The sequence below is a fragment of the Megalops cyprinoides genome, chromosome 18, assembly GCF_013368585.1.
Source record: "Megalops cyprinoides isolate fMegCyp1 chromosome 18, fMegCyp1.pri, whole genome shotgun sequence".
Taxonomy (NCBI): Eukaryota; Metazoa; Chordata; class Actinopteri; order Elopiformes; family Megalopidae; genus Megalops; species Megalops cyprinoides.
The window spans coordinates 21,463,487-21,607,356 of record NC_050600.1 but is presented as its reverse complement, the minus strand read 5'-3'; the positions used below and the strand labels follow the sequence as shown (position 1 = coordinate 21,607,356).

The window sequence follows — 143,870 nt, the reverse complement described above, 5'->3', positions numbered from 1 at the left end:
CTTCGTCTCCACCCCCCCACCCCCGCGTCCCAGCCCAGCGAGGCGCGGTGAGGCTCTCTCCGCCCGGGATGCCGTGAGGCGGCGTGGTTACACTTGAGGGGGGTTGTCAGGGGAGACTGGCGGGGGAGGCCCCCGTCAGCATCGTCCGTGAGCGCGTGTGTGTGCGTGTGTGTGCGCGCTTGCGCGTACATGTGTGCTTATGTGCGTACATGTCATTGCATGTGTGAGTGAATGTGTGTATGGATGTATGGTGTGTGTGTGTGTGTGTGTGTGTGTGTGTGTGTGTGTGTGTGTGTGTGTTGTGTCACTATCTGGCTTGGGTTGTTGAAAAAAGACATTCCTACTTTTTTCCTTTTGCATCCTTTTCAGCTCCCCCAAAGTTCTCTCTCTTTCTCTTCTCTCTCCCTCCGTCTCATTCTGTGTATCAGTCTCTCTGTCCTCCACTCTGTGTCTGTGTTGCTGTGACTGGAGGATCACTGTTCCTCTGTCAAAACAGGTGAAATGACCTGTTTTTGATGGGACTGAATGAGACTCATGAGGAATCGCACTTATCGAACCCAACATCAGACATCTCCGTGGGTCAAATCCATTACACCAGTATGTGCCGACGGTGGCTCCTTTTTTTGGTTTTAGCGGGCAAAGACAACCCCAGGGTGTGGTAGTTTGGGGGGAGAGAGAGGAGCGGAAGTTGATGTTTTCCTCAGGAGACAGCGCAATCCTTTCCTCTTCTCTCCAGTTTTAAAAATCTCTCCTCCTCTGATGCTCCTCTCTCTCTCTCTCTCTCTCTCCCGGGAGAGCTGGTGTTCATGGTTAATTAGCCACACGTACACAGCCGTTCTGTTGTCGCTGGTGCCTGGGACGGTGGGCTCCCTGAAACCAGCTTTTCTCCCGCTCAGGCTATTAGTCAGCCGGAATTCATTAGCTGCTCCCCGCTCTGCCACCGCTGACGAACTGGCAACTCCCCCCCCCCCCCCCCCTTCACCACCCTCCACTCCTCCCCTCTGCTTTTTCTCCCTGCTATTTTCCTTCTTTTTATGACTCTCTCGTTCTATTAATTAGCGTACCTATGAGACAGACAGGTAGCATCTGTCGTGTTTACTCTCTCTTGCTTCCCTCCCTCTCTCCCTCTCTCTCTCTTCCCCCCCTCCTTACATTGTTATTCCCCTGAATGTGTTTCTCCTACTGTAAGCTGTGTGAGGAGCCTTCCCCGTATTGTTGGTACGCCTGAGCGCTGTGGCCTTTTTAGGTCAACCTTCATATTTTTCCATGCTGTTCTTCTCTTGCATATCACCTGTATAATATTAACAGACCCCATGTCTACACATTACTGTTAGCAAGGTGTTTTTTATCCTCTTAGCTAAGGCAGTACTGCCTGTTTGAGTGTCAAAAAGACCAATAACTTTAAGGCCTCAGGCACCAACAGAAGTCTTGACTAAGTCTGGAGCACAGTTTCAGTTTGGTGGCAACTTGGCTGTCATTGTGTAACATGTATACATGTGGTTGTGTCTGTTACTAATCATGGATGCAGTTAACAACAAGGGACCAATAGACAAATTTTCTTCGCTAACGTCTTCATAAGAGAAACGGAGCTCTGTTGAGCAGCGTTTAACCTTTCGCACGCGAGTCCTCTGACACTAGCAAGCTGTTGCAGTGTATCAAAGAAGCGGAGTTTGAGTGAAAACTGGATTCTCCACGGATACAACTCAATTCCAGTCTCTAGTGAAGGCGTGCCGTGTTGCTTTCCAGTGTGTTGTTTTCCGACCCCCTTGAGCACGGTTAGTTAACACAGCAACGCCGTGGATAGGCATCATAGAGGTGGCCACCGCGTAGCCACAGACACCCTGGGTGTTTCACATGCCTGCCTAATGACCCCAGATCGGTGCATCAAGCAATAAGGAGGGCAGCTGAAAGTGAGCAGCCCGTTCGGCTGATAGCTTTCCATGCTATTTTATTAGATGCATCCTGTAAGTCGGTCTGCTAAATAACATTAGGCAATGCAATGTGAAATGTGTCCGTTTTTTCGAAATGCTGTGTCTGATGACCTGACCCAAAGGCTGGTGCAAAACCCAGTCAGCTCAGTCTGACCCTCCGGCAGCATGAACTCACAGCAGTACAGCCCACACTCACACTGCAAACGCACAACATAGTCCATTTTTATGGGTGACGGGATGTATATTTTTAAACGGCATCGTCCAATCGGTGCCCTGCATTGGAGAATGCCTTCCCTCCACACGTTTGAATCCGAGGCCCTCGGTCGTGTTTCGCTCCGAGCGTTGATCCTCTCCCTGCATTCTGCACCCCCTCCCTCTCTCCCTCCCTCCTCCAGGAGGGGCAGATTAAATAAACGTTTCCTCTCCTTTGTGGCGGGGCTCCACAGAGGGAAGCCCAAAGGCCTTTGTGGTGCGGGGCGTGACATTTGTTGGGCCAATCCCCCCCCTCCCACCTCTCCCCCCCAGCAACCTATTGGCTAGACAAGCTCTGGTTCACACGATTGTTTCTCATGACCCTCTACCCCACCCCGCACCCCACCCCACCGGCACACACACGCATACGATATTAGCGGCCATAGACAGTACCGTTGTTTGAAGTAATATGTAATGTAGCAATGGGGCTGATTGACACCAGCAGGTGGATGTGTTGATGAACATGCAGCTGCCAGGCTGTGGGGGTTTGGGCAGGTTTGTGCCGCACCTCTCTCAGCTGGGGCAGGCTCCTCTCTCATGCCCTCACCTCACCACGTGTGGGAGGGCGTGAGGTCAGAGGGCGTGGTCGTGAGGCGGGTTGCACTGTGTCACTTTTCCCGTCCTCAGGGATAGATCCAGTGGAGAGTTCTCTCAGTCAGGGCCTAAGATTCTAAGGGCCATCTGCAGAGACAGTCAGACGAGAGCCGCGTCCATCTCTCTGACAGGGAATTAAGGTGTTAACCTTTCCAGCCCTCAGTCGGTATATTGCAGTAACCCTACAGGGGAAAGTACAGTCTTTATACACCCATGACCTGTCTGAACACAGGATAAAGATTTTCAGCCTGCCTCTGCTGTTGATCTTTCAGAGGGACTATGTCATACATTTGAATTTAATGAACAATATCAAACAAAATCTCTGAATACCTCTGTAATTACATTTTAATTACAATGTAAGCGTTCTGTTATACAGTAGCCAATTTGGGACACAAATTCAGGATTGACTCAGCTGGACTTTTTCCCTTGTGCTCACCATAACCCCCCACCCCAAACCCAACCAAGCTGTTTTTAACACGATTGTGCACGATTTGCACAATTGTGAATGTATGCAGGAGATTCAGAGTACTCCCTTGCAGTCACATACTGTAGTGCTAAACCACATATGTCAATATCAAGGCCCGCGGGCCACACACGGCCCTCCACGACTTTTAATCAGGCCCGCCAATAAATACTGACAATCAATTTAATGTGGCCCGTGCTCCGGTGTTTGAATTTACGTCCGTGACAATACAACATTGAAACACAGGAGGCGCTGCCGTGCTCCACTCTGACGCTTTTATGAGCGAATTAGCCTACAATACAAACAACGTATATCTGCCTCTCCAAAGGTAGCTAGCATAAACAATGGCCAAGAAAAAAGAAAAGTGGACAATGAATATCAACAATTTCAAGAAAGAGGGGAAACAGAATATTTATTTTGTGAATTCAAACAAAAGCCAATGTGTCTCATATGTCGAGAGTCATCGGCAGTTTTCAAAGAGTATAACCTTCGGAGGCATTTCGAAACGAAGCACGAGCATTATGGAAACACGGACATAGAACAGCGGCTGCAAAAAGTCAGAGAATTAAAACGCAAGCTTCAACAACAGCAAAACATGCTTACTTGCAACAGTCAGAGTGAGGGAGCTCTGAAGGCAAGCTTTATAATAACGGAGGAAATAGCAAGAGCATGCAGGCCATTCACAGACGGATAGTTTATTAAAAATTGCATTGAAAAGGTATGTGATGTTGTATGCCTCGACAAAAAGCAGGCATTTCTGAATATCAGCCTCTCCCAAAATACTGTGGCTAGCTGGGTGGATGAGCTGGCCTCCGACTTACAGATCCAGCTAAAAACTAAAGCAAAGGAATTTGTTGCGTATTTGTTGGCTGCAGATGAGAGTACAGGCAGGTTTTGCTTAATTAATCAGTTTTGCTGGTAGCACAGACCTTATTTGTTGTTTTGTTAAAGACAAAAGTACTGTGATGCAAATGTGTTTTAATTGTGAAGTTATTTTATACAAAAAAATTGTTCTGCATTTGGTAAATACTATTTTGCTTTATTAATCAATGCTGGTAACAAAGACTTATTTGTTATTTTGTTACAGACAAAAGTAGGCTACTGTGATGCAAATGTGGTTTGTTTAATTGTGCAGTAATCATTTTATACAAAAACATTGTTCAGCACTTGATAAATACTATTTTGCTTTATTAATCAGTTTTACTGGTAGGAATTACCCACAAACATGGAAAAACCATAATATCTGAACTATGCATGCATGCAGTATTTTTTTACTTAATACAGTCACTAGCCTACTTATATTTCTTCAATAAAAAAAAATAATCATTGTAATAAATGTGTGGCCCCTGATTTTATTCACAACCCTCGGCATGGCCCTCAGTAAGTTTAAATTTGACACCCCTGTGCCAAACTAACAGAAAATATATTTTCACCTGCTCCTGTAACAGCACATAGGTGAATAGGAGTCAAAGGGTGTGTCACTGGAGCAGACAGACTTCCATGTACTGTGTTTGTCTGCAAAGACAAAATGTCTCTTGTCACAGGTATTTCTTTTAAAGCCAATGCACTTAGTGAGCGGTAATATCATCTTTGGTACCCAGGACTGTCTGGTAACCGGTGGGGTATGGAGAAGGGTATGTGTGCTTGCATGACACGATGCGCTAATGATCACATTTTATTGATTCAGTCTCTGTTTCCTTTTTTGCAGAAGATGAAGATGATGCTCACAACTGGACAGTTTCTGAGAGAGATATGGAGGTATTCTGACTCTGTGTTTGAAAAAGCACCAATTATGGCAAATGTCTGATTGTAGAGAGACCGTTTGTAACTGCCGTTTTTTGCAGCTCATGTTTGCTGATGTTGGGCTGTCTTCCCTGTTTAACAGTCGTTTACTCTCGTGCTGTCACAGGCTGAGATCAGCAGCCGAGGCCCCACCCGGCGGCATGCTAACCGCTACTACACCCCCAATGAGAGCGTCACCTGCCGGAACTGTGGGAAGGCAGGGCACCTCCCAAAGAACTGCCCCACGCCAAAGGTACACAAGCCAAAGCCAAACATGCACCCCTCACCTGACTGACGTCACTCACTCAGACCTCTCCAGCTCCTGAGAAATCACAACTCAAAAGACTACATGACCCATAATTCAACCAGGGCTACATATCGCTAATGCACCCATGGAAGCATACCTACACAGGCATACACATGAAATGCACAAGCACATGCGCACGTGAGCATACGCACTCATCCATACACACATGCAAAACACACACACACACGAAATGCATGCACACTGAAATTTACACACACGCACAAACACATTCATAAACATTAGGACAAGTCTTGTCCTGTCACTCACAGAAATTAAAGTTCCAAATTCATCCTGAGCAAAATAAATAATGCTTTTTTCATTCACAAAGGACTTTTAATATTATCTGATTTTTTCATTTTCAGTGAAATTATGTTGGATTGTATTATTACAATTATTATTGATAATTATTGATATAAATTGCAACTTTAAAGTGGTATTAAATTAATTCTGGGATGACTTGAAAATGACTCTTGGGGAAATAACATAGGTGAACACACTAAGCTCACACCCAGTTAATACACCAAATTTAAAAGTCCCTACAAGGTTGATTGAGAAGTTCTCAGTGTGTCCAACAAAGCATTTCTCCTGTGTTATGTCTCCTTCTAGAGAAGCCCCGTGTGTCATTTAAACATATGGTACATTAACCTGCATTGAATTCCCCTGCGTGCAGAAACGGCTGTCCTGCCTGCTGTGTGGAAGCTCGGGACACCGCCAGCGAACCTGCCCTCGCATATACTGCCCCAACTGCGGCCTGCCCGGCCACGGGTACGAGGCCTGCCCGGACCCCTCCAGACTCCACAAGAAGTGCCACCGCTGCGGCATGCCCGGCCACTGCCACGACGTGAGTGTCGCCATGGCGATCCCCGGCTGGGGCCGACCCCACAGGGGCTTTGGGGGGGAAGGGGGGGTGGGGTGGGGCGTTCGCCGCACAATGCTAATTGACTGTAATGGCTGACCCCGAGGTCAATTACGATTGTGTAAAAATGTAATTGATATAGTCGATCAATTACGGCCTAGTTATGTCCCCGCCATGCTTGATATTTTACAAGTAAATGAGCACGCGAGCCGCCGAAGGGTGATTTTAATGACTGGCAATGACAATTACAGAACTCGTGTCCCCGATGCCTCAGTGTTTATTACATTTTAATGTAACTGTAATCACTTACACATAATTACAATTCTGACTGAAAACACTGCTCCGAGCTCATCCGCCCTCATTAGAATTGTATAAGGCCTGCATTGGGAAGCCTGTGCGCTGAAGACAAAGGTGTACCTCTTTAGGCGTTAGCGTGTTCATGCAGTGTGCTCTGACACAGTAGCTTCAGTGGGGAAAGCATTCTCTGTGTGAGGGGGCGGCTCTGTAGCTCTGAATGAGTGTGTATGCGTGAATGCCTTTTTCTGTTTCTCTGTATAATTTTTTGTAGGTTTTCTCCATCACTCTTTTTGAGTGTGCCTGTCATTACTTTGAGTAAGCGAGTGCGTGCCGTCTCAACGTATGACTGAGAGCGTATGCGCATTCTGAGAGAGTGTTCATTCTCTGTTGCTCTGTATTGGCGTGTGTGTATTCTAAAATTCTGTGTGCGTGTGTTCTCCGTGCTTCTTTACAAGCGCGTGCTCTGGCAGGGTGTGTGTATTCTCTGTTCCTCTAAATCAGTGTGTGTGTTCCGAGAGAGTGTTTGTTATCTGTTGCTCTGTATGAGCGTGTACATTTTGAGTGAGTGCATATGCTCTGTGTTGGTCTGTATGAGTGTGTGTTTGTGAGGTCTCTGTTCCTCTGTATGAGTGTACCCTGTTCTGATAGAGTGCGTGTTCTCAGTTGCTCTGTATGAGTGTGTACATTCTGAGAGAGTGTTTGTGCGTATGGTCTCTCTCTCTCTCTCTCTCTCTCTCTCTCTCTCTCTCTCTCTCTCTTTTGTCTCTCTCTTCAGGATTTGACAAGACAAGCTCTTAAATGGTGTGTGTGGCAGCCTACCCCGTCTGCCACCGTGAACACGCTTGCTTGGAGCGCTGTCACTCCCCTTACCCCTCTATCTCTCCCCTCTCCTCCTCTCCATCTTACCTACTCTGGTCTCTCGCCCCCTTCTCATTGCTCTGTTCTCCTTTTACCTCCCTCTCTACTGCCTTCTCTCCTAATTCCTTTCGGTGCATACTCCTCTCCTGTTTTCTTTCTCTCTCCCTGTTTTTCCTCTGTTGTTCTCTCTCTCCCCTTTCCCCATGCTGCTGTACGTACACCGTTACCTGTCTTCCTTTGCCCTCTACCCCCCACCTCTCAACCGCTGTCTTTGATCGCCGCACTCAATTACATTATGCTCGCCCTTCGCCTCATCCCTCTCTCCTTCCCTCCCTCTTCCTTCCTTGCTCAGAACCCCCCCCCTCTCTTATTCCTCTCTGTCTCTTTCAATTTAAATTCAATTAAACTCCATATGCATTATTGGCTTGAAGTACATTTTGCAAACATTGCCAAAGCGTTATATACAAGTAGCGGTTGGCGTAAAACAAATAGACATTAAAGCGAATGAACATACAAGATAAACGCTGTCATTGTGATGAAGGTGACAGGTTATTACAATGTGAAGTCAGCGAAATCATAAATACAACAAAATTGACTGTTGCATCTGCAGCATTCACCGTCTGTCTATTAATTTTTAGTCAGTATTTGTTGGCGAGTTTTTTACTCTTGGTGTGGTCTATACTTAATCAGCATCTTTCTCTGATTTGCATCTCACACTGAATAGATACTCTGCCAGTTTGTATCGTCTTTTTTTGAGGCTTGCTAACAGCACATTTTATTGTGGGACTGGGATTCAATGGCTGTATTTGAAACTGCCTACTGCATACTGTGTACTGCGTACTACACAAGTATATACTGTATACTGCATGCTATTTTTCAGTGTACTACCCAGTATGCGACCATTAATGATTACTTTTGTAGTATGTTACATTGTCGGTTGAAATCATTGCTAGTTTAGAAACGTCCAGATTTCCTTGTGGTAATGTAAGTCGCGTACGCTGCTAGCTTGCAACCTTAACTTTTTATGGTGTTACACATGTTAGTCTATATGTCGTCAGATAAGTAGTAAGGTAAAAATGTTTATGAAAATTTTTGAATAATTATGAATAAAAATGTTTTTATGAATAAAAAGATTTTCTGTGAGAAACAATTGATAGTTTAATTACAAATGCATTACAAATTACAAATTACATACAGTTTTAGATTTCAGTCATTTACATGCAATAGAATTACAAACGATCATAATCATGTCAAGCTGTTTTTCAGCTTTTTACCCCCAAATTACCTGTGACATCTACAGCTGCACTGCGTTATGGGATATAGTAGGCGAAGTAGAGTGGTCTGATGCATACTGGCGATATTTTTCCAAATCAGTATATCATCCAGGTATCTTTGGTGTACTGGACATTTCATTTCATTCGCATACTGTATACAACAATTTACATTTGGTCAAAATCAGTATACACTGGTAGTATAGTATGCAGTTTAATGCACGAATACAATATTTTTCAATATTCCAGGCAGGAGGCTTTTGTTTTTTTTATAATATGGTTGACTGTAATTGGCAGTTGCGTAGCAGTGCTCACCTAAGCTTGGTTTGTGGTACAGTGTGTTAGAGTGCTGAGGTGCAGCACCAGCTGACTGTGGGGGCGCGTTTATATGCTGAGCTCTCCGGCCTTGTATTGCAAAGACACTTATGAACCTATTTTTCATGCTCTATAAAATGCACTGCTCTCTGTGGATCTGAGTAAGGATTGTATGTCTCCGTGTTTCAGCCTTGCAAGTATTGTCAGGGGTATTGTTTTTCATGTGGAAGATTTGAGCTCAATGTTTTTCCCATTTAGTGTAGTCTTACTGAGTGGACCCATATTTCGATTCCACATAGTGCAATGGGCTTGGTGACACGATAAAAATACATAGACCAAATTTAATGGGCGTATTTATTGAACAGGTTCTTATTTGAGTCTGTCATCGAGCGCAGTGCAGTCTTTTTTAAGGAACTGACTGCCAGTCCAAAGCTGCCTGATGCACTAATTTTCAGTCCAAGGTAATCGCAACTCATTTAACAGGATAAGTGTATGTTAATGGATGATGCTGACTGAAGTAAAGCTGCCCCCGCTTTACTGAGATCAGGGCTTTTAAGAGGATCATTGTCTTTGTCTTGTTAAAAATGCTGCCAGGGCTCAGCTCTGCATTGCTGTAACAGTATTGCTCTAGCATATTCAGGTACCGCAATTCTGGTTCAGTGGGTGACAGCCAGTCAATGTGCACAGAGCAGGAATTTAACTTACAGCAGGCCACCCTCACTCCCAAGTCTTTTGTGTGAATTATTCCAGTCTTTTTTTGCAGAATTTTGTAATATAGATTCCAAGGTTTAAAGCCATGTCTTGTCTATTAAAAAAAAAGGCAAATTCTTCATTCTTCATGTAAAAATTGGCAATTTTGGGTTTTTTTGCTCATATTTTTTTCCCTGCGTGTTGCATTTTTGTTTTTTTTTTCAGTTATTGTTTTTGACCCACTTTCCCCCCAGTCTACTAGAATTGGCATGTATATAATTAAAAAATAGGCCAACAGCATTTCAAAATCAAACCAAAATCAACTTCAATTTGTAGTTAGCTGATCTTAAAAACAGGTTTGTCTTTGGTGCATAGAGTTTTTCAGGAATTTGAGTAAGGACCTCATGATAGTCTGACAGCTTCCTATCATCATAGTAAAGCTGTTTTCAGAAAACGAAGTCAAATGCATTTTATGCATGTTTTTGTGAAACAACATGGCAGTCAGTGCTGGGGAGATTATACAGAGGCTTATCAAATCTAATAATTATAGATTTAATTTTCAATAATATACACCTTTAGAACAGTTACAGTCCCCTCATGACCCTTTATTTCAGAAGCAGCAATGCTGGACACTGCTATGTATGACATGCTGAGAGTCTATAAAAGTGTGTCTGGAATAACTGCAGTAGTTGCCATGAAATAGATTCAGTGGCTATAAAAAAAATTATATCCAGTTGAAATGCCAAATTGTGCTTTGAAATTCCCCATTTCCATTTTGAAATGCCAAATTTCATTTTGAAACGGCAGACATTTTTAAATGCCAAATAATTTCAGCCTTTGTGAAATTTGTAGAGCAATATTACTATAGTATACTTACACACATATGCGCTGCTCAGCAAGAGGCTATTTTATGTCATTCTTTCCCCAAAGATTGTGATGTTAAAAGATCCACTTTATTGGATATGTTATAGACGCACATCAAATGTGGAGAAAATGAGAAAAAAACACTGTCTGCTGTCAGTGTCTGTTAAATGATGATTTACCACAGATTAATTTCAGTATATTGGATGAATAACACAAGCGGTACAAGTACAAAGCTACAAGTTCACAAACAGAAAAAATCAGTTATTATTCCCCATGGACATTGATATTAAACTGGCAGAGGAATATCAGGTTAATGTTGACGTCTGTTAAAATGCCGAGTCCTTCCTACGTTTTACATTTGTGACAGTACGGTACTGCATGCTTCACACGTTACACTTTGTTCAGGAGCCACAGTTCCTTGTGCACAGATGCTTGCTCAGCCATTGGCTCATCTCATCTCTAGAAAGCCTGCATCTACTGTACTTTGACACATTCTTCAACTGCTGCTAATTCCAGCTAACTAAAAAGACATTTTGGGAAGATATCAAAATGCAGTGATCTAACACAAATGAGGGCTGTTTAATCTCTGCAGTTTTGAGGGTGCTGGTTTTTTTTTCATACATATTTACAAAAAAGAGCTATTTATATGTATTCTTGTGGTGTTTTTGGTGGATTTCTTTGTATTTGTTCAGGAGTAAAACGCCATTTTATATGCGTTGAGTGTAGAACATATTTATGAATTGCACTGCTGCTCCATGAGAATGTAGGGGAAATTTCTGAAAATTGTTTTAGAAAGACTAAGGTAAATATGTATGTGTTGTGAATGGTGCATAAGAGAGTGATGGCTGAACTGCCATATGAAACCTTTGACATTTTTTTTTGCCTTGCTTTCATTTGCCCTTAAAATACTTTGTCTCCTGCTCCCTGTGAGCGTAACAGCAGGTGCCTGTTAAGGGATGTTAAGGCTGCCAAAGCTTATTCCCCATTGATTCTGGGAGCAGCTATGTTCAGAGCCCTCATTGTCCTTGTCCCCCACTTCCCTCTCTGTCCCCTCCAGCTGTGGACCGCTGTTTCATCCTCTTTAGCATGGTGGAAGAAAACAGGGAAAATGTGTGAGATCTCTCAGTATGCCATCAGCTGTTTTCAAATTCTGGGGACCAAGAGTATTTCCTGAAAAAATCCTCAGTAGTTCACCCTACTATTATTACTTTACATTACATATATTGGTAGGATATCCCTCCCAGGTCATTAAGCCCTTGAAAGTGTTTCATTGGACAAACCAAGCACGCATTTTCAGATATGTTGGCTGGTTCGTGGTGAGTCGAGCCAAACCCTTTCCCCTCCATTTAATTTTCTCAGAAAACGATGTTATCTGTTCCTTGATTAATGTGTTAATTATTAACCTTTGACAGCATTCCCAATAATAGTGCCAATAACACTGACCTGTAAAGGTTCAGACTAGTAGATAGCCATGAAACAATGAACTGTGAAGTACCTAGTCCACAGGTCAATGCGTGCTCTGATATCACTCATTTTTCCTCTAAATTGTGGGAGAGAGCTTTAACGAAAGGCCTAAATGTGTATAATAGGGGCGGTGGTTTCGCAAATTCAGCTCCCTCGCAGGGCCGTCGGGGGCCGGGCACGCTCTGCCATCTCCGGCGGCCCGCCTCCCGGGCTCCAGGCGGGGATAAATTGGCCGCTAAACGGATAAACGGCCGCGCCGCGGGCGTTTCAATCGCACGGAGATGTAGGAACGACCCGGAGCGAATGTATTAGACACGGCGCCGCGGTGGCGGCGCTCGGCCGGCTGAGCGAGGAGCGATCCGCAGGGCCCAGCGTGGGCCTTTCTGAGCCCCGAGCAACCCTCCCCCCTCCATCCCCCTTCAGCCTGCACCCACCCCCCCCCCAGCCTTGCCTGAGCTAAGACCCAACGCCCGGCGCTGGGCACATCCCCTAATGCCGTGCAGCCCAATCAAAGCAACCAGCAGTGTTAGCCCCGCAATGCGGCTCTACCCAGGAATCCTTCCATCCAACACTCAGTGCCTTGTGGCGGCTGCAGCGGGTTGCAGTGAATATGAGGCCGGGCTCCTGTCCTGAAGGTCCTGGGTTCCATCTCCTAATGTGAATCCCTGCATATGAATCATAGCCAGCTGTGGACATTGGATAACCTGCATAAATAGCCCAGGTTGAGTAGGTCAACTTGGCATAAATGCAACAGATTTAGCTGAAATCTTCTGTTTATTAATTTTTTTGTGCAAGGGATTGAGGACAAAGATATTTGGCCAAGTAATATATCCTTCGTTCAGAGATGCAGTGGACAGACAGTGAATGTGGACGCAACGCCACCAAGCTGCTCCTTGCTTACTGCCTAAGCTCCACTTGCATCGCATGTCTTCCACGCATCGTTCTTTACAAATGAGCAGAGCTTCCTCGCTCAACCCCCCCCCCTCCACCTCCCTCCCCCGTAGCCCCCCCCACCCCCCCGCCCCACCCTTCTTTGTCAGCAAAAAAGAAAGAGGGAGCGGATTTGAGCGGCGGTAGCCATCAGATAAACATCATCTTCACTGAGCACTGCCTAATGGCTTCCTCCTCATTCGGCTTCTTGAGGACATTTCATTAAAGAGAGAGAATAGATGAGGGGGGAGAGGTGGGGAGAGAGGTCGATTCAAACATGCCCCCACAACCCCCCCCCCCCCATTACCCCCTTCTCTGTCTCTGAGGAGCTTTTCTCCTCTTGTTCTTTTTCCTTTTCAGTTTGTTTCCTCCTTTCTTTATGCTTTCTTTTCCCCCTCCCTCCCTCAGTCCCCCTGTCTCCCACCCTCCCACACTCACTGTCCCCGGCCCTCTCCAGTGTACTGATGTTCCTATATGGGCCTCGGGGAGAGAGACGACAGAGAAGGGGGCCGCTGAGGTCTGTGCAGTTGACTGTTATTGTGTCAAAACAGGCAAATGAGCAACTGGGGACTGTGTCTGGTGCAGCCTTTGTGGTAGCGTTTGTTTAGACACACTCTCAGCGGGCTGTGCCACACTGTGTGTGTGTGTGTGTGTGTGTGTGTGTGTGTGTGTGTGTCTGTGCGAGTGTGTGTGCTTATTTGTTTAGTTATTTTCTGAGCACATTCTCTCACTTCCTGTATTTATATGCTACACATACATCTGTCTGTATATACATATATACCTATATATAGATTAACTTTTTTTTATCTTATTTGTTTTTTTGTTCATTCTTCAGGCCTGTCCAGACATCTGGAGACAGTATCACCTCACAGTAAGTGTTACATTTTCTGTCCCAACTTCTTCTGGGATACAAAAGCTCATGTTCCAAAGAGATTATGTTCCAAGTCCAGGTGTGTTAAGCAACTGCCCCCCGCCCCCCCCCCCCCCCCCCTCCCCCAGTGTAGCCACCAAGTTTTACTTCTGCTGTGTATTCTGTTTGATTTGAATTTTTGAATTTGTCATAGATTTGCATGGACAGATGACATATATGACTATAATTTTTGCAGGCTTGAGTACCAGTTTGGCAGCTGTGTCATGTATAGAAACTAAATAGAAACTAGTGAAGTTTGTTTGTTCTGAAACTTAGTTGTACCCTTCTTAAGAGGAAATGACATCACAGAACTTGTCAGAACAGGCCCACCTAACAGTGAGCAGTTGTCTTCTTTGTCTTGTTTGAGTCATGCCGGAAATACTTACCTAGCTTGCTAGCATTAGCACAACCATGCAAAGATTAAGAAAGACTTGTATCCAAATTATTCACTGAAATACAACACACGGTTCTTCTGGCACCTGCCTTTGCAAGTGTATGCATTGTATGCATTTTTTTTTTCATTTAATAGTTAATTACAGGGGACATGTTTTACCCACAGATCAATTACATGACTGTGCAATGAATGCAGCATTGCAATGAAAGTTTTACAGATATGCGTATGAATTATCTTTACAAGCATAGATAAAAGCAGTGCATATGCGTTTTAACTTTCTCTTGCATGTGGTCATTGGGAGCTTATTGACTAACTTTACAGTTACATTACAGCAATGGGTATATACATTCAGTTAGTATGCAAGGCTGAGATCATCTTTTGTAGTGGGAAACGCAGGTGGCAGAAGCAGAGCTTTCCCGTGCTGATAGCAGAATGCCCAGGTGCATCATGGGGTGGGTTTGTTGTGACGCTGCAGTGTAAGAGTGCACAGACCTTTTCCAGTGGCTGACCTCAGAAATGTTTGGACCACTTTGGCCGAGGGACCGTAGCTCTATAACATCTGTGCTGGGAATCATTGTATTTGTAGCTGGGTAGAAATACTCATGTCCTGGGATCATATATTTGTATGGCACTGATCATTACAGTGCTTTGCATTTTGTCATCCAGCAGATTCTATTGTCCACAGTGATGTACAAAGAAGTTACAGAGTCCATCTGATAAAGTCAGGGGAAGGTTAGCTGGTGATCATTCCAGAGTAATATATATTTACGCACATATTACTAAACTGTCTGACACAGTAACCATGTTACCATGATCCATCATCACATTTATGAATGGAACTACATTATATTTATATGTGAATATTTATATTGTAAAATGTATTCCACAGTATACGGTATGCATAAATTGCATCTTGCATGTTCCAGTAAAAGCGTATACTTATATTCATATAAATATATGACACGTTTTTCCGGTGTATTGTGGATTTCATGTTTTCACTCCTGTATTGAGTGGTGCGTGCCAGTGCTGGTGTGTCCGTGTGTGGGAGAGGCGTAGGCGCACCTCTGCTCTCAGAGATGGTCGAAAAGTATCGGCGGTGGCGAGGCGACGCAATCACTTAGCCCGCTAACTAACTAAATTAATGAGGAAAATTCCTGGAGTCAATCTCTTTAAAAAACAAATACAAAATTAGAGGCAGGCATTAAAAGAATGTGGTGGTGAGGGTTGGGCGGGGGGCGGTGAAGGGGGGGGGGGGGGGGGGGGCGCCCAATAGCAAGCGGCTCCTTGGGTGGGTTCGGTGCGAGGCCTTTTTTTGGTTATTAATTTTTTGTTTTTTGCGAAGTTGCTGCCCCGCGCGCTTCACGCCAGCTCTGACTGGGAGCTCATTTGCATTATTAGTTGGGATTTAATTTGCCGGAGAAATGGCTACCTGCCTCCCAGCAGCTCCCCCTTTGTCTCACGCGCTAATAAAGCGCGGCCTCCGACAGCGCGGCGATGCTTCCAGCAGCAGGTTATTTGTGACACTCTGCCAAGGAGATTAGTTCCCCCGAACCTCGCCTCCCTGCTCCCACAAAGCCTGCTTTAATAAACAGGGTATCAGGCTGGGGAGCGTCCTCCCAGCCTCCCCTCGCTCGCCCGCCTGCGCCCGCCCCGCCCTGCCCGCTCTCCCTCTCTCCCTCTCTCTCTCCATCTCTCTCTCTCTCTCTCTCTCTCTCTCTCTCTCTCGGTGCTGGCGGTGCAGGCTCCACGCCGCCTGTGTTAAAATTGACCAGCCAAGCAGAAAAACACTGACACAGATCCCCTCAATGAGCACGCCGGCCGACGGGGTTTTGTTTAGCGACGCCCGAGACCGACCGTGGGGCCGTGTGTCTGCTTTGCTGTTTGCGAGCGCGCACGTGTGTGTGTGTGTGTGTGTGTGTGTGTGTGTGTGTTTGTGTTTGTGTGTGTGTCTGTGTGTATTTGTACTTTTTTGTTTTATTGTTGAAGTGCATTTGTACATTTGTGTGTATGCGCACACGATTTGAGGAATGTGTGCTGTAATCTGTGAGTGCATGTTTGTGTATGTGAGTGTGTGTGTATATATATATGTGTGTGTGTGTAAATTAAAGTTACTGGGTGTGCATGTCTGTATGTGTGCACAGATGTCTCCGCTGTGTGTGTGTGTGTGCGCGTATGTGTGCATAGTTGCCTCTGCTTGTCTGTGTGTATATGTATTTGTGTGCACGTCTGCTTGTATGTGTGTATATGTGTGTGTGTGTGTGTGTGTGTGTGTGTGTGTGTGTGTGTGTGTGCAAATGTCTGCAGATGTCTGCATGTGTGTGTGTATGTGTGTGTGTGTGTGTGTGTGTGTATGTGTGTGTGTGTGTGTGTGTGTATGTATGTGTGTGTGTGTATGTGTGTGTGTATGTATGTATGTGTGTGTGTGTATGTATGTGTGTGTGTGTGTGTGTGTGTGTGTGTGTGTGTGTGTGTATGTGTGTGTGCGTGTGTGTGTGTGTGTATGTCTGTATGTGTGTGTGTGTGTGTGTGTGTGTATGTAGGTATGTGTGTGTGTGTGTATGTCTGTATGTGTGTGTGTGTGTGTGTGTGTGCGTGTGTGTGTGTGTGCACGCTGAGGTTGGTGCTTCACATCCGGAGTGGCACCTCACACACACCGGCGCCGTAACCTGCACCGTAAGTCTGCATGCGCGCCTGTACGCGAGTGCACCAGCGTTTGCGCTCCAGCGTTTGCGCCCCCGCCCCTGCAAGCCGGCAGCCCGTCTGCGGCGGGAGAGTGGAAAACGGGTAATTGGTGAAATCAATAAGCGGTTTGTCCCCCCAGGCGCAGGGCCGCGGAGGCGTGGAGGTGTGTGACAGTTCCGCGGGGCGGCTGTCAGAGGTGCGGGAAAGCCAACATCTGCAGCGATAACTAGCATATTCCCGCGTCCTCTTTTTTTTTCCTTCTTGTTCTTCTTCTTCTTCGTCTTTTTTTTTCCCTGTCGAAATATAGACCTCAGCTAAAGAGAAAAGAGCGGGTTGTTTGTCAATTAAAAGACGTGATAAAGCATGAAACGGCCTGCCAGCGGAGCCGGCTCCGCCGCGCTGTCTGTCACTCGCGCTCTTTTGAGATTAATTAGCGCTGCTGTCTAATGAAAAGGCAAGATTGTTAGCGGGGAGTTGCGGAGGGTGCGGGCGTCGAGCGGCGGCTGGCTCCGAGCGCAGGCAGGCTGGCGAAACTCCGCGCCGGCCCGTCTTTTCGTCAAAGGGGTCTTTTGACTTCCACCGTTTAAGTGTCTTTGCAGTCACGCTCTCTGTCGTGGTGGGGGGGACGGTGCTGAATTCAGACGGTTAAAGGGTATGGATGTCAGTGTGGTTTGGCTTGGGAGGTCTCTCCTCCTTCCTGTCTCAGTACCTCCTGTGGGAAGCTTAATGATCACTCTTCCCATACAATTAGAGGATGGTGTGTCACTCCTGTGACATATTGTGTTTTTGTTTAGAACATGCCTTTATTCCAGATGATGTACTTAGATTAGTTTATATGTTATCCATTTTTATAATGCTTGTTAAGTACCCTGCTCAAGGATACAATGGCAGTCTCCCACTCTGGAATCAAAACCTGCAACCTTTTGTGTACAACTGCTATGCCTCACTACAGGCTGTCCTCACCCCTACCAGTCACTCCTGTGTTATGGTGTCATTCCTGGGTAGCTGAATGTATTCCAAGATGATGACTTCCCCGTGGTTAGTCAGTTTTTTTGGCCTCACAGATCGAGCATTTACACATCTGATCCCAGCCCCTCTCCTAACCTCCTCCATCACGCGTCAGTTTACTACTGCGATTCAGCTCGTTTCTTCTCTTGGCCTTTCTCTCCATCCCTGCTCTGCCCTCTTGTCCTCTTCTCTCCCCTTTTTCTTCTCCCCTTTTCTCTCCATTCCTGTCTCTGTTCCTCTCTCCTCTTCTTCTCTCTCCTCTTCTCTCCTCCTCCGTCCCCTTCTTTTTTCCTTTCTTTTTCTTCTCCTTCCCTCCTTTCCCTTCTCCCTTCTTCAGCCCTCCATCCCTCCCTCACGCGGCTCAGTGTGTAGAATCTAGAGTTTTGTGGTCTTGTCGTGCATGTTGCCGTTTGGTGTTGGAAGATGAAAGGACAGTTTGTATGTTGTCTGAGCACTATGAGGAACAACTCTCTCAGAGCATCCTAAATAATATCCACAGCGTAAAAACGTGGAGAGGGTTCACCACAAATTTAAAAAAAAAAGGATAAAATCTTTTTCTCCAACAGTGAAACTTGCATTGATTCTGTTTAAAACCAAAGTTGTGCCTCATATTATCTTTTAGAAAAAAAGCTCTGATGTGCTGTTACAACCGCCAAAGGCCCCACCCTTCTTCTCCTGGCCCCACCCATCCTTGGCATCCATCGTAGGCATGTTGTTCCAAGTTGTTGTCCCATGTGAGTCTGTGCTTGTAGAAATGAACTTTCCAGCCTCTGCAGGTGGAAAGGGTGTGTAGAATGGTGGGATGTGCATGGTGGAGCGTGGGGGGTGGAGAGAATGCTTGGGGTGTGTAGAAATTTAGAGGGTGTTTGGGATATACAGGATGCAAAAGGTGTTTTGGGTGTACAGGGCGCAGAGGGTGCTTCGGGTGCGCACGTGTAGAACATGTTTGGGCAGGGCAGAATGCCGAGGGTGTGCAGGGAGCAGACGGCCTTCGGGGAAAGCCGTGCTCAGCTGAGGTTGAACACTGGCTCCTCCAGAGAGGCGTTTGCATTTCCCCGCGCTTCTCTGTGCTCCAGTACCTCTTCCAGCTGGAATGCAAAAGGGTCTCAGTGGCCTTTTCTCCGTTTGTGTGTCTGTGTTTGTGTGTGTGTGTGTCTGTCTGTCTGTCTGTGTGTGCGTGTGTATTTGCATGTGCGGGTTTGTGTGTCTGTGTGTGCATGTGCGTGCGCGTGTCTGTGTAAGATGACTGGGTTAATGACATGCGGAGTGTTAATAGAATGCAGTAGTTTGTGGCAGCTGTTGAAGGATACAGATGCCAGTCTCGAGCCCGCTCATCTCCCCAGGTATGAGGGGGCACTGGAACGTGACCTGGGTTCAATCTAGCCACTTAGGTGCTGTAATCGTTAACAGAAGGGACATTGCTGAAGGACAAAGGTGTGCGCGTCTCGAAAAACAACAAATGGATTGCCATTTCACTGCAGAAAACACTTAAGAAGCTACCATTCTTACGCACCAAGCTTTCTTTACGAATGTGAGATTCTCATGTTTTTACTCAATTAAACGAGAGGTTCTGTATGCATGTATGTGTGCGTGTGTGTGTGTGTGTGTGTGTGTGTGTTTGTGTTGGGTAGAGATAGCTCAGTAGTGAGGATGCAGATTTATCTAGGAATTTGTGTAACCTTACAAACGGATTCAACAGTGTTCGTCTGATCCATTAAAAAAATAAAACCGTAACTTCAGTGTGAATTGAATATCTTTATCCCCATCTCTGCTGCTTTGTAGCATTACTATTAATTTGGAAAAGTTATGATTTGTTTGAATAACTGATAAAATTAGGCCTTTGAAATACTTTCATGGTTCATTAACATGCTTCAGACTGGCTAACAGTCATAAAAAGCCCAGAATGCATTGCTCCACCTTTTCTTCTGGTTGTGGAACAAAGAAAATTGCATTGCAGATTTCATTGTTGTAATTTTCAAAAGCTTTTTTGATCGCTTAAATGCATAAATGAAAGATCCAGACTTCATTCACTGTAAGATTTAGATGAAATCTAGTCCATGTATGTTGTCTGTATAGATAGTTTGTATATTACTGTGGGGAATTATAAATTATATCCACTCTAACAATAATAATAATAATAATGCTGTGCAGTGTTCATTTTTGGAGAAAATGTTGCATCAAAAGTAGGGGTGAAAATTAAATACAGATATATACTGTTAATACCTATATGTACAGACAAGAAAGGTGATGAACAAGAGATCCTACACAGCATGAGAACATCAAACTTTTTTTGAGATGTCCAACAGATTCCAATTTGAAAATTTGCCAAGACCTACCTCCATTTTTCTTTGGCTATCTAGTTCTGAACGTGCTCTACAGTATGTAGCTGGTGGATGCTAACCATACCAGAATATCACCCACAAAAATGTTTTTCAGCTGGCTACTTCTGAATTCAGCAATGTAGCCATAAGGATGTAACTAATAATTCATTTTTTTTTCAGCTGCCTGAACCTTTTTGTAGTCACATTCGAATAGTTAATCATCATTACATTTTAGTGTGCAAGCTGCCGACCTGCACAAATGTAAAATTGATGTTGTGTCTGTAAAATGGTCCCTTCTGCTATTTTTAATCTTTGCTGCAGAGAGAAAGCCCACCCACTCTCAGGGGACTGCCCGAGCATAGAGAAACTGGTCAGGCAGCGTAGGAAAAGTTGACATTTTTGAACCCTTGCCGGACTGGCACTTTGCCACAGTCATTTGCAACAGACGCCTGCTCTACCCCACTTTAAAGTCTCATTGGAAGCCATTGTTTCCATTGTGTTTTGCTAATTACGAAAAGAAGGGATGTGTCACGCACTGACATCAGGGCGCAGAAGTGTTGCGCAAGGAAATGGAGATGGTGGGTCATTGATTTTCAGTGTTTGCACCTGCTAAACTGAAAGGTGAGAAACGGCAAACTCGCTCATCAGTTTTTAGTGTTTGTTATAAAATCATCCTTTATGTAATACCATTATTTGTTTTGTAAAATTAAAGGCCTGTGAGTGTCCTGTAAATTTTGCCGCATCAGTCTCACTGACCTCGGATATCCACTACTAAACTCACGTTTATGAACAGTTCACTGTAAGGCAGAACACAGGCGTAGGTGTGAAAGCAAAATCAATTAGCACGCGACACGTCCCCATTTCTCCTGTTTCAGTACGGCGGGAACAGCTTGATAGTGGCCTCCTGAAAGGCATGATGGGATTTCCATCACCTGCAGAGGAGCACTTCCTTCACCAGTCACGTCAGCATTACTTTACTTCTTTAACACGGAGCAACAAAGTGAACATTCTTCACTTTTATCACACTTGTGGGTACCTTTGGCAACACGTTGGATTCGAGTGGACGACCACTGTGGCAACCACCCTAACAGCCATACTCTTCTTGCTCGTAAGTGTTGCTTTCTGAGTAACTGGATTTTTTTTTTCTTTGCACGTGACTTAAAGGACGGTACAGTGTGAAATTGAGACGCTGGTGGCCTCTCAGGACTCGCGCGTATTCCTCATAGAGTCATCTCGAGCCAGAACTAACGAGAAACCGGCTACAGACCACAAGCAACCGCTGAACAGGAAGCCAGGTGTCTGAAATACGTGTGACACACAGCATCGCTCAGAAGCCGGTGGTTCTTTGCAAGGTTCGCATCATTAAATATTCAATTTCATGCTATTCTTTAGCTTCGAATCATTATTATTTAAACACCGAAAGAGTGGTACAAGGCCGCATAGGCACAGAGACAGTACACATACATCGTCTCCACTGGCCTGGCTCAGCTATACCTCAACAGTACATAGAAACAGAGCCAGCATTGTTTCTGCAGGCCTGGCTCTGCCATACCTGAGCGCTGCTGTAACAGCAGAGGATGCTTCAGCACATCAGCTGTCACTGACCCGGGAAATATGCCCGCCTTTAGAGGTTAACCGTCCAATGTGCTGATGCTACACAACGGCCACGTCTCATTGGCTGTCATAAAAAAATGTGGATGGAGGACGAAAGAATGGAACTGTGTGTATTTTATTACAGTCGTGTTATTATTCGTGCCGCGTTACATGTTGCTAACTGAAACTTTGCTTTGATTTCACATTTTCACGTTATCGCTTTATGTGTCTCTCTGTGGACTCAAATGACAATGCCTCCTTGTATTCGTAGATGATTGTTATTATTTTTAGATGATAAGTTCCTAATTGAATTTTCGTAATTTTAGAGGTATGAAACACGATTAGTATCACAGTAGTATTATAAAATGTTTGGTGATTTTAAATGGAGGCTTATGTTTTAATGCTGATTGCAGTGAGTTAGCCATCTTGTGAATCATAACTAACTCACTGATAAAGGTTAGGTAGTTATGGAGCTTGCTATTGTAATTATATTAACACGCCAGTGAAAAGTGTGATGAGAGTTATTGCGTGTATGCAATCAGGCTAAGATCTAAATCCAAGCATTAGCATAGCCTACATTAAGGGTGTGCCATTGTTTGTAGCTTGTAAATTTAAATAGAGGAATACATTACAAAGCACACAAAACATATTATATCATTAACAGTGATGAACAGAAGAGGCTTTCCCTTTGTACATGACGTTAAAGTGAATGTTATTTGTCTTCATACCATACAAGCGTATCAGGGATGGAAATGGTAACAGAACAGGAAATAAGTGTTCACAACATTAAATATTCAGTTTCACCATCTCCATTTCACCATTTATTTTATGAACCTTGTTAGAATAAAGAAAAAAGGCAACACTTGTGTGAGATGCAAAGGCAGGAGTAATTTATTCATTCATAAACACGACCGACATTTCCGTTGCCACATCTGGCAGCCCTCGTCAGATCTGGGAACAAGTCACGTTTAAGAAATTTTTATTCCTGCTGAAGACGGTAATTTCCCTCTGTTGAAATTCACTTGCCTTTCTCAAGCCTATTTCAGTCCTGTAGGATTTTGTCAGAGCCAGGCCTACATAGCTGACTGTACCTATACAAGCTTGCGCTCGGTACAGTAAGTGGACACACGCTTGACAGACAGGCTGGCTGCACGGGAGAAAATGGAGTCAGAAACAAGGCTTTACATTAATTCACAGCCTCTGCAATAGAATCGCTACCGAATGCCGTAACAGCACCTTGGTTTTAGCCTTTCCGCGAACAAGGACTTTGCAAATTTTGACTGCCGCTCTGGCCGTTTGTCACCATGTTACCATTCAGGCTGCCCACGAGACCGCACAGTCTTTTAACGATGAAGGTTAGGGGTCTTAATAACCCACTCTGACACCCGTCAGACACTTGCAACCGAAAAAGCCAACGAAAAAAAAGACTGAAAAATTAGGTCATTGTGATGCACAGACTGTGTCGTGACTTTGAGAAAAAAAAAACGTATTGTTTTCTTCTAGAAACATCTCATATTTGAAAAAAAAATAATAATCTGCATTCAGAGCTGTATTCTTTGGTCTCCATCAATAAATGCATTTTTTTCTGGGCTCTATTTATGTGGCATGCTAAATTTATGTCTGTATCGATTTCCCTCACTTATCCTCATTGTTTACATAGTTTTTATTCATCCCTTTATTTATTCAGTATTGACGGTCCTTTTTAAAATGATCGGCCTCACGCCCTTTTCCACAATACTAATAATACCGTAATGCAATGTTTATGAATGTAGGAAGAATGGATTGAAAATGCATTAAGGAAAAAGAAAGGCAAATAGCGGACATTCAGTTCTCTGTGGCGTCTCCGTGATGACAGACAAGAATGGAAACTATTACTTTATTGTATATTGTTAATAAAGCAGTGAACAGCGTCCCTGGGATTGTTAGGAGGAAATAGAATGTCACCCGTGAGTGTGCCCTTCACCATTTTCTCTTTCTGTGACTGATTCACATCAGGGTGAATTCCTGTACCATTCCAGACACTGTCCTCCTTAAATTCTGTCTTTGTGAGAACTAGAAAGAGGAAGAGACAGAGAGACAGAGTGGAGCAGGAGGACGTGTGGAATTATTACCTGTCAGTGTTTTTTTTTTTTTTTTTTGGTGAGGAGGTGGCAAGAGACAGGGGGAAGTTTAATGACCTATGCCGTATACAGGAGGAATCCATTTGTTTAAAGATCATGTCTGCACAGACCGCGCTGTGGAAGCCTGCCAGAGCCGTCCTGGAGATCAAGGGCCACAGCGCCATCTACTGGTGCGAGGTGCTGCCTGCATCCCAGAGTGTAAGCCAAGAGCCCGGCCGGAGGAAGGAGAGGGCATACTTGCCCCTGTGCTGCTGTTCAGTAGCTTTGTTTGGTGGCGCATTCCTAAATGCACTGCTTCCTTCGCACCCCTGTTTCTGGAGACTAAACAAAATAATTCTTTCTTTTTACAATTTATCTCCATTACAGAAAGTGAGTTGGAGATGTGTATTGAGTCAGTAGGTGGTATCGGCGGGTTGGTCATTTCGTTTTGCCTTTTCTTGCTTCCCTGGAGCCGTGCGCATCCAGTGCATCGGCGGAAGCCGCCAGGAGCAAGGGGCTTTATTTTAAACTCCGCCTTGTCTTTATTTCGGACTAGACGGCGTCTTCCGGTTGAACGGAAAGCTCGTCTCTGTGCCGTATGAATTTGATAGCCCGTCTCTGCAGTGGTCACCCGTAGCGTGGCGGGTGTACCTCGCGTTACGTAAGCGCAAGGCCACGCTACAGATGCTATCGGCTCCTCCGTGGCGGCGCCCTGGCCCGCAATCAGGTGCAGATTATCACCGCGCCCGGCGTCCGCGTCGGTGTGTATCGATCCCCCCCCCCCCCCGTAGGGGAGTGCCGGCGATATCGGCGCGCCCGTGCTTGTATCAGTGGAAGCCCTGAGATGGTGCTGCTGATACCAGCGAGCGTATCGATCGGAGCCCTGAGTCCACAGCCCGCGCTGACAGGGTGGAGAGCGCTCTCTCCCTGCTTCCCCCGGAGGCTGCCGTACCTCTTCACCGCACCGGAGCTCCACAGAAACATAAACGGCAGAACTCACCGCTGTCTGGCCCGTACTGGACTCTACTGTCCCCTTCTGCGCCGCTGTGTCCGCCCCGCCGTCCCTCCCATAACCCCCTGCCTGTGTTCCTTTACCCACATAGTCCACTCTCCCTTCCATAACGTGCTGTTTGTACCTCTATTTCCTCCCCTTCCCCCCACAGCTGTTCCTTTCTCTTCCTCTCATAACCCCAGATTTGCACCCTCCCCTCTTACCTCCCTTTACCCCAAAACTGTGCTCCACTCTCCTTCCCACAGTTTGCGGTACTCCTGTGCCCCCTTCAATGCCTTATCTGTACCCCACTGGTCTTCCTATCATTTCCGGTCTGTGTCTCACTGACTGAGCTGCGCCTCACTTTATGTCTGTATAGTGAACACACTGGCTGATCACGTAACATTGTGTTGGGACCCGTTTCATGTAGACATTTACTGTAGTGTAGCCCTCTGGTCCTCTACCCCGGTGTCCGTTGGCCTGTAGTGTTTCACTGTGTATTTCACATCAGAGTGAATTTGACCGTTTAATCTGCCGATCTTCACATTTCACCGTCCCTAGTCTTCTAAAGTACAGAACAGATGCATATTTAAAGACTACAGCGAAAGTCACACATCTCTGTGTTTCGTTATTGCGCGCGCCGAAACGGCGACGGAATTATTTTAATCCTTTCTGTGTGATCGCCCCGTTCCTCCAGTCCTCCGTCGGCGTAGTGTTAGAGACTCCCTTTTTCTGAAAATCGCCCCCTGTTTGGCCGTCCCGTTTCTCTCCTCCTTGCGCACCGGTGTGTGTGCTCCCCCTCTCAAACAGGAAATTCATTTTACTATTAAGACAAAGACCGAGTTTTGGCAGAATAGCTCTTCCACGTGTATTTTCGTGAGAAAACTGAGATGGCACGGCATTCCTGGTCCAGCAATATTCACATTTCTCCACTGGCTGTTTTAAATGATTACATTTTTGGACTTGGTGTAAGTATTGGGTATATACTATGTACACTGTGTAGTGCACTCTGGATATTTAAATGATTATGGTAACAGTGAAAAATAGTATACTATATAATGCATCTGAGCATCAGTTGAAGACCCTTTTTAATCAGGGCCTGAATAGTATAAAATTAATTACTTTTTGAAACAAAAATATGTATTTTTTATTTAAAAAACAAAATTAGCATAGAATTGGTGTGTGTTTTTATGAAGCAGTGAAATTGTTCAGACTTACTTTTGCTATTTTGTATGCAATTTCAATTTTTTTTTTGTTTGTTTTGAAATATTTTTTAAATAATTTCATTGTGAATATTCATACTGCTGCCTAGCCTTACACCAAAAATAATCATCAGCCCTGTATTTTTTCTTACTTAAATTTAAGCAGATGATGGCAGTGAAACATCTCAATTGACTGGTGTAGACATCGCTGTATGTGGTATTTTCAGAGTATGTGGTAGTGTCCATAATCTGCTCCCAAACAGCAGGAAATGGCTAATATATATACAATACAATACAGCACAGTTTTATAGTTTTGTGGAAAAGAGCAGTTTTAACATTTTTAATTATTACCACTTCTAAATTCATTATTATTTATATTTAATTGTTGTTTCTGTTATTATTGTACTTTGTGTACATTATCTGTTAATTTTGTGTGTAGAGATATCTATATATAACCCCTTTGTTTGAAATTGCACGTTATTATGAACATTAGGAAAGGATTTTTTAAATTCTGAATAAGCCATTTATGCATTTCAATAAAATAGTTGAAATAGATTTCCACATTCACTCACTGAATACACTTAAATTAAGTAATCGTATACTAGTAATAAATAACCTCAAAAGATTAATTACATTTCCAAACTGTGTGTGAATGGAAGTGTAGTATGAATGCATTTGTCTGTTTTCTGACTTTAAATTGCTAAATATTAAAATGTCCATTGTTTCTGTAAACCGGTACAGTTATGATTTAATGCCGATGGATTTGTGCTTCTCAAACACGTTCAAAGAAAGCAAATGTTCATGTCCTTGTTGTGGTCCTCATAGGTATAGCGTTTAAGTTTTAATAATCATACGATTCTTCTGTCCTAATTGGAAGGACATTCGTTTATGGAATATTTGTTAGCCATGGGAGGGCTGTTAAGGTCCACTGGGCGCATTGGAAGATTTTAGTGGAACACTGAACTGCAGTTTTTGGACTGGGCGTTAGCTCCCCTTCCTGCCGTCTTGTCCTATTGAGGGATTTCCGAAAAAAAAAACAACACCCTGCCTTCGTTTTATGCTCACTCGCCCAGCTCCAAGGAAACCATCAGAATTTGTTTCGCCTTTAGTTATTTATTGATAGTATCTCCATGTTTCAATCTTTATTTTTCCCTGGTATCAGTTTCATGTTGGTTTTTACCTTCATCTTATTCCCCACCCTGAATGTTTAATTCACATGAGCTCGTGTTGGAATATTTCAAATCAAAGGTTACTACAGTTCACTCGCATATGGACATGCATGGATAGCCAGAAAATACGCCGCGCATTGTTCCTGACATTATTTATAATGCAAATATTATTTAGCTAGCTGTCTGTACTGTATCTGGAGAGGTTTACTGGAGTGGAATTATTCCAGGATACAGATGGAGCACACAGTCATTATCTATGACAGAGTCTCCTAAAAGGCTCGTGTTTGACTTAATGGGGAAAGGCTTTCTCAGGTTTGAGCCGCTGAGGGTGTGGCGCTGGCTCTCGTAACAGGATCCGCCGCGCCGGCCGCGATCCTGGCGGAGCCGCCGACTCATGCCAGCCTGAGGGATCCTCCTGTTTCAGTACAACTTGTGCTTCCCCCTCCGAATCTGCACACAGGCTCGGCTTTGGATGTTTGGGGCTGCTTTGTGTTAGAGCGCCCCCTTGTGGCCATGACCCTCCCTTGCAGGGAAGATTGTTCCTATGGTGTAAAATGCCATCTCGTTTCCATCAACAGCGCTGTTTTTGACTAGTAATCAGTAAAGGTGTGCTCACTGTGTATGTATGTATAAATGTATGTGCATAATATAGGAAGAAGAAAGAATAACGGATGCTGGAAGCGTCATTCATCAATGCCATTCATCAAAGGTGCATTATGTTGTTATAAACATTTAATAATATAATGTTTCAAACATGTATTACTACACATAATTATTAATGTTAGCAGCGAAACAGATGAGTCTTCCCCTGCTGATTTACAGAATGTCTGTCCTGGTGAGTATTCAGGGTGACCTTCCTCGGGAAGTAGAATACCCCTCTTTTTAAAAAGAGGTTTTTGCTTAAATCCTCCAGCTCAATAATAATATATCAGCCTTCGTTTCACTGGAGCACCCGGAGAATGAGCTCCTTCCATTTGTAATTCCGGACTGCCGAGTCATCACTAAAGGTCCTTGGTGTTCCCAGGACAATGGAGCCTTTGGGCCTGACCTCTGGCGAATTGACAAGGAGACCCGAGTGTCCCGAGTCCACATGGCAACAGCGGACAGGGGACAGGGCAGAACTCCAGAGTCGGAACCGACCCACCTGCTGCCTTTCTGAGTTCTCTCACGCCACACACACACACACACAAACGCACGCACGCACACACAGAGACGCACACACATATACACACTTAGTCTTACTTTACTGTTTCAACAATGGGATGTAATCTCTCCGAGGCCATGTTGAACCTACTTGTTCTCCCTTCCTAAACTTATGTCTTGCTGAACTTACACTGTTGTGGTTCCACAATGTGAGAATGAGGTCATTAGCTCTCAACATTAGATAGTGAGAAGAATAGGGTGCAAATTTTTGGGTTTATTACACAAAAATGTTACATTTGCATTACCATAACATTTCAGTCTGTTTTCAGTCTTCTTCAGGCTGCTAATATCAATGAAAAACAAAGGCTCATCTTGGTTTTGGTCCTAAAATGTCATTTAATTAGAGAGCGAAAAAAATTGTAACATTCATCCACATCACAGCAAACTGCATAACAAGTTATACACACTGCCTTCAAAAAAAATCTAAATCTCTCCCACTGATTCAGCCCTGTGTCTGATCACTTAAAACCCTGAGAAAGTGTGGAAATCTCTCCCTCTCGCGCTGATCCAGCTTAATGTCTGATTACTTAAGCCCTGAGCAACCGGCAGCCTTATTTCAGAAACTGTACCCACACCTGTGAAAAACATCTGCTCTCTTCCTCGCTCTACTCAAAACAGACAGAACAACTTCTGCCTCTTCACCTGCATGTTCCTTGTGTCAGACGTCTTATCCACATAAATATCTATTTGCAGTTCTGTCTATTTGCAGTTCTAAGTTCCAGTGTACCGTCCACTCTACTGCCCAGCCATCTTAATCTTTTGAAATCTTGCGTAGTGCATGTTTGCTTACCTTTAGTATTCTTTTGAGTCTGCAGAGTTTTCAAAATCAACTTTAGAATGTCATAGGTAAATTAACTAATATTACATACTATGCCCCTCCCCCAAGCAACTTCAGGAATGACAAAATGGGTACACAATAAATCAGTCATTCTGTTCTTCTTGCCAGATATTATTTTGTAACATTTTTTAAATGAATTATGATCAAAAAAACTTAAATGTAAATTAGAACCTCTGCTGCAGCATGTAAACCCAGTATCTATGGCAATTTTGTCTTATGAATTTTAAAGCCCAGCAGTCAGCAGTAATTTCTGACAAATGGTACAGAATAATTCCTAACACTGACTCATGTACCTGACAGTTAAGGTTGTTTAAATGTATGTTCGGTGAATTTGTTCTTCTCTCTGAATGACTGTTCCTCCTCATTTAGTTCCCTATGCAGTCAGGACTCTTCTCCCTCTCTCTCTCTGTCTCTCTCTCTCTCTTTTCCTTTCTCTCTCTCTCTCTCTCTCTCTCTTATTCTTTCTCTTTTGCTCCATACACACACACACACGCGCACACACACACACACACACACACACAGATACTTTCTCTCCCCTCTCTCTTTCTCTCTCTGAGTCTGTCTCACACACACACACACTCCCACTTTCTCCCTATCTCACTCTTTCTCCACACACACACACACACACACGCGCACACACACACGCACACTCACTCATGCTCTCTCTCTTGCACACTTCCTCTCTCTCGTTCCGAGTGTAATGTGGAGAGTTTGCAGTCAGAGGACTCTTTCTCTGGGAAGTGGACCTCATCTCGCGGCTTTGAGGCCCATTCAGCCCGTGACAAAGGTGCCTCCCTGGCGCGCCGGGGCGCTGAATATGAATGCGCCCGCCATGGCGGCGAGCCTCATGAAGCGCAAAATTATTAGGCATTTTAATGGACTGGTAATTGTCAGCTAATAGGCAGCGCGGAGAAGCAATTAAATAGGCTAATGCAGAGCTTTGATTGGTTTACAGCCCAGGCAGGAAGCAGAGGGATGCTGCGGCTCAGCGGCCGGAGTGTGTGTGCGCGCGCGCGCGCGCGTGTGTGTGTGTGCGATTATGACCGCCTTCTTGTTTAACGGCAGCCCACGTGTCAAGTCTGCCATGCCCAAGGCCTGAGGCGGCGGTGTAGCATAGTGGTTAGGGAGCAGGACTCGCAACCGAAAGGTTGCCGGTTCAATCCCCCGCTGGGACACTGCTGCTTAACACACAGTTGCTCAAGTAAATATCCAGCTGAATGAATGGATAAGATTGTAAATGACTGTAACCAATGTAAGCAGATCTGGATAGGAGTGTCTGCTAAAGGCCAGTAACGTAATGTAATGTAACATGAACTGCGTCCGTGAAACCGCCATAAGCGCCCCCGCGTATGCATGGGAATTCACGGTTAGAGATTAGGGCCGCGTTAATGACGACGAGCCGCGGGCCCGGCCTCTCTCCCCAGAGCTACACCGCTGGTCTCTACCTCCCCGCCTGCTCTGCACCAGACGGTCTATACAGAAGAAAATGGGGTCGTAGCGGCAAACGTGTAAATCCGTTAAAGACGGCATTACTTAACTGCCACTCTTCCTCTCGTTTCTCTGCCTCGTTCTTTGCACGGGCACGGTTATTACGTCCGCATGGTTTAGACTTAAGGTGCATTTATTTGTCAGGTGCAGAGGTTCAGTTACAAGATGAAGCCCAGAGAAAGTGTTGGATGTGCTGAGAACCGGTATAAATAGGCCCTCAAAGCCCATTGGCTCATTGTGTGATGTCCTTTTGGTTTAATGTCAAATATGTACTAACTTTCCTGGATGACTTCTGTGTTATTCCATGCCACAATTGCAGGTACAACCATGTTCTTTCCAGTTATATTTATAGGTGCCCTTTCTTGCGATGATTTATGATAATGGAAATTTTTTTGAAGTCAATGGCGTCATTGTGGGGATTGTAAATATTTTGCTTGTTGAAAAGGTGCTGGATGAACAGACCTGGAAAGAACAGTGTGCACCCTCACTGCTGCACGACAAGCTTACCCAGGAAGTTCCCAAGCACATCTACAGAGTGCCCACAATGCATTGCAGCAGATTCACAGTGTAACTGTATACTAAAATGACAGGCGGAGATTCTGTGTGATCTGTTTGTTTCTGTGTTGGACCTTACAATGCAGTTTCTCTCCAATGGCCTGTGCATGTGTGTGTGTGTGTGTGTGTGTATTTGTGTGTATGGGGAGACACACACACCCTGGCATTTCCTGTGTCCTATGGGCATGAGAACATAGCACACGGCTAATCCGTTATCACTGGGAGGTGTGAAGAGAGGAGAGGGCTAAGCTCAAATCAGGACTCACCTCCTGCTCTCCACAGCCACCACCCCCCCCCCCCCCTCATTCCCAGACACTGATCCAGAGACAGTGCTTTGGGTGGGGGGTGGACGGGGGGGGGTGGACGGGGGCCGTAGGGTGCAGGGAACAATGTCCCAGCGAAGATGATTTAACCTTTCAATTTAGAGGGCAGAAAGCCAGGCCGATTAATGAACTTTCTGATGGCCCGCGATAAGCCGATCTGCTCCTTTCTTCTCATCACAATGTGGGATTCCTCCTCCCCCCCCCCTCTCCATACATTACAGAGATCTGAGCCCGGGGAGCAGAGGGCACAGATTACAGCGGGGAAAGGAAAGAGACACAATGCCTGCAGTTTATCTCTCCCGCAAACTTGAGGAGGGGAAGAATTCAAATGAAACCGGCAAACGGAAGCACGCTGGCATTTACAGTATTGTCCCCCTCCTCTTCCAGCGATGGTTCGTTTTATTTTGCGCTCCTTTGCTGTGTTCTTCTACAACACGATGGCTGCCGCAGCATGCCTGTTTTCATTTTATTTACTTTTATTACTTTCTAATTTTTTTTCTTTTAACCGGATAGATGTGTAGCTATTGTTTTGGATTCTTATGAAGTCAGGGCTAGCGTATGTAATTGTGTGTGTGTGTGTGTGTTTCTTTTGAGATGGTTTATGTGTGCGAAAGAGAGAAAGATGCTGTTCATGCGCACGTGTGTGTGTGCCATGCAGTTTCGCGATAGCACACAGAGGCACATTTCCGTGCGTGTGGGAAGGCCGTAGTTTGGGGAGGCCATGCTGAGATGCTCCTAAATTGACACGCATAAGTGCATACACACACGCCTCTACACACACACACACACATACACTAACACACGCACGCCCACGCTCACACACAGGCGCACACACACACACACACACATGCATACACACACCTCCCCGTCCCCTGTCCTAAGTTAAGAAGATGGATAGCGTTATCAGGGTGCAAGCAGACACACCAGGCATTTGGGCCTCTCCCTGCTTGGCCGGACAGGGTCGATAGCATTACAAGGTATTTGTGGCAGCGCTTCTTTGAGTCCCGCGAGCTGCCAGTTTCTCAGCCGCATTTGAATTACAAAGGAAGAAGAAGCTGGCATGAAAATTGAAAGGGTTTTATCGTCTGTTGTGAAGCCTCCGAGCTTTGCGCTTATACATGCAGCCCATCTGCCCCTCTGTAAACACAGACAGGGAGGAAAGGACGGAGGGGGGGGGTGGGGGCGGGGGGGTCTGGTCATCAAGACCCTGATAGAAGATGTAAGATTCGGCTCCTCCGTAATGCCTAAACGCCGGGCTGCAGTTTCCACTTTTTCATTTGGGGGCCACAGACCTGTGCGTTCACGCTGTCCACCGAGAAGGTTCCCAAGTGGGAATGTGTGAGACCGTGTTTGCGTGTGCGCGTGTGAGTGTGTGCATGACTCGCGCAGTTCTGCCGTGCGCTCCCATTGGTCGGGGGTAGTGTTGCATTCTGCATCGCGACACTTTTCACCTTTGCAGTGTCGCTGTGTGACTGGGTAGATCGAACGCGCTGTGGTTCTGAGAGTGTGGAAGAACAGATGCGCATTCGCATTAAATTGGAAGTCAAATATTCGATCACTGCTAAGGTTGGATATTCAAATGGTCTATCCCCGCCTTTTGCACTAACACTCAAACTCCAGTTCTTTCTGCATTCATTCACACGTTCAGGCAGGAAAATCAATAATAACAGTGCATTATTGTTCTTTTGCTGGGTTCTTAAACCCTCCTTTATGAATATTAAGGATAATTATATTTTAAAAAAGAATTTTTCTTATTTTTTGAGAATCAACAAGCCTTTGAATACTGATGCCCATAATCAGTTAGATATCTCACTGATGATTGAATTACTGGTTGAGTATTATAATAACAAAATATTTGGTCTCATCCTTATATGGACGTGTCCCTTCCTCCCTGAAGCCACCTGAAAGCGCTACATTCCAGAATCAATGCTGTTCTGATTTAAACAGCATCAAATGCGTTTCTCTGAAAACAGTCATTAGTTTAGTTTACAGCAAAAGCGATTTTAAAATTTCATGAATGAATCTGTTTCTGGATGAAGTTTTAATGTTTGAATGGGAAACCGACACCGGGGAAGCACTCAGCTGGGCTGAGCGCACGGCCTTTATGAGGCAGTTTTATGAAACCATAGCGCGTCTTCCAAAACACTCGGCCAGGGCTTTATTTTCCAGCGAGTTCCTGTTAAGAAGCTTGAAAGGCATTGCGTTGCATTTCAGACTGTCATTTTGATGCCATTTCATGTGCAGCCTGCCAGGACGTCTCGGAGCTTTTAAGAGGGTGGAGGCCACAAGGAGTTGCACACCGATTCACGTGTTCACAGAGGCCTGGCTTTTAGGAACAGTGCTGGGAGAATGTCTGAATAAGGAGTGTTTATTAACAGGCCATTTCAGTAAATTTTCATGTAAGCAGTTTATGACTTCGTGGTCGTGCATTCGAATCATTGAAAACTCTGTTTCTTTGCTGTTTTGGGTGGGGGTGAGGGGAGGATGTGGAACAGAGGCTGGTGCAGGGATTTGCTATTCTGGGACGGAATCTGTAAGAAGATAACGCAACAGACCTGGCTCCAGGATCACATCCGGTTCAGGAGGGAAGATGGAACATCTAAAATCTGCTATGCTCTCGGCCACTGTCGGTGCCCCCTCGTCCCATTTCAGCCTCGCAGCCTTACGGCCCCGCTAACATGTTTGCTAACGCCCTGCACTGCCACGCTAACGTGCTGCGCCCTGTCTGCAGAATCATGGAAATTCACTTTCATGGTGTGTTCACCCACGCTAACAACAGCCAGACAGCTCATCTACATCTCGAAAAACTTTTGTTTTTTTTTTTCACTTCGCAGATACTGTGCATCACCCGATATGCTCAAGTTCTTGCATATTTGTAGTTGTATTTTAATATGTAGTGTGTTGTTAACACATTCAGGTGTAACTCTAATATACAAAATAATGTCCTGGATTTAGTTTGTGATATAATTCAAAAGTCAAGTTAGGTAAGGTAGCCTGCTAAATTACATTCATAAATTACAGAAATTTACACAGACCCTTTTTTTATGCATCTTTCATATGTCCTTGACAGTAAAACTATAGATGACAGTTGTAAAAATAGGAACCGCATTGTGGCATTCATTACAGAAAAGCTTGTTTAACATTTAAATTAATATTGATTTGCTAATGTGCGAGATATTTCTGTGTAAATATTTTTCCACTGTTGCAAGTATTTATGAGCTGCAGGGTGTGAGGACGGTACAGTTTGCCGAAGTAGGTCACACATGTTTCCTTATCACATACATTTTCTTATCGCGTGTGTTACGTCTTGTTTGCTGGCTTGCGTGCGGCCGTGTGTGCTGCAGTGTGTGACCTCCCGTGCTGTGTACAGTAGCTTGTTTAAAGAGCGTCTGGAGGAGGCCCCCTGGGCGCCCCGTAATGTATGCATAGGCTGTCCAAAGAGCCCGCCCCCTTCCCCAAATCCCTCATTTACACAAAGGCTGTTTGCACACACTGATTGTAGTTTGTAACAGTTTGAGCTAATGTGGGCTTAAGGATTAGAGGCCTGTCGCCACCCAAGGTAATGTGCCGAGTGTGTGTGTGTGTGTGTGTGTGTGTGTGTGTGTACGCGCACGCATATGTGTGTGTGTGTGTGTGCGTGTGTGTGTGCGTGCGTGTGTGTGTGTGTGTGTGTGTGTGTGTGTGTGAACGCATGCATATGTTTATGTGTGGATGGCCGTTTGTATCTGTATGCATGCGTGTGAGTTTGTTTTTGTGAGCATGCTTGTATGTATGTGTGTACATACATGCTTGCTCACAAGTGTGTATGTTTTGAATATGTGTGTCTCTGTGTGTGTGTGAGAGAGAGTGTGTTTTGTCTGTAAGTTTATGTGTTTGTGCGCTTCTGTGTTTTTGTGAGATTGCGTATGTGCATGTATGGTTCCGTGCGTGCATGTAAGTGTACGTGTACATGTTTGTATGTGTATGCGTGCGTGTGACTGTGTGTGTGTGTGTGTGTGTGTGTGAGCGGCGCGCGCCCGTGTGCGTTTGCACTGACGGACACGCCCAGGCTCCTCAGGTCAGGCTCCGCCCCTACCTCCCACGCCACACTGCTCCCAGTGCTGCCGGTACCGCTCTGATTGGAGCGCCTCGCTCCCCCAATCTCACGCATACTTAATATGTATTAGTTACCCCCACGCACCTTTGAGCATAAAAATATACAGGGTATTTAGATGAGCTGTTTACACCTCTGCGACCGCATGAATTTTCAGCAGGGCGGGAGCCTCAGACCCAGCCACTGATAACGGGCTTGTTTTTGGGCTTTGCTGGATTTTTAATTTGACAGTAATGAGTTACCTGTCGGGGCGTGCCCTCTCTGGTGGCTGGCTCCCGGAGGCTGTCGCTGAGACTGAAGATGGCCTAGAAAACGCAGAGCAGGCAGCGTGAGCCGGGACCCTCGGCCCGATATGCTCCGGGAGGCTTCATGGACACACTTCATCGTCTGCCCCTACGTAACCAGGCATAACACCTTTGTAACGCATTAGTAAGAATGACATAACCACACTGAAAAGCAGTCAGATGCAGTTTCGGCGGAAGTCGGCGTATGGTGGCATAGCAAGTAATGTAAAAAGCGAAAACTTTCCAGGAAAGTATCGGTCGAATCCCTTTGTTAGCCTTTCTGCAAGACCGCGTTCACTTATGAACGCTTTATAACGCGGTAATGTCATGCTTATAAGGCTGTTTTCAAAAGCACGGTTACTATAAAGTGAGTGAAAGGTTATATGATCACGTGACAGGCGTACAGGAGTTGTCGCTGTGGTATCTGGGCTGCGAACGCCGGCGGTTAGCGAAAGTATCGCCCCGGACACCGGGGGATCCCCCAGGTGGCAAAGTGTTATTTTATTCCAGTTCCGTTTCTCATTAATAGTAATATTTTCTCAGGGTTGTGCTTTAATAAAGAGCAGCCTTAATCAGGACCGGGGCTGTTGTGGCCCAGTGGAGTAGATAATCTGAGACGCCGATACAGGCCGCTCGTGTTGTGTTTGATTAAACACCCCCCCCCCCCACCCACCCCGTACAGCAGGAGAACGGTCTCACTGTGATATCAGCAGCGGGCCAGGATCACCATCACCCCCACGCTATCACACCGCTAATGAATGTGAGCCGGCGGAAATGTCACCAGCGCGCAGGCATGCACACGCAGGCGCACGTACACAAACACACACACACGCGCACACACACACACACACACACACACACACAGACACACACTAATACAAACACATTGCTCAGTACTTAAACATACACGCACACACACGCACACACACACACACACAAACACATGTGCTCAGATGCTTAAACACATTTACATTGCATTCATTTAGAGCAACTTCCATCACAATAGAAACACGCATGCACACACAAGCCCAGACACACGTACACATGTACACACACACATGCAGTCACACATGCACTTAAACATGAGTGTACAAACATATACACACAGATGTAGCCACACAAGCACATGTACACATACACATATACACATACACACATGGACACACATATGTATGCATGTGCACAGGCATACATACACAGACAAGTATAGGAGTGCACACACACACATGTACATATACTCAGTCTCGCATACAGAAATGCGCAGACAGAAACAGTGTCATACACATTTATGTAAGCCAGTAACAGTGGGTTTTAACTAATAGCTGATCTTACCTATTAATAAGTTAACAAGGTAACAGAAAATAAACAGTGGGATTGTTGAATAAACATACGCTGTTTCTTTCACCTGAATTCTTTTCTGAATTAGGGCAGGAAGATATACTAGGCTTCTCATCAGGGTTTCATCGATTCTATGACTAAGAAAGCGTGCAGTACTACAGAATCAGATGGCGTCTCCATTCTGTAGTACCCTGTGTGGTGCTTGGGATAGGTTGAGCCATGCTCTGAGGATCACACTGTAGTGCTTAGACATGAGCACACGCGACACACCGCAGTAGTGAATGATGCGGCAGACACAGTCTGTCAGAGCTGACAGTTGGGAATAGAAAGGTTTCCTCTTTGTCGTGAGCAGATTGACTGCCAGGCGCTTATCAGACGCCCGTCTCGGTTTGTGTAGGTTCACTGACACCGCCAACCTTTCGGAAGAGAGACGCGATAGCACTCTTCTTTATGCCCCACAATTGGCAGATCTTCGGGATTGATTCCTCGCAAACATGCCTCCCGTTATCGTTGACATGCCATTGTGACAGCTGACTGTCTTTACGGAATGTTCCAGCAGGGTTCTCTGCAATTACGGTTTATACAATAGTCCTGTATCAAGCGGGCCCTTTGCTGCCATACTGCCCATGTGGCCTGCTAATTCCAGACGGGTGTAAGTGGGTGGAGCTGGGCCTAGCTGGCACTTGGATAGACACGGGGAAAGCATATGATGAGCCGTAGGGGGCACTGTCGTCTCTGTGTCAGATAAAGTCCAAAGCCCCAGCACAGTGATGGGGACGTTACATTGCATTACATTGTTGTCATTTCGCAGACGCTCTTATCCAGAGCGACTTACAAAGGTTACAGTTTTACACATTATCCATTTATACAGCTGGATATTTTACTGAGGCAATTTTTCAGTTGAGTACCTTGCCCAAGGGTACAACGGCACTGGCCCGGCGAAGAATCGAACTGGCAACCAATACCATGTCAGGGGTGTTAACTCCAGTGTCCTGGTCCTATTCCCATTCGGGTTCTCTCCATTTAGTCACCTGATCATCCCCCAACAATTCATTGGCCTCATGTCTCCTATCTGCAAGCTGCTAGTGGCTCTGAAATCTACCTGTGGAAAACACAATATACCGCAACACAAGGAATATTTCACTTTGTGCACGGTATTGTGCAAATGGGAGCATGTTTGACTTTACAGAATGGTTAATGGTCAGAACCCTTAATGGTCAGAGCTGGCATTAGCAATGGGGAGGGTGGCATTTAGACAGCAGCCGTGGTGATCATTATTTTGCACCGCTTTGTACGCTGGAATTCATCAGATATAATGGGTTTCTGTATTGTGCCATCGCTCTCTCCAAAGAGCATGGAAGCATTTCACTGCCTGGCTGTAGTTTAACTCTGAGTGAGAGTCATACTGCACTGATTAAGAGTGGCACGCGAGATAAGGTATAGGATTCCATTACTGAGCAGTGTAACACCAGCTTAGTGAGCTAGCCTATCCTAGAAAGATGCAGTAGTTAATGCTGGGTGATTGCAATGCATATGAAACCCCATCACAGAAAATGGGCCAACTCTGCATTAAAGATAGATAATTCTGGGCAAGAGTTAACTAGCCCTTAGCCCACTAAATGAGAATTAACAGTGGGTGAGGATGAAATATTACATCAGTAAGTAATTTTTAATACTAAGTGAGGGTGAAGTATCCCATTAGTAAGCATAATTTAGCACCAGGTGAGACTGAAGTATCCCATGAGCCATGGATTGTTAACACCAGCTGAGAGTGAAGTATTTTATCCATGAATATTACTTATAGCTGAGTGCGACTGAAGTATCCCATTGGTAACAAGTACTTAACACTGGACGAGAGTGGAGCGCACCAACAGTAATCATTATTCAACACCGGGTGGGAGCGAGATGGACAGTCTGTCCTTGAGAGAGCGCTGGGGGCCGTGAGAGCTGGCGTGGAGTGTGCGCAAGCGGGGCTCGCTGTGACGCGAGGAGCGTGACCCGCCGACCTGTGATCAGCGCGTGTAACCGAACGCGACGTTCCTCCCTTCATCCGTGTCCCTCGTGTCCCCCCCCCCCCCTCCCTGCAGACGTGAGTCACCCCACCAGGCCTGCGGAGTCACGGTAGTGCCGGCCGAACCCCGCACACCGCACCCGTGCCCGGGTCATACAGTCACACGTCTGCTCGTTCTTACTAACAGCAACATAGCATAGCGTCTCCAGTGTCTGTTTTTAGTGACGGCAGTAAATAGTGCAGTTAATGACGTATGGTATTGTGTGAAAAATTGCGTACAATGACTCAGAAACAGCTTGCTTGTTAGTTCTGCACGCAATAAATGAACAGTCATTGTACATGACGTAGCATGTATCTGTAATCCAGTGGTCACGGCAGGCTAGGTTTTAATAATAATAATAATAAATGGTAATACATTTTATTTGTAAAGCACTTTACATTTGAAGCAAATCTCAGAGTGCTACAGAATAAAAACATCACAGCAGTCCATCATGAATCATAGGATATCAAGTAAAAAATTAAAAATTAAAATTTAAAAATCATAGGTTTTACTAAAAAGAAAAGATTTTAGTACCTTGTTGTGTCAGTGTCAACCAACAGTATACGTACTGTATATTACATCACCACACAAATACTGTTGGTTAGTGTGGTTAGTTTACTGTATCTATAAGAGCCCTGCCTACACCTTGTAATCCTTCTACATTCAATGCAAAGACAACAGAGTTGAACTTGACTCCTTTTAGCAGGGGTTAAATGCAGTCCCGTTAATTAACAACACACACACACACAGGCTCACACATACACAGATACACACCCAGACACAAAAGCCAAGGTAAAAACACACAAAGATACACAACAGAGGTAGAGAGGCACACACACACATATAGACAAACGCAGACTGAAGCGTACATACACACTGATACAAACACACGCACACACACACACAGACAGCAGTAATGAGCGGATGAGAAGGGGGAGATTCGGAGCACAGCGCGATAAAGGAAACCTCAAGGTCACAGGGGGGAGCCGGCCCTACAGGCCAATTTGCATCAGAGATGAGCTGGTGTGGAGGGAGGGAGGGAGGACTGGGCGGAGGTGGGGGTGGGGGGGGGGGGACGCCAGGAGGGGCAAGGGCGCTGATCTCCTGCCCTTTTGTGATGGAGATTCCGTCCCGCAGAAAAAGGGGAGAGAGGCCGGGTCCCGCTCCCGATAATGATGAACTGTTTTAATGCCCTTCATTCATTCGGCCGCGGACTACTCATGCGGAAAAAAAAGGGGGCCGTGTAAAAATGACGTTAGGAGAAAATAATTTGTAATCGTTGCATCGGGGGGCCGCACTTTGAGGAGACATTAAGAGCAAATCCGTGCTTTTGGTAGGCTTACGCTCTTTATCGGCCGATATTTACCGAACTTACCGAAGCATGAAAAGCCTTCAGCAGCCGGGGCAGATGGGAACGGCCCTTTTTTTTTTTTCCTAGGTAATGCTATCTCCCCGGTTATTACTCCCATATATTGATAGCCTGGGTAATCGCAGGCAGATATCGTCCTGCAAAAAAAAAAAAAAAACAGATTATTTGAATGTTTGTGGTGGTGGTGGGGGGGGGGGGGGGGTGGAGGGGGAAGAGAGAAAGAGAGAGGGGGAGAGAGAGACTGAGAGAGAGCGAATAGAGAGGATTCTGGAGCCGGCCGTTCATGAATAGCTTATTCCATTCAGAGCTCGTGTCCAGAACCGGCGAGAAATATCACCGCATTAAAATCCTCGAGTGGCTTGATAATGGGCCTCTTTATATTTAATAAAATGACGCTTTTTACATCTTGCAGCTTTGGAGGACGATTGAGGGGATAGGAAGCCGCGTACTAACACAGCATAAATAAGTATTAGTGTAGCCGCCGCGAATCTTAAATGGCCACTTGGCTGGCTAATGCCGCGCTGCAGGATAAGGGCCTATTCCACGGGTGCGATAGTACTAGGCTGGGTCCAGGGATGTCCTGTTCACACTGGGATGCTCAAGCAGGCTTCTTAGTGACATATTCATCTGCACAATATGTAGAGTCATTTATCCCAGACTTTCATTTGATGCTGACAGTACTGTACGATGTTATGTTTTCTCATTTTCTTCTTCACCATTAGGCAGAGGTCAGAGGTTGAAAAAAGTGGTCACTCAGTGAGTCAGATTATCGTTCTTTCTTTCGCACTTACTTTGTGAATGCAATGATTTGGACCAAACCCTGACCATCGTCTAAATGAACACCATGAATACACCAACAGCCCTCACCTGCTCTTTAAAATCCTGCTGCTACCGGGTACAGAACTGTAATGTCAAGGTTTCATGGTTCTGGGCGTTACAGCACATGGCTTATTTGCTTAGTGGGTCCCCTTGTCCAGGGCTATTGAGGTACCAGTAGTTTCATACACCTTCGTATGCTGCCCTGTTGATGTGGCGACCTGTGTCTTTCAGACCCAAACAGGCTCCGTGGTGAAGCCAGACCGCACAGACACTCACAGAAGCCCTGCCTACTGCTACAACTGCTCCAGGAGAGGACACTTTGGCTTTGTGAGTGCAGGGAAATGTCTCACCATCCAGCCTAGGGCTGGATACAAACACCCACAACCACACACACACACACACACACATACACACATCACAGGACAGATCAAGGCACTGAAGAATGGGGGCTGTATGTGTGTCTCTCACAGGTGTGCAGCCAGAGGAGGATGTCCAGTGAAGCCTTCCCGACTGTCCCCTACGTCTCCCACTATGACACACCTCAGGACGTCATCCTGCGTGACAGCAGATTCCAGCAGAAGGCAAAAGGTGCCGCCCTCATCTTCCTAAACATTAACAAGGCCTGAATGGTGGAGGCTTTAAAGCAGAAACAGCCAGGGGTCCTGTCATAATGTACATGCTGAAGTATTCCTGTGAAGAAATGTAGTCTGTATGTAATAAATGTGCAGTGACTTTTTATGTGTAGACGGCAGGAGTAACAATGTCTGGTGTTGGGTGTGCATTCCAGAGCTGCGTGAAGCTGGCCTCCTGCAATTCTCTGCTGGGCCACAAGGCGGCGCCAGAGAAAACGAGCCTCCCAGCAAGAGGAAAAAGGACAAAGAGGGAGAGGGTAAAGGGGGAACTCCGAGCGCCAGGAAGGGGGAGAGGCAGCCACAGAGGATGAAGACGTGGCCGGAGAAGAGGAAGGAGAGGCGGCAGATCAAGAAGCTGCGGAGGGAGGCAATGGCCCAGCGTGGAGAAGGGGCAGGGGCGGCCAGGCGGGAGGGGGAGGAGTCCCTCAGACCCGGAGGCCCTGAAAAGAGACCGTCTGGGGCAGCCACACCCCCCGTGAAAGGCAACGCAGGAGCCGGTCCGTTCAGCTCAGGGAAACGCAGCGACCGGAAAGGCAGGAAGTGCAGGGAAAGGTTAAAGGGCAGGAAACACAGGGCCCTGAAACGCACCGATGTCTACGTGTCGGATGAGAACTTCCTCCCCATCAAGCGGAGGGTGCGGCATCGCAAACGGTAGCCGTTGGTTACGAGCACTTGTGTGTTCACACATACTGTAAGCACATCTACCACTGTCGGCAGCTACTTCCACAGTCAGGGCTAACGGAGCCTTGTCCCAGAGTTAACATGGTGGCCAGTTTTAGAAGGTCCTGAGACCTACAGCTTACTAATTACACCCCCACCTTTCTGACTGTGAAATCTACATTACCTCCAGGTTGTGCTGTTAGTAAATCCGTTTTTTACCTGCTCAATCCCTGATTGCGTGGAGTGCAGTGCCATCTACAGTACAGGATGACCCATGACTCCAGCTGTGTTTACAGATCCATGAGCTGTAGGGGTAAATTATAATGCCAATTTATGCCCATAAACCAAGTTTGAGACTGAAATGTGAACAGTTAGCAAATTTGTCCTGTCGATAGAAAAGCTTATATTAGTATTTTTTAAAATATTTTGAACATTTTGTATTCTATAGTAAATACAATACGTGTATGATTTTTTAAACAGCAAGGGGCAATGAGAGGAACTTTATATTTAAAAAAAGCTTTCATTTAAACAGTCCTCTTGTAACTGACAGGGATTAGACTGAATCAATGGCCTATTTATGATTCACTAAACTAATATTAATAAGGCATAGAGTGAGTATTATCTCTTCTACCAAAGGCCTGACTGAGGGAAAGGTCATTTTTATTTTTATGCCATTAGCTTACAACAGTGTTGTCTTGCTGTTTGTAAATGTGCAGGGAAATGCTAATTTTGCTTTGGCATGGTTTGCATTACCCTGTTATGGTGTTAAACTGCAGTTCAACAAATACCTTCCCACAGCAGTGGTTCTATATGAACATTGTATGATCATTCCATGCCAACTCATCTACAACCTCCCAGTTCATGTCATGGATTTTCTCGAAAAAATTCATGTAAAGACTTCTATTAAATTCATGGGACCTTGCAAAATCCTATAGCTCTACTCCAAATACTTTTTTAGTTATGAATTTTTGAAGTTTGGCCCTCAAAGCTAAATTTCATCATTCTTGCGATTCTTTGTATGTGTATGTATGTATAAACAAATTTATTGTGAAGATGCAGTCTTCACCATGGACATTTTCCTTCCTGTTAGGTGTGTTAATGTGTGCACAGGGTCCTGTGTCAAAGATTTACAAACCTTATAGTAGGAAACCATTTTCTCATCAGTTTCAGAGTGAGGTTCAGTTAAACTGCCCTAAACGATTAGTCACGCCCACTAGGTTATAAATGAGAGATGTTGGGTGAGGAGAGCATGGACACACCTAGGGATAGTTATGTTGTCTTACAGCGTTGACACGAGTGCCTCTGTTTTTTGTGTTTAATGGCAATGTGAGTGGTGAATGTGGACAATCCTTGTACAACGTTGTAATATTACTTATGGAGATCATCCAGTGTTTCCACTGCTAGTTTGTGTACATTCACTCCCATAAGTAACAGCTGTTTATCTTTTTTTTTTCTACGACATTTCACTTAGTTGACTAGCCAGCTCCAGCTTGATGAGCGGTAGTTATCATTCCCGTGTGGCTGTAATCAGCCAATAGCGATCAGGTTGCATAATACCGCGGCACGTCGGGGGGCCATCTGACACTTAATCAATGGCCGTCCGTGCTCAGGAGGAAAAGTCCAGCTAACGTTGACTTGTCATCTTGTTTGTTAGCCGGCTATACACAATGGACCTGCCACAGGCGAGACGCTGAACCATCATAAAACTTACTGTGATCTTGCCAATGATGCAGAAATGTTTTTCCAGATGCATCCATGTTGTTTTACAGAAGGTCACTCACGCATTGGCCCCTCCAATGAATTTGTTCCCTTGTTGAACCAATAAAAACGTGACTTGAAAAATGCAAATGCGCGATCGATATTTCCTGCCATTAAATATAAGTATGCGCAATATCAGCACTGTTATTGCTTCACTGAGTAATGGTATGCTTTCAGTGTAACTGCATGTTTTTCAAAAAACATGATCAGATATATTCACACCCCCGCTACCAGTATTTTGCACATCTACCTTCAACTATGACAGTTAGGAAACACTTCCTGTTCTATCTCAGCCTCAGGAACTTCTCAGGACTCTTTGACCTTTAGCCCCTCTTACTGGCAGAATTTCCCTAGTTACTCAATTGCCCAGTTCCAGGTGGTGTCATTGAGTCATAGAGACCCCCACATACGTACTTTTTTGTTTCAGTTCTTCTATTTGGCACATGCTGCTGACATCATCAAGCCGTTAGAGGCAGCCTCCCTCCCATAAAAAGGTACACCACTAACTGGAAGACAAGGATAGAGGAAAGCTATGATGACAACTTTGAACTGGACTAGACGCTGGTGATTATTGATGCAGTTTGGGTTTAGGAGTGTGGAAATTGCTCTAATGACAAGTAGACTGCATTTATGAGGGTTACAATAACTTTGGCCCTTTTCGAACGCTGTTTTTTCTGCTGAGAAGCTAGTAGACCGTACGTTTCGCTGGGACTCGCAAGACTGCGTTTTTGGAGTCACCTGTTTGTTGACAGTTACCTGAAGCTTGGAGTTGGCCTACTACCTGTGCCATCATTTTCAAATACAACTAACCTAAAAATGTTAGACTCACTGCTGTGGCTCCAGTTGCTGTTGGAGCTGAGAAGACCAGGCATCCGAGAGGGGATCCTAAGAGTTGGTGAGTTCACCTTGGCTGTATTGGTTTGGAAGGTCTGCCACATGCACAACAATATTTAATATTAAAAAGAAACTGTTTAGGAGACCCCTTGGTGATTTACAGTAAAACCGCTCTCTGTCATGGTGGTGCTTAATTGATACATACTGCAGTTGTAAAAATAATAAAGTTGAGAATGATTAAAACTGATGGGAATTATGTGTCAGCCAAAGATCGGAGGAAGAACATAATCCAAAAGGCATTTATAGTTTTTGTGACGGTTGTATCTGTACAACAGAAGACATACATGTTTTAATGTTCAAAAGGGCAGATAATGACCTGGCCTGAAGTACAAACAAACTTTATGCTAAGAGCTTGAGCAGGCAACAATGTAATCACCCCATCCTCTTCAAGGGAGACACTAACATAGCCAACACAATCTTCCAGAACTCAGACAATTCCAAAAAACATAAAAAAAAACTTTTTTGAAAGCCACCTCTGTAAAGGAATCTGGTAGTCCAGCAATTGAGAAGACTGAAAAATAGGTCAAAGGACAGGCCATATTACTGTTCCTGAGATATGCTGGAATATTAACTGTAAACTGGCAGGTACAAGCAGTGCGGAATACAGGAAACGGTCCATGTGGGCCAGTCGTCCAGAGGCCGGGTCTGGGAAGGCTTCTACATAGCAGCAGTGCTGAGAAGCAAACCTCGACCTTTTCCCACCCTGGAAACTGGCAGCAGGGCGCTGGTGGCCTTCTGGGAATAATAAAAGAGCTCAAATCTCATCCTAAAGTCCCCTTTCTACTTTCAAGCATTCTAATCCACTCATATTTTACAGCTTGTTTAGTCTAAATCGTGGGCTGTCTAAACTCTTCATTTGCACTCTTAAACAAGGTACGCCTACCTAACCTGTTCCTTTTTTATCATTATTTTAAATAACCTCCCCCATTTGTCAGCATCAGTGCACTTAAATACACAATAATTATTTAACACTTCCACAGAGGCACATTTTCAGTAGTATCAAGTATGAAATAAAACAAGAATCCACAATTAAACGGTAGTTAACAAACATATGCTCACCTTCCCCTTGGTGCTAACTTTTAACACAAGCAAACTTTTAGCATACGTAACCACTGCCTCTAAATGAGGACCACAGTCAAGAGGTCAAGCTGTACATACTGAGGAGGTTACATCCTAAGCGCAGACAAACACAATTTTCAAAGTTAAAATTAAGTCTTAGTCGCTGATATAGTTTTATAATACTACAGTAAACAAGATGAATTCTGGGTAAGCTCCTTTTGTGTGCAGAAAAGGTGTCTAATTTCATTTATGACCACACGGGGGAGCCAATACCAAGGAACCCAACTTACGACACCATCTCCATTCCCAAAAGCAAAGTTTTGTTTTGTTGATATTAATTAAACTGTACCATTATGATGCGGTCGTCTTCTGCGCCACACAGAAGTTCACTCTGAAATCAAGATTAAACAGTCCAATGAAATATTTAAAGGGCTTCACACCTGTAACTTCAGCTTTCATGCCAAGTAAATTATTTTGAATTATTTTTTAATTATCACTCCAACACTTAGTATGTCATTGTAAGCAACTCTACTGTTAATCGCTGGAATAAACACGAACCAGTTCTTCTCGAAAACATTGATGAGACTGTTTTGAATTAACATCAAGCCCGATGTAGGCAGCAGATGAATGCTAAACTACTCTTTATGGTGACTTGCTGACATGTCTTACCCAATTCATACAGCTGCCCGTCCACACTGACAAAGGTGCTGAAGTGGATATTCTCTTTGTCTGCTTCCACCTTAAGAGAGAGGGATTAGAGATGAGACAGAGGGGTCAGACACAGACATCCTCCTTTAGTCTCCTGTGCAAAAAGCCACAATCTACCTGCACCCATTTCATAATGGGCTGTACTGAAAATCACTTGCTTGATTCAAGACAATTTTTTGCAAGGGAATTTAAAAACGTAGAATGGTAAATTTATTTGTACAACTTTGGCGCCCTCTTGTGACACCTCTTTTAACAAAACCAACAGAACAGGATACCTCAGCCTTGTGGGGACCTACAACAAACTAAACAGGACTTTTTGCTTTAAACAGTCTGTATATTTGCTGATCTCAGTACCTCATCTCTCTTTAGCTGCTTGACTCTGTCATCTCCAGAGTGGTTGGCTGTGCTGTCCAGGCACCTCTTCGTTACAGAGCCACTATCTGACAATGGAAAGACTGAAGTCAGGATAGAGGGTTTGGTATTACAGAATGACACCATTGTCCTGAGTCCGACAGAGAAACAGTTTTAATCCTAGTCATTTCCATCTCTGTATTCGAGCTGTGTACAAACCAGGCTGGTTGCTGCTGCATCTCAATAAGTGACAAGTTTTGGAGCCCTGGGTGCAGTACAGATGACCTCCTTGCCCACTCACCAAACTCTGCTCGGCGTTTCTTATTGGCTGCAGTGTGCAGCAGCACGTCCGTCTCGCAGGAAGCGGCCGCGGTCCGCTTGAGGAAGTAGACCTCGGGCTCTTCCTCGCAGTTCCCGCTCTGCTCTGGTGCCGGCTGCTCTCTGTGGGACTCATGCTGACGCACAGTGACCCACTTTAGTCAAACGAATCCTGCTGCACGCCAAGACATACACAGGAACTCCACATTCTATTTGTCTGAAAGGAGCTTCAGAATTCATTCATCTCATCAATATGACAGACTGTACCCAAACTTTCCTTTATGTCAGGGGGGTGAAGTCAAGTAAGCTTAACTGTGTTGTGCATAGCTGAAGTGAAATATGATTTAGGCTATATATTGACTAGTGCAATTCAGGCTGGGGATGACACAAGGATTTCTCAGTGTCTTCAGGAATCTCCACGAATTTAACTGAACAAAGACACAAAAATATTTTGTGTATTCTAGGGGTACATTTTTATGTTATGAATAACAACATATCAGAAAAAAAGAAAACACTTTGATCTGTTCTTACAAAATTAAAAGTATGTCCTCTTTCAAATTTCACAAGACAAAACTGCTTGAATGAAGCGTAAGAGGTTGCCCTTTTCAACATCACCATCTGAAAGGAATGCCAGACTGTTAAAGGCAATGTACTAGGTTGCTGTTGCACCCTACTAAAGGATTTGGAAAATGATTTAATATCTGTATGAGTGGATCCATAGGGTAATCTGGTCAGGCTGTGATAGTGAGTGGTACCTGTATCCGTGATTCAGCCGGCACTTACCTGCTGCGTGAGCAACATGACCGCGCAGGATGGCGCAGGCTCTGAGGATGAAGACTGGTCCTCCAGTCCCAGGATGTCGATGAACTGCCAACCTGTACCGTCGTCCAATTCACTCAGTACCTTAAGGCAGATAAAGAGGCCGTGGTAAGGATCGTGGTACCAACATGCAACAGCTAATGTTTTTGATAGTAACAGGTTGATGTAGTCAAACTATGCACTAGTAAGCCCTGGCTAGGCAATAGTTAGCTAACGTTAAATACTACGAACTGACCGCATTGTAAACGTTTTGCCATTATCTTTGATTTAGGTTGTGGGGATAGTTATAGACCACGCATTTTCGCAGAAATGGCTAATGACAGCTAAATGACGAACGGTCAGCGAAATAGAAGGTAAACAAAACAACATACAATAATATTTAGAGGAAACATTACAGTTCGTTTCCTTGTAAGCGTTCAGGTAAATCACATATTAGAGCGACGAAGGAAACGGGGCAGACAGGAGATAGAAGCAGACTAAAGCTTAACGTCGGTTCCAGGGAAGAAAGATTAACTTGGCATCTTGTTGGTCAGCACTAACTTTTTTCAGCATCTGGGAAAAGACAAACCATGTAAATGTTTTATTAGGTCATTGATCATAAGGTTTTAGATCATCCCTTAACACCTTAACAGATACACAGATATTACCTAGGCAGACAAAAAAATGCAACAAACCTCTGGGTTGATTTCCATAGGCTTCAGCTCCATTATACCGTTAGATTATTAGCTAGTTGTGCAGCGGGAGAGGTGCTAACGGATTTGCAGAATACCGTTATTTATCGTTAGCCAATTAGCCGGATTGTACAGTGCAATGCAGTTGCCTGTTGTGGAATTTTCCCCTGCGATGTTAGCGCAGCCCACGAGACTGAACAAATAATAATAACGGTAACTGACAAGTGAAACGTAACGTAACCATTTGTAAAACTTTGGAAGTTTTAATATTGTGTCTTGCTACAATAATGGTAAATTGCATTTTTGGTTGAGATGAGTCTAACGTTAGCAGTGGCATTTTGTAAGAAAATTAGTAAACATGACAGGTCATTAATTGCGCATTAAGTGTCTAACCATTTCTAACAGCTAAAACGTTATTTGACTCTATTTTGAAGATATGAAACGAAGTTTAATGTTACCTCTGACTGAGTCTCAAACCGGTAATGTCCTGTAACGTTATTTAGTTAGCTAGCTAACAGGTCATTCAAACGCAGTCTGTAACTAGCTAGCTGTTTTTATATTATTGAAACATTTGATTTTTATGAAAGGACGTTTTAAGAGACATTCTTGGTATGTGCTGTGTGGGATGCAGAGGTCTAGGAGCCCCGAAGGGTCAGAAAGCCAGGTGGAGGGTGACTGTCACCAGACCCCTTTTGGTGGGAATGGACGCTAGGTCAGACTGGAGGATAATTAAGGGCCAATAAGGTGGTCTTGAATGTGGGGAAAGTTGGCCACATCCCAAAATCTTCAAAGCAGCCGTATCTTGCATTAAAAGGTACAAGTATTTGGGGCAACCAGAGCAAGAAGGGCAATGCCTGCCTCCTCTGTTTCCCTCCTGGGCTCCAACTCAGCATCCTTCCTACCCCTTTCCCTTCAACCCTAAGCTGTATGGACCATTTCAAAATTCGCAAACCTGCCTACATTCCATCGCTGCAGCTAATATTGGCTATCTTGGTGAGATGTCAGTTTTGTGTGAGTGATATTCTGTAATAATGAAGCAATTCAATTTGCTTACCTGTTTGCATATTTCAAGTAGCTGAATGTGAAATTTTCAATGCCAGAGCACTTAGGCCTATGGTATTTCAGGAACTAAAGCATTGGTCAGTTTGCAGCACTATATTTTAATTCATTCATTTAGTAATAATATAAATATACACCTTTCTGTAAAAATATTATGATGGCATTAACTTAATTTGTGTCAGTATAAGAAAGGTAAGACCTACATAGTCAGAAAAAATGTCAGAAATAAGAAAAGTCACAAACAGCTAAGTCTGGCAGAATGAGTGATTTTATGTCATGAAGGCTAGATATTTAATATTATTTATGAAAGAGAATGGTCATGGTCAAGCTTACAAGCAGCCACACAAACTACAATGTCACATGACATATCAATAATCATAATCACTTAAATGACATACAAATGACAAATACATTCCATATTCTTTATTAAACATAATTCAACATTAACCCTTAAATATCTATCCTTAAAGGCACTTCTAACAGTGACATATTTAATACGTTTTCCCTCTTTATGCAATCACCACTTGTATACTAGTCTCACCACGGTCTCTGCTCTCAACTTTGCTGCATTGACTAATTAGCTATTTTAATTGCTCAAGCTCAAACTTACAAAAATGAGAAGTCTTTAGAGTTGTTATACAAAGGACTTGTACAGTAAATAATAAATCATTTTTTTATTGTTAAAAATGTACTTCCTATATCCTCTAAGTTGCAAGTTTTAGACTACGCCCGTGGCCTGTGTGTAAAAACAATCTATTCTCACTTCCTGCATTCTTTCAGCTGAGTGGGAGGTAAATATCTATGATATCTGTATGATCTTGTCTGTTCCTATCAGCACTAAAGCCTCACTGAGATGTGAAGCAAAGCATGACACTTGCACCACACAATCATTGTAGACAATCTGTTATTGTGCAAGTGTATACATGTGCAAAATGTATTTGCGTTTGCTGTTGTTGTGTTTGAGGAAGTTATCGAGTTTCTTAATAATGGTGCGTATCCACTGTTATAGTGCTTGTGTGACTGTGATGCCTGTGGTCCTCTACTGTGGGCTCCTGGTCATTGCTAGCAGATGACACAGCCAGTCTCAAACCCGGGAGGTCCTTCTCAAGCCCACAGTCAAGATGAATGCCTTGCTGACTGAGGCATTTGGCAGCCCCAAGCCAATTTTAGCTTCACGGAAATGGGAGACAGTACAGAATCTGAGTATTACAAATCTTGCACTTGAGAGTAGATATAGTCTTGCTCATGCTTTTAATAGCATCTTTCCTTTGATAATTTTGAGCAGTATTTCTTAAAGATATTGCCACAAGGGCTTTCAGTCTCTTGAGGTCTTAATTAATGGAATTTTCTTCTGCTTAAATGGATTTTCTTCTGCTTAAACTCAGTAGCTGACAATGTAATCTCAATATTTGCTTTTCAAAACAAATGGGTTCATTCAAAGGCACTGTTAAAAGCAGCAGTTATTTCCATTGTAAAACCTGAGCCACTGGAGCATGTGAGGACTCTGAACATTTGTTTCCATATACGCTAGACATTTTTATATTGTGTGCAATATAGTTTTGTGAAGGTATGAAAGAGAATATCACGTCATTCCAGTATTCACCAGACATTGGTAGAAACATGTATAAAAGCATATACCAGCACTTTCCTTTCAGAATCTGATAACCATAAGAGATGCTTATCAGAGATCTACACTGTTTCCATTCCATTTCCAGTTACTTTTCATATTCACATGACAGGTCCTCTATCAGGTATTTTCTGTATGAATAGCTAATGTGTTCCAGTGTTTGTATGTGGCTACAGTCCCATTGTAATTATCAGAGGCATCATCTAAGTCTGACTAAAAGGATGTGGTGGAATACTCAGATCATTAGTGGGAAGATACATTGAGAGAGAACATTACTGAACATCTCAAAGAGCCCTGTGAGTATGAATTGGATGAATGGGGTAGGGGCATTGACTTAATTTGTGTCAAACTAAGAAGGATTGCATGTACATTGTGAGTTAGTAACAAGTATGGGACAAAAACATTTTGTGTAATCTGTAGGTTATATGTAGGTTACATGTTTAATATTATCAATGAAGGCAAACAGGCAAGGTCAGCCTTGTGTGAAGTTGCATGGGCTGACATATCACTTGAAATGATCATTATAACGTAAATTACACCTATATTCCCCATTCTTTGTTTAAACATTAATCTGAAATATCTTTCCTCAAAAGGACCTCTAACCAGGACATTTCTAGTCTGATTTTCTAAGCCCACATATCCAGTTGTGTCCAGTGAACTTTGCTAAAGATAGACTAAATCAAATAACTCCAAGGACAGACTTGTGTGTCTAGTGTGTCTGTTTGAAAAAAGTCCATTATAAATGAAGTGTATGAAGTATTATCGTAATTTAATTGCAAGCTTATCCTACCTTCCTATGACAAAAAGTGATATGGAAACAGGACTATTTGACCATTTCTAGTCTTAACCTCAAAGGCAAGATTATGTATTGCTATTTTTGTTAAGGATGATGAGCACATTTTAGCTTTAGAAAAGACCGTATTTTGATTACAGACTTCCCTGCTTTACTGAACAATCTCTAATCTGTAGCTGTGAATTTTTGTTCAAAGGTGCAGAGTATTGTTGAGTATTTCATATGTTGTCCCAGCCCAAGAAACATTTCAGATCTGAACCATTGTTTGGTGCATTAACAGACATAACTGTTGAGTCCACACTCAAAAATGTTGAGCAAATTTGGAGTGGTTGGAGCTTTTCTTCGCTTCTTTGGAGAAATTTATTTGTTCATGTAACCATTTATTTATTTACTGCCAATTTCCCTCCTTCACCATGTCAGTTCATTGTTTTGTACTGCCCTCCTCTTGAGTGCAGTCAAAAATCAAAATTTACTGCATGGCGCACTCACAATAAGCCCATTTTCAAACAAAAACATGGTGTGACCAGTTGAGTCCATTTTTTTCAGTGAATGAGTCCATTATCTCATGTGTTCTCCATTTGCTGTCTGCAGTGCCCTCATCATATGTGGTATAAACATTGCACAATTTACAGAACATTTTACAGTTTCAACATTTTTGTAGTATTTCTCTCTGGAGAAATATACTGAACTGACCAAGAGGTACTACTTGCAGTTCATTAAGCATAAGTGGATGTGGATCTCGAAGATGCACCAATCCAGACAGTGCTCCGTTGGTTGCATAGAGTGACTAGTCCATTTTGCTCTGTGGCAGGGAAGTTGGACAAGTTCATATGACATACAATGTGGCTGTGTGTTGTTAAACATAAATGTGATAACATTGTTTTTCCTGTATTACTGCGCAATGCCTGAAGTGAAAATGTAGTTCTATGTGCCGTATGCGCTTGCATGTGTTGCCCCCATATGATTTATAACACAGATAAATATGTATATAAAGAAATGAACTCTTTAAATTCTTATTTATTGTAAATTTTGTGAACTGTTTTGCTTATTTGTTTGCAGCTGCAATGGCCTCCCTCCTCCTCCGTACTCTGCAGGACTTGAACAACAGGGCTTTCCAAGAATTCAGGTGGCACCTCTGTCAGCATGTGCCAGGTGGCTTCTTGCCCATCAAGCTCAACCTGCTGAACAAAACGACGACGCAGGTGGTCGACCTCATGGTAGAAGCGTATAGCACGGAGGGAGCTCTGAGAATCTCCCAAGAAATCAACCAGAGCGCTCCCTCTGAAAGGCTGGAGAGGAACATGCACTGCGGTAAAGGGGGTTTTCCACTCTGCCCACATCCTCCTGCCTCACTCAGAACAGATGACGATTACTCTGAAGCCTTGCGTCACTGTTTGTAACAGTGCGTAACACGCAACTTGCACTTTCAAAACTGGGGAAATCCACTTAGGTAGAAAACACTTCCTGTGCATTCCAAACATAACTATTCCTGTGGCTTGCAATATAAATGTGTTGCTTAAATCTCCAAGAACAGCAGCTTTACCATTCTGTCATGCTTACGGTTTTACCAAAATTATGCTGCTGTCCATGTGTAGTTGGGTAAGTATTGTATTTGAAGGTCGTTGTGTGGAAATTTAAACCAAGATTCGTATTTGGCTGAATGAACGAAGCAGTTACACATCACACTGGTGTCAGCCATTGCCTTGGCATGTGCTTGACACTAAGCACATTTTTAAATGCTTTCTGACGTTGTCCAGGATATTAAACATTGTGAAGTAAAGGTCTAGTTGCCCCAAAAACAAATTTTAATTGGTACAGTTCCTTGGGTAACAAATTCCTATAAATGTTTTCACAGAGGATGAAAAGAATAGCAAGACATAACTTTGCTCCTAATTAAAACAGTGATTGATGTTGGGTGGTGGTCATTTCTGCCGCTTAGCCATACACTGCAATAGTACATATCCTTTCTGCTGTGTAATTTTTTTTGCCTGAAATTGCATCATAGATTTAACTCCTTCACTTCAGTTTGATGAGAAACAGTCTGGTGTACCTGAAGCTAGATGTCTGGGTAAGTTGAGCATCCTCATATGTAGTTATACTTATCCCACTCTTTATGCAAGCTGTTGACTATTCTTTTTGTGTGGAGTATACACTCCCTTGCAGCTTCTGAATATTTTTTATGTTTTGTCATGTTTTCTTGGAAAGAAACTGGTCCAGGTAATTTCCTTTATCAACGATTTGCTTTGTGGTGCACTGAGCGTTGTATTCTTTCCAGTGTCCCAGTCACTGCCAAGAGGGATCCCAGGGCTCTCTCCTGAGTTTACTCCCAGAGTCACATCAGATAGTAAGTTTAGAAGCCATATGAAATATGCAAACATTATGCAACATGCACACAACATGTATCTCAAATATGCCTCACATACAAACAGGTGCACACTGTGTACGAAACATACATCCAACCTGCTCCCTGCATATATTCAACACACTACCCGTGTATTACGAACATACGGACAATGTCTACCAAACATACATAAGACATATACCCAGCAAGCCCCGCATATGTGACATATACCCAGCATATTCAAGCCAGCTGTGCTTCATGACAGGAAAATGAGCTCTCTTTTATAAATACCACAAAAAAATAAAAGCATGCGTGTTATGTAAATTGTTGTAATTAATTGCATTCCTGTTTTACTGCTGCATATCTTTCCCTAATGATATCCTTACACGTCTCCCTGGATCTGACGAGGCCGGATCGAGACTCTAGAAGGCTCTCTCCATTCAGAGACACACCAAGACCCATGTTTTCAGGCTGGCTGCTGGGCCAAATTACTCTGAGAGATATTACTAAGATCATGTCCAGGGAATGTGAACCAGAGACTGTCCAGCTGTTCAATTGATAATCTACCTACTGAAATTAATCCAGTCTCAGGCAACCAAAGCCAAAGAACTAACATCTATGCAGGTTTCAACATCATTGCTTGTCACTGCCGACTCACCAACCAGCTGCCTTCCAGAGCCAGCCTCGCTCAAGGAGACTTCATCTCCGAGTACAGCAAGCCAAACTGTGCCCTTGGACTTTGGTTTTGAGCAGGGCCTCAGCGTAACTTTAAATGAGTATTTCTCAACTCTGGTCCTGGGGAACCCGCGTGTGATCTTTGAGAGAGAGAGAGATTGCTTTAAATAATGTCTGCTCTGAGCTCAATATTACAAACATGGTTTGTCAGGAAAAGATTACAAGCAAAAGTGTCGCTCCAAGTGTTTTCTGTTTTCTTGAGCCCCTTAATGAAGTTGGCTGTACAGACAGGTATTTAACCGTATTGATTATCATCAATAAGTAAGTTATCATAAATTAAGGTATTGAACTCTTAATTAAGGGTATGTCATTTTGATTAGTTCAAGAGGGCTTTGCAATATGAACTAAACAAATTGAACAAATAATCAAGCTAAACGGAGACAGCTGGCCTATATTTATACTAAATGATTTTTAATAAACAGCTGTTCTTTATTTTTTAATGAATATTACTGATGCAGCTAGAAGGAAAAAGAGAAAACGCTGTGTCTCCAGGACCATTGCTGAGATGCACTGAGTTAAGCATTTTCAAATCCCATTTGTTAGCAGCTTAATCAATCCTCATTGAAGTATCTCATCTGGAAGGAAAACCTGCTGTATGGTGCGTCCCCAAGGCCAAGGCTGAGAAGCCTTGCTTCTAACCACCAGCACTCAGAAATGGGGTGCAATGCTAATATATTTGAATCACGACAATAAATGTATGAATCATTTGGTTAAATGTCTGGCTTTAACAAAACCCTGCCTACACTGTGGCCCTCCAGGTCCAGAACTGAGGAGGCTTGACTGAAGGTATCTCCTTCAAGGAAAACAAGAATGAATAACAATGTGCTTGACACATTTTTTCACATTCAGCTATAATTTTTCAATTTTCATTTTTTTGTAATTTTTCAATTTTCATTTTTTTGTGATTTTTCTCCTTTTCTCTCTTTGTATCCAACAGTGCCCAGCCCGATTTTAGAACCCTTCGAATCATCTCCATTCAGGAGGATTTCTGACCCCATATTATCAGGTCAGCTGAGAACCAATCCTGTCACTCTTGACAAATCACTGGGCAGAAGTTCATGCAATGTGATACGGTGACTTCTAGATCAGATTCTAGTTTGTTGTTTGTGTTTCATGACCAGACAGAGATGACTGTGCTGCAGACGACACAGGACAAGCTGCGTCCATCCGGTCATCCATTACAGCGCAGTCAGGAGGCAGTGCTATAGCTCCCCACATTGCCGGATGCACTGTCCACACCCTCAACATCAATGTCGGCTCACCTTCACATGGTACTTTTTCTGTAGCTGTAGCTTGATGGTACTGGGAGTTGTATACAGGGAAATGTGGCATCATATTTGAAGGCTGTGTGATGTTATGCAAAATTGTCCCCTTTAAATGTGTGTGTGTGTGTGTGTGTGTGTGTGTGTGTGTGTGTGTGTGTGAAAGAGACACTGTGCTGGGTCATAAAAAATCCCAGTACACTCATTCTCTTTTCATCAGTAAGGGAGTGACCTGGCCAGAAATTCCCATTTGACTTTTCCAGATTAGCCGGTTCCCTTTGATTAAATGTGCTATACATGAAGCATTTCATCAGCTGGCATTCAGCAACACCTGAATGAACCAGTGCTTCTATTACAGGTTAGCTGGGATACCTTCACAGGACCAAGAGTTCGGCCCTTTTTCGGGTTTCCTGAAATGCTAGATGTGTTCATGTGTTTGAAACGTGTAACTGTTACCTGACTGTTTATTTCCTCTGTAGTCCCTCTTACATTGGCTAGAACACAGAACACAGATGTAACGGATGCATTTTGTCAGACACCTGTTACCAGGCCCTCAGGTTAGCTAACAGTTTCTCTTACATGGTGGGGGAACTTACTGCATCTTGCTGTTGATAGTCTTTCTTTTTTACGAGAACACTCATGCAGTGACAGAAACAAGCCATGGAAACTGTAAGATGTTCCTTTAAAATATCTTTCATATAAATATGTTTTTCACACGCTGCTCAACTTTTAAACAATAATTAAAAGTTAATCAAGTTTCTGTTGGGCTAAATTTTCATCTCTTACAATGATAGACATGGTTGAAAAATTCCTGTCATTACAAAATTTTGTCTGTCCTCAAATCATTGTTCATCAGTGTCAAGTATCACCAGAAAGGCAGCATGAAATAGATTTTGCAAACCATTGGCAGTTCCCCTAAATTGACATGCTCTGCAATGAATATTTCAGTTAGGCCATAATATTCACTGAATTTCACCATGATGTTCAGCCTGAGTCATTACCTTTTGACTTTAGATGAGTGTGTGAAGAAACATCAAGAACAACACAAGTCAAAGCTGAGAAAAACCTGCCATGCATATATGAAGGCATTACCAAGCAAGGAAACCCAACGCTGCTCAACAGCATTTACACTGACCTGTACATTACAGAGGGTGAGGGTGATGGACTCTATAATGAACACAAGGTGAGGCAGATTGAGTTTGCCGCTCAGAAACGAGCTACAAAAATGACAGCCATTCAAATCAATGACATCTTCAGGAGTTTCACCCAGTGAGGATCAACAGATCAGGACTGTGCTGACTAAGGGCATTGGAAAAACCGTGTCAGTACAAAAGTTTGTTTTGGATTGGGCTGAAGGAATATCCAGTCAGGACATCCAGTTTACCTTCATGTTTCCCTTTCGAGAATTGAATATGCTGAAAGGTGAGAAGTGCAGTCTACTGGGACTCTTGAACTACTTCCACCCTGAGGTGAAAGAATTTGGGAATGTCTCCTTTGATGACTACAAAGTGTTGTTTGTCTTTGATGGTCTGGACGAATGCCGGCTGCCTTCGGATTTTCACAGAAAGAAAATAACGGACATCTCAGAGTGTGTTTCTGTGGAGGTGTTGACCAACCTCATCAAGGGAAGCATTCTGCCCTCCGCTCTCATCTGGATCACCACCCGACCGGCAGCAGCCAGGTGCATCCCCACTGAGTACATCCACCAGGTGACCGAGGTACAAGGGTTCAACGACCCACAGAAGGAAGAGTACTTTAACAAGAAGTTCACGGATCAGAACTTGGTCACAAGCCTCATAGCGCAGATGAAATGATCGGGCGCCTTCTACATAATGTGCTACATACTTGTTTTCTGTTGGATCATAGCCACTGTATTTGAGCAAGCCTTAGCAGAGGCAGGAGACCAAGAGGCCCCCAATACACTGACTCAGATGTACACACGTTCCCTGCTCATCCAGACAAACATAAAGAATCAGAAATACGTTGACAGTCAGCAGACCCGTTTGAGAAGCCTGACTGAGGAAAACAGAGATGTTATCCTGAAACCGGCGGAGTTGGCTTATCACAACTTGATGAAAGGCAATCTCATATTCTACGAGGAGGACTTGAGTAGGTGTGGCATTGACGTCAGTGAAGTCTCAGTGTACTCTGGCCTATGCACAGAGGCATTCAAAGAGGAGGATACTCCCTTACAAAGTGTACAGCTTTGTACACCTGAGCATTCAGGAGTACCTCGCTGCTGTGCACGTGTTCCATCTGTTCACTAGCAGGAACCTACAAGCTCTCAAGTCTGTTCTGAAGAAGCTGTTGAGTGGCTTGCATAAAGCCTCTTTGCTGGACTTGCATAAGAGTGTTGTGGACAAGTCCCTGCAGAGCAAAACCGGAATGCAATCACAGCCTCTTGCGAGGAATCATGGCCCAACCAGGAAGCACCTCGGAGTGCATCAAGAAAACGGTGGAATACATCAAAGAGAAGATCGGGAAGAACACTGCTGTGGAGATGTCCATTAAACTGTTCCACTGTTTGAGCAAACTGAACAACAACTCCCTGGTTCACGAAATAGAGACCTTCCTATGCATTGGAGACCTTTTAAATAAGGAACTCTCCTCAGATCATTGCTCAGCCCTGGCTTATGCGTTATTGATGTCAGGGGAGGTGCTGGATATTTTTGACCTGAAGAAGTATGAAATAACCCTAGAAGGATATCTCAGATTGTTTCCAGTTCTCAAGTACAGCAAGAAGGCTTTGTAAGTATTTCCATAAAATCTCTTGTCCAGTCAGGAAAACCATCTGCCTTTTTTGTGTTTTTGTCTACTCTTCCATGTTAGCATTAACTTTATGGTATGTGTTTGCTTTCATTGGACACCACCTCCCCCATCTCTCGTGCAGCCTAGACTTCTGCAACATCACTAAGGAGTCATGTGAAGCAGCGGCCATGGTTCTCCGCTCAGCCGACTCTCACTTGAGGAGACTGGACATCAGCCACAATAACCTGGGATATCCTGGTGTCAAAGTGCTCTGTGCTGGCCTGAAAGATCCACAGGGCAAACTGGAGGCAATCGGGTGAGAAGGAATTATCATCTCAGCTCTCCCCACAGTGTGATGGACACCCCCCCAAACAGAAATATATGTCAATATATATGGAAAACAGGGCAAAATTTTGGAAGTAGATATGTATTACAGCATTTACCAAATCATGCCCTATTATTCAGCTAAGATGTAGCTGCATAATTCCCCCAATGATCAATGTCAAAGCTTTTCAGTCACCTTGGATATGGACATTATGACTAGACTTTCACAGGTATTTGTCAGAGTCTTTTCAGTCATTTATCCCAATGCCAAACACATTAGGATGTGAATCTACTGAAAGGTCACAGTCCCTCTAAGCTTTTGGGTTCAGAATAAACTGACATCATGCAAGGCCAGATGCAACCTGTTTTGACTTGAAGCAGACCACGTGGAAAGCAGGACACTCATTGTTGTCTGTCTGTGTTTCTTTGTAGTGTTGACTTTGTCAGAGAGAGAGTAGAAACAGAGAGCAATTGCTTGGCGGTGAGGCTGTTCTCACTTGGAGATGATTTCAAGTAGTACGCCTCCTGTCCTCCCTGCCTCCCACCTTCCTCTCTCCATCCTTCTATCTCACTCTCTCTTGTTCTCCCTCTCCCAGTCCCTCCTCATTATTCTGTTTCTTTTTCTAGCCTCCCATTTTCAAGTCTTTCCTGTTCCCCCTTCCCTCCTCTCAAAGCAGTTCAGTTTAGTTCAAGACTCTTCACGGCAATGACATACGATTGGTACACATTACACAAACACAATATCATTGTTGTCTGTCTGTGTTTCTTTGTAGTGTTGACTTTGTCAGAGAGAGAGTAGAAACAGAGCAATTGCTTGGCGGTGAGGCTGTTCTCACTTGGAGATGATTTCAAGTAGTACGCCTCCTGTCCTCCCTGCCTCCCACCTTCCTCTCTCTCTCCATCCTTCTATCTCACTCTCTCTTGCTCTCCCTCTCCCAGTCCCTCCTCATTATTCTGTTTCTTTTTCTAGCCTCCCATTTTCAAGTCTTTCCTGTTCCCCCTTCCCTCCTCTCAAAGCAGTTCAGTTTAGTTCAAGACTCTTCACGGCAATGACATACGATTGGTACACATTACACAAACACAATATAGTACAAGAAATCAAGCCTTAATCAGTGACATCTTATCCTGCTAATTTTAGAATAATGACAATACTACTGCCATATTTAGAAGAGAAACAAACCAGACCAAAACTACTGCATCATTACCATAACTACCACTACAAACATCATCACTAATGATAATAGCATAATATTAGTAGTGATGATATTAATAATAATTTTAAACACACATGCTCTGTTTCCTATTTCTGACCTCGCCTTTGTCTGTAGATGCCTGTCAGCTCACACTGGACGTTAACAGTGCACCCAGAGGGTTGGTTCTGTCTGAGGGGGACAAGAAGGTGACCCGGGTGACAGAGCAGGAGCCGTACCCCGACCGCCCCGAGCGGTTTGAGCACAGGGCCCAGGTTCTGTGCGCACAGGGCCTGTCGGGACGCACCTACTGGGAAGTCGAGTGGGACGGGTCCGAGGTGCACGTAGGGGTGACCTACAAGGACATCTCCCGAAAAGGCTTCACCAGCAACTCTCAGCTGGGCTGTAACTGGGCTGTAACGAGACGTCCTTGGTCCTGCGCTTCTCCCAACAGCCCCTGCTTCGCCTGGCACAACAGCAGCATCTCCCTTCCCGCACCCCCATCTGTCAGTCACAGAGTAGGGCTGTACCTGGACTGGCCTGCGGAGGGCGCTGTCCTTCTATTGCGTCTCCTCCAGCAAGGTCACCCACCTGCACATGTTCAGCGCCACATTCACACAGCCCCTCTGCCGCGGCTTCAGGCTGTGGTCTGACTCTCTTTCTCTGTGCCAGCTACAATGGCCCACCATGGAATTTTTACAATAGGCTCACCTGGACTGATGACACACAGCAACTAGCTCGTTTTGCTAAAAGAGTTCCACATGTGTGTCTGGTGTTTTGGATTGATATATTTTGACAAGTGGCACTGTGACCATTCTTTCAAGAAAACCTTGAATGGAATGATATTATGCAAATTAGGCCTTAGAATTCATTACAACAGAATGAGCACGCCCCAAGTCTAGCTGAATTGTTTTTTTTTTTTTAAATGTCCAGTTAAATGTTTAAATTTTTTTTTAAATGTCCAGTTTTGGTGTCTGGCAAGCCCTCCAGTCTTTTGGAGTATTCATGGCTAAAAATCAGTGCACAGGGACCACACATTACCACACATTAAAACAAAATCAAATTGCTACATACTCTAGTGACTAACTACTGGTTATACCAATATGGAGAGGTGTGTTTCTTTGTGTACTTGATGTCCATAAAGGCATGAGCAAAAAAATGAATTACCTTCTAATGCTTTTGGTCATTATCTTTCCTTTTTAGAGAGCCAGTAATAAGCTCAGCCTTGCTATATGCTTTATACATGGAATTTATTGCCATTTATAGTGCAGTGCAACTGCACTGGAACCTTTTCCACATGCTGAGCATAAAAAGGTCTTTTGTTCTGTAAAAGTAAAGAGTATGGATCAATATGGATTCAATGTTTTAGTGTTTTCAGTTTAATTAAATGATTATTCATATCTGACCGTGATGTTTCCGAGTGGCTTTGACTCTTATGTCTAATCAACCTCAGTCAGACATGAGATTTTGCACAGGTGAAGAATTAAACTGAATTAAACTGAATTAAACTGCTGGTTTGCAAATCTGATGAAAGTCAAGAAGGAAGAACACAGAAAGGAACCAGTCCCATTTATATCTCATTTACCAAAGGCCTTTGTCCCATTGGCTGCACTAAGACGGAGCACTCTTACTGTGTGGCGTGTTCACTGCCAGGTTATTTCTGTCCCGCCAAGAAGCTGCAGCCAAACACAATCCATCAGACATAGACCATATTTAGAACCAGAAATAGGTGCAATTTATTTTTTCTAAAACTTTGCAAGCATAAAATTAAGTTTTTTATGTATCAGTGTAGTTTTTATGCTTAGTGTAGACGTCCAACTTAAAGAACACACAGGAAAATGCTGCTACTTGATTAAAAGTAGATGCTCTTGTGACCTAAATCAAGACAGATGTTTTTTGTCGATGTTTTCTTGTGAATGCAAGACCGAGGGCTCAGATATCAGGGGCGAAATGTACATTTCCTCCAATTGCTATGTGGCTGAGCCCAGGTTTGTGTTGTTTTTCATCATCATGCAGTACTGCTTTTCCTCCACAGAGGTGCGCTTCATCAGAGAGATATAAACTAAAGAGGCACAACTCCAGATAAAAATGAGAAATTCAAAAGATCCATAAGACTTTACTCGAGTAGAAGCTGAGATGGCAATATGGGGTTTTTCCAGTTGTCGGTTCAGGATCCAGATGTTATTACATTAATTATGACATTTTTTTTGTCTGATAATAACATGTACAGCGTCACAAAATATTTCATCCCCTTGCTTCAGTGAAATAGTACAGCCTATGCATTCAAAAGCAGCATGGTCTGTGAGCGTCATGCCCCACCGCTCAGTTCGCAGTGTACAGTTCTGTTGACCGTCACGCAGGAAACCGTAAGATCGGGCTTTGTAATGTGGTACAATGACACAAGGGAGACCGCAGCGTCAGTGCAAAGGCGAGTTCGCCCGAAACCCCACCATGCGTGTCATGGAACTGACTCACGCTCTGAACTCACTGGGCTGCGATCTGCCAGTTTGTGTTGCACATCTGCGTCTGTTTACGTACGGGCCTGACAATGACAGAGAGTGAGCGCAGCTCCGCAGCGGCTCCCACATCAAAGTCGCGGCAGTGGCAGCGGCGGCCGTAAAAGTCACAGCTGCTCTCGGTGGAGGGTTGCGGGATCGAGGCCTGCGATGCGGTCACTCCGCTCGCAGTGTCGCTGTAGCCGTTCGCCGGCGTGTCTCACAGAGGGACCCGCTTGGATCGATGGCGCGGTGGCGCACCGTGGGCCGCGATGAGGCCTGGGGCAAACTGGCACGGCCGGCGACGCGGTGTCGCCGCGGCTTCGTGCGGCGGCACAGGGACAGCGTTCCACCAAGCCACCGCCATCAGCTCATGACAAGACGCCCGGTGGAAAGCCAGCTGCAACTACACGTCTGAACAGAGAGCAGGAGCGCTGTTGTCCAGGGCTTTGATTCGGCCCCCCGGCCAGCCAGCCTCACAAACGAGTGCTTCTCGTGCGTGCGCCGTGTCCCGCCATGCCAGGGACCGATGCTGGGAAGCACATGCTGTGGAGACGCTGTCCCGGTGCCAGGCCGCCGGTTACCGCTGCTGTCCTGGCAGCGATCTGCTAATTACCCCCTCGCTGGAAAACAGCACGTCATCCCCCCCTCGTTCCCGTTCTATTTTGAGTTCTCATGTGTAGGTAGGTGTGTGTCAAGAGTTAGGCTTGCTTTGCCAGGCCCCTCCGTTCACGTCCCTCCGCTTGATTGCTCCGACGGAGCCTGACTCAAGTTGGCCACTTCCCCTCCGCGAACCGCTGGGAAAGGAACGAGGCCTGAAACCTGGCGGCCGCGTTAGCCTGCGAGGTTTATGTTGATTGAAACGGCTTGCGGAGAAAGACCTCCGGAGGACAAACGCTCCTTTTGATTAAAGGAACGGTAGGAGGTTTGCTTTTTCTGTCGGAATGCGTGCAGGGCTGCCGTTGTTGCCGATTAAGCTCAGAAGCGGAGCGCGGTAGAAAATTTGAACATCACAACAAATAAAAAAGACCACCAGCAGAACCAGAACGAAATGGCCTGGAGTCTTCTCTGTTTTTGCCCTAAAGAAATGTGCCTGGGGACTCCTGCTCTCTCTCACTGTGGGAATGGTCATGGGAGAGCTGTTGGTTATTGCTCGTTTGTTACCTACACTGTACCTGCAACCAGGTGGACGTGTTTGTTTAAGATGGGAACTTGAGTAGTGTAATCAACTGATTGTGAATCATTGTAGCTGGATACCTGTTGTGAGATCTGGAGTCCTTCAATCAACTGTTCGGCGCTCCTTAAAGCAGGGAAACAGGCATCTCAGATAAATTAAGTTCTGACTTTTTACATCAGTCACTAATGAAACTAATGAAAACCCTCAGGCCCAATGAATCTGGCTATGGGAGTCTGTGCATCCAGAGTGGAGTCCCGTATCTCATCAACGGCACTCAGCAAAATCTTCACGGAGTAGCCCAGGCGCCCCCCCCCCCACCCCTTTAGGACGCCCTAAATCCCCCTCCTTTATCCGAATCTGCGCCTCGCAACAGCTGCACAGGGAGATGAAGCAGCGGCCGCCAGTGCCGCGATGAATTCATTCGTGTTCCTGTATTTGTGGGTCCCCCATGGCACCCGGGGCGCAGGGGAGAGAGGGAGAACGCTGGCTCTCGCTGTCCCGCCCTCCCGTGTCCGGCCAGCTCCCCCCTCCGCCGCTGCACGGGGAACAAAGTTTTATGTCCTGTTCCTTATTGTTGCTGCGATCGCGGGGTTCGCGGGGCTTGGTGGCAGGGAGCCATGTGCTCATCTGGAAAAGCGGAGCGGGGAAGGACGCGCTGGCGCCGCGCCACCCCGCCGGGGCCCGACGGCCCGTCTTTGTTCTTATCTCTTTCTCCGAAACGGAGCTTTCACATCTTATGAATCAATTTTCCCCCCCCGTCCCGCTGGCCGGTCTCCAGTGCGCCGCGCCAGGAGCTCCGCTCTTCTCGCTTCGCGCCGGCTTTCTTCCTCGCGGGACGCGGACCCATTAAAATACCTGACGCTTTGCCCGCGAAGCACGAACGTGGAGGCAGACGGGGGAGGGAGGTGAAACGCGGGGCGTTTCGTTGTGGAGCCGCCACCCACGTGCGGCAGCATGCGTTCAAGCGTAGTCTGGGTCCAAATGCAAGGCGCTCGTTACCAAAATTGAGCAAAGAGCGCGTGCGTAAATCCGCTGAGGTCATGCGGTTTTTAATACACCGAAAAGTACACCGTGCCTCTGAACCACCAACGTGCCTTCAGACCTGAGGGCATGTCGTCGCACCTGGCATCAAGGATGAAGACAAGCGTCCAGCCTTGACATGCCGTGTCCAATCAGAAACTCTGCTTACAAGAGTGGGGAAGTGAGGGGGGGCTCCTCGATATTCTTCTTCAAAGATTTACAGTACGTGGCATCTTGGAAAGAGTTATGACAGCCGATATATCCTTGAGATGTTCCGGATGAAGGGTGATAAAGGAGGAATTTCACACCTTGGGGAGAGACGGGGAGAGAGAGGCTTTCTGACAACAGGTGCAGAGCAGGGCTGGTGGTAAGGTCAGCGACCTCCCGTACCCCCCTCTCCCACCCCCCTCCGCTAGGCTTCACCTGGAGAACTGTCCCTGTGTGTGCCTCTATGCAAGGGCGTAGGTTTGGTCTCAACGTTGGTAGGGACACAACAACCGACGGCACATCGGAATTATCTAATATGACTTCACTCCAAAGACAATGCGAACGAGTTCGCTCAGATATTGGTAGGGACAATTCTGTCCTCCCAAAATATTGGTAGGGACATGTCCCTACTGTCCATATACAAACCTACGCCCTTGCCTCTATACAGGGCTCCTCCACTCTGTCAATGGTATTGAGGTGACCAAAAGAGCTGCTTGGTTCTGTGGCTGAAATGAGTAGGAAGTGAAAGTGTAGGAAGCTCAGATAAAAGCCAGATGGGCACGCGTGAAAATCCAACGATTCTCCACTGGATCTTGCGGTGCAGTCACTGACACTGCCGCCTTTGAAGTGAGTTGATGTAATTCCCATAGCTCTCTCACCAAACAGAAGGAATTTGATTTATTAATGTATTTACTCTATGGTCTGTGTATAGTGTCTCTGTTATACTCAACATTCCCCTGGTTTACCGTAAATACCACATTGTTTTCCTGAAAGAAGTTCCTCATTCAGCTTACTCACTCACTCACTGCAGACACAAGATTAAGCCCTTCATTGGAGTCATCTGCCAAGAATGTTCAGGAATCTGTGTACACAGGCAATGGAAAAATGGAGTGACACATTATAGAGAAACATGGTGGATTACTCCCCCCAGCCAGGCCAAAACATGCTCACTCACATTCCCCTCCCATACATACTGTCACACTATATATATATATATATATATACACACACACGCTTCCACTCACATACAGACTCATATGGACACATACACACCCAATCACAAAACCCAATCTCTCTCTCTCTCTCTGTCTCACATATACACACACATTCACACACACACACACACACACACACACACACACACACGCACTCTTTCACGTTGCGAGACGCAGCCACCCAGCAGAGTAAATGAGAGCAGGTGTTGGGCTGTTGCCACATTCCCGGTGGCGAGGGCGCTGAGTTCTGGGAAGAATGACTCAAGCCGTCAGAGACACATACAGGCCCGGGTGGTTGGGGAGGCGGGGTGGGGGGGCTACCAAGGGGGTCCGAGGGGGACCAAAAGCCCCCCCCCCTTTTCCATAGTCAACAGGAGTGAGTAAAAGGAGCTGCTGGGAGAACCAAGCACAGACCGTCGCACTCTGACAGCATCTGTGCCTGTTCCTGTAATGGGACATGCTTCAATTCCCCGGGCTAGGCCCCGGCCCAAGGGCCTGCGGCTTCAGCTCATTTTAATTTACAAGTGGCCCATGTCACTGCGCTGCGCGAATGAGATTTACTGCTGCTGTCATTTGCACTATTGTACTCGAGCAATACGCCTCTTAAATAAATCAACACATGCACAGATATCTACACAGTGGTTGTGTTTGCTATTTTGGAGGCGGTGGAACTCGCTGTAAAGCTTTTTACGGTCTCACAAATTCATCTCGTGTGATTATCAGTGGTATTTGAGAAAAAAAACGGTCTGCCAAATGAATAAATGTAAATGCACAAAAAACAGACAATATTCAAACACTTTGTGTTTTAATTTGGCATAGTTATGTTCAGATTGAAAAAGAAGCCCAGCTACAAAGTTATAAAAATAAAATTAGCCTAAACTAACTTCATAGGAGATGTATGACTTCACATGAAACGATAGATTATAAAACTGCCTGTGTAGGAATAATCTTTTTCCATGATTTATACTCGAATATTGATGCTGTTTTCTGCTTAGTTTTTTTTTTTGCAGACTGTACGAGTGGGAATTTGGGAAGTAATTACAAATCTTCATTGCAGATGATGAATGGGTTCCTGTTAATCCTCAAACAAAGTGGTCATATTGTGTCTGGTGATCTCCAGCCCATCTCTTTCAATGCACGAGTGCATCTATTGTCTGATGTACTTGTTTAGCAAATTGTCGGATCTAGGACCAATGGCATTCTGTGCAGTGCTCATCACATGAGCCACAGTAGCTGCTACCCAGCCCTAGATGTTCATAATTATACATAAATATAAATACATAAATATATATCAGCCATCTTAACCCTGGACTATACTGTTACTGGGTAGTTTAAAAGGTTCATGGCATTCACTGAGATCCATTAGCCACCCAACAGCAGACACACAGCACAATGAACCAGGACATTCTTTGGTGTGGTGGGCTCCACACTTATGGTGCTGACATAAGACAACACAAATTATTTTATTACTGTATTCCATGACTTAACGCCCTTGATTTAGAAGCGGAGACACACATTTATTAAGAACAACTGTGCTAACCTTGCTGTGACTCTCGCTGCCTTGCCAGAGATATTCATTAGCTAGCCCGTTGAAAGGAAGGTTGGACTCTTCTGTAACACCATTGGCGGGGTGTCAGACAGCTTCCCGGTAACCCTCAGTTAGCATGTAGTGCTCTTCTGAAGCACAGTTTGAATCCCCCTCGTGACACTCTGCAGCTGATCTTCAGTATCTATGTCACGGCACTGATTTTTGTAACTGACTCCCATTGACTCTTTAGAAGAAGAGGACACTCCAGTGGCAGACTGCTATTATTCTGTGAATGATCAACATTTAAACACTTTATGATAACACTTTAATTATAAACATTTTCACAATGCACAAATATTAGTTAAACATTGTGCTAGTTACCAACAGGGGGCTACAGTTGCTAGCACTAGCAAGACATGCTAACTAATTAACCACCAATGCAACCCACAGCACATGGATAAAGTTACATTCCTGGCCTCCTCAACAAAGCACACATTTATCTGCAGCAATACCTATTAACCTCTAAGGGCAAATGTGGATAAAAACTGGTCTTAACTCCATCAACTTAAAAAGTGCAGACAATATAAATGCAATGCAAACAATATAAATGCAACATTCTTAAGTAGCATCTTTCTGCAGACTTACTAATGTATTACATTATAAGCATTATAAGCATTATAATACGACAAGAACACAGACAGACCACCTAAACAAAACTGATCCTGACCTTTGACTCCTGTGGATTAAACTGTTACAGAAACATGGTTTGGTGAGTTCAGAGATCATCAAAATTAATGAAGAGAATTGTGTTTTCACTGAAAAAAGGCCAATTTATCTGTTAGTCAAAGTTAAGAACAAGCATTGATGAAAACCTCCTAAATGAATTTACCTTGTCACAAGCTTTCGGTTTTATTAAGGAAAGATTAGATGTTCCCCATTGTTGCCACTGTAGTACTTCTATTGCTCACATGGTTCAGCTCAGATCAAAAATGCAAATATTTTGACAGCCCATGCACACAACTCCTCCCAACATGATATTCTGTGAAGGACCTGCGGTGTCTGTGACAGCTTTTTGCTTCTGTCCAATCGCTGCCAAGTGTGAGCAGAGGGTGACTCGCCCCTTTGCGGGCCATGCCTGATTTGCTGACTAAGGGATGGGATTGGAAGAGCTGCCAAAGAACGCGAAGCTCCATGCGAGCAGGAAAACTCAATGCTTTCATAAACTTCCACAAATAATAATTCTGTAAATTAGCCAAAGGTGGTCGAATGTTCCTCCCCAGGGTAACCCAAGCGATATGAAGAAAATGATTTCGGTAAACAAATTGGATTATTGGTGCAGCTGTTGGGAACTCAGTCCTGGAAAACAAACTGAGACAGCTTTGGATTACCAAAACGCATTTTGAAGGGTTTTTTTCTCTCTCTCTCTCTCTCTCTCCAGACGAAAGCCAACAAAAGCTTAAGCCTGACCCATTTGTGGCCCCTTCCCCTTTATGACGCCCAGATCGCTGAATCTCTCTGGACTCCACCCTACAGTCATAAAACATGCTGACGCCTCGTTGCCCAATGGAGTGCAAACTGTGAGATTATTATTTAGTATGCTGCGCCACGCTGAGATACAGTCATAGGGAAATGAGGAAAGATAAATACAGATATGTGTTGTGTGATGAAATAGCCCACAATAAAACTTGCCCTAAAAGATGAGCCTTTCCCAAAAAGCCATTCTCAGCAGGGAAAGCGGTGAGCAGAGGTAATCACAAGTAGTACAGCAGGGGTAACGGTAAGGGTAACCCAATGTTGGTAGTATCGATAGTAGCAGCAAAAGTTGGTCAGGGTGGTATTAACAGCCTTAAGTGTCAGCGAAGGGTTAAGGCCCTCAGTTATTCTGACCTTGGTGTTGCCAAAGAAATCAGGCCACCGGGGCCTTGAAATTGTAAACAGCTGCACTGTCCAGACCGTAATCTCTCTTGTCAGTGATGGCAATTTTGATCAATCTCACAACCTATCAGTCCGCTCTGCTTTATTTGTTTGTAGGCCAAAGAGATATTAATCTGCGACCCATCAATACGTTCTTTCATCACTTGCTACTAAGATCGCTCCAGGGTTGCCCTGTTTTCGGAGGGACGGTCGAACCTGGAATTAGCCATCGTAGGAAAAAAAAGAAAAAGAGAGGGAGAGAAGAAAAGAAAAGATCTTTTCAGCCTGAAGTCACGCAGTTTTATTTGTGGCATGTGTACTTGTTCGCTCAGACCCACTGCTGCCTGTTGCTTTGGCACGCTCATCTAGGGCTCTGTTCGTGTCAATTCAGAGGAGACAGCCGTATTAATGTCTCCCCGCCCCATTCAGTTTAATGTGGATCCATTTATGCCATTAAATGAACATCACTCAGTGGAGAGTAATAAGGGAAGACTCAGAAGGGAACAAGGTCACGTGACTGTGGTGGTGCGTGACAACTCGACCTCTGTCACTGGAGCCGAAGATGCTGAAGCAGGCAGTTCCACCTCCAGGGGGCTGCAGCGTCTGCTGTTTTTCATTTTGCCTCAGCTTTTAATTATTCGGCTAAAGTCACTGTTGGGATAGGAATGGGGATAAACCTGGTAGTCAAGGTGGAAACAGACAGCTAACTAAAAGGTCCCACACCTGTGCCGGGATTAACGTTCAGGTGTGTGCGGAGGCTGATCAGACCCACGTTCTCTTGCTCGTGTGCATTCCCTGGGGACCAATCAGGCTCTAGGGCTGTGTGAAACTCGGGGGCTGGTGTTCTTTGGCAGGGAGCGGGGAGGGCAAGCCTGGTCTCTTTATTCTACCCGAGGATGGGGGTACTGTAGCTGTAACAGCTTCATTACGTCCCGGCGGCCTCCCGCCGAGGTGCCGAGGGAGCCGTGCAAAGTGTGCTTTGGACCCATTACCCCGATGAGCTCAAAGGCGGAAAGGATCTGCGGTTTTCTCAGCACTCCGGGTTGCCATGACAGGCTGCCCACATTTGTACAATTCAGCCAACGTGTTTTTTTTTTTTTTAACCCGAGAGAGGAGAGCCAGATGCTGGGGGGGCAGGAACAAGCAAGCCAAGCACAGTTACATTGTATGCGCCTGTATGTGAGACAAGGTGATTGATGGGGAAAAAGACGGTGAGGGAGGTCATTCAGGGCTTCCAGTGTTATCCCTAATCTGCTTCCTAAGGGAAGATGAGCCGCTGGCTGCTATGTTCATTCTGGGGTCACTGCCTTCTAACTCCAGTCACTGTTGGTGGTTTAAGTACCAGTCTCTCCCCATAGATGTTTGCAATGGTCTGAAGTGGAGTTTCCTTTGGTTTGTCGCTGCAGGATCCAGATCTCTGGCTCCGCTCGGCGTTGGCACTTGTACACCGGGTCCAGTTGCAGAGCAGTTCTGGTCTGCAAATTCATCTCCCCTCTTTTTTTACGTCCATAACTGCGTTTCTTTGGAGAGCGCTTGGAGGACAAACGCACGAAGGCCGAAAAATAAAAAATGGCAAAAAGTTACCGGACAGATTAATGAACAGTTACTTTAACAAATGCGCAAAACGAGCTGACGCTCAGTGAAACGAAGACCGATAGGGTGATGGATGATGCTGAGCTTGACGAGGAAGAGCAGCGGGGTTTTTTTTTTTTTGCCAGCGACCTCAGACAGAGGGAGTGTTAAGGAACAAAGACGTATTTGTTGGCAGATGGGGAAATGATGATATATTTACAGTAAGTGTCTCACATATCAGTGATCCCTGCCAGTGTTCAGACATCCATTAACATATGCGATTAATTCTCTCAGGAAGCGGGAGAGATATTCGGAGTGAGGGATTGCAAGATCTTCAGCTCTCCCTCTCTCGTTTTCTCTCTCTTTTCCTCCTCTTGTCCATTCCTCTATCTCTTCTCTCGCTGTCCTCTGTCCTCCTTTTTTCACTTTTGCTCTAAACTGTCTCTCTTTCTGTCAGCCTCTTGTTCTCTCACTCTCTCACTCACACACACAACATGCAGGAATTGCTTTACTGACATAATAAAGCAGTGCATCTATTGCCAGAGCATTAAGAGGAAATTCAGCAGAACAAAGCAGAATGAACAGGGGAATTAAATCAGATCTCTGTGTGTCTCTCTTAATGTGTCATTCTCTCCTCTGCTGGCTTTCATCTCGCGGGAAGAAAATCGTTTCTGAAAATTCTTAAGAGTTATATTACACATTCACAGAGCTTGAGTGGGAATCCGCCCAAAACGAAATATTTGGGCGAGTGAGAAATCCCGCCTCCACATGTCTGAGCATCACAGACTTAGAGGTTTTTAGCTAATTTAGGTGTGCGTGTGCGTGTGCGTGTGCGTGTGCGTGTGCGTGTGCGTGTACGTGTACGTGTGCGTTTGTGTGTGTATGTGTGTGTGTGCGTGTGGTAACCATTTTTTTTGCAAATCTAAAAATTTGATTGTTATTAGATTATTTTTTTGTTTTAGAAGCTGTAGGGAATGTGGGTTATACATCAGTAATAATCACCCTGGCTCTTATCCAGGGTTTTTTACATGTTTTTTCAATTTTGTTTAATGCAATTTTATCCCAATTAAACTGACGTGAAGACACTATGGAGGAAGGCTATTTGGTAACATTGGTGAGCATTGCTGACCCAGGCTACCACAGCTTTTTATCCGCAGTGACGCTGTAACTTTTGATCCATGCATGCTACAGTTGTACATGGTGCCATACTCAGCCTCATTGTTTTCCAAACGTGGGGTAGTATTTGGGGATTGTTGACAACATACACATGTTTATGACATTTGTAGAATATGGTTACTGTTATTTCAAAAATATGACATCTGATTTTGCTCATTTTTGACATATTATTGTGTAACTTGCACTATTTCACCTCAGCTCATTACGGTGTCTGCTACTATAACCCACTTTATGAAGGGGGGGGGCATTATTACAGAATGCACTGTAACCAGTGAAGTGTGTATTGTTGTGCCTAAGCTCATATTTCATTGACAGACAGACAGCAGTCTGAACAAAAGAGGCTATTCAGCAGACATTCTTTCAGGAACTCATTGTTTTTGTTGTCCTGTTGCACAACATGCTCGGGGCTTCTTTTGACATATGATACGTTCCTTCCTGTTGCTGTCGAAGTGTCTGCATTAGGCGCAACTTTAGTCTGAAGCCATCACTAGAATGTCACCAACTGCTGGATGTGAGATTGAGCGAGCTGGTCCATCTGGGCGGTGGAAGGGAGCTTTCATTTCGGATGTGTCATGACGGGCCTCTAAAGCACAGCCAAGCCACCATTTCCCATCATACTCAGTTGTGACTAAGACTCTGATGGTTTCAATTGGTGGCCTCTCTGAAACAAGAGTGGCCTCACAGCCACAACTTGAATAAGGCTTCACCTGCAAATTCAGCTTTTGACACTGGGTTATTTTGCTGGGATAGTCTTAGCAACACAGACTGTTGCTAAGACATATATTATATATGACTAATATATATGACAAAGTAAAAACTTGTCGCTGTTAAAATCTGGTGACTCTAAGGCTTATGAAGACAGGTTGTTGAAACAGGTTTCTTGGTGGTTCCTCCAAACACAATCCCAGGCATCTGGGGGTGGATTCCCATCATGATATGTGGTCACACTATTGGTCACCCTGAATTATAGGTGGAACTATTTTTTCCCCTTCTCACATCATCTGCCTCCCTCAATGTCTCACTATGTGTCAAAATGCAGTTTTTCCACCTCATTTCTTTCAACTCAATTCTTTTTTGTGGGTAACTTATGCAATAGACAGAGATAGTTAACGAAATTAATTATTACAAAATGTCTTATATTAAACGTATCATATGAATTAGCCTCAATTAACTCCAAATTACATTACATTACATTCACTTAGCAGACGTTCTTATCCAGAGTGACTTCCAGCACAAAAGAACTATTATGTGTATCTTGACAACAGTTGTGATAATCATATTTGGCCACCCCAAAACAATTAGTGGTCCCATCCTGGTCACCCTGTGTGAAAAGTTCCACCCCTGCCAGGCACAAAAAAGTTACTGTCATTTGTCCCAGCATAACAAGTTGCATGTGAAGCCTTGTTTGTGTTGAGTACGAAGGGAAATGGTGGCTTGGCTGTGCTTTTGAGGCTTACCATGACGCATTAAAATAAAAGTGGACCAGTTCGCTAATTCTTAAATCCAACAGTTAAGCGACATTCTAGTGATGTCTCAGAACCATGTTTCGAGTAATGCAAACATAGCAACAGGAAAAATCCGTCATATGTCAGAAAAAGGCATGGAAGAATTCTCAAATTGGTTGTGCAACCGGACAACAAAAAACAATGAGCTCAACAGAGTCCTGAAAGAATTTCCACTGAATAGACTCTTTTGTCCAGACTGATGCTTCCCTCTTTCAATGAAATATGAGGTTAGGTACTACAGAGCACACTTTATTGATGATGACCACACAAAAAAGGGTCATAGTTAAAAAAAAAAAAAGAATCTGAGATCCAGTTCTGAGATTTCCTGTGCTCAAATAAGAGTCAGCAAAATAACGTATGAAAAAAATGAACAAAATTAGAAACAGTTTGAAATATGGGTCTGAAACAGGACCAAGGTGGTTGTTGTCGCTGCCAGCTCCCTCCACAGGTGTGCACTTTTCTGTGCTCTTCCTGTGAGAGCTGTTTGGCCCTGCCTAACCTCCATGCCTCTAGGTTTTCTTGGCGCACCTCCATCTCAACTGATTAGCCGAGCTAAGCTTCGTGGGAGCGTCAATGTTTTATCAACTAACCCACAACAACAACCCTAGAGGGCTTGACAGGAGAACCAGCCAGGAACCATCCTGGTTTTCCATCCTGGAGCTACTTCCACTCATCCTCCTCTCAGCTTAGTACAGCCTCCCTGCAGACCTGATATTCATACTCTAGAAAATTAACAAATTCATTTACATACATTGTCAGCAACCCTCACATACTAGTGTCTTGGAATGCAAAATGAGGTTGAATGTGACTGTTTCTACATGCATCAAAAGTTACAGTATCTTGCCTGTCCAGGCATAAGTGTGTTGCCTATGATTGAATCCTACTTTGACCAATCGCCAAATAGTTTTCATTATATCGTTGTCATTTAGCAGACACTCTTAAGAAGACCAACTTACATATGTTACATGTTATCCATTTATACAGCTGGATATTTACTGAGGCAATTGTGGGTTAAGTACCTTGCCCAATTTTACAGCAGCTCCAGTGGGGAATCAAACGAGCAACCCTTTGGTTCTAATCCCTAGGCTACATTGTCACCACACTACTGCTATACTACCACTATTTTAGATACAGCAATCAAATGTTTGCCCAACAGCCTTCCTCCATAGAAGGTTTCTTAGTACCATGTTTCAGGACCATTGAAAGGTCGTATCAATTTCCTGATGATTTCACAAGGAATGACTCATATTTTTCAAAGCATTGGGTCAAATGAAAAGCTAACATGGTCAGGTATTTACTGCAAATGAGACTTACAGTAATACACATGAGCAATCTGGCCCACGTTTTGTGTATATACTTTCCCAGAGTTATTTGATTTCTCCAATCATTTGTTTTTGCTTTCTATAATTTAGAGCATTTCATTCATTCATAAAATCTAATAAACTCATGAATGGCTTTATTATTTTTATTACTGAGTTAAATGATTGTTTAAAGTTTTAAACAATCACACAGTGATCCTCTTTTGTTTCAGTGCATAAGGGCATGATCTGACAATATTTCATATTTCATGTATTGTCTGATGCCCATACGGGCTTATGCAACATGTATCATTAAAAATAAAAAACCAAAGTGAGGGTTTTGCATGACTGAGTGGGTTTCGCTTCCAAAAAATGTGGTAACTTTTCCAAATATTGGATAACAGCAATTATTATGTCAAATTTATTATACCAAAAAACACTGTAATCTCTGGTTTTCAATTGTACATTTCCTTCCCTTTCATTCCTGTTCAGTAGCCAGTTTTTGTTGCACGCTGTAGTTTTCTTCACAGCGCACCTTGGAAAGCGAGGCCTTGCATGATGGATCTACCCTTGACAAAGTTCTACAGTGATGTCATCGCACACTGGTTCTGCGGTCAGCATGAGGGTTTCCTGCTCATGAGGAGGACTGTCATTAATTCTCCATCAGCAGGCAGAGAAAATCTCCTCCGCTGCTTTCAGGAATGGAGAATACGCAGGCAGGAGCACCATGGAAAAGCTAGCACAGCTTTTCAGCTATGCTTGGATAGGTGCACCATGGTGGGAGCTGATCTTGTCCCATGCCAGGGCAAAAGTTTGTCTGGTGTTGCCAGAAGTTGCCCGGTGTTTCATGGGCCTATTACTGCATCGTTGTCAATGAAATTGTGTTGAGATATGGCGGCACACATGAGCTGCTAACTCATGACCCTGATCAGCAAGGAGGAAACGTCTTTGTGTCTGCGTGTGTGCGTGTGTGTGTGTGTGTGTGTGTGTGTGTGTGTGTGTGCGTGTGTGTGTGCACATATATACAGGAGGCCTACACACAGACACATACTGACATCGCATACCTTGTCATCATTGCTCATGTATGGAGGAAACATCCTGCCAGTATTTGAGGGTCTTGGCAGAAGAGAGGCAGCACAGGGCGCAATAACAGACCAAAGCTAATGCTGGGAGGAACGGTTATCACAGCGATGAGTGGGAACAAGGGTTTTCTAGGCAAACTCTATCAACAACAGGGAGGCCTGGAGATTGACGGTTGCCAGTGGTGTATATGCTGTATGGATTCTCCAAGGCCTGTGCCATCAGTTATCCCCCTTTTGTGCACATGCTGTACAGAGGCACGCAGGTGTTTACAGTCACCGCCGCAGCGGAGAGCTGGATATGAGAACGCAGGTTGCCAGAGCCCACAGATTACTCACCATTACCCTGCACTGTCTGTGGCTCCGACTCCCCCCTGTTTCTCACTTTCTCCAGCTCCAGCCAGGTGTTTAAAATTACAGCCTGGTTCGTGTTATTCACTCTCGGTAATCATGAGTACTACCGAAAGCTAATGTTTACACTGCATTTGCTGCAGTTGAACTGGGAGATACAGCATTTGATATGTATTGCTGCATTTCCTGCACTTGAGTTGGTGGTTACAGCATTTGAAGAGAAAGGCTGAATTTACTGTATTTAGCTGGGCTGAGGGAATGTCGGTTTTAAATGGTAGCATGGCTGGCTTTACTGTATTGGAATCATTTGTGAAAATTCAGGCAAAAGCTTAATAAAAGATCTGAACAGAGGAGAGCAGAATTACAGAATTGGAGATGAGAGGGAAGGTGCAGAGAGGAGAAAATGAATGTGTTACAGGGCGAATGTGCCATGTTTGTGTTTTTCTCTGGCTCTGTCCTGTATTGTGTCTCAGGCCTCAGCGGGATCTGCGCAGAGCGGAGGTTTTCTTTGGCACCGCGGGCCCGGGGGAGGCGGGGGTAAGTCCGTGCGTCTGTCCCACCAGCCAGCCCAGCGCAGACAACCCAAACGCCGCACTCTCCGGGGACGCTCAACAGAGGAGCATCTGAAAAAGGGGAGACATTCGAAAACCTTTGAGTGAACTTGTGAGACTGTTTTACTTTTTTTTCCTACAAAAAGTGTCTGGCTTTAGTCCTGGCCCTTCCAAAAAACTACTGTGTAAATTAGAAGTTTGGAACAGGACAGGGAGGAAGAGGAAGATATAGAGGTGTTGAGCATGTGAAGCGGGCCAATCACAGAGGCGAGAAAATTAAGATAGAGGGAAAGAGGTAGTGGAGGAAAAGCCAGAGGAGAGTCTAGGAGAGAGGGGAGTTGGGGGGGAGAGAGAGAAAGAGAGAAAGAGACTAAAGGAGAAAATGAGAGGAGAGAGAGAGGAGAGTGCCAATGAGTCTGTGCTTTTTGTGAAAGGGGGGGTGAGGGAGGGAGTGGGGGGGGGGTAGTTATCAGAAGTGTGAGTGCACGAGGACCACAGACGCACTTCCAGCATCGCCGGATAAAGCCCTTCACAGGGGGAAGAGCTCTCTCCCCCCCAACATACACACACACACACAGACACACAAATCCAGTCACACTCGCCTCTCTCTCTCTCTCTCTCTCTCTCCCTCTCTCTCTCTCTCCATGGCGTCCCCCTGGAAGAGGACAGCCTGTGTGGCCTTCCTCGCTCTCTGCTGCTGCTGCCTGCGCTCTGGAGCTCTTCCCTGGGACACCGTGGCCAAGGGCTCACCTGGTGAGGTAGGGGACCGGACGCCCGCTCTCTCACAGCCGGAGGTCTGCAGCGGCAAGCATCTAAACCCACCTCCTGAGCAGGGACTCCGCATCGGAATGTTTTTCTTTAATATGTTTCATCGGCATATTAATACAAATATGCTGGGATTTAGAGCGAGAGGCTGCAGGATAATAGGCGCTGCAGGGTAAGGCGCTCTCCCAAAAACTCAAGACAGACTGTTATACTGGTTGTAGGATCAGCATGGGGGGGGGGGGGGGGGATGTTGCATTGAGACGCGCTGTCTGACTGGGGCTTTCTGTAGTAATTAAAAATAATGCGAGATCTGGCTCCGTCCCGACCGTAGGCATGCATGGAAAATGCGCTGGCTGTGTAATCCACCGGGTTTGGGAATCCGACAGAGAGTGTTTTTCATTGCGACAGTCTCCGCGCCGGGCATGAGAACGGGGGTTTGGGTCGCGTTTCGAATGTTAGACAACTTGCCCAATCAGCACGGAGACTGGAATTCTACGCCGTTACATCCACAGAGACAGCGATTAGGGGAATGGAATGATTCTAATTTAATTAGAAGCACATAATAGCTAAATTATAGTACTTCACTTGCACTGTTACGGAGTAAGGCATTTTTTGTGCCGAGTGTAATGTTGTTTGGCAGAGGTAGAAAGCCAAGGGGGGTGTTATTTAAAATGTGCGTTTGTGAACCAGCCTTCTCTTGTGAATCTGAACATGGGAATCATATAAGCAGAAAAGAGTGGAGGCACAGACTCCACAGCCGGAGCTGTGTATCCTTAGAATATTGTTAATTTGACTACAGCTCAAGGAAATGGACAAATGACCTTTCATTTACATTTATCAATGCTGTGATTATGTATAATCAACAACAAAAATATACAACAGTTCCATGCATTTTTTTCAGTCAGTGCATGTCTGATGGGAGGAGTGTCTACATGCTACCTTGATGGTGGTGTTGTAATTAGCATCAGTAATGTAGTGCAGTGAAGTCAGGAGACCTGGGAAACCTGTGTTGGAGATGTACTGACTCAGGGAGCTGTCACCTGCTCAGGAGGTAACAATAGGTCACGTGCATGACTGAATTCTAGATCCTGGCTTTTTTAATTGTTTTGCTGCAATCAACGAGTAAAACAGGAAGGATAAAAACATTCAGCAACACTTAAAGGAAAATAAATCTAGCACTGAGATTACCCTGATGAAGGGTTCAGGCTGAAACTATTTTTTTTGTAATAATAATAAAGAAGTTTTTGCTTTTCTTGCCCCCCAAGGGTTTCTGAACCTTATAGACACATTGTGTATTTGTGCATTGGTATTTAGAAAGAATTTGCAGGTGTAAAGATAGTCTTTCTTCTATCTCTTTGTAATGTGCTGTTGTTTACCACTACTGATACAGAGTTACCGGGGTGCTTTGAATCCCTGTGTAGATGACTCTGTTCTTCTCTGGCTTTGCACTCAGACAGACCAATCAGCTATAATCATTCCGGCTTCCTGTCACACAGACGTAGTCACCACGCTGCTAATCTCTGCAATCTCTGCGGTTGTCCTTCCAGTAAGGGCGACTCACATCACATTCTTTTTTTCCTACCATAAAAGCATTCATAATCTATTCTCAAATGCAGAGACAAGCCATAGATAGGACCGGCTGTACTGAACTATACATCCTCAGTTTAACCTCTCCGTCCTTGTTAATGTGGAACAGTGAGAAACACTGATCCATCGTGATTGAATGTTACTGGGAAAGTCGTTACACGTCATATTGTATTAGCAGGAGCTTATGTGACTGAGCCGGCATTGTTGACTGTCAACAGCTTGAAATACCAACAAAATAACACCTAATTATTACGGCTGTATCCTATTACTTGAAATCTTGAGCTTTGTTGAATCTTAGTGTTGCGGTTCGCACATTCTCAAAGACAACCCCCATTGTGAAGAGTGCTGTGAAAAATAAAATCAGATTGACCAATCAACATCACTCAAATGCTGCGATCAACAAGTGCATTGTTGTTCTGCCAGGCGGTTACTCAGTGAGTATGCAACAGAAATGTATTTGTAGAGAAGGAGAGGTGTGTGGAGTTCAGGTGAGTGGCTCAATTTGCCTGGTCTTTGCCATCCTGCTCTGAATGGGCAGTGAGATTTTAATCAGCTCAGAGATCAGGATCAGGAATATCTCCCAAGGACTGAACGCAGAGACCTGGACCCGGTCCCTCATACAGCTGCCTCCTTGTTCTCCTACGCATTCCTCTACATTCCTTGACGTTTTTCTTCTTACGCATGATGATATTAGTGCTTTTTGGGTTTTTATTGCCTTTCTCAACCGTGGTATTTTCAAAGCTCCCTTTCGACACTCATTTGTCATATGTAATGATGCGAGTACATATCTAATAGGGAGGATTATCAGATTAGCTGCCTTATAAAAAGGACAGGAAATTGTGCGAAGGTAGGAATGCTGGGTAGCTGTAAGAATCCATAAGAGACAGGAGGAGAGAAATCATGGCAAACTTTAAGCCTTTCGGCCCTTTGGACCTGGGTAATCCAGTCACATGATGTTCAAGAACCAGCAAAAAAAAGCCTGGCAAACAAAAGATGCCAAGCAAACGGAACACAGCACAGGCCACAGATCTAAATCATAAGTACATTTAGATTGGCGGTACAGACCACCAACAAACTCGATACAAAAGACAGAATTCTAGTTACCTCCAGAAAGCATGCTACGGCGATCAGTCACAGTGCAGTTCTGGATCCAAACTGAACGTCCACTTCAGGGCACTCCTGCCTCGGAATAAAGGAGAGCTGTGTGCCAAATAGTCACTGGCCCCAGTGCCAAATGCTTGACAGAGACCATCAAAGAGAGAGACTGTGCGCTTTGCATTCCTTCCTGGATTGGCAAAGGAGTTCTGGTGCCCAGTTAAGGTGAGGAATAAAGAAAGTCCAGCGTTAAAGCATTCCATTGATGGGACATTAAATTTTGAATCTAATGCATAGATATTGATATCTTGCTATTATATAGAATCTTTTAGAAGAGTGACCTTAAGAATATAATGATGTGCTACAGGCTGATTACATTAATCCAAGAGGTAAATCAAAACACTGGCAGGTTTGGCTGGTAATGGTAACGTAACACATTCCAGATGGTGTCGTAAAAGAGTTCAATTCACAAAATAAGAGGAATGAAACTGAGAAGTAGAGAAAGAAGGAAAAGAAGAAGAGGGAGTCTTTTGAGGAATCTACCATGCTCCAAAACATATACAATAAGGATAAAGCGTATAAAATGAAAGGAATCATTTTTTTTCTTTTGAAGCTTTTGGTCTTAGTCAGACTCAATAAAACACCATAACGATATAAATTTGCCATAAAAATCTGAAAATGAATGACCTACATCGTGTCCATCTGTGAGAGGCACTCGTGGGAAATGTAAAACATCTCTCCAGCTTCAGACCCAGTGAAACATAATGCCAGAAGTACTATTATGGTAGTACACAGTGTCTGCAAAAGAAGTCATTTTGTATTACCCCCACTTAAACTTCTTTGTATGTTTAGTAAGATGTGATTTCTTTCATGTACTGCAGCTGGCTGGTAAAAAATACACACTGTGTCAAAGCTAACAACACTTACTTTAAACTGCAAAACTACAGACAACTGCAGACCAGCCTCTGTTGAAAGGCTTCTTTTCACCACTAGGATTCTGGGATACCTCTGCAGGAATCTGTAGGCTTCTTCTCTGGTCTCCAGGAGATAGGAAAGCAGTGTTACACAAAAAGGTTATACAAATAACACGTGACACTGACTGCTAGTTGAAAAGCAATCCGTTGCAAAGCCTTTTGTGGGTTTTACCATTTCATTTCAGCGTGAATAAGATATTTCTTTGGCCAAAATGTCTGTATGAGTTTTCCCATAGGCACATGCAAAGTCTGGAGTTTGAAGCCTCTAGGTTCAGCTGCAGTAATGACAGTGGCTAACACATTTATCAACACTTATTTCATGTGGTATTTATTTTTCTACAGGCAGATTGTTCTACCTTTGACAGCTACAACTAGACAAATCAATCAAATAATGGCAGTGCATCAGCCTGGCCCAACATAAATACAGTTTATCATGTGGGGCAGACCTCCATGACATTGGTCATAGCTAGAGCAGTACAGAGAGTTAAGGCGCTAACGACACACAAAGCTTCCAATATCCTGTAAAATCACTCCACTTACATTCATTTACATGTAATCAGACACTCTTATCCAGAGCAATGTACCAGATTGCATACAAGAAGGTTAGGCTAAGAGGAGAGACAATGCTAAATCTTAAGTGACACAATCTGGTAGTAGAAGTCATAACATAACCTGTCATTCTGTTAAATGCAATAGTGGATACAAGAGGAATAATAGCTAACGTACAATAGCTAACGTACGGTATTTCAAGATTTGAATGTACTGTATGTTTCTTGGATCCATACAGGTTAGCTTTGAGGTGAAGAATGGCATGATCAGTACCATGGATAAAGTCGATCCATACAGTCACTTCTTGGAAAAGTAATTTTGTGGGGAGATGTTTTGTCACGTTTCACGTACAATGTGAACGAGGAGGAAAACACCTGAAATTCATGCAGGGAACTCGGCCACGTGCCTCTCAGACAAACAAGTTCTTTTAATTGGAGCCTGATTCCTCTGACTGGCTTTACAAAATCAGAGCGTCAAATAAATTGCTTTATTTCAGACACAACAAATAAACAATAAATGAGCCGAAAAGGAAATGTTTGATGCTGCGCCATCCTTGACTTCATTTGTTGGGCAGCAAGGTCTGGCCAGTTACGGTGGGCAGCATTCTTTGATAATTTCACCTCCACCGTGGGACAGCTAACTTCACACATGAGTCAGACTCCCGTTCTCATCATTCACCACTCTGTCTCTGAGCCATCCTGACATCACGCATAGCAATGCTAATGGCTGTGAACTCACGACTCTAGGGCTATGCATTCACTCCCCAAGAAGGGGCTTTTGGACCACAGACCTGACTGATCTACGATTTTTTAAAATGTTTTTCAGCTCCAGGTTTGTGATTCACGGTGAATGAATGCACGGGCCAACCCAAACAAAATGTGACTCATCTTAAGTTCTCACAGGTGTCCGGTGTCGGATTTGGAACAGCGCAGAGTACACTTACACAGTCACCGCCACCTTGGGTGCACTGTGAAATGAGGGGTGACATTTTGCAAATGGCAAAAACCATGTTGAAGCCATTAACTTATGCAAGAGGCAGGTCTGAATACAAGCCTGAAACATATTATCATATTCCACAATATTTCTCAAATGACAGAATGTGTGACAATGTAAATATCAGAGAAATTTGGTCATAGTAATTAAAGCTATCACGGCATAAATGGTATTCTGTAGTATAGATAATTCTGTACTACACATCCTTGGTGGTTTAATGTCTTTCTCAGCTTTTGGTCATCCAAAAACTTCCAAAAAATTCAAGTAAAGAGAGGTTATGATTCTCTAGCAAGGTCCAATCCATTGTATTCTTATGGTAATGAAATAGTGGTTTTATAGGAGGGTATCCTTGTCGCCTCAAGTATTACCACTTACATGCATGAACAATAACAGCTGAAATTGGTTGCCAGGAATGGTCACAAGGAATGGTTTCTTTCCACTGTTTGCCTCTATCAAATGAATACTAAACATCAAGCTCTCCCAAGTTTTTTTTTTTTTTGGTTTTCCCATCAGCCGTTGGCTTGGTTCTGTTTGCCAAGTCCACCCAAAGTATTGTACATTGTGCTGTACTCTACATTGTACTCTAAGTTGGCATCACAGAGAAAGGATGATCATGTCGGGCCATATCGTTCCATTGGGCTGCAATTCTTTTTCTTTTTCTTTTTCTGTCTTGGAGATGGTGGAGTGGAAAACTCCTCCACATCTTGCCCTGTACCTTGCACCCTTCAATTTCTCATTACAAGCAAGTACCACAGACGCAGGTTGTTTGACTTTTAAAAGGTGCAATGACAGAAGCTTGCCCAGAAGTTTGACAAAGAGCAGCTAGTATTCGTGTTATGGGTGTTGTTGGAACAATGCATTAGGACCGACAGAATGAATAGTAATGTTAACCAAGACGTATGCTCCCTCTCACATATGCTTCACAGAGTAATATTCATCCCATTATTTTGCAGAAGGACAATATTTTACCTCATACAATTACAAAAATATCACAACATATAATCTTTAACATACAGTCTGATCAATTACTACCATACAACTTTAATTTCAGCATTAATTATAATTTTTGCTTTCACAATATGTAGTGAAAACTCACCGAGAAACACCGTGGCTTTATAAAAGTGATTTTCCTGACTCTAAATATTCCATTTGTTTACTATGGCAGCTATAGTGGAATGCTGCAGAGCGCTGAGGGCTTTCCAGGTCCTGCGCTGCTCCGTTCTAATTCAGCTCAAAGCGCCAGGACTCAGCTCTCTAATTCCTGGCTAAGGGAGTGAAAGCTGAAGGGGGCGATCTTGTTTTCCATCGCATAAAATTTGCAGCAAATCATTGGCCGTGACATCTGCAGCATGTGAAATGAAGGTGGCTGTCAGCTGAGTCTCAGCTTGTGGGTCGTTGGTCTAGTGGAGTCACAACACAGCATAAAGAGCACAGGTATGATTTTTTTCCAGTCATAACTGACCAATTATACAGCACCAAAAGTCTGGTGAGTTAAAGAGCTACATAACAGCAACTAGACTGAACAATGTCATTTAGACTTGGGGCTTAACCAAGTGGCATGATTGGATATTTCTTGGTCGCTCTGTCAGAACAACTCCAAACTCCAAAGTATGCTTACAATTTTGAGGGAAGACCAGGTTTCTATGATTATTGGTGTTCTTAAGTGTCATTTATTTTGATTATAGAGTTGAAAAACAAAAAAAAATTTGGTGGATATATATTTTTCACAACTTGCTTGGAACCCTCGGGTGTGATGTGGTTAAATACAGACAGTCTACCTTGAAGCCAAAGTGTTTTGGGTGTGAATATTCCTGCCTCAGCAATGTGGCCGTGTTAAGTGTTCTTCCCCTGCACAGGAGTCTGGATTGCTGACATAAATATCCATTCTTTCACACAAATTGCCATTTCACATTTTCTGTTCTCACACAGCTTAAGCAACTAGCCCCACTTTAAAAAATCATCCTGATTATATGTGTTTACGACTTGAGAGAGTGCAGATCCCTGGCATGGTTTCAGCAGAAAGTGAAATTGCACAGTAAGTCTTTCTGTAAGTGTCTGAACCGGGTAGGTAGGATTATGTGTGTTTAATCCCTCTCATAGCTCACTGTATACATTAAAATGTCAAACCACTCTCTGCTGATTCTTCGTGATATGTCTGACCAGAGGATAATCAAGTTGTAATTACAGCCTGGCTCCAGAGTGCAAACTGCCATACACAGTCATTTCGTGAGCTAACACTGGTAGTATTTTCCCCTTTAGGAATACGTTGAGTCACACAGCCCACACACCCTAGCGCAACTCATGGGGAATTCAGGTTGCAAGTGTGTAGTCTCCTGATTGGACGGTCCTGTTCTCCGCATGCCTTGAAGAACCCCAGACCGACTGACTCACAAGTGGGGTCGGTCTGTCCCTGACAGCCGTGGATCGTAAAGAGAGTGCCACCGCATCGTTCAGAGCACACACTGTTTTATAGGCCACAAAAACCAGTGTTTGTGAGTTATGGCTCTCTCGGCTCCTTGATCTTGAGGGAAGGCCTTCAGAGAGCGTTTGATTTGCGGAGTTGTGGTGCGCTTCTGTGTTTCTGTCTGAGCACAGGCATGATGACAGTCGCCGCAGGGCACTTGCCCGAAGGCCCTAATCATTTACTGCCTGTCATGGCACAGACCGCGCCGATCAAGCAGCACATTTCAACAGTGACTGCACAGCAATGGGGCAAAAGGACAGGAACACGAGCACTTGGGCAGAAAGCAGAGGGACATGGAGTTCTAGCAAAGCCACGGAGTTCGAGCAAAGCTTAAATGCAGAGTTGAGGTTTGGGTGGGTGGTGCTGGTTGCTGGAGCTGTATCCGGGACTATAAACGCAGGAAAACTTTGGCACTGAGTATAAGCTGATGGCACGGTACTTTCCAATGCATCCCTCCTACTTTGGACCTGCTGTAGTGGGAGTTTACAGAGAAACTTAAGGCAGAGGAGGGATGTGGAGGAGGGATGTGGAGTAGCAAACGCACAATGCTGGCAGGTTGGTCAGTGTTATTTGTCCTGTGGGGACTAAGGGAATGGGTTCGGGTGAGGTCTTGCCTGCCTATCCACAGTCATAGCCTTCCATTTACCTATTGGACAATGCCCAGCCAGTTCCATTTACTTATTGGGTGACGCCCTTATCAATTTCTGTCTGTCAACTCACCAATTCTGTAACTCACTTGTGTCTCCAAAAGCACCTTTCTTGAGGTTACAACAGCAGGGTTTCACCTACAAATATGTCCTCCATGCCTCCTTTCACTCATAAGTCCTCTACCCCACCCCGCCCCCCACCTCAGTTCAGAGATGGGAATCTGCCATAACCTGAGACGGAGATGGAGGTGATGATTGTCCAGCTCAACACCTCAGTCGCACTTGGCTAATGCCAGACCTCTCAGCAAAGAGACAAGAGACTGACAGAGGGCCTTTCTTTAAATGTGTTTCTGTACAGCTTACAATAAAAATGTATTTTTCATATAGAATCAATGGCTTCAAAGACAGCATTTCTAATAAACACAGGGAAAATGTCACGAATCTGTCCATTTAAAGCTGTTCCATCCAACGGGCTCAGTACACTTCACCCTCTTGTCTAGCCATAGGTGCAGCAATTCCAGTATTTTTAGTTTGTTTAGATGGGTGCGGTGAGAAGGATTGTGAGATTGCTGGACACAACTGTAGAGCATGGAGTACTAGCTGGGGCCAAAAGGGGGAAGCTATTCGATGGTGAAAAAACATCCCTGTCACATTGTGTGCCAGCTCCTGGAGATTAATATCAAAATATAGTAGTTTTCTGAGAAAAGGAAATGCAGACAGAGCACAAGAAGTAGTTCGTTGTATGGAAGAAGTGGGAGAAAGAGCATACTGAGAGAGAGGGGGAGAGGAAGAGAGGGAAGAAAACAGAGGGAAGAACCAACTCCTAGATTTCGGCTCTGACAGAACTCTGTCAAGCTCTATGTGTGACTGTTATTCCCTCTCTAAAACCCTAAACTGCTACATTTTACCAAAGTATTCTGGGAAGAGATTAATCAGCTATAACATCTGTTCATTTTAATTGGCACATACCAATAAGAGTGAGTACTGCTGAGTGCAGGTGTTGTCGGTTTATTAATAGCATGGGAAACTCAAGGTACAAAGCATTGATATTTGTGGTCCTTTCATATAACCTCTGAAAGAAATTAATTGCCAGTTGCCACATTGCTAGCCTTTCTCCAGCCTTTTGCTGAGTGTGTGTGCTCACGTGGTGTGTCTGTGTGTTCCTCAGGACTCGGGGTGTGAGGGGCACCAGGTGGACGCCTGTGGAGTGTGCGAGGGTGATGGCTCGTCCTGTGAGGTGGTCAGTGGGACGTTCTCACGCTCCACGCTATCCGTGGGGTACCACAAAATCCTGGAGATTCCCGTCGGGGCCAAAAACATCAAGATACAGGAGCTCACCAAGAGCAGGAACTACCTGGGTAGGAGAAGCTCTGGAGACTTGTCCCCTACTTCCTACTTCCTTTTTCAACTAGCTTCCTCTTCCTGTACACTGATATATGGGCTGGCCTAAAGGCATCATGAGAAATGTTTGATGGATATTCTGTTTCTTTCAACAGTAACAATGACAAACATACTATCATATATCATCACTGGATACTCTAGGCAGTGCTCATATTTTATATGAAATACAAAGCATTGTGATACAAGTGACAGTAATTTGCTGAATGTGTAAGATATAGTTATATGTAAGAGATATTTGTTGAATATGTAAGATATATAAGATATATATGTACGATATATAAATCTGCCTGTTTGAGGCTTTTGTCTTGCTGTGTGTGTGGTAAGTCATAAGAATCCCCTCTCCTATGATTTGTTTTCAAATTCTTTTTTCTGTTTTCAGTCTCAGACTGGATATACATTAACATTGACAGTTAAAAGAATGTGGTGGTGTTGTACATGCTTGATAAATAATTATAACTGCATTGCAGATTATTAAAAGGATATATAGAGAGCATAGCAACAGTTCACACTGTAACATTGTGTGGATTCCCAGTCCAGCCACCTTTTCCTTCTCTTTCCTTCTCTTTAATAATACATTCACATTCACTACATTAAGTGCATTTAAAAGTATATAATTCATGTAGAATGATTAATGTATAATGATGCTTTATTACACATTCATAACTGAGCTATATCCTAAGCTTATATTCTTTTTAAGCTGAGCATAAGTGAATAACAGTACAGTGCAATAGATGGGAACATTGAAAGGTCAGGCAGTTTGCTATGAAGCAGCTCACTATCCATACTTTTGTGTGCACTCTGACCCAATGTCTGTGCGCCTCTCAGCGATCCTCACCCGAGATGGCGAGTCCGTCATCAGCGGGAGCTGGGCCATCGACCGGCCTGGCGTCTTCTTCGCCGCCGGGACCCAGCTGACGTACCGCCGGCCCAACGAGATCCGCAGCCGGGCCGGGGAGTCCATCGCCGCCCCGGGCCCCACCACCCAGGAGCTGCACGTCTATGTGAGTCCCTCCACCCCGCGGCTGAACAATCGGGGCCTTGTCAGAGCGAGGCACGGGGCCGAACGGCCCTCCCACACAGCAGGCCGCAGGTCACTGAAGCGCTGAGCTGGGTAATCCAGGGGCCTGGGCAAAGACGCTTTTCTCAATATGTATGTGGATTAAGACAAGCCAAAAAAATTGGAAGGTATTTTTACACTGTGATTTTCTGTAACTTCTTTAGAGTGGTTGGGAATTGTCTCTCTTGGGCCACACCTGAACACATAAGTGAAATAGTTTGTATCAGCACAAACTTTTCTGACACTTGTCTGGATAGTTCAGAAGGCACTGTGGAGCATTTTTGTAGCTGTAATGGACTCCCATTAGAACCCCCTGATCACAGATTCAGGATCATCGCACTGAATCTTAATGAAGACCTACTGGCTCGGTCATTCAACCCAACCAAATTTAACCCTTTTGTTACAGTGTCCATCAGGTGCTGCATCAGTACCGACTGCAGTGTGCCTGAGGCCGTTCACTGCGAAGACAAGCTTGATGAAGCTTGAGGAATTCTGATTGGTTAGAGAGTAATGTACTTTTCTCCCACTCCAGGTGATCTACCAGCAGCCTGACCCCAGCGTGTCGTACCAGTACATCCTCCCCCGAGTGACTACCCACAATTCCCAGCCAGCCCCGCCCTCTCACATCCTACCCCTGGGTAAGCATGGCGTCTATCAGTCATTTACCCAGCCAGCTACACCACAAGCCAAAATCAGCCATCATCTTGTTAGAGCACACAGGCTTTTTGCCAAGATACAAACCCAAGCAAAAATGTCCCCACCGTTACAGGATTTGTGAATAAGTTGCTAAGAGCCAATCTGAGGAGAGCTGTAATTTGTCTCAGTCGGCCAAAATGTTTGTTCCAAGTGCAGGCTGAGTCCTACAGCTCAGGCTTGATCCCCTCCGTGTCATTAGCCAATGATGACAAGACCCCACAGCAACTGTGTGCTGAGGGACTGGTAGTGTGAAAAATAGCCATTGGCGCGTATCCCAGTATATCAGAGGACTTGATTCGCTTCAGCTCTCCTGTGTGAGCACAGAGAGTGTACAGTGAGGGTGGGCCTAGAGTATAATCTGAGACTCCAAAATTGGGTGAAAGAGGGGGAACAGCATTGAAAAATTATATTTAGTTTGGCTATTTTTAATACAGTATGATATTACATCCACATTTCATACAGTGCGATATTGCATCCATGTTTGGTTCAGTACAATATTACATCCATATTTGGTTTGGTATGGTATTACATTGACGTTAGGTTTAGGATGATATTACATCTATGCTTAATCCAAGACTGTCAACCAAAACACTCCATTCAACAGAAACAGAAACTGTATTGAGCAAGACGCATTTGAAAGCTGAGAGGACATAGCTTTCATTTGATCGTACCCTCACTGGAAAAGCCTAACCACTAATAGCTGTTGTGTCTGCATGTTTCTGTCAGGGTGAAATACTGCAGATGTGTGTGGGGTGAGAGGAAGGTGGGTAGGCTGAGATGAGGCACTAATCATGCTTTAGGCTATAGGCTGTGAATCTGAACTGGTGTGCTGATGTTAAAGTCGTCTGATCGGCCACTGATGCCACTGACTGTACCCACTTCAGCCCATCCACAGTAGATAAAGATCAGTGAATCTGCATGAGGCTGCATTGACAGGCACTCTGTCTCTGGTTCTCTGGATTTAATCCCCAGAATGCACTAGGTAAGAGGATGTGAACGTGAACAAATGCACAGCGTGTATACTCTGGAGTAGAGGGTGCGAACACCCTGTGCTAATCACTCCATTTTTGCTGTGACAATGAAAGTAACTCTAGTACAGTGCAGCAAAAATGGAGTGATTAGCACAGGGTGTTCGCACCCTCTACTCCAGAGTATACACGCTGTGCATTTGTTCACGTTCACATCCTCTTACATTTTTGCTGCACTGTACTAGAGTTACTCCCTCTCACCGCTCAGCTTGTTATCGAGTTTAAACACATGATGACATGGCAGCCTAAGTGTGTGCATATGTGTGCGTGTGTGCGTGCTCATGTGCCGAGCTGTTCCAATTACCCAGAGAGAGGGGCAAAGCCAACATCTGCTGCTGACATCTGTCTGAAACTTATGGGTGAAAAAAGGTGCAGGACACCACAATGAAATTTACTGAGTGAAAGCTGCTGGACTTGCATGAGAAAGAAGAGCTTGTTTCCTGCATCAGCTCATGTGCGTTTCTTTGCTGGACTTTATTAGGAGCAGGTTCCATCTGTCAATGCTCAGCTTTTAGCAGTACTCTATTCCGACCTTCACGCTAAGGTTGAGGACACCCCCGCGGAGGACGGCTTGTCCTTGAATCGACCTGACCGCGCTCTGACCGCGACCGCAACTTTCCCAACCAGCTGGCTCCCTCCACGCCGCGGCGCAAAACAAGCGACAGAGCACACGGCCCGCTAAAGACCGCGGCGCAACAGCGCGGGGGGAAACTGATACGAAACATTACCGAAATGCTCGCTGAACCAGAGGACAGCGGAACGCGGGGATTCATTTGCGAAGGAGCGGTCCCTGGCGCGCGGGAAGGGGCCAAAGCGATTCCATATGGCTGACCGCCTCTTTCCCGCGTCTTTCCCTCTTTCCAGTGGTGTCTTTCCACCACTTTCTGGTCGTTCACTGCCGTTCTTGTGTCCCTCTCTCTTCAGGGGAAACGATGGGGCTGCACACCATCGAAGGGGAGGGCTTTTCTCTGCTGGACAACAACGGCAACGAGAACTCCCATCCCAACCAGGTCCCCTCCGACCCCCTCCTCTCACCCACCACCGAGAGCCCAGGGGCCCAGGTCGGTCCTGAGCAGCTCTCTCCCTACGGCTGGAAACGCACCGGGAGCACGCTCTGCAGCGCCACCTGTGGAACAGGTGAGAAATGTTTTTTTTTTCCTTCAGTTGGGAGCCACAGTAATTAAAAGGCTGTAACATGCAAGTGACCTAATATGTTAAATATGTATAACCTCATTTGGCATGTTTATTAGCCTTGATACCCATAGATATTGATGGTAACTGAGCAATAATGATGTTGCGTGTTCGGGTCCTCGGAGAGGTTTAGACCCTCTAGCATCGAAAGTCATTAGTGTAGCGCAGCACACGTCATTGTGTATGCCCATGACAACATTGAAAGTGATGGATAGAGTCAGAGAGCGACTCAAGATAATGAAACTCAGACGCTCCAATTCATTCGGGGGGTTTTGAAATGACTTTTTTTTATTTAATCATGAGACGGCGGTTTAACGCAAACCTGCTGCTTGCCTTTGGATGTGGCCGTGTCCTGCGGATTGCACACAAACGCAAGGAGTGGAGTGGAGGTGGGGGGGGGGTGTTCAGGGAGAGATTTTGAGGAAAGAATGCACAGACTGAGTGTTTTATCGCCGTCCCATGTCAATACTCCCCGCTGTGGTTGGCCTGTCTGAGAGAGAGCTCGGCAGCGCTTCCCCCGGCCGGGTGGAGCTCGACGGCAGCGTTGTCCCCGGTGTGTGCTTCGGCAAGGAAAGGCCCGCTTTTTTATAGGCACATGTTGGAAGGTCTTGAGTTGCAGTCTTGGGGACAGGAAGCGTGGAGTCTGGGGTAGAATGATGCGGCAGTCAGTTATCCTGAACTCAAGATATGAATCTGGACAGGCCTGAGTTGTCTGGGGGCACAGAACCGCATCACAACCCGGAAACTAATTATAACCGGTTATGATTCTATGTCTATATCATTAATGTGATAAATATCTCATCCACTGTTGGAGATATTTCACATTCCCATGGATACAGTTATGTTCTGTTGTGCTGAAAGTCGCTCTGGATAAGAGCATCTGCTAAGTGCAATATATTGTAATATAATATATAATATTGTAATGTAATATATTGCGCCTTACATAGCTGTTACAACTGAGAATCGGTGAAGAGGAAGATATGGTGGTGCCTTAAAACAATGCTTGTGGCATTCTAGAGTCAAAGCTAATGAGCACCTCTAAAGTGGTAGTGCTGTAAGAGGTGTTGAAAGGTGAGTGAGACCATGATAACATGATAATCTTTGATGAAAAGACCAGGAGCTCTTAGCCAATCAGAGACAAGCAGGTGCTTCAGCTACCCAACACATTGTTACATCGAAAAGTTGATGATGCCTGTGCTGACTCTGACACTAACCTGATGTGAATGTGATGTAGCACATTACTTTACCTCAGTGTTGGAAATTACTGTAGAGTATGACCAGTGTACGTCTGATGCATAGCTTTGTTAACAGTTAAATGTTCCTGGGCTTGTGTCTGCAGGGATATCCAGCTACACCAGCTAATAGGAAACAGCCAGTTTCGCACACAAACACACACACATTCCCCAACAACTTACTTGTCAAGCAACAAATACGTGTAGCATCAACATCACATTGTTTTTAATTAGTGGACCATGAGCGCAGCCAAGACTGTGTCAGTTATACATTAAGAAAAGGTCAGCCTTACTTACTGGGTGAGCAATGATGTAAAAATACAGCAATAAGTTATGCCTTGCCCCCCACATCGCTTATCTTGCCCCATCTGGCGACATTTTATTTATTCAGATATAAAACTTTTATCGACATTTGAGTCATTTGCAGCACATTCCACCATACAGTCTTTGGATCTCAGGTTTGTTTCGCAACCTCCTGCTTTTTTCCAAACTTTGGTCCATAAGGTGCACTGAGATCAGCAGAGCTCTGCTGGGGTGGGGGTCAGAGTCTCTCTAGGCGCTGCAGTCTGGGGTCAGATCTATTCCCTGGCTGTGACCACCATTGAACTGATGAGATTTTTCATGAATGTGCCAGACGCCATTGATACCTTGAGTTGCCAAAACGCACCTCCTTGTCACCTGAAAACCTCAGATTAGTGGGTCCCTCAAACTTTGGGACAGCTTCTTAAATCGAATAAAAACATGGTATAGCGCAATTAAACTAATTTAAGCCAATATCAGGTTGTCAGGAAATGTGCCTTATATATGTTCCCGTGATACATAGTCCCATTCATGTGCGTATATTGAGGTGTACCTGCATGGTTAAGGCTAAGTGTCACTTTTTCATCATGCCCATAACTACACATTTCCATGGACCTCTGTTTGCAAACCACTGTTACATAAGATACATATGCTCAATCAGCTAAATCCAGCATTCTGTCACATGACAATGAATACAGCTGGAGTACAGCTGGATCCAAACTGAAAACTGTTTCTGGTGCATTGCTGAATAGGAACATTTTACAAGGCCCACTCTGTCACAGGCCTGAAAGACCGGGTGATTGTAACTCTTCGATGCTTTACACTTATGTAATAATACATTGTGTGCGTGGAAAAGAAAACCAAGAACCTTCGCTGACTCAGGAGGGCTAGAGACATGAGAAGGACCTGAGCCAGCGCAAGTCTGCCACAACAATAAAGCTGGTTGTTGAAAATGGAAAACCTTTACAAGATGGGATTATTGTACGTATTTTGGAATCGAAACTTGGCTTTCCATAATTAGCGAAACACAAGATAATGGAAAACAGAGAACTGCGGACAGCTAATGATAAACAAATCACTCCGGAGTACATGATCAAATCCGAAAGGGCTACAGTTTGCGAGGGGGAAAAATACATCACGAAAACGATAAGCAAAAAAAAAAAAAAAATTTGGACGAGTTGCATGTTTTGGTGGGAGGGGACCAATATGGTTCTGATTGACTTCAGAGCAGACAGAGAAATTTAGATTTCTTGGGCGCAGAATCACAGAGAGTCCCTCTTTCTGGCATACCTCCATCCCCCCAGCAAGGAACAAAGCTCTGGCCGAAATCCCGCCGCTGAAAGACGGCGACCATCAAAGACCCTCATTCTCGGCACTGTGGAAAGGGGAAGAAAACAGCAGGGATGCACCTAGGTTGTTTCTCTGAAAAATGAGGCGCTCGTTCACCTGCTGTTCAGTCATGTGTATATCAATAGGAGCTTGAAATCAATTTTATTGCTCTCTTACACAACAAGATTGACAATGAAACTCAGGGGAAGTGTTTGGTTGTGTGTACAGAACACCCACTTGGTAAAAGGCTTATTTATGAGTGCTGTAAAGTGTTTTGCGCTGGTTTAGAGGTGGCCTATGTCGCGTAGACGTGAAAGAAGTGTTGAAGAATGTCTTCTGCATTGCATGAAGTTACAACATCCATACTGTGGCACATGCTTTATGTTGTTTTTATTACAAACATCTGAGCTGTTAGGCGTCTGGATCGCCACACAGGTCACAGTCACTTAAACTCCCCTAGCTGGTTTCTGTCCTAGAAAAGGAGGCCTGGTCCAGTCAGCAACCATGCAGTGATGTCACAGCTCCCTCCCTCTGTGATTGGTAGGCAGACATCAGAGTGTGTTCAGCTGCGTGGAGCTCGAGACCAGCGTTCCAGTCCCAGACAGCCTCTGTGAGCACACTCAGAGACCTGTACCTCAGGAAGAGGATTGCAACACTCAGCTGTGCCCCGCCTTGTAGGTTCCCAAACCCTCTTGTCCTCAACTAAAACCACATCCTCCTAGTGAGGCAAAACAACACAACAAGTCTGCTTACCATCACAGGGTCAGGCCCTTGAGATGGAGAGGCCACTGGGGCTCTGGAACTATTTTAGCTGGTTAAAATGTAATAATCAATGCCAAATTAAATGTAGCAAACTATTTCATGCCTCAAATCACACAAGTTAATTTCTATTTCTAATAATCTTATAGAATTCTTTTGAAAATGAAAGTACAAATTGAACTCCAAGCTGACTTGACTCCAGGTGCATTGCAGAAATGCATTTCCAGGTGTGATAGTTATTGCTTTACACACAAATGTATTACTGCTTTGTATTCCTTCTGTTGAATGCGTGTTACATGCTTGAATCAATATGGTTGTAGGTGGTCTAAATGGGTCACTTACATTTAAATCCTCAGGTAGATAACTGGCTTGTCAGCTGAGGTAACTAGGTAATTAGGTAACATGTTGGGAAAGATGGCTAGCAATCTAGATGCTGGTTAATTGACAAAGCCAGCCAGCTGGCTAGTCAGGTGTTAGCTGAGTACATAGACGAGCCGAGTGGATCTTAACTGAGATTATGGATTGCATGCTGGGTACGTTTTATATAATTTGGTAATTGGACACAATGCAGTTGTTACTTGCAACATCAAAATGCACACAACAAACACACAAAGTTTGACCCTGGATTCGGTGTATTCTAACGCTCAACAGAGCAGGAAGATGGCATAACTGCAGTTACATATTTAATCTGTTAATTAATTCACTTAATTTTTATAAAGGTGTGTAGCAATGCTGCTACTACCAAATATTTCGTTATTAGGCCAAATATGGTGCGAATCAGCTCATTTAGTATCCTTGACATGTCAGTAAATCCATCAATTGCACGTGCTTGTGGAGTTATATCTAAATAAATGTATAAAATCAGATGGAACAGGATGGAAAGGTAGATTGCAGGGGTTGTCTGGCTGTCGCTGTGTGCCCATGTGGTTTGTTGGCTCATGCTGTATCCTGCCCCCCCCCCCCGCCCCCCGCAGCTGGGACGTGGGCGAGTGGTCCGAATGCAGCAAGTCCTGCGGCCCCGGGACCCAGCACCGGCAGGTCCTGTGCCGGCAGCCGCTGGCGAACGGCAGCGTCGTCCCGGCGGGGCCCAGGCGCTGCCGGCACCTCGAGCAGCCCGAGACCAGCGCCTCCTGCCAGCTGAAGATCTGCAGTGAGTGGCAAATCCGCTCTGAGTGGACCTCGGTTTGTATTCGGCAGGAACCCTCGGAAACAAATCAACACAAGCACGCACACCACAGCACCAGATTTAACAGCAGGGGGAGTCCCAGTACACGTCACTCTGAGACCAGTTAGCACCCTTACATGTCTCTTATGTGTCTCCGATGTTCTGACAGCTACAGTAGTTATAGCTCTGGGCTACCCCAGGTAACATTGTGACACCGCGTTAAACAGTCACTGTGTCCTTGTGTGATGACATTTTTGTGGATCGTGTTATATTTGTTCACACGCATCTCTCATCTCCCTGACTCTCCCCCCCCCATCACACCCTCAGTGCTCTGTGCCGTGCGGGGTCGGCCAGAGTGTGCGGGACGTCAAGTGCGTGGACAACCTGGGGGACGTGGTCCCGGACGAGGACTGCAATATGAAGCTGCGTCCCGAGGACCTGCGGAACTGCGACATGGGGCCCTGCGCCCGCAGCTGGTTCTTCACCCACTGGAGTGACAGGGTGAGGCGGGGGGGCGGGGGGGGGTTTAGACTCTGGAGGGGTGGGGGGCTGATCCCCAGGGGTCAATCGAGTCGTGAATTTTGGCTCACTGTCTGTCACAATTTCACAAATTCAAAAACAGTTTGTTGGACTCACCAGTTACCTAAATTGACTATGATTTTTTTTTCTTTGCAAAGGAAGATGGGATCATATTTATTTGTAAAAAAGTTAAGGTCAGATGCTGAAATAAGGGGTTTTGAGCATGGCAAAATGCAGGGACTGTTAATATCATTACTGTGTGGTTTTGATGTCATCAGGGCTTGGCACAATACAGCAACTGTTTCTCTGATTAGGGGTATGTTTGTGTTGCTCTCAGAGCTTGGTGCATTGTGGGAACTGTTATTGTGGTATGGTTTTGATGTTATCAGATCTCGCCGCGAAGTGGGGACTTTAACCGTGATGAAAGGTTTGTGCTGTTGGCGTCAGAGCTTGGCTCAGCGCGAGAGGCCGTTACTGTGATTACAGCACAGTTTTGATGTTGTGAGAGCCTGGCACTGTGCAGGGGCTGTTATCGTGATTAAGGGCGCGCTTAAACCCCATTGAGGTCAGGACAGCAGAATCACTGGCCATCTTCTGATGCAGACTGAAGACCCACCTCTTCAGACTGCATCTCCGTTCCACCTCAATCCCCGCCTCCTAACACCTGCTACTTGTATTACTTGCTGTTTATTTTACATGTAGTATTGTGATGTGTTTTGGATTCTGTGATCTAGTGACTGATGTATGGTACTATACTTGGCTTGCCTTGTCTATAGTGTAATGGTGTTGTGCTCACACTCACTGCCCTGGGAGTGTTGTTAGCCTGGTCTGACACTGTCGCTCATTCAGCTTGAATGGATACGCTTATGTTCCATTGCGCCGGAAGTCGCTCAGGATAAAAGCATCTGCTCTTGAATGTAATGTAATGTACGCTTGCACCGTTGCCAGTGCTCGGCCGAGTGCGGGGAGGGCATCCGGAGCCGGACGGTGGTGTGCCTGATGAACCACATCAGCAGCCTGCCCCTGGAGGGCTGCGGGGACGAGAGGCCGGACGACCGCATGCCGTGTGACCTCGGCCCCTGCCAACACAAGCCGGACTGGTACACCGGGCCCTGGGGGCAGGTCAGAGCAAAGCACCGCAAAGCCAGTGTGCCCTCCACACACAAGACCGCGTGCATTATGTGTTACATGCATACACATCATCAGTGCATTTCTCATCTATTCTGTGTTTTAATTCAAAAGCCTAGTGATCTGTAGTACTTTGTCCTCATATGCTGCACACACATTGAGCTCGAGCCCCCATTCCTGGGCTTGAAAGTGGCAATGCCAGCACCGATCAGTCGGGTGAGGTCCAGAGCTACTCTCCCCAGTGGCGCCCCCTGTCGTGTCTCCCCCAGTGCTCCTCCGAGTGCAGCACCGGAACCCAGAGCCGCAGCGTGGTCTGCCTGCTGCACAGCAACGGCAGCTTCGAGGTGGCCCCGCCCTCCGACTGCGCCCACCTGCCCCGCCCAGCCGACACTCAGCAGTGCCACCTCAAAAGGTGCGGCGCCAAGTGGTACGTCACGGAGTGGAGCTCGGTGAGTACCCGACCCTCAGACAGCAGCTCTGATAGCACTAAAGCTGTTTACAATGTGTTTTTATCACGGCCTGCTGCAGGGATTGCCCCAGTCAAATAGGACCCATTAGTTCTATTTTATTAATCTTATGCAGAGTTGGGATATTTTGGTTCTGGATAGCTAGAGTCCTGCAGGGTTTTAGTCACTTTTAAACAAGCAATTAATTTACCACTCACCTGGAATTTCAGGCAAGGTGACCTATATTCAGATGACTTTAATCTATTAAAAGGAATAGGAGAGCCAGCAGAGCCTAAGGCCTATTAGACCTGCACAGACCTGCATACCCTGCACAGTAACGTCAACTAGTGAGTGCTCTTTAATGAAAAGCTTAAGGAAGGTCATTCAGTCCAAGGTTGAGACAGCTAATGAATGGAGTCAAAACAAAAGAGCATCAATCAGAACATATCGGCCACCACGCCTTTCGCAGTGCTCGCGCTCCTGCGAAGGGGGGTACCAGGTTCGAGAGGTGCGCTGCCTGGCGGACGACATGACGGAGAGCAGGGGCTGCGACCCCTTCCTCATGCCGGAGGACCGGGAGGAGTGCAACACGCAGCCCTGCGTCCCGGAAATCGGTACGCCGCAGGTTTAACGAATCACACACTTTCACAATGCCATAAGTGCTTTATTACACCGTAAGTGCATCTGCTTTCCGTTTCCTATTAAATACACTTGCAGTTTTCAAGAACTGTATCGCTGTTATCATTAAGTGAAAAATGCTTAGGGAGAAGACAGCGCTCAAGTGTTGTTAAGTTTCAAACTGCTACATCGGTAAGATGGCAGTTGTTTAGAAATTTGCATTTGAAATGAAAACGATACCCCAGTATTGACTGGTGTTTTTTGGTCTCCCAGATGAGAGCTGCCAGGACATGTACTACAACTGCAATGTGGTGGTGCAGGCCAGCCTGTGCGTGTACTCCTACTACAGGACGGCCTGCTGCGCCTCCTGCAGGCGGGTCAGCGGGAGGGAGGGCGGGCTCCCCAGGAGGTGACTCCGCCCCCACTCAGGGGAGGGGGAGGGGAAATGCACCCCGCTTTTCTCACAAGGACCTTCCATCACAGCGAACGAGGAAAGGCTCGGATCTGTTCTGTGAGCGTCTGTCTTTTTTTCATGTGCCTTTTGAGAAGACGCAATTTAACGGAAAATTCACAAACACACACACACACACACACACACCCATGAGTTCCTGAATGTTGTTTATTCTTTGCCACCGTACTTTTTCGGCAATTCAGCGAATGTCTGCTTCATATTCACTCCGCAGGACTGTCAGTAACTTCCTCTGTTCACTTTATGGAATTCTGGGTATTTAATTTTGTGTGAGGCCATCTTTCCTGAACCTATCCTGTCGTTTATATTGCAAATATCACGCGACCCAATTTTCATTTAATAGTGATTTTTACAGGAAATTCAGACTTTTTTTAAACAGCATTTTTTGTACAGATTTTAAACTTCGTTTTGTATCACTTATGAATATGTTTGATTTTCACAGGTTAAATAAAAGAATAACATGTTAACATTGGGGAGATAATGGGAATCCACATTACAAAATCTTAAGGTACACCGGTTATGATGACAGCCATCATAGTACTGAGGGAGTATTGAACCAGAGTATTGATTGGTTGCACCTGCTGTGTGCTGCTTCTGTGCTGTTGCCATCTTGTTAATTACCACCTGAAATGTCATTGCTCACATAAACATTTTACCCCAGACTTAGCTTTAATAACAGCTACTATGAATTTGCAACGATTATTGCTGAAATTCAGTGCCTGCAGTCTGAAGTCATTACAATTACAATACATTACAGTGCAACTCAGTTAAGATCTGGTAACGTGCCGGGCGCCACTGCCTTTGCAAACGGCTGTGAGCTGTAGGTCGGTCTCTCTCAGAGCTGGGTTCCGTGAGCTGAGCCGTGGGACGACACAAGGACATACCGGCAACAAGACTGCAAGCATCATGGACACAACGCACATCGGACAGAGGCAGAAGAGGAGATTCGCCAAGAATGAGCATTTATTTGATCCATCTACAGAGGCCTAGCCGTTACGTGTTGTGGAAAGATAGCCAGGCGCCGTCGTGGAAATGGAACGCAATTATTATTATTTTTTTTTTACATCCTGGAGTTCTGTACATAGAAACCTCTTAAATAGGCCAGGGAGAGAACAGTAAGCTTAGTAATATGGAAAACATTCATAGCTACATTCAGAGGTGGTGGCACACGTGACGACTCCTCAAATCAAGAACTTGTATGGCGTGTCCTCTCCCGTTTCAGTGATCCCACAGTAGCCCCCCTGTACACTGTGCAAGGTACACTTGCAATTGTCAAGAACTGTACTGTGCATAAGATGTTAAATAGCTAGCTTGCTAGCGAGTGAACTTCATAGATCATGATTTTCCAAATGGCACTGCAGATATGACAGCTACCTAGACATGTGCTATAACTTGTAGTCAGCCAAATGTTAGTGTTGTTTTGTTCATTATGTTCACTCTGAAGGAAAAAGCTATTCAAGACTGAGTGGGGAGTTTCAAGGTTTCACATTCAGTTGTTCAAAGACAAAAAACCACAAGCATTACAACAGATCATAAACATGAAAACATCCACACAAGCCTTCAGTATAATATCCATGTTTTACTATGACATTAAAAGCAGACCTTTTTTTTTTTATCACATGTTCAATTTGAGCACAAAACTGTCAGCCGAAAGGACCAAAGGCCAGAAGACCCTGACCTATCGATTCCCAAGACACAGACTAGAAATGATTGGATTCAGGCTTTATTTGCTGAGGCTCAGAAAAGCCTGGGGATGGAGCCATCGAGAGCAGGGTTTTTGAACATGACAGAGTCAAGACCCAGCCTCAGCTACGGTTCCCTCCACATTCATTTCTATTCACGTGTTCTCCGAAACGCCACACCATCATCACATCACCGATAAATGAATACAAGCTGCTGCCATTCGTGCTTGTTTAATATATTTTACGACAGCATTTTGAGACAGGTTCAGGAGTCCAGGAACCGACTGGGAATATATGTTCCACAAGACGCAAAGTTCTCAACAGGCTTCCAAAAAAAAAGAAACGAGCAATGTTCATATTTTCCATTGTCAGGAAACAACATTCAGGCTTCGGTTCCCGAAATACATGTCATGTAATCCAACAAACAAACATAACCTCCAAAATATATATATATATATAGATATATATTTGTTTTCTTACTTTGTTTTTTTATCAAATTAAAATAAAATCTGTTTTTGTTTTACGTATCAAGCGTCGTACCGACAATCATTAAGTATGAATACTGTCATAGTTTTACAAAGCCACATAAATAATAGGATACAATACAGTATATAAAATACAAAAAAAACGATATACTTTTTTAAAAATGATAATTACCAGAGGTGAACCGAGAGAAATTCTTGACACTAGCAACAACAAAGGTTACCCCTGAGATTCCAAAAAATTCAATTCTTGTATTCTAGGTTAGGACAATTGCTACTATGCATGTATGTACACTGTGCTGTTAAGAGCTTGAAGGCACGTATAATCGGACGCGGTGTGTCTGTGTAGGCGTCACACCGCAGTGTTGTAGTGTCAGTAAGGTATGGAGAAACGAGCAAAACAAAGGACAATCAAACTGACAGGAAAAAAAAAACTGAAAAAGGTCCTGAAAAATACCCTTCCATTCAGTGAGGCAGTGTAAGAGACACAGAAGTAAGTCGTTTAAGGCCAATTTTTGGACGTTTGTCAAGAAATAAATAAAGGACACTGAAAAAGAAAACTTGCGCAAGACCTGACCAGTGAGTCTGACCGTTCTTTTTTCCTGTCTGTTCAGTTCTTACTCCCAACAGAATATGCTCATTTTCTATATGTATGTGTATGTGTTTATGTATATATATACATATACATATTTATTATATACATTGTTAAGTCTATTAAATTAAAACAAGGCTTTGTCAAAAGTTATGCACAATATATAAATGTATGGTACAAGAATATACACTGACTTTTGTCACATGTTCAAGAGGATATCGAAGCATTCAAGGCAATACCTTTGGCTTTAAGGTTAGTTTACATATGGACAACAAATTAAAAAAAAAAAAACATTTAACAAAATTTAACACAAAATATGATACACAAAACAAACAGCGAAAATTACGAAAAACGGAACTACACTGGACCAACAGTGAAACTGAATTCTCTCTCTTTAGAAAGCATGTTCAAGTTTTGATTTCTCTCATCATTAACATGAAAATGCCCGTAAAACGCTAGGTTTTAACGGTGGGCGGCGTAGGGGGATAGCGTTAAAGACGGATCTCCCAAGACTAAAAAAAAAAAAACTGAAAAAGTTTCAAGTTTGCCGTTCCACATGTGCAAGTCGATACGAAACACTAACACTCGTAAGACACGCCGATTCCTCCCGAAACGGGCCAGAGAAGCTGAACGGCCCGATATGTTCTCCGGGTTCTCCATCATTGGGGCAACAGGCAAGCAAACAGACAAACAAATAATAAAAAAAAATAATAAAATAAAACAAATAAAATAAAATCCCCACTGTCAGTCCACATTCCAGCAGTCAGGGTTCTAAAATTCCGGGACCCTTCCCAGCCCTGACCCGCCCGCCCGCCCGCCCGTTTGCCGTCTCTGGGCGCGCCCCCCGCCGGCCCGTCACTCGCTGTCCGTCTCCAGGTCGGTGTCGGACCACTCGACGGGCGCCAGCAGGCCGCGCCGCTGGGCGTACTCGATGACGGCCATGTAGCAGAAGTAGTACTGGTCCCAGGTCTGGATGCTGAAGGCACGCTGCGTGCGCATGTGCCGTACCGTCTGCTTCACGTCCACCGTGCCGATGTCCTCCAGCCGCGACAGGCAGATGTCCAGCGTGCAGAAGGTGCCTGGGGGGCAAGGCGGAAACACTCGGTATAAAGCGGGGTCCCTCTGAAGAACTTCAGTGCGACACTGCAGTTAGCGGTATAGGCCTACTGTGATATCATCCATATCTACTCATACCCCTGATGAAACAAGTCATAATACTAAAAACAATCATTTTTTTTCTGCTTAAAATGTAGATAAATATTATTTATGAATGATGAACTTAATCTTAACAGGACTGCAAGGAGCAAAGTATAACGTTTCACATTTTTAAGCAGAAAAAATGACTGTTCCTCTAAAGGTCATCATATAACGAAGAAATTTTTTTCCTGCTTAAAACGTGGATGAATTTTCATTATTCATGAACAATGACTTTAACTGTAACAGCACTGCAAAAGAGCTGTTAACATTTAAAACATTTCACATTTTCAAGCAGGAAAAAAATCCAAAAACTATTATTGTCCCTGTTATATCTGGTTTTCGCCTCTATTTAATCAAGGGTGCGAATAAAATGTAGGGCCCTCTGCATGTGTATATATACACACACAACTGACAGAGTACCTGTCCTTCCGATGCCTGCGCTGCAGTGCACCACCACCGGGGGGCCCCCCGGAGGCCCGGTCCAGTCGCTGCGGATGGCCTGGAACGCAGCCTCTTGGTGCTGCTTGACCTGGGCCCTGAAGTCCAGCATGGCGGAGGCGCTCTTGGGCACGCCGAAATCGGGCCAGCTCATGTATAGGTAGTGTGCCACGTCCCGCCGCTCCCCCGTCTGTTGCATGGGCACATGACAGGACAGCCAAGGGGCGAGGTCAGCGCTTCTGCTTCCCGCCCAAAACAGTACTCCACTAACAGCGATCACAGCCAAATACCTAACCGTACAGGATGCAGTTCTACAGCAATTAAGACTATGTACCTAACAGTATAGGGCGCAGTTCTACCAGAAACAGGATTATACAACATATAATAAAGTAAAATAAATAACATTCATAAATCTCTTATTAAAATAACCTAATCACACAAATTAAAGTAAAGAATACAAGATGTTTTCCACCTTGTTTTATCTGCAGAAGGCATTCCTATTACGTATTGTTCCGAAATTACTCGGGGGGGGGAAGCTATTTTAGTCTCAGTGGAAATTTAAACTGAGATTGAACCTAATAGTTGCTTAATGTCGCCCACATCAAGTGATCCAACCAAAGCAAGCCTGTTTCCCCTCAGAGCGGTAATATATACCACTCTGGCATCTGGTGTATTAGTGGAAACAAGGTTCAAAATAAAACACCTTACAGTTGGAAATTAATGTTTCATATATTAAAGACTCTTATGGAATGGACTCTCTTTAGACCAGGGATTCTCAGCCCTGGTGCAGTGTCTACAGGCTCTGAGCCAGTCAAGCACTTTCACATAATCACTGCCCTGATTGAAACAATTCACTTCTAAGAGAATTAGTGGTTTAGAGAGAGCTTGAAGTCTTGCTGGATTGATACTTTCCAGCACTGGAACTGAGCAGCCTGGCTTTGGATAGTCCTGTAAGATAGGTAGTGTCGTCATTAAATCCTTTCATGTCTCAACTGGACACTTGGTTTTGGACCCTTAATCTAAAATAACAGTACTGAGGTCAGTGTTGTGGTTTGGCTCCAGAGTACTTTGGTGCCTGACACCTTTCCATGATCACAGCCCTAGTTCAGCGCTCTGCCAATACTGCCCAAAAAAAACACACTGCTCTACATCGCCATCTAGTGGTAGGACAAACCCTTTCACCAATTAATTTTTGTACATTTTCTTATACACGTCCATCAACTCATTGCAGTAAAACTAAGAGAGCTACAGTGCTGGTGGCCAGGGTTAGGAATGTTTCCACCTCTCCCTGGAGCAACGGCTCTGAAATTCAGAGGCTGAAAGCTGGGCACCCCCGCCCGGCTGCTCACCTCGCTGTTGTAGAGCTCCAGGTGCGAGAGCTTGAAGTCCTGGAACATCTCGATTTGGACGTTCCTGACAAGGAAGTGGCCGTGGTCCTCGGTGCGCCCGGCCTCCAGCGGCCAGTACTGCCCGCATTTGACCCGGCCTCGCTCCACCACCCTGCAACCGCACAACAGCGCCCCCTTCTGTCAGACATAGCCCACAACAACGGAACCAGTTCCACCTCTACTGCAGCTCCTGCCCATGCTAGTCAGAAGCATCACAGTCTGCTGTTTGTCATCTCCAGCATCATTTTACCTCTTACAACAGATTACAACGCGCTCTTACTGCCACAGGCAACGCAAATGAGGCATTTCATTGTCGTGTAATCCAATCACATACATAAGCCTTATCATGGTTACGGTCATTTAACTCTTTTCCGTAGTAAAAACACACAGAGGCATTCAAGGGGAGAGGCGCTTTACCTCGTCGTCATGACGATGATTAAAACCCTTTGTTCCCACACCATGCGCCAGAAATCGGCGAACGTTTTTGGCAGAGGCCCTGAAACGGAAAGCAGCGGAGTTTTTTTTTCGTGAAAACGACAGCACGCGGGGCGCAGACAGGATATCCAGGCTCATCCTCTGATACACACTGCAGGCATTGTTCACGGAACAGAAGCTGCTCTCATGTGGTGGTAAAAAAAGCACCGCTTTCCTAAAACACAAGCGGGCTTAACAGTTAACTAGTGTGGAACTTCTGCCCGATGAGGACGTTCTATGATGTAATGGAGGACCTGTGTGAAAGATATGTATTTTTTTTTAAACTGAAACAACATTACCTTATTGCTTTTCTTAGCCCACACCCCTTTCCAGGGCGACTTATAAAATCTATAAAACAATTTAGCATGTCCATTTATACAGCTGGATAGTTATTGAAGCGATTCCAGTTAGCGTCTTGCTCAAGAGTAAAACAGTGCCACACCTGGGACGGAAACCTGCACCCTACTGGATAAGCGTCCGGTTCTTCAACCTCCACAATCCTGGTAAAACAACACTCACCCTGAGTGGCAATGTAAGCATTGCTTCTCTTGTACCCATCCATGAAGCTCGCATTGATATAATCTGATGACTGCAAAGAGGGAAACAAGAGAAAACAGCCATCGGTCAACCTGATCACAAACGGAAGCGGTGACACAGGTTTTAAAAGACTCTCCTGCCCTCTGGTGGCTCGCTGGAATAATTACCGAAGAGGTAAATAAAGTGTAACCCTGTTAATATCCCCCTGCGTAATGTCATAGCCGCGCTACTGGCGGTTTGTTTTGAAAACAACTTCTCGTGAGAGGTTTAAGCATTAAAACGCAGTTATTTCTGTGGCTGGGAAAACATATAACCGTGTTAATGTCAACACTGCTTGTGTCCATCTGCACCGCAGTGGGGAGCTTAACAAAGTTACACTGTATTGGGCCACACAGGGGAATGGCACTAATACAATGGATCACGTTAACTGCTGGAACGAACACTAAATATATCTGTCCTCAGCCTCCCCCCAGTCTCTCTCCTAGCATGGCCTATTACACAGCCAAGAACATTTAACAGTAGGCTGTCGCTTCCACTTTTTGGTCCACTCATCACTAAATCTGGTTCTCTCGTCTCAGCCTCACCAGCAGCTGTGCTGTCTCATCTCCTGATGGCACACCTCTTTATATACAGTGCCAGTCAAAAGTTTGAACACAATTATCTTTCTTCATAGTTACCATTTTTCACATTTTACAATAATAATAAAGACATCAAAATTATGAAATGACACAAATGGATTTATGCAGTGACTAATAAAAGTGTTAAACAAATCAAAACTATCTTATAACTTAGATTATTTTTTGGCTACTTTGATCATTCTTTAAAAGGTGGGGAGGTTGGGTGGAATGTTTTTGTGAAGAAATTCATACGTAGACAAATAGTGAAGCTGATGCCTAAGAAACAAATTTCGAGCATTTAAGCATAATTTAAGCATTTAAAGCAAAACAATGTGTCTCTGAATGCACGTTTCCCATTATCTTAATCAGGTGTGTCCAAACTTTTGGCTGGTACTGTAAAGCGTCTGAAATCAGGTCCCTTCTTTATCAGCCATAACATATTTAACGCCATAAACAATGACTCCTAACCTGAATTGCTCGGAACAGCCTTCTTCCCCACTGATCCCATGCTCACAGATTTATAGTCTTGAAGGTGTACAAATGTATTGTTTTAACTAGACTTTTGATTACTAGTATCCAGTGTTTTTGCAAATGAAGGCCCTCGTCCACGTCACGATCGGCGATACCTCGTCATCATCGTTTTGCGTGCTCAGCTTCACCCGAGACTGATCCAGGCAGAGGACGTCACTGTACCTGTTCTTAATCTGATTGTAAGGCTTCCTGGAAAACACGCACACACACACACACACACACACACACACACAGGCGTGAGACATCCCATCTCAAAGCGGTGAGAAAGAGAGCTGCAGAGAGAGGGCACAAATTACGCATCCGTAATTACTCATGGTGTAACTGACGCAGCTATTAATGCAGCTGGGTTTCCTATCAGACGGCCAACAAAATGCCAGCGCCGGCGTTCAGAGCGAGCCGCCTTCCTGCCTTTTAAGCAGCAGATGTCCCGCCGCCCAACACCCATTTACCCTGACAGCCCCACAGGCCGGCCTGGACACCTCACCTTAGACAAACCCTGCTCTCCCTACGCACAGCAACTGCGTAGGGAATGCTGCTGCTCGGCCAGGGTGGCTAATTGCTGCCCTTAGCAACTGGTCCTGGATCAGAATCAAACGCTTACATTAACTGGGTGGGATTAGGATTGAGGGTAGGCACTCTGATCTCAGATCAGTTGCGGAAGGCAGAGGATAAGCAGAGCCCCAGACCTGGCGGCCCCGTTGGTGCAGAGCTCTTACTTGGAGCAGTGGAAGGTGCCGGAAGGCGGCTCCTTGCGGATCTCCTCGTACTCCTGGTAGATGCCCTTCTTCCTCTCCCTCTTCACGTGCTGCACCAGCTCCTTGACAGCCATGCCGCCGGGTTCAGGCATGTGCACCGATGGCTCCGCCCCCTCACTGGGGTGGGCGGGGTTTTGTCCGGCGGGCGGCCGAGACGATTTCTGCGGCAGTGGTGGCACGCCCTCTCCCTGCTCCTCCTCCCCCTCCCCCCGCGCCCCAGCTGGCTCCGCCGCCCCCCCCCTCACCCCCGCCGCCGCTGTGCTTGTTGTGCAGGGGCGTGTCCGGGGGCGTGTCCGACTGCGGAGGGGGCTGGCGGCCCGGCCCGTTCCCGTTGGCGTTGGGGCCCTTCCTTGCGTCGGCGCCCCCCAGGCTGGCCGCCGTCACCCTGCCGCCCCGCGTCACCGCCGACCCGTTCCAGTTCTGATGGGGCGGGGGGTGGCGGGGGCTCGTGTCCGAGTCCGTGCTAGTCCTGGTGTAGTGATTGCGCAGGTTGGCGTTGAGCCCGTCGCTGGGCGCGGGGGCGGGGGTCGGGGTGGGGGTGTTGGTGTTCTGCTCCAGGGAGTAGGAGCGCAGCAGGTTGCCCATGCAGTCGCCCCCCTGGCTCTCCCTCTGCAGGCCCGTCTGGCCCGAATTCACGCAGGACTGGATCCAGGCCACGTGGCTGTACTGGGACGAGCCGCCCAGGTGCTCCGGCAGGGACTCTGTGGGGATGTGGCAGGCCAGCTCTTGGGCCTTCACCGTGCACACCTGAGAGAGAAAACACACACACACACACACACACCCACACAGACAGACAGACACACAGACAGACACACAGGTTTACAAACAGTCTCAGCAAGACTGGAAAACACATCACCACTGCCGAGTGCACAAGGCACCGAAAACTTCCACCAGCACTGAGCTCGTAAGCACTACAGATCATTCATCTATCCTCACATGTGAGGAAAGGGGAACTAAACCAAAAGCAAATCAGCACGTAGGGCTCTGCACAAGCAAATGACTTCTGCTGACACTGGGAAGTGCGGTTCAGACTAGGGCACAATGCAGCTCTCTGTCAGAGGACACGGATATCGCTTGCCGGAGAGGGTTCAGGGAAAAGTGAACCTGTCCAGACGAGAAGCGTGCTGACAGCGCGAGTCCGGGAGCGCTAGCAGACTGCCTGACACTACAACGGCAGAAAGCAAGAGCGACAACGTGAGAGAGCAAGTCTGCAGTCACCTGAATCTCGGCAGCGCCTGCGGCAGTGACAGGGAAGAGAGGGAGTGGCGAGGGAGACGGAGAGAGGGACAATTACTCTGCAGAAATACTGAGCGGGTGAGCCATCCCTTCCCCCTCTACAGTAACAGTGACAGCGTGGACTGGGAGGAGGAAGAGGAAGTGAGGCTCCTTTAACAGCGCAGCCGTTAAGCGATCTGCATCATTCCAGAAGAGGCCAGATCAATGACAACAGCCACCCACCCCCCACCGTCATTCCAGAACAGGCCAGATCAATGACACCGAAACCAGCAAAAGCCAGACGCAGGGGTAGAGGGAGAGGTGGGGGGGGGGGGCTTTACAGAGAAAGCAAGACCCAAGGATAGAGGGAGCGAGAGTGAGGCAGAAAGAGAAAGAGAGAGAAACTATGAAAGTCTGAGGTAGAGAGGTGTGTGTGTGTGTGTGTGTGTGTGGGGGGGGGGGGGGGGGGGGGGGGTGACTGACAGAGCTAGACAGAGGAAAGGGAGGGACTGAGTGTGAGACAGAGTGGGCAGATGAGAGGAGGCTGCTTTGTAACTGGGACAGTGACAGTAAAAAACACGGAGCAGGTACGCCATGCCCCCCGGTCCCCCCGTCCCGCTTCGAGCGTACCCTCTCTCTCAGCTTCTCGCGGACGAAGAGTCGCAGGACGGCGAAGGGTGCCCGGAACCACAGCGGGGACGAAACGATGAAGACGCACTTGAGACGAGCGGGAAACGCACCCTGGCAGAGAGACAGAGAGAGGGACAGACTGTCACAGCAGTGCTTTTTGACACCATAAACGCGTAACTCAACGCAACTCGCACCTGCAGTTTCACCATCAGGGTTTCCACCTCCCCTGGCTGCCTTTACCTGTGTCAACACAAAGTCTAAACCTCTCAATCCCCACCATCACTACCAGGCCATTCGCGTCAGGGCCTCTAGGGCTCCATGACCAGTCCACTTCTGATTAGCTCTAAATATACACTATAAAGTGTTACTTGAAACACCAACAGGCCAGCAGTGCAGTGAAAGAGCTGTGTAAAGAGCTTGGCTTGTACACCAAAGACTCAATTCCCAGGTGGGGCCGTCCATGCACCTTTGAACACAGTGCTTCAGTAAATACACAGCTGTGCAAAAGGATGACGTGTCAAAAAGTAAAATATAAACAGCCATGTATAACGGTGTCTTCTAAGAAAGTATACACAAAAGAAAACTTTTGCAATGAACCCCAGGAGAAGCGATCAGCTTGCCGTGCCCTCATCGCATCTAGCGGTCGCCTCTCACAAGGCCTGCTTATAAACGGCTGACTGCCCGATCACTACCCCGGCACTTCCTCGTAGCGCACACTCATGGTTGACGGGAACCACTTGCAGCGGATTCGCACGCAAAGACAATAAAGGGCGTGACACGGGGCCGCAGTGGCACCGGGAACGTCGTGAGTCAGCAGCTGTGGGGCCCGTTACTGGCAGAATGGCCCTGAGCCTTTCCCACAGATGGGCCTTCAGGGCATTCCCAGACTCTGACAGTGTCGCCAAAGGTAAATAAGGCCGTGCTGTTTGTAAGGGGAGGGGATTGGCCGTGCCAGTGAGTCCAACGCCAGTACAGGAAACTACCTGTTTGCCCAACCCTGCTGAATGCGCTTCTTGGAAGTGGCTCCTGATTAGAGCGTCTGCCAAAATGGATGAATGCAAATGAATAAATGCGAAATGCGGTTATCAATGGCTGACTGCATCTGTGGGAAAGCAGCTGAAATATCGGCAATGAAAAGAGGGGGTGGGGGTGGGGGGATGTGGTACTGGTGATGTACAGAGCGGCGGGGGGGGGTTGGGGGGTATGGTTCACCTGGAGAGCCACCCAACACAATGGGGTGCAACCAGAATCCGCCCACCAGAACCTGACGTCAAAAATGTCTGTCGCCACAAACAGGCTGATGTTTACATAGACTAAAAAACAGTCCTGAGCAAAAATATCCCAATAATACAGGAACACATTCTGAGCTTTTCCAATTCTACGCGCAGTGTCTGATATTTGTAAGTTGGCTGTGGAGGCAGGTGAGAATGGCTTGAAGCCACGCACCTTGAGCAGGTTGAGAATCTTCACGCACAGCTCGTAGTCGAAGTTGCCGTAGGTGGAGTTGGTCATGTCATAGATGAAGATCAGACCGTCCCGCTGTGTCTGGACGCTGGGGGAGAGAGGAGAGGACAGACAGCGGTGTGAAACCCGGGAGAGCCCTGGGAACTCAACTCAGTTTCAACATTTAACTCATTCGACTAACACACAAAACATTCAACTTTCAGCCATCTCTTTGCCAGTGCATGCTCCCTATTCAAGTGAAATGCAGAATACTGAAATCCCACAGCATTCTATACACAAAATCTTTAATAAAACAGGCTATAAAATGCAGTAAATTGGTTCTGCCCACACTCTGCTTTGTATCATGTTGAAAAGTAAAAACATGGACTCTTGCATTTGCTCGGAGCCTGGGTTAGGATTAGCGTCCACACCCATTCTCCAGGGGATACCTCTCAATGGCTTTGTCCAGCTGGTAGATGATGGCCTGCAGCACGGCCTTATGGGTAGTGATGTCAGGTCTGTGGAGGCGGGCGGTGAACAGTGCCAGGGCAGCGCCCTTAGCATCTCGGCGGGGCTATATGCGGCAACACATACGGCAGGGGTTGAACACAGACGCCCAGACCAACCGCACTCTTCAGGCACCAAAGCACAATTTACCACACAACAGCCCACAAGGAAAGCATTCATTCCTGTGCTCTGCGAAGGTCACTTACACTGTGCCTCCTCAAAACGAAATAAACCCTTTCCCACGGGTTCCTTCTCAAATTCTCATTTGACTTTATCCAATTTCAAACTCCAGATACAAGCACATTTAGAGGGCAGTTTTTATAACCTACAAACAGGGACGCCCTTCACTGACAGCTTTTTTGAGTCAGCAAGAAAGACAATGATAGCGTTGCTATTTACTGAGTTACTTACGCGACACTGCGGTTCACTTCAGCTCAGTTTAAAAAATAAAGCAACATTTTTAGCGCATTTCTACACAAACTCTAATGCAGACGCACGGAGGCAGAGAGCAGGCGGCTCGGAATGGGACCCGCACTCACCAGAACCGTGAATTTCCCGCTCAGCAGCTCGGACCGCAGCGGCTCCTCGTCTGGGTTGATGTTGTAGATCCCTTCTTTGATTCTGGTGTTCTGGGTGTGACAGAGGACACAGTGACGGGAGAGTGTGAGTCGCAAACGGGGAGCAGCAGGACAGCGGACATTTGCCCTGACTGCGATCTCACATTCATCAATGCATGGGCTGCATTACAATGTGGAGACGGCGTCCGCCAGTTGAGAAGAATTCTACACCGTATGATTTAAAGGACTGACATTCGATACAAGCTGACAAAACTGCTGAGAAAGATGCCTTCAGTGTGCAGGACACTGCCGTGCTAAACTGTATTTGGATTTTGGTGACAACGTCGACATCACAAACCCACTGTATATTTAAGTGTTGAAAAAGACAAGCCAAAGCACGTAGGTTGTGGCGGCTGTTAAACCGATGTTAGATACAGTTGTATCAACATTTATGTAGAGGGAGAAGGGTCTGAAGTGAGATGATGGCTTGGTCATGCGGATGAACTGTTGAAGAACACAGACCCGTGTAGCCTATAGGTACTGGAGGGAAGCCAGAGAATTAGAAGATTGTTACTGCATCACAGCTGACCGGTGATGACATTGTGTCCATTTTTATCTACTTGGAATTTAATCAGGAGTAAATCTAGTCCTTAAATTCAGCTGGATGCCAGCAGATGTTCAATTACAAGAGATTTTAATCTTAATAATGAAGACCCTAGGACAGAATAAAAACTCCTAAAAATTCCTAACATGACCATCCATTTGCTGTCAAGCTCACAACTGGTGGAAGCTGAAGAGTAAATCTGCGAACAGGAAATATTTTGTCTGATTAAATGTAAGCATTAAAAGCAGGGTAGCCACTGAAATGAAGGACTTCTGGCAAATGAATGGACTAGACATTTCCTGAAATGATGCTTCCTATAGAGGGAAGATACGCTCCGCAGCCGGGCTGAGGGATGTGGTGCTGATCCCGCCCTGCTCAGACACCACCCCGCAAACACTGAGCGAGGGAAACGAGTGAGAAAGAGAATGAGAACGAGAGAGAGATGGGGAGGGGGAGGGAGAGGGAGAGGGAGAGGGAGGAAAGGACGAGGCAAACGGGGGTGGAGTGGGGTGGGGGGGGGGGGGGGCTAGAGCGGACAACCTTCCTGAGGACACGTTCGACCGCCGGCACGGTTTAATCCGGCTGACTGGCCCTCGTATTCGCGCTCTGCATCTGCGGGCCGGCTCTGCGGGGCCAGTTGGAGGTTGCGTAACGCGATACGCCGCTGTGAGTAGCGGCGGGGCACGGAGCGGGGCCAGCACAGCACGACAGCATGCAAGAAACAAACCCGCCAAGCCCTCTGCTAGCACAAAGTCAGGGGACAGTGATGCAGGCTGGCCTTACAACGAACACAAAGACAGGACTTAGTGCAGGACTGAGAGAAGGTAATGGCTCTTTTTTTCATGATTGTGTGAATGGTGGCGCATACAACCACAAACCACAATGGCGCAATGTCAGCCACAGCCCACACCTACAATAGAATTACAGACTGAAGACAATGAAAGCTGTAGTAGTCCCATGCTTACATGCACCTGAGGCTATATTTCCTCATAAGATGGGTATGTAAACACACTACATTCCACAACCCTAACTGAAGCTACAGTAGGATGTATGACAAACCGGTAACATTGTGAAGCGGCACTGCACTCAACTTCCTGCACCTATTCTCATTCCTCGTTCTAACTGGCCACGTTCAAGTGTGGGCGGAGCCACACCACGTCCACTCCAGGATGTTCAAAAAATTTGCGTTGCGTTGAATTCATGCAGGTATATCTGATTCTGTTCCAGCAGCATCCGAGGTTAAGTGTGCGCACCAATTGCTAAGACAGCAGTTATTTTGAAACTGGAAAATGGCAGGCTTTTCTGAGTATGCACAGCATTTATCATGCTGATGTGAAAGACAAGTTTGAAAACTATCAAACCATGTACACCAAAACCACAAGTTTACACAAATTAAACCATGCTGCTTGTTTAAATCATTTGCAAACACTTCTCAGGGCTGTCTTGCCTTAAACAGCAGCTTAAATCACCACCTACACCCATGAGAATGCAGCTAGCTAAGGACTGCTTTCCATTCTCATGCAGCTGGGGAAACTTCATTCATTACAGTAAATCTAAAAATAGCAGTTATTGAACCAATTTGTTCCCACCTTTCTCCCATTTTTCAATGCTTCTTGCAGTAATGCAGTAGACTTCTCTTTGCTGCGCTGTATACTTAAGCAAAGTCTGCGCAAATGAAAACATACTGGTTCCTCATTCCGCAAAACAACAACAATAAATAGGCCTGTTTCTCCACATGTATTATCAGTTGGGAAGTCAGTTGAGACAGGCTGCCTCCAGCTCGAGCCGAGGTACATCTGGAAATACCATGAATAAAAGTCTGGTCGGCGTTGAAGTACATCTGAATCAAGGCTAGTGTAAGCCCCTAGTCACGGAGAACAAGAGTTATGAAATGTCATTCACAAACCCTGACCTAAGCAAATCCCGCTGACAACAAAGGCATGTAAATCCATATTACTATAAACCACAAAACCATAATATTAGACCCTCATGGCAGCAACTGTATTCTCACACTACAGAGGCACATAGAAGGTCACTTTAAAAAATCCCTCACTGATGATACAGTTCCAGTCTATGGGGTTTTACAAAACATTCGCAATATTTGAGCCTCAGTGAAGCTATACCATCAGACCACAGGGGCATGTAACAACATCGCTGTGCAAACCCCTCTCTGAGACTACAGTTACAGACTACAGGGGTATGTAAAAACATCACTGCGCAAAAATGGGAACACCAGGAATGAGCTGAAAGCCAGCCAAGTTGATGTCAGGGCACACACGCTAGGCGCTGAGCGGATGTTTCTCCTCGGGCTGAATGGGAATACACTTTCGGAAAGAACTACCTTACATTGCGAAACATAGCAGACCTACAGTGCGTACCATGTTAAAACCAGTACCGCTGCCAAGACCTGCTATGCGTCAGATGGTAGTTCAGAAATACTGGACATTTTGTTGCGAGAGCCTTCAAAGAACACCGTGAACGCACCACTGATTACAATTAAGAAAACCAAGCTGACCTTCCACAAGCCTGCCAGAAACATCGCAGGCAGAGTAAAGCATTTGTGGAAATGGGTAATTTAGTTGGTTTGTAAGCCCAGGGCCATACAGGGCTTTTTTTTTTTTTTTTTTTTTTTTTTTTCACTGGATTTTATCAGCACGGTCTCCTCGACCTCCTGTTGCGGTCAGACCATAAAAACACAGGCCTCGGCCTATGTCCTACTTTATGTTTCCAAGACTAGATTAATGCTTCAGCCAACAGCTATAGTTTAAGGTGGCACGCCCTATGACAGCACTTTCTCCCTTTGTGGTAACATTTCCCACAATGGCCTTGTATTTCAACCAATGACACCAATGATTCAGTATCTGTGCGGTTAATTGCCTAATCCTACCAAATTCACTTGTCCTGATTCACTCTGGATGAGAGCGTCTGCCAAATGAATGAATGTGTAAATGCAGAAACGCTACCACGGCGAGCAAAATTAGCGACCCAGTGAGCAGGAGGGGGAGAGCGAGCGGCAGGAGCCCTCTTACCTTGTAGGCCTGGAAGAGGTCGATGGCTCTGGACACGTCAAACTTGCGGGCCATGAGGAACTTGACGGCCGTGCTCTGGGGCACCATCACCACACCGTGCTGCTCCCGGTTCTTCAGCTCCACCAGGAACTCCTCCACGGCCTGCTCCAACACACAAGGCCAACCAGCTCACAACAGAGTCACACCAAAGCAGTCTATTACTGATGAAGACAACACGTGATAACGTACAGTAACACTTTGATTCTGAAATTGGTAATATTTATAAACTATTTTTTAATAAGATGGTTTTGAAAATGAAAACGAGGCAGACAAGTGAGGAGGTACTCCCACCCTATTCCTGGTATGAAGCTTATCTAGTGCATTTTTAGTGTGCTGAAAGGGCAAAACGGGTTGCTTCCCCTGTCTGTTTTTGCTAAGCAGCACTTCTTAAAATATGAGCGTTTACAATGAATATGAGCGTTTGCAATGAATAAAATATGAGCACAGACTGTTTTTCCCTAATTCTTCTCATGCCGCTCTGCTTAAGTTAAGAAGCGCACGACTCCCTTGCACGTCTCCCTCGACACGCTGGACTTTAGAACAGAATCGCGGAGAAGCCGACTTTCAAGTCTGCATCGTTGCCATAGGAGCCCAGCGCAGTGGGAACCTGGCAGAGGTGGGAGGGACAGAATGTTCCACATGTTCCACAGGGATGGGAATAATAGTCAGGGAGCTGGGAATTATTCGGGCTCCAACAGCTTCCCTTTTGAAGCTAGTAAAACTCGACGAGGAGGGAGAGAGGAAGCGAGCTGGCCACAGGCAGTGGAACTGAGAAGGGAGAGGTGCTCAAACTGAACTGCCGCTACAGAGGTGTTAGCACCACCGTGGCTCCAAAGGCCGTGTGACAACCTATGAATAATCCTCAGGGGATGCCTTCCGCTGAGAAAGTGACATACCGAGGGGGCCCTTCCATAATCATTACGCAAAACGTTTTTCCTTACGTTTAAAATAGTGGGTGTACGTTACACGAGTGTTGCACACTGCAAGGAGGGAGACGTGCTTGGTTTGGGATTGACACAATCGGTGTGAGACGTGTAAGAATGTAGACCAGCTATTTTAAAGGCAGGGACTGGCATATCAAATGATGCTTTCCTTTTTTTTTTTTCTTCTTTCGCTCATATGCCTGTAAGCATCCCGAAAATTAGACAACATCCATTTCATTAACGACACAAAGAGCATCACTGGCAAACTGATCATCATTCAATGTCAAATTTCAGTTGTTGACTCAGCTAAGATAAAACTGATCAGTGAAAATGTAGTAGTCTTGTGGAATTCCGAACAGATTCCTGACGTCGCACTTTAGTTACAGCAAGTCCACACATGCTGCTCTGCACCGAATCACAGGGGAGCCTGTTAGAGGTGATAAGCTGCTGCTTGCAGAAGGTAATGAGGAAAGACCTCTGCGCTGTCTGTCTTCTTACAAAGAAACCACAAAATCTGCTAAACTAACTGGCACAGTGAAAGAGGTAAATAAATCCCTTATAATCCACCTCTGTAACCCATCTGCACCGGGCGGATATGGGAAAGACAACAGGCAGCCGTCCACGAAACTGCCTCCATGGACCAAACCCAGCCTGGAATGAAAGCTCCAATCCGGCTTTCCGCTGCGCATTCTAGATTCCCCCCCGTTGCCATCGAACGTCACCACAAACCTGTTTCATTAAATACTATGCATACGTTAAACCAGTCGTTCTTTGTGTCGACATTCCAAAGCATTCGCGGGCAAATTCTCCACTTCCTACTCACAAGGCTGCTGCTGCGATGCTTACCTCGAGCAAGCAGTCGTGAACTGCAGAGCTGTCTTTTTAACCGTGCCGCGCTCTGTTAATATCGGAAGGAGTGTCAATCGACACGGGGTCAGAACCCGAGCCGAGCCCAAGTCGTGAGTGGAACACAGAGCTTTGTCACATACAGTGAAACCACGCCTGACATGTCCAACGCGCATTAATAACTACAGGCACCAATAGGTACCAAGTGATAATCCCGTGGAAGACAGAAGAACTGGAGCTGTGAGTCTGGTTCCCCCTGAAGTGCCTTCCTTCTTTCCCCTTTGAAGGATGATGTTCCTAACAGATGTCGCCTCTGGACTGCGAACAGGGAACACCCCAGGCTTTGTCACCATATTGCAGCTGAACTAATACTTCTTCCTGTCTTCGTCCTGCGAGCACTTTGCACGCTCCCAGACAAATCGTCAGCACAGAATCTGTCACAAGACAACGCCCTAACCTTACTGGTGTGCTGCTTTTCTCTGTGCATAGAATGCACAGTTTCATCGGATTAGCCCAAACACATCCAGTGGCAAGTCTCAGCCAATCAGAGAAGACTAAGCACTGCGTGGAGAGAAATGCTTGAAATTTACAGCAGAATACGTATCAAATACATATGTATTGAAACAGTATGGTAGAAACCCTACACAAGAGACAGTGGCAAAAATAGGCCCTAAACAATTAAAAGATAATCAGATGAAAATGTACAAGCAGAGATCAAAAAGGTCCTGTAGAAAATACACACTGAAACACATTGGTCGGCCTTCCTTGCTTCTCTCTGCAGAGCACCTGGACAAACGTTTAAACTCAGACAGAAAACTGCATGGCAAAACTTGTTAGGCTCTGGCTGCACACATACGTGCTGGGAGCTCTATTCGGTCTTTTATATCAGTTATATCACGCTACATCAGGGAATGCTTTAACATCAGCAAATGAACAAGCCAACGAGCGGAGATTACCTTTACTCCACTCATACCCTTGACCTATACCCAAGACTGTTATTACCTTCAAGATGAAGTAACAGTCTGATCGGACCAATCTCTGACAAGTCGGCGGGGTTAAATTAGTCTTCGGGGTCTATATCGAGCTAGACATGTCTGTGCGTCTCAGGGTTTCAGATGGAAGGTGCACATGTTTTCGTCTGCCACTGCCGACGGGTGACAACAGCCACAGGGGCAGCGCATGGAGAAGCCGCTCACTTTCTCGGACCGTGTCATGTGATCAGGGTTCCCCTGTTGGGCGATCCTCCTGCTCGCACTCTTATTTCCTATTTCACCCTTCAGTGCATCTGCCTCAAACGCATTCAGTGAAAGCGCCGGTAGTCAAGGCTCGCTCGATGACACTTCTTGTAATAACCGCAATTACGCAAGATCAATATTATCATTTCGACTGCGGTCCTAATCTCCTGCTCTTTGTTTTTAAATCAGAATATTGTCGTTTACCATGCGACCACGGTTGGCGTGAAACGCTTTTACCCTTTTAATCATTGCAAGCTACTTCAGCTTGTTTACAAGCAATATGTAACACGGTTTGCCACGTGACAAGAGGGTTCCCCGAAGGCGACTAGCGGCACAGTATGTGGGGACAGAGTATATGGGACAGTGTGGCAGATTTGACCATCACACTTGCCAAATGCCAATATTATCAAAAAGTATAAGTATATAAGTATAAGTTATAATCAGACTGCAGCATCAGCGTGACTGACCGATAGGCAATAAGCAGTAAAGACGGGAGCAGCAGACACATACCGGAGGATGTGTTTAATGTTACAGAGCGACCTGTCTACAAACGTGTCTACGTAGCCGGGTGGCTAACACCAGCTGCTTGCTGGTGCTATCCTTTAAACAAGTTGTTCTGAAGTATTTTTACAATAACTAGCAGGACTATTAATGATGGGGCTATTTTACGCTGTCCATGCATACGGAAATAACAGCGCCTAGAGAGCAAATTAGGAGCGAAAAGGGGTCATTTATAGCTTGTCTATATCAGGAATTGTTTTATTAACTAAGCTGCCAAAACACTAACCGGTAACGTTACCTAGCTGGCTTGAGAAACTAATGATTCCTCCCAGTACAACTACTAAGCTTTCCACTTCAACATCTGGCTGTCTAGATAGTTAGATAATGATCGATATTCATCATAAACGACTTGACAGTCACGGCCCATAAGCGTTTCTGTTGGTCGTGATCGAGTCACAGTCGCTACACTGGATAACGTTGACTAGATCGCTAAAAACAAATAGTGATCAAACACCTTTTAGCTAGCTGACTCACGTTAGTCGAGTAAGCAAGCGACACAGCATTTCGCCAGTATCAGACACCTGGTTACCTTTAGCTGCATGGTCTTCCGAAATTCCTAATTTAGCTAGCCGGCTAACAAGCCATTTAATTTCATAAGCAAGAATCTGTAGCGAATGATGATGTGATGGGTTACAGTTCAAGCAAAAGCCCCCTTTAAACTACTCCACATTTGGATCTCCACTCCACACAGAAAACTGTGTAGGGAAACGCTGGGCATGCTGGCTAGCTAAACACCCGGAGCAGCCTGCCTTGATTCAGGCAATCAGAGACAAGAACACAGGCCCCGGCTCATCCTCATCCTTCACTGACCAGATCGCGCTGTCCACAAACATCAACAAACATCTAAACGACCCGGGATGGAGGAAATGTGTACATTTCAAAACCCAGGGAGATCAAGACATTCAACGAAAGAGGTTGTATATGATTCCGTTACTCACCAGCTCCTCCTGAGTTGTCAGGGCTTCCGCCATCTTGAAGCCTCAGCAACGGTCGCTCCGGATCCGCCCACTAAGCCTCGCTATCAACCCGAGCGTCAGCGGATCTCTCCGCGATCCCGGGTCCGGATGTTTTCTATCCTGCAACCACTGATCCAGGATCAGATTATCCAACCGTATCGCCGGCAATAGCGAGATAACACATTTAACCGTTCAAAGAGTCGATGGAGGAATACGATCTTTACAGCAACGCTTGATTCATTCAGTGTAGGACCCAGCAACCAACACAACATTACTTAAAATCACATTTATCCCTAAAATAATAAAGTCATAAGTTGTTAAAGATTCCACCTCATGCTATCGATATGTTTATTATTTTGAGCATTATCATGTATTAGGCTACTTCTTGACTTTTCCAGACGGTCTGCTCGGAAGTTATGGAAGGTAGATCATGGTTTAAGATCAAACCAAAATCCTACTCTACTATTTGAGATGATTCATGCCTAGTTTTGAGATCTTTCTTCCATATGTGTGTGCATGTTAGGTTTGACTGAAATATGTGTAAGCACAATTGCGTAAAATTAGAGTTCGTGAGGTGCTCAGTCAGCAAAGGACTCGTCTCGAAACCCACAGTGGCTTATAATAATAATAATTTGGCTTTATTCTGCTGGGGTACAGGTCAGTGGGATCTCTTTATGTCGCCGCTCTCAGACACACTGTCAGTATGTCACTGCACGTTGGCTCAGACATATCCTCCAGCTGGCGCCCACTTCACTGTGGTGTGCTGCAGGGCTTGTGGAAAATACCCATCAGCTGCATGAAAGTACATGGGATGATGCATCTCGGTACAGCACTGTCGCACAACTCTAGAGTTGCTGTGGTGAGACAAGGCTAATGTTCAATTCCTAACTCCACAAGAGCACTGAAATACAAAAAAGGAAAAAGTATGGAAAAAATTGTAGGCTACGCAAGTCACACAGGATAAGAGTGTCTGCCTGGCAAATGTAATGTAACGCACACACACGCACACACACACACACACACACACACACACACACACACGCACGCACGCACGCACGCACACACACACACACACGCACGCACGCACGCACGCACACACACACACGCACAATAACTGATTAGCTGGAGGGCAGCTGCTACACCTGCCATGTTCACACATCTGCTGCAACATAATGTTCAGCTCTAGAGACACCTTCTGTGAGACTCCTCAGGGAAATTTTATATCTTTATAACTTTATAATGGCAGCAATTTTCTTTGCACGTCATCCAGTGCAATTGCCATATCCATTGACTGTGTTATGCAGTTGATAACGGGTTATCAAACTGAAAATTTGAGGATTACTGGCGTTCCAGAAACCCTGTGAGGTTTCTTAATACTCTGTGAATGGCATTGCAGACAGCCACGTTTTCAACTATTTCGATTGGATAACTGAAGTGGCACAACTTAAGTGTTCAAGCCTTTCACTTTAATAGTGCTGCGGTCCAAAATGCAAACAAGGTCAAGCGAGCGAGTGGGGTTTTCCCTCCTGTAAATCAATGTACTGTTTCCTCATTCCTGGTGCTACCTCACCTTATCAAATCAATTAGTGCAGTGGTTGCAAACAGAACTTAGGGAAGCTTAGAAAGAGAACTGCTTCTGTGTGTTTGTTGTACAGGTTATTTCGACCAGGACCAAATTAACCCAAGCGATATGACAGCCCTTAGTTCTACTTCTAGGGTGATCAGCAAGAGAAGAGAGAAAATAACCGCTCTGCCCCTCTACTACTCTGGATATTTACTAAAGAAGTACACGGGAGAGAAGGTAAACAGCAATGGGGTGAAAGGCAAATATAATACTGGAGTACTTTCACAGAGCATATTGTATGCGCTTAATAAGTATGGAATTGTTCCTTTGGGGTTCCTGAATAATAGTACTGAATATACTCAATGATAACCAACTACCATTCTGGTTTGTTTGGCTAAATATGGTTTTACAGAAAGGGTTGGCTAACCCTTACTGTAAAACCTGGTTTACAGAATGACTCAGTCAACCCTAGCTTCTTGATAAAAGGTCTCAACAGGATTTGTATTATTTAGTTCATTGTCTAAACTTATCTAATCTGAACTCTGAAGTCAAATAGTGGAGATTTGACTAAGTCCATTACCATTACCGTCTTGCAATAGCCCCAAGTGGATCCAATGATTAATAACCCATGTTTTTTTCTGGTCATTGAAAAAATATTTTCACGCTTATAGCTAAATTTCATGTCTGATTCTGCTAACTGAAAATGAATTCTCCTTTTGTTTACGTGAAAGCGAAACCAGTGATTATAATGACCCTGATTTGCCTTTTCCAGGATTTCAAGAGGTTTTTTGGAGAACTACGAGGATCTACAATCTTTCTGTACACAGATGACATGCAAGAAAAAGTAAGAGCTAACCACCTTGTGACATATACAGTATTATATGTATAACTACAAGAGTATTATATACTGCTTTCATTGATGCTGTCTTTTGAGCTTGAAACAGGGAGGCTACAAGTGTACCCACCCTTCTGCAGCTGATTCCCTTATACTTAACTATATCTAATGTGGTGACTCAGTATCATAATGTAAGATAGGTAAGACACCTTGAGCATATTACATTAAAATATACATAATATTACATAGCTAAGAGATTACATCATATTTAATCATTTGAACTACAAGGATACTATTGGGGATCATTTCATTGAGCTTGTCATGCCTTAAATTAGATGAAATGCACAGTGGTTACAAAGGCATACAAAACACATATGACGCAATTACTGATAATTTTTTTATCCATTGACAGCAACATTGTATGCTTCATGGATCCTCTTGTTTACAAGTGATTCTTTGTGTCATTTTTTTTTATAAAAGTCTATTACTATGATTTCTCTTAAAGAACAGGAATTGACCTTACGGTATATTTTTTTTCTCAAATGCCTTTGGTAACCACTGCTGGCTCGTTAAACTTTATGAATATTTGACACAATCCCATATTAATCTAGCCTTTTTTGCGGAAAAAAATGTTTGGCATCATAACCCCCACTTTTAGCATTGCATCTTTTGGAAAATAACAATTCAATTCCTGGTCTGGTTCACGACTCGGTATTCTGGAGCGCACTGCATGGTAACAGTGGGGGCCAGCTGAAAATGGACTGATTTGCACTTTTCTGTTCCTGTATTGTGGTCGGGCAGTATTCTGAGAAGGTGGAGCTCCAGAACTTGAAGGAGATGGTGGTGGACACAAGCAGAATCAGGCCTGGACCATCAGTCTATACTCTAACACTCCTTAAGGAAGAAATACAACTTAAGGTGAGGTCTTCCAAGGATGCCAAAAAAAAAATTAAAATCCACTTTCATCTCTGCTGCATGTTAGCTGGCCTGCTGTCATAATGCTTGAAGTCTTCCATTGCACATTTTTTTAACAGTATGTGAATTTCTGCTGCACAGAATGGAATATATATGAACTACAGAGGTTTATACTGTAGCCGTTCCCGACCTCTGGTGTTAGGTTGTTGGTTTAGCTTTTGCTGTATGTATTTTGGCTAGGGCAAAGCTACCAAGTTAACATTCAAACACAAGCTAATCTATCTCAGTTTTCACTCTGACGTTATTATTCAGATCACGTGGCCGGAAAGGTTTCCAGTTAAAAGCAAATAAGTGAACAATGAGGACCAGCTCCTACAGATTACAATGAAGACTATTTAAGAACCCTTTCCCCCTTAAACCTAGAATAAACTGTTTTTTTTTTTTCATAGATTGATAACCCAGATGCTGGAGAGGAGTGGAGAGGCTTTCTCATGACTGTTGCAACAGTAAGTTACCTAAAGGAAAAAACCTCTGAAAGCTGCCTTCTTGGAAAATTATTTGTTAAATGAGGAGCAAAGAGCCAATGTTTAGGTTCAGTGACGTTCATTACAGCATAACCAGTATGACAGTGACGTCTTTTTTCTGACAATAAGTTATGTTATCTATCATGAGCTTGTTTGTTTCACAGATGTACACCTTCACAGTCAGACACATAATTTCTGTCACACCTCCATTCATTTTCAGATATATCACCCTTTTAAAGTATCCATTGAGAATTTTGGTACAAACTGATATCCACCCACCATTGTGCAGATTCAGCAGAAAACCAGAAACTAATTTTTGCCTTTGAACACCAAAAACAACAGGATGTCGCGGTAATGAATAACTCTATTGCATTCAAGTGATCAAGTTCCTGTGCAGTCATCCATGTGGTTCTGTGGTTATTCATTTACGGTTATGGTTAAAATAAAACAGACAGGGCGCGCTTTCAGTCACGGCTGTCTGTGTTTCCAAGTGAACGAATGTGACCGTCAGTGAGAGTGTTTTCCATAAGCAGGGATCAGTCTGCATATCATGCATCATGCGGATGATGACGATGAAGACGAGGAGGAGAAGGAACATCGCTGTGTTTGTGAACTTCTAGCTCGAGTTACCCTGCAAGCTGCAGCTGCTCCCGGGCCAGATGCTGAGGCTGGAGGAGGTCCTGCAGCTCGAGCGTCAGAGGGCCGCCCAGTCCCCGAACCCTACCCCATCCCCATCACCAGGCCCTCCACCCTTCCCAAGTGACAGCGGGACCCTCAGGCTTCACCCCATCCTGCCCTCGCCCACAGTTCCCAACGACTCCTACGATGACGTCATCAGCGCCGTGCCCACGTGAGTTTCCATCTGCACTAGCATGAGTCTCGGTGTGGCATCTCACTTTTCACATCGCCCCTGTGTGGTGCGTGCATGTGTGACAGGTCGTTCTGCTGGGGTCTGCACGGCACCAAGTTCATTAGAGTTCGCTTCTGCTGTTACCTATAACACCAGAGGCTGGGCGTGTTTTGTGAAAGGCCTTTCTCTTTCTCTCCCTCTCTCCACAGCTGTTTCTTCTCAGTGTCCCGTCAGGAGGCAGAGCAGATGCTGACAGACAACCCTGAGTATGGCAGCATCATTCTGCGTCCTGCGGCTGACAATGTCAACTACGCCCTCACAATGAGACAGGTCTTTCCCAGGTCTGAGTGCCTGCGCTCTCTCTCACACGCACAGACACACCCACAGACAAAAGCAGGCACACACACACACACACACACACACACACACGTACACATACATGCACACAAAGATACCCTCACCAATCCATACACACACAGACCCCCACACCCATGTACACAAAGACATGGACGAACATACATATATACACATACAAAGCACTCATGCACATATACACACCCATACACATACATACACACATACACCCACACTCACACATACACAGACTCACACGCATGCACATAAACACACACTATCATATACACATGGACATACACACACACACATACCTAAGGACACAACACACACACACATGCATACATACATATGGACACTGACACATACTGTATATACACACACACAAATTCATACACATGGACATGGACTCACACACACACACACACACACACACACACACACACAAACACAGACTCATAAACACTCCTCTGTTACTGTTCTCCAGTTCCCCTGCAATAATTTGTTCTCCTATTTGTCATTGAGACTTATGAGCTCGGTCTTATAAGTAGTATTTTGGTACGCTCAGTACGTTGTGTTCCATTTTGCCATGATAAATTTTATTCAGTCGTACCAAATCATGCTATACCCTGTGTGTATTCCAGTGGTCCGGTTATGAAACACTACAAGGTACGATCAGGGAACCCTGGATTTATCATTGACCTTGAAGAGCCGGTTAGTGCCTATTTTACTGTTCTACATCTAAAGCCCCTGTGCATGCCAGCTGTGTTCTTTCTGACACATTTCACATGCTCTTAGGATTGTTATATTATTAAACAGACTCCACAGGAAGTATCAGTTGACATGCAATACCATTATGAATCGGCCTTGAACCGTAAAGGTAGTTAACTTATGGTGTACTCGGTACTTTGCTTAGGGTTTATTTTTCAAGTACCCACAGACTGAAGAAGCCCTCAGACGATTTTGTCTGTTTGGTTAGGTGATGGTACCCAGCCTCACAGCGGTTATGGACCATTTCTTGAAAGAGACAGCACACCGCCACCGGCCGTACACCGAACCCCAGCCCTATGACACTTGCATAGGTGAGGCAGCGTGCGCACAATAGTTTTCAAAGAAGTATGTATTCTCTCTCTCTTTTTACTTATTTTGCAACCGTATGTTTGGCTTGTCTGACTGCAGCCTCTGGAGGTGAGACAAATTCAATCATCCAATACACTTGCATGGCAGGCTACTATTAGATTTTTTTGGCTTTCTTTTAGCTATGTCTTGCTTATACACTGATTAACTTGCTGATTGTGTCTGTTTGAGCTTTTGAGGCAAAACTCAGGATGTGCTATATGTGTCTCTGATAGTGATACCACCTGACCTGCCCAGTGTGCCATCAAAACCACTGCAGTCATCGGAACCAAAGACCGTCCCGCGTGCTAGAGTGGCACCCATGATCCGCACCCAGCTGTCCCCACCCGACACGCCAAGCCCCCCGCTGCCCCTGAAGCCCACCGTGGAGGAGAACGAATACCTCAACCCAGACCTTGTTGAGCAAGGCAAACATCACAGCGGAGGTACGAGACGAAAGCGAGACAGGTGTGAGACATATGCAGTACATGCAAGGTATCTCTTGTGCACGTCATAGTGCAATTCTCACTTCTACACTGCAGATGCACGCTTGTGTGTTAGACGCCTATATCTGAAAATCAGAACACGTGGGAGCGCATTTCAGGGTCCTACTTTCCCTTGTCTGTCCCCAGAGTTGAAGTCCTTCAGCAAGGAGCTCCACCAGATTTTAGAGAAAAGGAAGGAGCAACTGGACACAGCTGGCGGAGGAAAAGTGGGGACGCTCAAAGTCACAGATATTTAATGTGCTGTACAGTCACCTCTGGCGATATGTAACGAGTGCATCACCTGTAATGAAATAGGGAAACACCATCATCTTAGAGGTAGTTTATCGCAGATGTATTCTGTTATCACTTTTGATCTATGCTGAGCGTATTGAAACTGCTGTAAAGGTTCAGGCTGTGAGCCAACAGGTGGAAGATGTGCAGCAATGAGAGAAACACCAAATAATGCAGGCAGAACCACATCCCTGTTTTGGACGCAGTAGGAGGTGTGTCTTTTATCTCAGTTCTCATATCCTGTTGTCTCAGTTTTCATGAATCGTGACTCATTCAACCTCAAAAGACAACATGGCTTATTATGGCTATGGCACTGTTTACTTGTAGATGGGGTAAAGGTTATGAGACCACAGCAGTGATTGGCGTATCTCTTACCTGGCTTTTATCAGCATAGAAATGAAGATCAAGGCTACGTATCCAAGTAATCTGGAAAGTGGAAATACACAAAAAGCAGGTGGCCGAGAATGAAACCCTAAGGAACAGTAAGATGCTTCTGTGTATGATGTCTAAACAAAAACAAAAAGATTACTGGAACAAAGCTCTGATCTGACCTAGCTGAAAGCTGTCCCAATGATGGTAGTTCTAGAAGTCAAGTGGTATGATTGACAGTTTCAAAGGCCTCACTAAGATTCAGCAGGATAGGGTGATGAAAGCCAGTATCAGTGGACGTTAGGTTACATTGTGCTTAGCAGATGCCCTTATCCACAGCAACCTACACATCTTAGAATTTTTGCATCCTATCCATTTGTACAGCTGGGTATTCACTGAGGAAATCTGGGGTAAATAACTTGTTCAAGGGTACAAGAACAGTGGTCCACCTGGGAATAAAATCTACAATCACTGGGTTACGAGCCCTGCTCCTTATTACTACCCCACCCTCCTGTAGAGGATTAGCATTTGCCAAATTAATACTAGCCACACTTTTTTTATTGTTTGATATGCAAATGTTATCTCTGTTTCCTTGTAATGACAACACTTACCATTAAATTATCAAATCTTTTGCTAGCATATGGCAGTTTTTATATCTCTCCCGAAGTGTGTCCAATGAAGAAGCCATTGATAGTGTTAATTAATAATAAATCAGGTATCAGTTATTACATACCTTTTACCTCAGAGGACCTTTTAAAGCAGCGGAGATAAAGGAGCCTGTGTATTGCCAGGGTCAAAGGCACACATCAGACTATACAGAAGCAATAAAAACTGGATCACAAGTTTCCTCGAAAATGGTTTCTCATTTTAAAATGCAGCATTTCACAGTAAAGCAGCTTTTGACTTTAATACAAAAAGATTTGCATGTTTTTTGTTATGTCTACTTCCCAAAACATGTTCAGATGTAGATAGCCTATCTGCAGTTATTGTGTTGTTCTTAAAAATACGGTTATGCCATTCCATGCTTTTCAACCAATTTAATATGGTCAACAATACATTGAAGGCAGTATTCATTTCTGATGTGGTTGCCCAGTCTCTTTTTCTGAGTATTTCTGAGTTTCTTTTTCTTTTCAAACAACCTGAAACCTTCATCCCCATTTTCTCAAATTGTTCATGTGAATTGATCACATCAGCTTCCATGCTGGCACTTTGATTCAACAAGTAAGAATAAGTAAAGTTATTGATTGTGTCACGGCACATAACAATGAAACATCAGTGATTCACCTAATAGTATTGGTTTATATCAATATGGATGTGGTTAATCAGTTTTGCAAATTTAAAAATGGTAGTTTCCATGTTAATGAAAGGAAATGTAAAGTATGGCACCCTTTTAGTAACATACCTTTCAATTCTAAACTGATATCAGGAAAAGTCCATATCTGGGCCAAGATTTACCATACACTGCATGGAATATAGTATAAACAGCTTCGTGTGCATGTTTCGTGTGCATAGTTCTGCCTGCAAATATTCACCTCAATCTGACAACTCAACTGGAAATGAGTTTCTACAAACAAAAAGATAGATAGGATATATTTCTTTGATTAGACAAACATTAATGAGGCTCTAGAAGTATGTGCCTGTATTTTAACAATGTGAATAGAGACTTTGTAGCACAGCGGGGTCTGTCCCTAGGCTTGGACATCTATAGTTATAAAGGTTTAAATGATGCCTCTCAACCAGAATGACTTGTGGAACAGCAGAGGATTCTAGCTCCTCATGCAGATCATGACATGGGGTATGTGTGTCTTAGCAGAATTAAAGCTGTAGTTGTCACCATTTTCATGAGCTATAGTGCCATCTAGTGGGTGGATGAAAACATAAAGGATTACCATGACCTGGCCAGGACAAGGACAAAACCTTCAGAGGACCAATGTCTTAGGTATACTGCATGCAGATCAGAGTCTGCATTGGAGTAAGACCAAGGCAGATCTAATTGTTCAAGACCATCACCAAGCCAAGACTGTGACTCCAAATCAGTGGTCTTTAAGTGGAGACTGACACTAAGATCTGGAAAACTGGCATACCTGCAAGCACTGTAATCTTAGCTGCAAAATCAGAAAACACCATAATGAATGTATTTTGTTTAAGTTAATATCCTTCATCCTGCATATAGGAGACTTTCCCAACTTATTTTCCTCTGTGCTAGATTACTACAACGTTGAATTCTGAAAATGAGATGTATTAATCTCACTGGCTCTTCCCATCAGTCAAGGAGGAACATGTTGAACTGGACCATCTGGTGCACTGCATTGTGGTCCACAGCATTCTGCTACAAACTGCAGTGATTGGGGAGAAAATGTGGTGCGAAGCCATTTTTATGTTGCCTCCAGCTTTCTGTCTTATACCTCCACTCATGAAATATACAGATCTAACGTGAGTACTGTAGTATGCTGATAATCATTATCCGGCTACTACCTATGACTGAGTCCGTCGGCTGATTTATGTTTGTGGTATCTGGCGCATTTGTTTCCTCGCTGAATGGCAAGAGTGTCGTGTGACTTCAACGAAAATCATATCTCTTATCACTTTGTATATACTGTTAAATATTGGTGTTTAAATAAAGGGCTTGGTGTAGATACCCAACAGTGCAACTTTTTCTGTATGTTCAGCACTCCGACCTTAAGAAACCTGTGTATCTAACGTCCGCTTCTGTATTGATCATTTGAATGTGGATGCGCTTCAATATTCAAAATATTCTCTCTGCTTTCATTTGTTTATCAATTTAAAATGGTGATACAGTACATCGAATATGCAGTGTTCGGTCATTGAAAGGGTTGTATCATAAATAAACACAAGGTGGCGCTCTGAACTCTGCTGAAAGGAGAATCAAATCGCCTTCATAATTTGGTCACGTTGCTCTGGCTCCTCCTACCTGCTTGGAGGCACATATCAGTAGCGACTTGAGGTGAGTCCCTTTTGGTAAAAGTCAGCTATTTTATTTATTTGCTCTCTTTGAATTTAATAGACAGTAAAGCGGTTTTATTAAAAAACGCAGGATGCAGGGCGCTCGGCAGCTCATGAAGGTGTTCGTGACCAGAAGGATCCCGCAGGAGGGGATGAGAATCCTGACACAGGCTGCAGAGTAAGGACGTTTACACTTCGCTGGTTTGCTCTTTCTTTTGCAGTCTGCTGTCCGTGCAATGCATTTTAATGTCTGTTAACTTCGTTCTTTTGCCGGTATTGCTCTGTTGGTGGTGTCAGTAATCGTCGCCTTTGTGAATTCGGGAAAAAAGACGCTTTTAGCTGTAGCTGTAGATATGCTAGGCTAGAGAAGCAAAGTGCTGTAAGGTAGTGACGACCAGTAATTAAAACTTCCAAGCACAATCAATGAAGTTTGATACAACCAGTCCAGAAAGGATACTGTCCGCACTGGTAAACAATGTGACATTTGCAGAACGTAATTATGTCACAGTACGATCGCCTAAGTATGTGCCTAGTCCTACTAAAAGCCAAAGTTCACAATCTTTACGGGTTCCCAGTGACCTTCCCCAAGTCACATGACCGTATTAGTTCTCACGGTGAAGTGCGTCTTCATAAAACCGGTTAAGGGAGAATATCGTGTCTGTACCAAGTTACTGTAGTTAATGCTGGGTGATTGCATCATTTCATCACAATTAACATCTTTAGATCTGTGTCATTATTCCACGAAATTACCCATTATTTTTTATGCATTGCTCACAGATTTAGAATGTTTCTTTTAAGTATTTCCCATTATATTGTCAGTGTCGTCGTTAACGGATGGCGATGGGTAATTCGGTGTCAATTTTGTATGCATTCTTAGCATTTAACGGTTAAATGGGTGTTTATCACGATGAAAAGAAGGGTTATAGACGTGCTCTCCCGTGGCCAGCCTCGACGTGTCGGTGTGGGACTCGGACGAGCCGGTGCCGCGGGCGGAGCTGCTGAAGCGCGTAGCGGGGATAAACGGCATGCTGTGTCTGCTGACGGACCGCATCGACGCTGAGGTGCTGGACGCCGCAGGTTTGCCTCAACACCGCTGTCAGTCAATCGTGGTTTAACAAAGAGCTGCAGTGGTACTTATGCATTTACTTTAGTTTTAGTCCAGAGAAATAAATACACAATTACCTGTTTTATCTCAATGGCGTGGGGGTTGTACAAAGTGCATTTTAATTCTTGCCATTGTGAAAGCTGATTTGTTGAATGTAGTTTTATTGGGTAAGTGCAGCAGAAAGTGTATATCTGTTTCTGTTTTTGTATTGTTTAGGGCCCAACTTGAAGGTGATCAGCACTCTGTCTGTGGGGTTTGATCACTTGGCCATAGATGAAATCAAGAAACGGTGAGCATCCACCTCACAGAACCAAAGTAATTCTGTAGACAGTGAAAAGAAAAGCTCTTAATTCAGGCATAACTTCCAAGGTTCGAAGAACGGTTAGTGATAGTGATACCAGTCAGTTTCTGTATGTTTTGCTCATACGCGTTGGGTTATTTTTTTGTCCCCATGTGTTCCACTTTGTCCTCTTTCTGTATCCTTCTCTGTGCAGTGGGATGCGAGTTGGGTACACACCAGACGTTCTGACCGATGCCACGGCCGAGCTGACGGTGGCCCTGCTGCTGGCCACCGCACGGCGGCTGCCCGAGGGTGTGATGGAGGTCAAGAGGTCAGCGCCCGAGACAGCCTGACGTTTCTTCATCTGACTACCCACTACCCACCAAAACAAGCAGACACTGGAATAACGTCTTCCCACACGAAGTTATTCTCATCACACTCTGGAACTGTTCAACCAGAGATGTGTCAACTGTAGCTCTGTTACTGCATGTTCACAGTGCAATAGTTGTACATATCCATCCATAGCCTGCACTCAGGTACACTGTATCTCGTGCTCATTGTGCAATAGCTGTATGCAACACAGTGCAATAGTTGTATGCAACCAATAGTTGTACAGACCCATAGCCTGCACTCCTGTACACTCCAACTTCTTGTGCAGTAGCTGTTCGTATTTATTTTTATATACCTCATTCACTTATTCTGTGTGTGTCCTCCACTGCCGTTGTTAGTATTTGTTGTTGTGTTGTTGTATGAAAGCACATGTAAAAGTATGTTTGGCCAATTAAGTCTGATTCTGATTCTGATGTCCTCTGCTCCCCTCTGTAACCGTTTACACCCCCTCCCTCATGTCTCTCTCTCTCTCAGTGGCGGGTGGAGCAGCTGGAAACCCCTGTGGATGTGTGGCTATGGTCTGTCAGGCAGTACTGTTGGTGTCATTGGACTCGGACGCATAGGTAACAGTGCCCAGTGAACTAAACAGACAGTCCTACCCGAAACTCTCTGCGCTCACATTCATGAATTCCCACGGCGTGCCCTTTGTCATATGTAAATATAATGTACCAACTGACCGGTTTGACTGATTGATTGATTGGTGGATTGACGTCTGGATATGGCTGAACCCTCAGGCCTGGCCATCGCCCACAGACTGAAGCCCTTCGGTGTGAAGAAGCTGCTGTACGCAGGAAGGGCCCCCAAGCCCCAGGCAGCAGAAGTGGAGGCAGAGTATGGTGAGCATAGGGTGTAGAGGAAGAGCATGGCAGGACACATAGGGGTGGGAAGTGTGGAAGTAGAAGGGGATAAGGGGGGGTTACTGATGGCTGACATCCTGGTTTGAGTCCCGGTTGTCTGGTGTCTTGCTCAGTGCCTTTGGACACACTGCTGACAGAGAGCGACTTCATCGTGGTGTCCTGCTCCTTGACCCCTGAGACCAAGGGGCTGTGTGACAAAGCTTTCTTCAGCAAGATGAAGAAAACAGCTGTCTTCATCAACACCAGCAGGTAACATACATGTCCAGCGCTGGCTCCCTCTCTCCCCGTCTTGTTTCCACTGATATTAACTCCTCTGACCTTGTGTCCAGGGGTCCAGTGGTGAACCAGGAGGACCTGTATGAGGCTCTGTCCAGCGGTCAGATCGCTGCTGCCGGGTTGGACGTCACTACACCCGAGCCCCTGCCCACTGACCACCCCCTGCTGACTCTGAAGAACTGTGGTAAGTCAGACTGGAATCCAACAGATGGGGAAAAAAAACACACAGAATGCTGTGTTTTATTGACTGTTTTATCTTATGTTTATTTTATTAGTTTCTCCTTAATGGGCACCCACAGCTGTTTTATTAAGAAAATATTAGCTAACTAACAGCTATGATTTCTATATACAGTACCAGTCAAAAGTTTGGCCACACCTGCTCATAGTTTTTCTTTATTTTTACAATTTTCCACATTTTAGAATAAAGACATCAAAACTAAATGGAATCATGCAGACCAAAAAAAACAGTTTTGTTAAACCATTGTACATTTTAGATTCTTCAAAGTAGTCAAACATTTTCTTCAATTTTTTGGAAATTCATACATACTGTAAATATCGACATCACTTTTTATATTTGTTTAAGAAACAAATTTCAAGCATTTAACCTTAAGTCTTTAGATCATTATGTCTTTTGAATGCATGTTTCCCATTATCTCAATGAGGTGTGTCCAGACTTTTGACTGGTACTGTATAATGGGAACAATTCAATAAGTATGAGAGAGTGAGCCCCAGGGAAAGTGAGTCAGGCATTCTAAGCATACACAAAGTTAGTGGCCTTTGCGAGGCTTACTCATACTCGTCCAACAAATACTTTCCCTTGGGTTTCATTCTTGTTGGAAGGCCATACAGCCTTGTACTTTTTGATCTGTAGTTTTCCTGTCTCTTGCACTGTGATGGACACCGGTACTGATGGCCTCTCCTGTGTCGTATCCCAGTTGTCCTGCCCCACATTGGCAGTGCCACCTACTCCACGCGTGGCACCATGGCGGAGCTGGCGGCCAACAACCTGCTGGCAGGGCTGAGGGGAACGGCCATGCCCAGCGAGCTCGCCCTCTAGCATCCCAGCCCCCACCCCAGGACGGCACTTCAGTGACCCCCACACTCCTCTCTGCTCAAGGATCTTAACAAGTACATGGCATTGTTTTTACCCCAGAAAATGAGGCGCAGGGTTAGATCGTTGTTTGGATGTACCAAGCGTTTACAAGTCTGCCTTTTAATGACTGTCAGCTTGCTTAATTTGTCCTAACGAGCGCGTTCCCCAGGCTTCATTTTGACATGCTTGTAGACTTACATCTGAAACCTATATTAATTGCGGACTCCATTTAGATGTTATTTCATAACTGGCAGGCTGACAGCAGCCCTAAGCGCTCTTTAATGTTTAGTTAATAGCTAAGGGTAGGTTGTTGCCAAAATGTGAACTCCAGATGAAGGGAAATGTGTTAAATGTTTAGATTGTTATAGACTTTGAGAATAGGAGGCAGGATTGTAAAACTGCATGTAACATCACAGAAACCTCACATAGCACTTAAAACACCACCATTCACCTGGCAGCACTGAAAGGCATGTCGTTGGAGGACCAGGGTGAAAACACTGTGCCAAGCATTTATTTAACATCCCTGTACAACACTCCGTAAATTTACTTAAATAATGTGCAAGTGCTGCCATGAGAACTGGGCCGAACTACAGCACTCTAGAAATAAAAATAACCTGATGGCCTTAACCCTCACCCTTACTCTGACTCAAGCACTGGTCTCACGTCTTTGATACCGCGTCTCGGATCTTCCCTGAACGGACCCCACCCCCTACATCACTCCCAGCACATGTGCGTTGGCCTTGCTCCAACATTCCTCGGACATCTCTGTCGACACAGGATGCTTCTAGCCCAGGGTCACGGCCTCTCCACCCGGGAGGGGGTCAGAGCAGGACACGGGCGTGAGGTTACGTCTGGCAGCGTCCTCTCAGCCGTGGATTTCACCTCCAGGCTCAGAGGCCATCGCTAGGAGGCATACTCCTTCAGCCCCCTCAGGCTGCAGAGACTCATGTTAGAAAACTGCACGCATCTCATGTTTCTTTGTTTCCTCTTGATCCCTGCCTGATCTCCACCTCCACAGCTGTGATCCGGTGCAGATGTGTGAATGTTAATGTCAGTAAAAAGTCAGTTCAACCTGCCATCTGTGTCACTCTCTCCAGTTCATTTGATGTGGGATGGGAAGAAGCTGCAATCAACCACTGCAAATGAACAAGCGCTGTAGTTTTTAAACTTTATTTCAGCTTAGACAACAAATGAAATATAATACACATAGTTTTTTGCATTATTTAGTTCCTTTTCTACAAAGAAGTAAACATTTAAAATCCTCTATGAGTTACACAACACTTAGTGTATGCAAGAGACAGCATTCTATATTCTTCACTTTTGGCATTTCATACCTCCAGCTTCAGAAGCCCAGAGATTTGTAAGGCAATAACTTTCCTTTTCATAAGTATTGTCAAATTCACAAATTTTAAATCGGTTTTCTTCAGGACGGCTTGAAGCCGTATTTCTACACTACGCTTGTGTAAATCTGTCAGGTAGTGCACTCCAACGTCTACACGCTCCAATAGCCATGTCGACAAAATCCCAAAACATTTAAAAAAAAAAAAAAAATTAAAACATAAATAAAATAACACAGTACATATGTACTGTTAAATAACGGTTACTGATTTTTTGCACTATGTCAAGGTTTTTGTACAGGAAAGCACAGTGTTGATGCTGGAAGCCATATTTCTGGCACTTTTAGCCAGGGTTGCCCCACCCCCTTCAACACCTGATGTAGTCCCCGAATTTATAAAACTAGATCCATGTGAATTGAGAATCCAATTATGGTAAGAATCAACCACTTATATGTGACTAAAGAATGAACCTCTAAAACTTCAACTCAAGTTTACTCTTCTTCAAATAGTCCTTCAAAGGAGGTGTTACACCCAGGGTTTAGAGGGGTAACGGGTAAAAACAGTGTCTAGAGGCATCAGGCAGCCAAGAGCTTGGCTGGGACACAACAGGAGAAGACAGTGGCAACATGGGGGATAAAAAAACACTTTCCACCGACCTTATGGAAAACGTAAGTAAAACAGTAGTTCTGAAAAGCAACAGGAACAAGAACAGGCACAACAATATTCATGGGTCTCGACCCGGTTTCACGAAGAGGGACCCGACGGCGCTTTGCTAGCAAAACACTGTCTTGTTTCACTTGCATCAAACACGATTTGGCTTGGTGGAGGGTAAGACACAGACCTTCAATGACACACAGCAGTTCATAAGGTAGCTTATATCAAATACAATAATTAAAGTAGTTCAGATACATTCAGTTTTTCAGGTTTCTGTTGAAGACCCTTTTCTCAAAAAAATTCCCCTATGAATGTACATGATCTGCAACAAAGTCAAAGTCCAACGGAACACACACACACACACTGATAAATTTCCATGTGCTGGGCAAAAGGTAGATATGCAGATAAAGGAGTAGCACCTACACTGCTGTAGCTCCTGAACACTTTATTGCATGGTGAAACAAAAGTTTGTGAAGCACAATGTTGTCAAACTATACGGAGACTGCACAGGCTGAAACATTGGTTCACTGTGCAATAATAATATATGGGAGCTACACCAGGTAATGACGGTCCTTTATCAGCTCCTTGCGCAACGGGCTGAAACTGGGCTGAATCTACTCGGCTTTAAGGGTATGACAAAAATAACCATGAGACAGAGACGTCTGGAAAGAAAGGTTCCATTTAGTTTTCTCAGGGCTGTCTGCTGTATTCTTAGACATTAAAGAAGGGGAGATGTCTGCTACGCAGTGTTTTCACATCAACCTTACTGCCCCACTCTCTGGGATTGCACCTCCATAACAGTCTTGTGTTGTCTAATATTTGTTAAGATTTATCATTTCACACCTTCTTTTGAACTCACAGATTGGACATGTTACATTAACAGTTCAGCGACTACGTTAAAGTCTTTGTAAACTACTGCTTTTAAGTTTACTTGGCCAACTACGGCAAACTCTGGTTGTCACACGGGAGTACTGAGTACAATTAATTAACTGTTGTTCAGTCAAGTAATGGGGAAACCAGTTTGGAGGAAAAACTGAGAATCATGGAGACCAGCGCAGTGACCTCACTTCCTGATCACCTGACCAGGACTGACAGAATCCCATCAACATTAGTAAAACTAGAATTTAAACCACTCTTTCAACACTTCCTAGTGCTGTGGGTGTTTTTTGGTGTTAGGAAAAAAAAAATGAGTTAAGCTTGTGGTCTACCAATTACAACACTAAAATAAAACACTGTTAACAAAAAAAGCAAATACACACAAAACGATAACTTCACCATGGTGATGTGTTTCTTTTTTTCTTGAACAGAAACCAAAGGAAAATTCAGACGACCGTTAAATGTTCAGTATTTACACTAATACCAGGTGCACGTGATATCTGCACCTTAAGTCAGCATTTTCCATTTTCCTTCTTCTACTAGCAAACACCACTTCTCTCAGTTGCAGCCTCAGAGGGGAGGAGGAAGAACAGGGCAAAAGGTAAGCCGAAGCGTTCTGCAGCATGTTTTAGCATGACGGAGGCGCTCCCTAGTGTCTACCCGATGTCTCGACATCTCTCTGGCTTTCCCAACGACACTTAGCGTCAGGTACTCAGAGCTGATGGGTCTGAGATAAAGGCATACGATTCCCTTCATTCAAAAGGCTGGCTGTGCAAACAACACCATCACCTACATCCTTTAGCTACTGGCGTTTCAGTGTTCCTTTGCATTGCTCTAACAAACTAGAAGGGGTTAAAAAGCTTATCTGCATTAAAACCTTTCAACTGAGCCACAGTCTGGAGAATATCCATGTAGATGGTGGAATTCACATAAGGAAATGGGGCCTTTCGGATTTTTTTTCAATTTTCAAATTTCAAACGAGAAAATTCGACCCCCCCCCCATGTACCTTTTTGACTCACAACTAAGTTTAAATTTCATGTGTACAAAAAATAATTTTAGAATTCAGAATTGTAACTTTGAGCAACATTACAAAAATCATATATGCAAAGTGCCAACAGCTTGTAATTTGTGGCCCCGTCTCTTACTTTCCGCATCGAAAGACGTTTCGAGAATTTACTGTAAAAACGTTTGAATAAAAGGTGCTTCACGTCAGATCTAATCCCATCTAACCGATTTTTTTTTTTCCTTTTTAAGATGATCTGCCATCTTGGCAAGACATTTTTGCAAAAACAGTGTATGACTCCAGAACAGAACCCCCCCCCCCAAAACGCTTCACTTCTTCTGTGCTTGATTTGCTCAGTGCTGGTCAGAGTCAGTCACATGATCGAATCCATCCCGTGATCCCGTGGGGGGGGGTACGGGTATCTTTTTTTTTTTTTTTTGGCGAGGGGCAGGGTGGAGTGGGGCCGATTAGAGCAGCGAGCTGGGAAGGTTGTTGCTGTTCTGCCAGCGCAGACAGGTGGTTTTGGAGTGCTTGTACAGGTGGCTGGACTGGCTGAAGCGCTTGCCGCACTTGAGGCAGGCGTAGGGCTTCTCGCCCGTGTGCACGCGGATGTGCTTCTTGCAGTCCGTCAGCGTCAGGAAGGTCTTGCAGCAGATCTTGCAGGCGTACTTGCGCGCGCCCTCCACCACCAGGACGTTGTGCTCGGAGAGCGCCTTCTTGCACTTGGAGAGGACGTCCGCCGAGGCCCGGGTCAGCTGCGGGGGCGCGGCCGGCGGGCCCCCCGCGCCCTCGTAGCCGACCCCGTTCAGGAGGAGGGCGCCCCCTGCTGCGCCGGAGGAGGAGGAGGCGTCCTGGAGCTGAGCGCCATCCCCGCGCAGGGCCCCCCCGCCGCCGTTCGGGGGCATTTTGGGAGCGATGCGGCGGTAGCCGGGGAAGCCCAGGTTCGAGCCCCTAGCGGAGCGCGAGAGGGAGTGCAGGCCCAGGCTGGACCGCTGGAAGTCCAGGGCAAACTGGTCGGCCCCTGCCCGCTGGAAGCCCAGCCCCTCCTGGATGGGCCGCAGGAAGAGGGCGTCGGGGTGGACGTCGCCAAAAGGGTGCGACTCGCCGGGGAGGAAGTGCTGGTGGGGGTGGTGGGAGCCGGGGTGCGCCACCGAGGAGGACGAGGAGCCACTGACCGCCTCCGGGCTCAGCAGGAACCCGCCCGCCTCCCCTTCCAGCCGGCACTCTGCGGTGGTCGTGTTGGGCAGGTTGTCGTCCCCGACGGAGGCGGCCGCCGAGCCCGTCCCGCCGAAGCCCTTGGCGCAGAGGAAGCTGGAGATGCTGAAGCCCTGCTTGCTGTCCATTCCGTCGCTGACGGCGGTCGCTCCTCCCGCCGACCCCCGTCCCCCTCCGTCCCCACCAGCGCCCCCTCCGCCCCCGCCCCCCTCCACCAGGTGCGCCTCACCCATGCGGTCCGTGCTGGACTGGGGGTCCGAGAAGCTGCGGTCGCTGCTCTCGGGGCTGAGCTCGATCTTGTCGGCGCCGGGCTCGGCATGGTCGCTGCCCTCCGCCTGCGAGGTGACGTCGCTGGTCTCGTCGGGGGGCTCCGGCGAGCTCAGCGGCTCCGTCTTCACCACCACGCGCATCTGCTGCGGCTCCTCCTCCTCCCCGCCCTCCTTCACTTTAACGACCACCCCCTCGCCGGGCTGCTGCCCGTCCGGGTACTCCTCCTTCCCCTGCCCGGGCTCCAGGGCCGCCTGGTCACCCCCGCGCCCGCCGTCCGACTGGCTGGGGACCTGCGCGTCCTCCTGCAACGGCCCCACCCCGTACTTCTGCTCCTCCGCCCCGGCGCCCTTCTCCGGCTTCGGCCCATCGCCCATCTTGACCGAGTCCGGGGAGAACGGCTCCCCGCCCCCGTCCCCCATCCGCATCATCAGCGGCTCCTCCGGGTCGGCCAGGGGGCGAGGCCTCTGCCGGGGGCGGTCCTCGGGCGTGGCCAGGGAGGAGGAGGACGCCTTGCGCTTGTGGAAGCGGCGGATGGGGAAGGAGGCCCGCTGCTCAACCACGCCCCCGCCGCCGCCCCCTCCCCCGCGCCCCGCCTCGTCGATCCCGCCCAGGGCCGAGCTGACCAGGCTGAGGCCGAGCTGCTGCAGCAGGAAAGAGCGCTGGAGCCGGGAGCTGGAGGAGGAGGCCTGCTGCTGGTCGGGGTGGTGGTGGGGGGTCCTGTCCCCCGGCGGGGACATAGGCAGCGTGCGGGTGGTCAGGTAGTGCTTGCAGGCCTTGACCACGGCGTTGAGGTGCAGGTGCGAGGCGGCCAGCAGCACGTCCATCACGTTGCTCTCGCCCAGCATGAGCGTGGAGGTGTACATCATGTCCACCAGGGCGGCGAAGGCCTCGGCCGTCACCACCTCGCTGTCCAGCTGGATCATGTTCATGCTGCCGTCGCCCTCGGCCACCGTGAAGAGGGCGCGGAAGTGCGTGCTGCAGGCCGCCAGCACCGAGCGGTGGGCCTTGAAGTGCCGGCTGCCCACCACGATCACGCAGTCACACAGCTGCCCGTGCAGGCGCTGGTAGTTCAGCTGCTGGAAGATCTGGTCAAAGTGCCCTGGGAAATCCATGACCTGAGAACCAGAGCAGACAGGGAGAATATGGTGATGAGCCAGTCTTGACTATATCAGCAAAAAAACCCAGGCTTCCTGCTGCGAGAAAAACTATTAGGGTCTACACAAGGCTTTCATAAAACAAAAATAAGAATACTGATAACCTCTTATGTGAACACTTAACATATACATTACTTATACAAGCATTACAAGAATTCAACTTAACTGCAAGTAGCCTACACAATGCACATAAGAATACACATAAGACATAAGAGACTTATTGTAGCTGTCAACAGTACAAGTGTAAGAATTAATTCCGAATATTAATGTATGACAGAGTGCACATTATAGTATGTTTATGTACGCTGAGGTAACTGTTACATTTTTATCCACCAACAACAGCAATGACTGGTATTAAATGTTTTAATATGAGGAATTTCGAGCCTCTACATCAGTGTTTCTCAACCCTCTCCTGGAGGGCCCCCTGCCCTGCATGTTTTAGATCTCCCCCTGCTCCAACACAGCTGATTTAAATGATCAGTTTGTTATTAAGCAGCTTCAGGAGTTCATAACGAGTTGATCATCTGAATCAGCTGTGTTGGGGCAGGGAGAGATCTAAAACATGCAGGGCAGGGGGGCCCTCCAGGAGAGGGTTGAGAGACATTGCTCTACATTAAAACAGTCCTCGCTTTAAACCTAAAGGTTTCGACAACAATTCACCTATGAGTGCAGGGCTAAATTTATGTTCGCCAATTAAAACACATCGCATGTAATTCAGAAACCACATTTATGCACCGCCGTGATCAATCGTTCTTCAGTTTAAACACACTAGCTGGACAATCGCTTGAGTAAAACCACGCCTGGCTCCGCAAACAAAACGATATATAATTTTTTTTTTCTAATAACGTGCACTACCGCTGGCGAAAAACAACAAAGAGTCAGAGAAAGCGAAGGAGCAGATGTCTGGATGTGTAGCACAGCGGCAGTCAGAGCGTCTGCCGGCTGAATCGGTTCATTCAAGGTAACGGCGTCTGCGTCTGGGCGCCGCTGCCTCGCCCCCAGACAACGACAAATCGTGTAA

The 143,870-nt window shown here is 45.3% G+C and overlaps 6 protein-coding genes, 1 long non-coding RNA gene and 1 pseudogene across 8 annotated transcripts in view; 5 read left to right on the top strand and 3 right to left on the bottom strand.

The window, feature by feature from the left end:
• The window catches only part of LOC118793666 (zinc finger CCHC domain-containing protein 7-like), a 53,993-nt gene extending 32,896 nt beyond the window's left edge, over positions 1-21,097 (top strand). Inside the window, exons 2-7 of the mRNA XM_036551895.1 lie at positions 4,949-4,998; positions 5,150-5,275; positions 6,000-6,170; positions 13,710-13,745; positions 17,000-17,056; positions 21,065-21,097. Coding sequence (XP_036407788.1) covers positions 4,949-4,998; positions 5,150-5,275; positions 6,000-6,170; positions 13,710-13,745; positions 17,000-17,056; positions 21,065-21,097 — 473 coding nt within the window. The remainder of the gene's footprint in view (positions 1-4,948; positions 4,999-5,149; positions 5,276-5,999; positions 6,171-13,709; positions 13,746-16,999; positions 17,057-21,064) is intronic.
• Positions 21,098-46,683: 25,586 nt separating this feature from the next.
• Positions 46,684-49,510, bottom strand: LOC118793665 (ubiquitin carboxyl-terminal hydrolase isozyme L1-like). Its single transcript, XM_036551894.1, has 6 exons — positions 49,478-49,510; positions 48,768-48,887; positions 47,968-48,121; positions 47,670-47,755; positions 47,277-47,346; positions 46,684-46,721 (listed from the first exon to the last, which is right to left on the bottom strand). The coding sequence occupies exons 1-6, from the start codon at positions 49,508-49,510 to the stop codon at positions 46,684-46,686; spliced, it is 501 nt and encodes a 166-aa protein (XP_036407787.1).
• Positions 49,511-54,957: 5,447 nt separating this feature from the next.
• On the top strand, positions 54,958-57,035 carry LOC118792933. The gene is made up of 3 exons (XR_005005640.1): positions 54,958-55,021; positions 55,229-55,297; positions 56,967-57,035. It is a non-coding gene; the product is annotated as an uncharacterized LOC118792933 (long non-coding RNA).
• Positions 57,036-79,024: 21,989 nt separating this feature from the next.
• Positions 79,025-100,777, top strand: LOC118793663 (thrombospondin type-1 domain-containing protein 4-like). The gene is made up of 12 exons (XM_036551892.1): positions 79,025-79,179; positions 88,664-88,853; positions 89,722-89,897; positions 90,486-90,591; positions 92,602-92,814; positions 96,274-96,403; positions 97,463-97,670; positions 97,981-98,154; positions 99,121-99,294; positions 99,570-99,749; positions 100,216-100,360; positions 100,638-100,777. Exons 1-12 carry the CDS (start codon positions 79,066-79,068, stop codon positions 100,775-100,777), a joined length of 1,950 nt encoding a protein of 649 aa, XP_036407785.1. The 5' UTR covers positions 79,025-79,065.
• Positions 100,778-104,410: 3,633 nt separating this feature from the next.
• Positions 104,411-122,116, bottom strand: LOC118793692 (annotated as a pseudogene).
• Positions 122,117-123,697: 1,581 nt separating this feature from the next.
• On the top strand, positions 123,698-128,971 carry LOC118793662 (signal-transducing adaptor protein 1-like). Its single transcript, XM_036551891.1, has 10 exons — positions 123,698-123,872; positions 124,408-124,479; positions 125,272-125,388; positions 125,835-125,891; positions 126,530-126,759; positions 126,969-127,100; positions 127,758-127,827; positions 128,093-128,195; positions 128,466-128,675; positions 128,862-128,971. The coding sequence occupies exons 1-10, from the start codon at positions 123,762-123,764 to the stop codon at positions 128,969-128,971; spliced, it is 1,212 nt and encodes a 403-aa protein (XP_036407784.1). The 5' UTR covers positions 123,698-123,761.
• A 3,321-nt stretch (positions 128,972-132,292) lies between these two features.
• grhpra (glyoxylate reductase/hydroxypyruvate reductase a) lies at positions 132,293-137,450 on the top strand. The gene is made up of 10 exons (XM_036551414.1): positions 132,293-132,339; positions 132,430-132,516; positions 133,285-133,415; positions 133,660-133,732; positions 133,938-134,054; positions 134,588-134,676; positions 134,848-134,949; positions 135,084-135,219; positions 135,300-135,430; positions 136,182-137,450. Exons 2-10 carry the CDS (start codon positions 132,431-132,433, stop codon positions 136,301-136,303), a joined length of 987 nt encoding a protein of 328 aa, XP_036407307.1. The 5' UTR covers positions 132,293-132,339; position 132,430; the 3' UTR covers positions 136,304-137,450.
• Positions 137,451-140,639: 3,189 nt separating this feature from the next.
• Positions 140,640-143,870, bottom strand: part of LOC118793328 (zinc finger and BTB domain-containing protein 5-like) — a 4,582-nt gene continuing 1,351 nt past the window's right edge. For both annotated transcript variants that reach the window (XM_036551464.1, XM_036551463.1), the window contains exon 2: positions 140,640-142,810. In XM_036551464.1, coding sequence (XP_036407357.1) covers positions 140,678-142,807 — 2,130 coding nt within the window. In that variant the 5' untranslated portion in view covers positions 142,808-142,810 and the 3' untranslated portion in view covers positions 140,640-140,677. The remainder of the gene's footprint in view (positions 142,811-143,870) is intronic.

What these genes read in the sequence shown, in the direction of transcription:
- LOC118793665 (XM_036551894.1), bottom strand. Translation starts at nt 49,510, where the DNA reads ATGGAGCTGAAGCCTATGGAAATCAACCCAGAG. An exon ending in GAAACGCCGAGCAGAGTTTG is followed by an intron (nt 47,756 to 47,967) that starts GTGAGTGGGCAA and finishes TTCCATTGTCAG; the next exon opens with ATAGTGGCTCTGTAACGAAG. An exon ending in CGGGCAGCTGTATGAATTGG is followed by an intron (nt 46,722 to 47,276) that starts GTAAGACATGTC and finishes GTCTGCGCTTAG; the next exon opens with GATGTAACCTCCTCAGTATG.
- LOC118793663 (XM_036551892.1), top strand. Translation starts at nt 79,066, where the DNA reads ATGGCGTCCCCCTGGAAGAGGACAGCCTGTGTGGCCTTCCTCGCTCTC. An exon ending in CAAGAGCAGGAACTACCTGG is followed by an intron (nt 88,854 to 89,721) that starts GTAGGAGAAGCT and finishes TGCGCCTCTCAG; the next exon opens with CGATCCTCACCCGAGATGGC. An exon ending in CCCAGGAGCTGCACGTCTAT is followed by an intron (nt 89,898 to 90,485) that starts GTGAGTCCCTCC and finishes CTCCCACTCCAG; the next exon opens with GTGATCTACCAGCAGCCTGA.
- LOC118793662 (XM_036551891.1), top strand. Translation starts at nt 123,762, where the DNA reads ATGACAGCCCTTAGTTCTACTTCTAGGGTGATCAGCAAGAGAAGAGAG. An exon ending in GTCATCAGCGCCGTGCCCAC is followed by an intron (nt 126,760 to 126,968) that starts GTGAGTTTCCAT and finishes CTCTCTCCACAG; the next exon opens with CTGTTTCTTCTCAGTGTCCC. An exon ending in TCATTGACCTTGAAGAGCCG is followed by an intron (nt 127,828 to 128,092) that starts GTTAGTGCCTAT and finishes CTGTTTGGTTAG; the next exon opens with GTGATGGTACCCAGCCTCAC.
- grhpra (XM_036551414.1), top strand. Translation starts at nt 132,431, where the DNA reads ATGCAGGGCGCTCGGCAGCTCATGAAGGTGTTCGTGACCAGAAGGATC. An exon ending in TGAGGTGCTGGACGCCGCAG is followed by an intron (nt 133,416 to 133,659) that starts GTTTGCCTCAAC and finishes TGTATTGTTTAG; the next exon opens with GGCCCAACTTGAAGGTGATC. An exon ending in GCTGACTCTGAAGAACTGTG is followed by an intron (nt 135,431 to 136,181) that starts GTAAGTCAGACT and finishes GTCGTATCCCAG; the next exon opens with TTGTCCTGCCCCACATTGGC.